This window comes from Ambystoma mexicanum, chromosome 3p (genome assembly GCF_040938575.1).
Source record: "Ambystoma mexicanum isolate Mex_15411 chromosome 3p, UKY_AmexF1_1, whole genome shotgun sequence".
Taxonomy (NCBI): Eukaryota; Metazoa; Chordata; class Amphibia; order Caudata; family Ambystomatidae; genus Ambystoma; species Ambystoma mexicanum.
Genome location: NC_090925.1, coordinates 255,702,258 through 255,846,436, shown reverse-complemented (window position 1 = coordinate 255,846,436; position 144,179 = coordinate 255,702,258). Strand labels below are relative to the sequence as shown.

Genomic DNA, 144,179 nt, shown 5'->3' with positions numbered 1-144,179 from the left:
GTATACGGTTTGCTTGAGACAGTGTCCCTGGCCATTGCCTATGTGGAACACCTTATTGAGGGTCCTCATCAACTGCTCCGCTTCCTTGTTTGCCCTCAGCCACATGGGGGTTATCTTGTGATGGTGACTACCATACTCACCCATGAGCTGGTTGAAACTCTCAACATGAAACTGGCCCGTTGTCTGAGCACACCACCTGTGGCAGTCCATGAGGCAAACGCCCTCTCCAGGGCCGCTGCCACGTCGCAATAATGCTACCGACTACAGGAACTCTACTACGTGGCATCGTGTCCATTAGTCAATGACTACTCGAAAGTGTGTGTCTCTTCCTGTCGAACCAAAATCCACATGCAACGTCTCCCACGGCTGTGTGCTTCGGGGCATAGATTCAATGAATGGCTCACGTTGTGCCGGGGACACTGCCTACCACCAAGTGCATCCGGCTACAAAATCATCCACCACCTTTTCCAAATCCAGGAACCAGACCTTAAACCTCAGGCGGGCCTTAGTATTGGCCATCCCCTGATGTCCCTGGTAGGCCAGCAAGATCACTTGCTGAATCTTGCTTGCCGGGAAAACCATTCTGTCCCATCTCAGCAGTAGGCCTGATTCAGCAAACTCAAAAACGAGAGCGTTGGCCCCTACTCTGTCAGGGACTGGGGTGTATAGAACTAGAGGTAAAGCGGGGGGTGTCCCGGCAGGAGAAAAATACAGTTTAACAGTAGGTTGAGCCACTGTAAATGTCTCAAAAGAACTGTGTGCATTGTGTTTGTTATTTACACTTTATGTGGTCTGCTCATGCTATTGGGTAAGAGCTAAAACACACTGCGTTGAATCCTAGCACTTGTGTAAGTTTCACATTTATTATTTGCAGCAAAGTATATACAAATATGTACAAAAAAGATTAAAGCAATTTTCATGAAAGGCCTGAATCAAGAGTCAGGAGGTTAGAAAAGAGGAGAAAAATAGGTCTCTGGGACTTGGAAGGTAGAGTCGACCACTGGAACGAAAGAACCGAAGACGAGCTGAAGGAAGATGACCGCTGAAAATCCTGGACCGTTGGTTTGCCCGGTGAAGCCCTGCTGCATGTCCGAATTGCCTGAAACTCGACAGAGAAGCCCCTTCAAGTACGACTTTTTCCCTTGAGCTGGTGGGAATAACCAACTCACAAACCACCTGGAAACCGTCTCCATTCTGGTCAGATTTTCTTCAGAGTGCTGTTGAAAACCGGATAGCCAGTGAGAAGGATACCAGTTTATGGACTTTAAGGCACTCACACCTCAAAACTGATGTTTAGCCAAACTTGTGGCTTCTTCCCTGGGCAGTGCAGGAACCTCCTAATGTCCTCCTCCTTGTCCCCACGACTGAAGCTCAGGAACAGTGAGATTTGCAGGAACTGCCAGGAACAACTGCCTCAGCTACAGCTTTTCTTCATCCATAAGGTACTGTGCAAATGCGGTTTGAAAATCCTTTGTGCCGCGGTGAAAGTTTGTGAAACTTTCCCAACTTGAAACTTTCCCAATTTTGGAGTCTTGTTCGCTCCTAATCTGACATATAACTCTTTTTCTGGCAAACTATTTCTAAGAACATTGGCAAAGACTTAACCGTTTACTACCAGAACTGTGCTATCCTATCCAAGACATTGACTTTGGTCCAGGCCTATCGAATTGAACTGCCTCTTGTAGTGAACTGAAACTATTTGCCATGCCTCTGAAAATAATTGTGTTTTGATTCTTATAACCGTTGTCTTTCTACCCCTTTTGAGAGTTACTGTGCCATTTTGCTCCCACTTCAGGGGAGCCTAATTTGTTCAGAAACTTTTTGGTTGTGTATTATAGTGTGATATTGAGCTGCTTCTTGCTAGTGGAATGTTTTCTAACAACATGTGTAAATAAATGTATATTATTTTACCAAGAAACCTTGAGTAAGTGTTTGTCTGAACTACTGTGATTGCAAGTCCTTTGTGTAACATCTTGTACTGCTCACATCCCTCTTGAGATAAGTCTGACTGCTCAGCTACTGCTACTACATAACTGTGTAGGACAGGCTTGTAACAAAGGTGAAATATTTTCCTATACCTCTAGTCTTAATTGTGTGTAATGTTCCCAAAGGGTACTGCATGTGATTCTGCCTAACATTCATCACTAAACAAGTTTCCTTCCTTACTTCGTGATTGAGGTACTGGGGCTCGATCATCGTTCCCTTGAGCTCCATAGTCGCTATCTCGTCTTAACTGTTGATAGACCTTGGGGGTGTGGCTTGCTGATGAGGAGCAGGTGCAAGTGGATCTTGGTCACCTGGCCTAGGCCCCGCCCACCTGGTGCCTTCCTGGTTGCCGCTATTTTTCTCCACTTAGCAAGCCCCGCCCACCTGGTGCCTTCTTGGATGCCGTTCTTTTTCCTTTCTTAAGGAGCCTCCAGCCTCTTTTCCTTTGCAAATGGGGAGCAGATGCAAGTGGATCTTGGTCACCTGGCCAAAGCCGCGCCCACATGGTGCCTTCCGGGTTGCTGCTGTTTTTCCCGACGTAGCAAGCCCCACCCGCTTGTTGCCTTCCTGGAAGAGCAGAAACAGATCAAGCCTGTCCGACAGTCAAGAGACTGAATGAGAGGGGGTGGAGGCAGGAGAAATAAGATGCAGAATAGGATTAGTGAGGAATGCAAACGAAAAAGCAGAGCAGACACAGCGAGAAAGAAACTAAGGAAAACTGTAGCAAGAAGGAAGGAGAACAGACAGAATTTTAAGGGATGAGAAGGAAGAGAGCACAAAAGGATAGGTGAGGGAAAGGTGAGAGTGAAGAATGGAGCTAGGATAGGTGAGGAACAAGGGTGATAGCACGGGTGCAAGAGGAAACAAGAGAAAGATGGGACAAGCGGATGGTGTCAAGAATAGGAGATCTTGAAAGGAAGGTGTGTGACACAGAATAGTAGCAAACGAGGAAGTAGCAATGAAAATCAAAAATAAAAAGTTCAATATAATGATATTGGGGAGTAAGATGCTGAGCAACATAGTATACATTTCAGCAATAGTGTCCAATATTTTTATCATGGCAGGTTAGGGCCTATGCCAATACTCAATTCCGCAGCCTTCTGTGATACAACCTGAGATGTGAAACTTTTGCCCCAACCCTTCTACCAATTAAAGAAATCCCTCGACTCACCTTTATCTGAATCGGACAGACGGGCTTTTCGTCCAGACCTATTTGACTTTACCAGAATCACATGACAAATTAGCTGCTTTCCTTCTTGAAGACTCAATATTTTAAAAGGCACGTATTAGAGATATTGGGCAATTTGCCTTTTGGCATTTTACCTACTCTCAGCAACCACGTCGGACTATGGCTAGCTGGTCTCTGTAAAGTTTTGTTTCCTCCATCCTTCCAGTGAGCTTGATGATAGGGCAGTTTTTTTTTCTCTAGCATACATGCTAACGTTTTGGATCACCTGGGAGGGAGATGTGATCATGAGAATTGGGAGAATTAAATGTTCCCATTGAAATACATTGGGTTTAGTGATATTTTAGGTGGTTAACAGTCAAAAATAGAAACAGTTTGTTTTGACAGTAAAATCGTGAGTCTCCCGCCTAAATTGGGAGGGTTGGCATGTATGCTCTAGGTGTGTGATCCTGGGCAAATATAGAGGACTCACCTTAGCAGGGCCTACATTAATTTCCACGTCTATTGCTCCCATTCACGAATTGCATGGCCCATCCGGAGTACCCCACAGAAGAATGTGAGAAATTCTTTGCTATGCTTTGTTGATGTGCACTCCAGGTTACTAACCTACATTGTTTGCTTGGTTGCCAAAGATGTGCTTTTTTAAATTTTTATTATTGTGTATTGTTTTATTAAACCTTTACAGAAGAGAATAAAAATATTTGACAATGCATAGAAAGAGATACGAAAATGCATATACAATTAATATATAGAAAATTAAAATAACAATATACTCCGTTAGAATAGTAAAAGTAGTGTCTGAGAAAAAGCCTATATGATTTGAAGCCTATATGTTTTAAACAAAATGCATTCAATCACATATGTTCCAGATGAAGGTTACGAATAAAACTAGATGGAGCCAAGCCCTCTCGCGTAGTTCCGATACACAGACAGCGTTGTTTGTTTGTTTATTTGATTTGTATAGCGCTCCAGACCCGGGAGTAAAACTGCGCTTAGGACAAGTTACAAGGCACAATATATATAAAATTTGCACTAGTACAATAGTAAGGTTATGTACATTATATACAGACAGCGTTAGTTAAAGCTTGCAGTTAAGGCATAGGAGAGGCATGTTCAATACATACAGTTTGTAGTAGGCTTGGTCTAGCTAAAGGTTGGTTTTTAATCAGTAACCACCCAATAACACGTTTCCTGAATAACTGGAAGGATTTAGTTGATTTAATGTTCAAGGGCAGGGTGTTCCTTGAACTGGTGTTGCCACACCAGTTGAGTTGGTAAAGCCAGGTATAGAGATTTTAGTACATTGTTAGGAATCTCTAAGGGTGTTAAGTGGTGTACAAAACAGAATAAGATGTTTAGCCGTTTCAGGAACGGAATGACAAAATCTACAGAGGCTGTCTGCCACCGAAATATGTTTCCACCTCAATTTAGTGTCCAGAGTTGGTAGAATGTACCAGCGCCATCTAAGGTTTGTCGGTGGTCCCGATTGGGAAAAATCCTGAGAATTGGGGAAAGAGAGCCTCTTTTCTTGTGCCAGATGAGACATAGAGCTATATGTGTGGAAGGCATCCATGGTCCGGCACCAATCCTAATCCCACAGCTTCTTTTTAGTTTTTGTAGGATTAGTAGTTGGCTGCTCTAGATCCAAGCTGATGTTACGCAGAATAACTTCGCACAATTTAGCAAATTTAGATAAGAAACCAGATCGATTAATGCAAGTTCGTATAGAGTATTGGATGTAGGAAAAAAGTTCGGTATAACGCATAAGCATCCTCCATTCAACCCGAGATTTTAAAGAGATGTAGCCTAGCTCGAATCGGAGCGCAGTCAGTGGGACAGCATTAGGGAGAGGCAAGACCCATCTCCAGATGTCGCCTTCAATCCCATCAAGTTTGGAGATGGTTAACCCCGTATATAGCTCCAAACCATATATCAGTTTCGGGGCTATTTTACACTTGAAGAAAAGGAGGGCAGGTCTAATAGAGAATAGGCTGTATTTGTGGTTGATTTTAAGGACCCGTCTGGCCAGTACCTTAGCTTTGTTTAGAAGAAGATGTATCTGCCCTTTCGAGCCTCTACTAGCTCCAACATAATAGCCCAGATAGATAAAGCAGGTGGAACAGGGGATTTTTGCGCCCCCCCCCCCCCCCAGGTGCCAGAAATTAGTTTTCTTCTTACCCTTTGGATAAAGCGAGGATTTTGGTTTTCGCGGGATTGATGTTCAATCCATTTAGCTTAGTATAGTTGGCAAATACATCTAACAGATGCTGTAACCCCACCTTAGTTAGGTCAAATAATAGGAAGTCGTCTGCATAAGCCAACCAGATAAGCTTCACAGAGCCAAGTCTTGGCGCTAAAAGACCCTCCTTCAGCATATGCTCTGCTGCATCAGAGACATATTGGTTAAACACCCATGGGGCTAGGACAAATCCCTGTCTAACCCCACGGAATGTATGGACCACAGCAGACATGTCCCCCTTTTTATTTAGCCAGATTCTTACACTCAAATTGTTGTAGACCCCCTCTAAGAGGCTGATTAAACCCTTTGGTAGACCCCAAGCAGAGAGTTTACGCCGTAGCCTATTTTGATCAACGCAGTCAAAGGCTGCCGAGAGATCCACTGAGGACATAAAAGTAGGGCCGCTAGTTGAGGTCCAGGCAACCTCCTGAATACACTTAACCGCAAGCCCATTGATGTTGGAGTGGGATTTACGGAAGCCCTTTTGAAAAGGACTCGGGGGGGGGGGGGGGGGGAAGAAGGAAAGCAGAAAAGATGTTGCAATCCGCATCGATCAAGGCAATAGGCCGGTAATTTTTAGGGTCAGATCTACTGCCGCATTTGAAAATTGGGATCACCTGTGCAGTGGACCAGGAGATTGGGCATACCCCAGTTTGGAGGATGTCTCGGAACTCAATACATAAAAGATTGGCCCAGGGGTTAGGGTCAGCTTTGAAAGTGTTGTTTGTAAGCCCATTCAGGCCAGAGGCTCTAGATTTATACACTTTCGGATTAGATCTAACACTGTGTCAATCTCAATCGGGGGTACCCATTTGGACATAGGGACTAATGTCTTACAATTCATAGAGCGGTTTATTCCCTGTAAAGGTTTAGGGACAAATCGGTTGGAGTAAAAGTCCAACCACCCTTGTTCCGCAATTGGATTCAGTAAAGCAATGGCCGGGTTACTTTCTTGTCCATGGACAATATGCCAGAAGGCACCCACATTCGCCTTCATAATAACCTGGAGCATTGATTCAGAGTCCTGTTGTAATAACTGGTGTTTAGTTGTTTTGCAGTAATTTTTATAGGCTTGTTTGATCTTCTTAATGGGACCTAAGCGTATGGGAATATCAAGATCTGCAAATCGAAGTTTCCTAATATTCTTATTCTTGATGGATTTTGCTAATGCCAAATCAGAGTTATAAAGATGGGTATGCCTACTAGTTGGAGTTTGGCATGTGAAATGATTGCCCAAAACATCTACCGCTGCTTGTACCAATGATGTAACCATTGCAGTGTTGAAAGTTGCCATTTTCCAGTCAAAAGTAGTCTGATTCAGCATAGCCCTCAGATTGAGGTTCAAGGTGTCAATGTTTTTAGAAGTCCACCGAACCGCAGTGACCATGAATTCAATACGGTGCCGACCCTGTGGATGGCAGATTTTAAGTATTGCCGTTAATATGCCATGGTCACTCCAGGTATTCATGAGGATTTCCAACTGCGAGCATCGTATGCGCAAGTATTCTCCCACAAAGATGTAATCAAGAATAGAGGAAGAATGCCCACGGCGCCAGGTATGTCCAATCGGGTTTTCAGGTAGTTGTGAGTGGCCAAGCAAAGGTTGTAAGCCTAAATTGCCCAACTCAGTATACCAGGTGTAACCATCTTGTTTTTTCCTCGTGTAGCCCAAGTTGGCAATGTTCATCTCACAAATTTCCCATGGTGAGTAATCAAGTATCAAGTATACAATCATAATTTAAATCCCCAGCTAATAATACATGTCTTGAGTCGTTGGCAAGCACTCTAGGATAGTCTGAGAGATAGTACACAAACAATTTAACTTTGCCAACACCTCTGTGCCAGTAGATGCTAATAATTAGCAATTTCAATAGACCACTGCTGGAGGGTAAGGTCTACACCCAGGGCCCCATAGGGAAGGCCCAAGAGAGCCCTGCCATATAAACCAGAGCAGTTATCGACTGCGACAATTAGACCACCTGATGGTCTACCTCCCAAGTTATGTCGTGCAGGCTGGTCGAAAATTTGATAACCATCTAAGCATGGGGTCAAGGTCATCCAGGTCTCCTGAATGCAAATGACATTAGCGTCCCTCAACAACTGTAGGCACTCCAATTTTGTAAATAAATCCTGATTGCCTCTGGAGTTCCAAGATTTGAAGCAAAGGTCCGAGAAAGATCCTAAGCCTAGGCTTGGAGATGTTGGCCTAGGGCACATGTTTTTGCCACAGGGTGGAGATAATGGAGGCCCAATCAACGTCCTTGTCCTGCTGTTTAGATGGGATTCATTGATTATTCAGGATTTCGGGGCCGCCTCAGTTGTCCCCCGATGGTTTGGTGGAAGATTGTATCGAAAAAGGCCTTTGAGGCAATGTTTACCACGATGTAGCAGCTTCAACTTTAAATCCCAAATCCTGCAGAGAATCTGTTTGAGTAAGGATCAGTTCCTTGACTAATAGAGAGGCAAGTAAAATCATGCTCATGTCTGGAAGGTTTCAGTCCGGAAAAGCCACTCTAGCAATATCTTTCGAGGAAATTAAAGAAAGTGCTGGGATTTCAGAAAAAATAGACCGGATATTGCATCTATTCCGACAAATTGGAGCTTCCAACTCTACCAAGCTCTGGATTTTTACCAAATTTAACGGTTTCAGCTTAGGAGCATTAGTACCCTCTTGGCGTTTTATAGAACCCACCGGTAAGCTTTGAAGACCCTTTAGATTAATGTCTTGCCCTCAATCTGCATCAGAGAACTGAGACCTCGCAGTTGGTTTGTGCAGGCGATCCACAAAGGCTCGAATACCTGCTGAAATTGTTGGATGTGTGGAAACTGGCGGGATATTATTGCCCTGGATCTGCCCCCACGCCGCTCCTAAGTTCAATGGAGGAACAGGGATCAGAAACTGATTGGGATATTTATTCGTAGGTGGTTGAAGTTGGATGGGCCCCCAAATTGAGGAAATCTGGTCGATCCTTGTTTCCGAGGGACCCTGTACCTTAGTTGTATTTGTAGCCTGAGGCCCAACAGGACACCTATGAACTTCTTCACAGGTCCTAAATTTACTGGTTCCACATCCTTGAGGTTTGCAGTTGAGGGAGCAGTTAGGGTTTCTCGCACAATCATTTTCAAGGGGGCCAAGCGATTCTGTAAAGGACTGCTCTCCAGCATAGCAGGAGCCTGAGTAGTTGGTAGTTTACAGCTATCATTTTGGGCAGTAGAGTCAACCAATTTGGCCCTAGGTAGAGTAAAAGCACATAAGTGCTTCCCCTCAGAGGTAGACCATAAATTCAATTTTAAAGGGGTAGATGCAGGGATTTTGGCAAATAGTAGATTGGTTTGTTTTGTAGCCAGTTTCCGCTTGATAAGGTGCGATTTACATGGTGCTAAGATTTCTTTTTGGCCAGAACGCTTGGAAGCACTTTCCTGTATAGCTAGAATCACAGTAGATGGAAGCTGGCTTAAATTAGAAGTAGAGTTGGAAATGATCTGTATTGAATTGGTTATACCAGGTAGGGGACCAGCAGTGTAGCAGTGACCAGCCGGTTGTACCAACTTAGCTTGTTCATGGGCAGTATCATTATTAGGAACACTTTCCTGTGTAGCTAAGGTCAGAGTGGGAGAGGGCTGACTTAGTTTACAGATCAAGTTGGAAGGGCTCTGTATAGGTTTGATTATGCAGGCTGCAGGAGCAGCAGAGAAGCAGAAGCCAGCAAGTGGTGCTGGCAAAACTTGATCTTGAGCAATGGGATTATTGGTAGCTTCCAATATAGGAATATTATCAGATATCTCTATAATATGTGTTGTGACTATAGCTGCTTGCATAGCTGCTGCGGTGGAGCATTCAACCTGTGGGACCAATAAAGGAACTTGCACAGCCAGCTTCTGAGATAATTCGGTACTGATCCAGTCCACTTTGTTATTTAGGTCTACCAATATTTCGGTGCCTATGCAGTCAATTTTCAAGTTAGGTTCCGTCATTGATCTTTGGACTGATTTAAGCTCAGACCAAACGTTGTCGTACTGCTCAACAAAAGAGCTAAGGACAACGTTTAAGGCGGAGACTGTCGGGTGAGTCAATCGAATCCGTTCATCCAGATCTTTCAACGTATGATGTAGATGTGGTGAATTTGCATAGTTTGGGTTGGAGACCCAAGAGCTTGCTTCCGCTGCAAGGCCACCTTTATTAGAGTCAATACCTTCAATAATATTAGTCAGGGCTGCGGGTGTATTGTCAGCCAAGCCCACTTGGGAAGTTGAGAAGGAATTTACTGGGATTCCAACAGCTGATGGCAGGTTCATCACTTTATCCGCACATTCAATTATACTAACATCAGTGATATTATTATTTCCTCCTATTAAAAAAAACCTGTGTAGTCATTGCTGAGTGATCTAGCATAGCATTGCCTCTAAAAGCTTTAGGTAGTTTAATTTCAGTGCTAGTAGAGGTTGCTTTCAGGATGTATTTGTTCATAAATGTCTGTCCTGATGCTAGTTGATTTGGTTTCAGTTTACTAGGGGTTTTATGATGTAATCTGTCATTGACAATAGGTAAATTAATAGTAACATCTGCAGCCTCAGGATTATGAATCAGAACTTTGTGAGTTGCTGCAGCAGTGGAGGATTCCTTAAAACTTGTAGGATTCACTGATAAGAGGCTACATGATGTAACATTTCTTAGAGGGAGGATGGATTGCACCAAACATGGTGCAGCACAAAGTAACTTGGAAGTAATTAATTGTTCATTAGTAAGTGGGCAACACTTAGACGTTGTGCAGAGTGGTTCGGTGCAGTCAACAGGGTCCACTAAAACAGCATCTGGTAGCATAGAGGAGCCTTTTTGGCTATGTAGACCAGATTTCATAATTGACCCCGGTGTACAAATGGAATCATGAGCCTTAGGTTAGAAAAAGTGGTTGATGTTTTAAAACCAGTTAGGATCAGAGGAATAGAGAAATGCAAATCCGTACTTGACGCAGTTCTGCTTGACCTGGGGGAGCGTGTAACCAGATCAAAGAGATTGCAGTCATTGAGATTAGTCTGTGACTCCACAGTCTCTGGCAGCACACTGCAAGTATAATAACAAGTCAGCAGCTTAAAAGATAGTCTGGGCCCAATAAGTAAGCCAGGTGCATAGTCAATCACAGTTATCACAGTGAATTAAAAGAGCTTACTAGAATGCAGCATCTGGCAGCCAAACAGCACCAGCCCTTCTGCCGCAAGGGTGGTTTCAGAGCAGATTTGAAGGTCCTTGCAAAGTCACGTGATCATGACACGTGATTCCAAGCGGCCCGCCTCCCGTGGACAACACGAGCCCAGTGCTCGCAGTGCTGTGCAGAGGGGGAGCAGGCTTGTGAGTCCACAATAAAGTTTAAAAGCTGTAGAAGGCTGCCTCCTGCACCTTTGTAGTGCAATTCCCAAAGTGCTTTCTCTCAACGCTGCTCGGGCGGCTTCAGAGCAGATTTGAAGGTCCTTGCACAGTCACGTGACCATGGCACATGATTCCCAGCGGCCCCGCCTCCCGTGCACAGCAAGAGCCCAGTGCTCCCAGTGCTGTGCGGAGGGAGAGCAGACTGGTGAGTCCACAATAAAGTTTAAAAGCTGTAGAATGCTCCCTCCTGCACCTTCGTAGTGTAATTCCCAAAGTGCTTTCTCTCAACGCTGCTCGGGCGGCTTCAGAGCAGATTTGAAGGTCCTTGCACAGTCACGTGACCATTGCATGTGATTCCCAGTGGCACCGCCTACCGTGGACAGCAAGAGCCCAGTGCTTGCAGTGCTGTGCGGAGGGGGAGCAGGCTGGTGAGTCCACAATAAAGTTTAAAAGCTGTAGAATGCTGCCTCCTGCACCTTCGTAGTGCAATTCCCAAAGTGCTTTTAGAAGTCCCATTCAGACACACATTTTCGAGAAAATAAAATGCAATTTTAATAAATGCGTTTTGTTCTACCATACGATGTGTTATCTTTCTGTATGTTTCCATTACTGTTCTTTTTCTTTTGAGACCTATCCATTGTGTTTTAGAAGTGCGCTTTTTTCCAGCATACCCTTTAGATCCAGCCCGAGAGATTCCACCTGTGGAGTACCACAAGGATGATCCTTCTCCCTGCTACTATTCAACATCTACCTGTACCTACTTATCAGAACCATCAAAAGTCACGGCCTCACCTGCTACAACTACCCTGACGATACACAAATAATCTTCAAAATACAAGACAACTCGGAAAGAAACTCAACGCTAGAAAACTGCATCTGCGATGTATTCTTCTGGATGAACTCCAATTCCCTCAGAATCAACCCAGGCAAAACGGAAATAACGATTGTCACAAAAAATGGAGGAGAAAACGAATACATCCCTTGGCCAAGGGAACTCGGGACAACCCCAGCACCCTCGCCGATTGTAAAAAACTTGGGGGTTCTGATGGACAATAATCTCACGCTAGAGCCACAAGTAAACGCTCTCCTCAAGAAATGCTTCATCCTCCTGCGAGCAGCAAAGATAATCTTACCGTTCCTATCATTCACCAACAAAACAACCACCATCATCGCCCTCGTCATGTCCAAAGTAGACTACGTCAATAGATTATACCTAGGCATGCCTGAACGACTCCTAAAGAAAACGACGACGCATTCAAAACGCGGCAGCCAGACTACTTCTGAAACTACCCCGAAGAGAACACACTGCACCAGCGCTGAAAACACTACATTGGCTACCAATAAAACAACTAATCAAATTCAAAACAATGTGCATTATGCACAGAGCAGTACACAACAAAACGCTGAGTTCCTAAGAGACAAACTGCGCCTATATCAACCAACAAGAATGCTCAGATCAAGCATGGACATCCGCCTGGAACCGAAGCCCTACAACAAAAGAAAACTTGGAGGATCCTCCTTCTCTCACCAAGTCTTGAAAACCTGGAACGACCTTACAAAGTACATACGTAACACAAGAAACCACCTATTATTCAGGAAATTACTCAAAACCTGGCTCTTCACGTCATAACTAGAAAGACTGGCCACAGGGGCACCGACATAACTAAAAACATCAATGAACCTAGAGCGACCGTGATAAACACCGATCAATCAATGGGAAAAGCTGAGGTAAATAACCCACAACATACTAAAGGACCAAACGGGAGACAGCCGCAATACGACCAAAGACAGTAGACATACAAACTAAGACAGAAAAACTAGAACGAATCATCAAGAGGACCATGACCTTAACTATTACCTTCCCCTAGAGCCCTAAGGACAAAACATAGAGAGGGAAAGGAAGTACTACAGGCCCCAATGCAATGGGTGAGAAACAGAATGTTTCATCACTACACACTGTCCACCAAAACAAAGCAGGAAGCACAATGCCCCACCACACAAAACTACAACTAAACAACAGTCCCAAGGATGTTCACTCCACGGAAACCAAAGAGCCAGTCAGGACAGAAGGATACGAATGTCTGAATATGCAGGCTCACCTAGACGGATCCACTGGGACAACACATCAACCCGACCCAGACCCTGAACCATTCGAATCCTTAACCAACCAGGGTCACACTAGATCACCTAAGAATAGATATCACCCACCCAGTCCCACACCTGAACATTAGGTTCAGACGCACCCACCAATCCAAACTATACTCCATAGGATACAGTTGGATCAGTGGAACACCACCAAAGTGAATCGGCCCACGAGGAACCAACAACATCCCAACCCACAGGTATACAACTCTAACGGAACCATAAGTACCTCAAACAGGATACAGACCCCACTAACCCAACCCTCAATCTTCTGCATACTTAAACCCACACAAAACCACACAACCATCTCTCTCCCAGCAATCCGCACGCACTTTACCACAACGCATCAACAACAGATAAACTTCACCCACAGCACTTGAGGCCCTCACCCAATCCGATACTAGTACCAAAGCCCAGCACTCGGTGTATACCGAGCTGACGCTGCCAACAGCACACCACTTCTCCCACTCTCCTTCTCCCCTCTTCCCGACTAACCCTACCCACCCTTCCTGTTTACAGATCCGCCAGAGCGCCTGGGGACCAATTCCGTTGGTGATGGTGCGCTATACAAGTACCGATAACATAACATATTTGGTTGGGAGGCTGTTTGTTTTGGGCTACTTTTAGAGGGACACTCGGCTTATTTTTCGTTTCTGGCTTGACAACACTGGTGGAGGTAATGCCGGGGAACATCAATGAAATCATAATGAATCCCCACTGTTTACTCCAGCCCCTGTGCCTCCCCGCTCAATCACTTGGGTTGACAAGTTGCTAGGTTGATTTCCCTAAAGAGATCTATTTATGACTGCATGCATCCTTCTTTCTACGAAGACACACACCATTGGCAATCAGGGTCACGTGCCACTTACGCTAACCTCTTTGCCACCGGAAGCTGTTCCCCTACATACTGCCTCTCGACACGAGAACACTTCCGGGGCACGGTTCCCTCCTTTTCTCTTCAGCCATTTGTAGCAGGGTTGATACTAGTTGCCATCCGAGAAACGGACCATCGGTTGTTAGGGCCATTTCTCAGATGGGAAATAGCTGCTTCAGTGTGGGTGGGCTAGGTCCCATTAGAGAAATTGCCCTTTTTTGCCCCCTAGTGACCAAGTCCTGCATAATAATGGGAACTAGCCCACGCACACAGAGAAGGCTAGTTCCCATTAGAGAAATTGCCCTTTTTGCTCCCCTAGTGGCCAGGTCCTGCATAATAATGGGAACTAGCCCACTCACACAGAGAAGGCTAGTTCCCATTAGAGAAATTGCCATTTTTGCACCCCTAGTGGCCAGGTCCTGCATAATAATGGGAACTAGCTCACTCATACTGAGAAGGCTAGTTCCCATTAGAGAAATGTCCCTTTTGCCCCTAGTGGCCAAGTCCTGCATAATAATGGGAACTAGCCTACTGAAACTGAGAAGGCTAGTTTCCATTAGAGATATTGCCCGTTTTGCTCCCATAGTGGCCAAGTCCTGCATAATAATGGGAACTAGCCCACTCACACTGAGAAGGCTAGTTCCCATTAGAGAAATAGCCCTTTTTGCCCCTAGTGGCCAAGTCCTGCATAATAGTGGGAACTATCCTACTCACACTGAGAAGGCTAGTTCCCATTAGACAAATGGCCCTTTTTGCTCCCCTAGTGGCCAAGTCCTGTATAATAATGGGAACTAGCCCACACACACTGAGAAGGCGAGTTCCCATTAGAGAAACGGTCCTCTGACCTGCAGAGGCAGAAAAGTCCTCTCGTCTAATGGGAACTAGCCCACTCACACTGAAGCAGCTATTTCCCATTAGAGAAATGGCCCTCCGACCTGGAAAGGCCGAAAGGTCCTTTTGTCTAATGGGAACTAGCCCATTCACACTGAAGCATCTATTTCCCATTAGAGAAACAGCCCTGTGACCTGCAGAGGCAGAAAGGGCCTCTCGTCTAATGGGAACTAGCCCACTCACACTGAAGCAGCTATTTCCCATTAGTGACCTGCAGAGGCAGAACGGTACTCTTGTCTAATGGGAACTAGTCCACTCACACTGAAGCAGGTATTTCCCATTAGAGAAACGGCCCTCCGACCTGGAAAGGCAGAAAGGTCCTCTCGTCTAATGGGAACTAGCCCACTCGCACTGAAGCAGCTATTTCCCATTAGAGAAACGGCCCTCCGACCTGGAAAGGCAGAAAGGTCCTCTCGTCTAATGGGAACTAGCCCACTCACACTGAAGCAGCTATTTCCCATTAGAGAAACGGCCCTCTGACCTGGAAAGGCAGAAAGGTCCTCTCGTCTAATGGGAACTAGCCCACTCGCACTGAAGCAGCTGTTTCCCATTAGAGAAACGGCCCTCTGACATGCATAGGCAGAAAGGTCCTCTCGTCTAATGGGAACTAGCCCACTCGCACTGAAGCAGCTATTTCCCATTAGAGAAACGGCCCTCTGACCTGCAGAGACAGAAAGGTCCTCTCGTCTAATGGGAACTAGCCCACTCGCACTGAAGCAGCTATTTCCCATTAAAGAAATGGCCCTCTGACCTGCAGAGGCAGAAAGGCCCTCTCGTCTAATGGGAACTAGCCCACTCGCACTGAAGCAGCTACTTCCCATTAGAGAAACGCCCCTCCAACTTTTCTGCCTCTCAAGGTCGGAGAGCCGTTTCTCTAATGGGAAATAGCTGCTTCAGTGTGATTGGGCTAGTTCCCATTAGACGAGGGGACCGCTTGATCTCCTGTTGATCATTAACTTGTCCCGAATGTACTCTTTCTGATAATGTTCAAAACAACACTTTATAGCCAACCCTCACAGTGCTGTAACAAACTCCTCAATGGTCTCACAATATTTCTGTTGTCTGATGGCAAATTGATAACAAGCCAAAATGTTATTCCCCTTCACCTCGTAATGCTTGTCCATCTTGGCGATGCATATATCAAACTGGTTGCCCATCTTGATGCATTCAGCTAGTTTTAAGAAATTGTTGTCCAGCCTGACCTCGACAAAGAAACGGTGCTCTTTCTTTTTACTCAAATAATTAGGTAATTAGGACTATATACTGCTAACATATACTTCTGGAATATTTCTTTCGATTTAATAACCTAGGAATTACCCAGTGCCTGGTATATTTGCCATAATCTTTGAATTTGTTTCTGCTGCTTCTCTATTTTCGTGCTCTTGGTATTTGTCACCTTGTTTACATGGACAAATGTCTGTAATCTCCCTTTTAAGGTGCAATGAAAAAAAACCTCTCGGAGTAATAGCCAATTGTGCTATGGCACGCTCCCTTCTTTATGTGTGCAAGTGTTTCTTTTGGTTGCTACAGTGCATGTGGGACGGGCACAGCACGGAGAGCATTGCCCTCAGTGAAGGCCTTCAGCTTGTTACATAGCTAAGCAACAGACATGTCAACTCCTTATCATGTCTAAAATTGTCAGGTAACAACTTGGAACACTGGACGATGCGTCCTTTGATCACGTGTTCTGTCATCTGCATGCACGGCTATGCTGCTAGGGTGCTTCCTGTGTCCTAATAGGCTCACTCGCAGCCCGGATAATCCCCAGTACATGCCTGGAGAGTGCCACTGAGCCACCATTTGACTGTGCAACTAACCTTGTACCTGTTCAGCCAGGGCAACCACACTCAATGGCAAGTGCAGGCTCTTTGTCATTGCCACAACTCATCACCAGTTAAGGAAGTGAACCAGAAAACAGCCAGTATGTGTGACTTAATTTCTTTCAAGTTCATCTTTATGCTGCAACAACTCTCTCTGTCCTCACCCTTACACCATACAACTTTACTTGCATTCTCTTCTAGTGTTCTCTGTTCACATTCCACACCCATAACATTCCCTCTGCTGACATTCCTAACACTGTAAGGAGTCCCCCTTTCTTCTAGAGGACGTTATTCCCATGGCCACTATCCGTATTCTAATATTACTCAACTAGAGTTGTATTGCCAAGTGGGAACGGTTCAGTTAGTCCCCTTCTAGTGCTCTATATGAGGATGGGTTGACCCTCCTTGAATTGACAACGCATTGGCCCTATTGGCCATGAAGATTTGTTTGCTCTCCTGGCAAGAAAGACCATTTGTCTGTCCTGGGCTTGAAGATGAGCTGGTACTCCTGGGCTTGAAGACAAAGATAGGCCCTTCCAGGGGCCAGAAACTGATGAGGTGATGCATTGGCAGGGCTAGAAACCGAAGAGAGGCCCACTCAGCTTGGTGTTGAGAGTTAAACCACGGTCAAGTTGGTTTATCCAGTGTACTGCACTCCTCCTCGTCTTTCCAATACCCCTCTCTACTTTTGATGGGCTAGTTATTATGTTAAGATGTACAACCAGGCACCAGCTAGCATACCACTTAATGGACACAGGCCTTCGTCCACAGCATTTACCTTATTTCCAGGGTCCATCTTCTGCACTTCTTCCTTCCTCCACCTTCCTTTTCTTCCTCAGTACCTTTCCAAAAATGTTCCTCCATCGGTGGCCCTCATCTTCCTACACCGATTTTGTCTGTACCTTTTAAACTGTTCTCCAAGTAATGTGATCCTTTCTCTTGTGTCTCACCTTCCATCTCTCATTTTCCCCCTTGCTAGTTTTCCCCTCTTCACGCTGCTCTCGCCTCGCCCTTCTTTTGAGGCATCTTCACCTTCCTCTCCCATCCACCTCAAGTCTTACTCTCCTCCAACTCCCTTCGCCTTCCTTCTTCCTCTTTTACTCTGCAACACTTGTTTCCAAACTCCCATACTAGACCTTCTACCAGAGCCTCCCTGTATAGTCCTGCCCCTTTTGATACTGGAAAAGGAAGGCTGTTAATTAATGTGCCCAACTCCTTGTGTGTACTTGACAACGTGATTGGATCTTCTGAGTAACTCACCATCTTCAGATCTAGTGATTCGTATCAGTTATAAATTGTCTGCTGCCAACTTAAAGTCAAGCACCGTTATCATGGTAGCTGCATGACCCAACCATGTTGCCTCCTGCAGGCAGCTGCACAATAACTCTGCCAACCTTGAACCTCCTCATCTGCCAACTTCATTGTATACCCAAGCTCAAGTAGGTCTTTTCCACAGTCCATCCTGCAGACTGTGTATTCAAAAGTACTTTTAGTGGGATCAAAGACGATACCCACAGATCTTTTGGCCTTCTAATGCAGAGTTGTTCATTCTTCAAAACTCTGCGATGTCTTGAATTACAGACTGGTACCTGGCAAAGGATAAAGTAGATAGGGTAGACGCCTTGGGAATACCTTATATACTGGCTATTATCTTTCTGAAGGTACAAGCCCCCCCAGGGTCTCATAGCTCCATTCCCATATGTCCACCTAGAAACATGGTCACAGTTCTCGCCTTTTTTATGCTGTCACTCAGTTCATTGTTATACTTAATATGTAATTCTTTTCATTGACAGTTTCATATTTTCAGTCATTTATATTCCATGAAAGTATTTATATTGTTAAAGTAGGCCTTATTTTCATTTATTATATTACTAGTTATTAGTTCATGGTTCTTACATATTTATCATATTCAAGATTTATTATAACCATTTAATTGGACCAAAGTGTGAAATATCTTAGTCGTTGGCATAATTATGGATCTATGAGTTGAAATTGAACCTGAAGTAGTTGAATTTTTTCCAAATGTTTTGTACCTAATTTTTTTAAATGTCAGATTTTGGGGGTAGGCTGCCCCGCCACCAACCACCCTCTCCAACCCCTTACACAATCCAATATGGCTTGACCTCAACCCACCATCTACCATCAGTGGTATAAAAAATGTAAAGAAATTGAGGGGAGGGGGCAGGGGATTTCAACCAGTTTGGGGGGGTGGAGGCGTCAACAAAATCCATAAACCTATCATTATACTGTTAAATGGCGTTGTGGTCACTAATAGTCTTAATAAAAATTGGCCCCTAGGAAGAGGCAAAAGTGTTTTTACTGGGGTGTATGAGGGTAACTAGACCACCAGGGATGGCTTGAAAGGGGGGGGGGCGGTGATCAGAGCATGATCGTTATGATTTGTTTTTGCTGGGCTGAACATAGGTAATGAATGTTTTTTGTTCTGTTCACAGGTTTCTTTACGCAAGGAGCTGCAACGTTATGCGAGTCTTTTTTTTATACTACGGGATTGGGCAGTCTGGGGAGGTATTTTGGTGGGCTGGGACACAAGTGCAGGGTCAGGCCACAAATTCCCACCAAGCCAGCAAAACATTGGTGTTTCCCTGGGAGCGGCTGTCTCCCATGTGGGATGTCTGTCCGCAAGTCCAGGCTGCACCCGCTGGTTGTGTTGTGTTATAGATTTCACCTCCGGGGAAGAATGGGGACCCTTCGCCTCGGAGGAGGAATGGAGACCATGCCAGGGCTACCCAGAACTGCAGCTGGACTTGGAGACGGTCAACCCAGATGGGAGACAGCCACCCAAGGCCAGGGGCATCACCGCCACCTTCCTGGAGCTCTGGCTGGCCTGCATTACAGCTTCTCCCTCCGGGAAGGGACCCTGCCAGCGCTCCCTGGGACAGCCGCTGTGCTTGAGGACGGTAGACCCAAATGGGAAATGCATGCCCAAGGCCAGGGACAGCACCCCCAACCGTCCTGGAGCTCTGGCTGGGTTTTGTTACAGCTTCACCCTATGGGAAGGACGTGGACCCTGCAGAGTCTCCCTGGAACTGTTGCTGGGTTTGTGAACAGTCAAACCACATGAGGGACAGCCACCCAACGCCAGGGACAGCACCACTGACCATCCTGGAGCTCTGGGCTGACCTGCATTATACAATTTCTCTCTGTGAGGGGGACCCTGCCAGGCCCCCTTCGGCAGCCACTGCACTTCAGGATGGTGGACTCACATGGGAGACAGATGCCGAAGGCCGGGGACAGCACCTCCAGCCGTCCTTGAGTTTTGGCTGGGCTACATTACAGCTTTTCCCTTTGTGGCGGTATTGACACACTTCTGGGCCTCCGTGGTGGGGGAAAGCTGTAACAGAGGCCAGCCAGAGTTCCAAGATGGTTGGAGGTAAAGGGCCCGGCCTTGGGCGGCTGTCTCCCATGTTGGTTGACCGTCCCACAGCCCAGCAGCGGTTCGAGGAAGCCCCAGAAGGTTCCCACTCCCTCAGGGAAGGTGACCCTGTCAGGGCTCCCTGGTACAGCCACTGCACCTGCAGATGGTCACCCCATATGGGAGACAGCTGCCTAAGGCCAGGAAAAAACTATCCTGGAGCTCTGGCTGGTCTGTGTTACAGCATCTCCCTCTGGGAAAGGTCCGGGACCCTGCGGGGGCTCCCTGGGAGTGCCACTGCACTTGGGGATGGTGGACCCACATGGTAGAGTCATCCAAGGTCGGTGACATCACCCCCGACCATCCCGGAGCTCTGTCACGTCCCCATCACAGCTGCTCCTCCCTCCTCACACTTACCTGCAAAGGCAGTCACGGCACACGCATCAAGGCGGCAGCATCCTACCAAGGCAGTCACGGCACACACATCAAGGCGGCAGCATCCTACCCAACGAGTGAGAACACCAGCATGCAATCCGGGTGTTTTCCGTCCTTCATTTCGTTGGCAGTTGCCATGGAGACTTTCACACAACTGGCAATGTCCCCGGTCTTCACGATCATCCTTGCGACACATAGAGAGACTCCCACAGCAACCTCGATCATCCTGCATCACGTGATCAAGATCACGTGACAATCCTCACGCTGCACGCTTCCGTGATCCACATCACGTGACTGCCTCAAACGAGTTCAAAAGCATCCGAAAACACGGAAGCAGTGCTTCACAGCTGATCTCGTGAGGATATTTGCCGTTTCTTGTTTTTCCCTTCAAATCACGTTTACTACGACCTCGGACTGCTCAACGGACTTGATTATTGCCTTCTCCTTGGATTTTGGAACTGTTTCCTGTACGACCTCGGATTGCCTTATGGACTCGATCTTTGTCTACTCCTCGGAATTCAGAATGTCTGTCCCTTACGACCTCGGACTGCTCTACGGACCTGATTTTTGCCTATCCCCTGGATTGCTTCTGATCAATCTCTCTGGAACTTTGGATCTTTGAATTCTGTATCTTGGAACTTGTGCTTTCAGGTCTTTGCCATCTGACCCAGGAGTTATCCTCCTACTAGCCATGCGGAACGCCTGGTCTTCCAGCCCTCGACCTCCTGCTACCCACTACATTCAAGGCACTGCTGTCATACACTGGGGTAAGCCCTATTCCAATTAGTGTTTACATTGCATTTCTTTAGTACTGCACCTGTTCAAATAATCACCCATTGCCTTACAGTGGTCTGGGGTTCTTCTGGTGTTCCTGGTTCCTGATTGACGGCTCACAACAGCTGTGGCCTCAAAGATTGAACAGGCAGTTTATTTCTCTTGCCTGTGCGGTACTTGGGGACGGAGGTACGATAATCTGCACGACCATCAAGATCAGAACAAGCTCTGGCTAGGCAGTATTACAGAATTTCCCCTCAGGGAACGGATGGAGACCCTGTTGGTGCTCCTTGGGACTGCCGTTGGACTTGGGAATGGTCAACACTTACTGTATGTACTGTTTTCATCCAGACACCTGTGGGAAGGTAGGCCATGTGTTGTTGGCGGTATGTTTCAGTAGTTCCGAGGTTGGAAATGTCTGAAAATTGTGTTTATTTTCCCTAAATTTCAGACTTTGCCAGGCTTTTGGGTAATAAATTCTAGGGCAATTTGTGCAAGTCAGACCTCTGTGGGTTTCTACGGGAGTCTGCTCTCCTGAAACACTTGGGTAGCCAGTGGTTTAGCCTTTTCCATTTGCACCCAGGTAGGTGCACCGACACATGAGGTACAGTTTTCGTCAGGACACGTGTGGGAATGTGGGATGGTAGGACATTTGTTGTTTTCTCTTGGTTTAACATTTTCATACATTTGCTACTGCACTTTGTTACACAACCCTTTAATTTCCCAAATGTGAAATACATGTAGTTGCTGATTTAGGCGCTGTATGCTTTTGTAACCTGCTCATGTCACCTACCCTTCAAAAGGTCTGCCTGTGCTCTTTCAAAAATTGCATGCTTGCCATTCCTCACATTAATTTTCCTTATTTACACATGCTAAGTATGTCTGTTTGGGCCGTCAGCATAACATTCCTGTGTACTATGACTCTGTTTTTGGCTTGTGGTATATGCGATTTCCTAACTGTCTGGGGAATGTAGCGTGGCACTGCTTTTCTCAATATCCACAGAAGCCAGTACCTTACAGGTCCAACCATGTCCAGCACATACCTTTTTTAACTGTCATTTTCAAATCTTTCCCCAAACTATAGGCATTTTCCCTACATATATGTTGCCTGACCTGCGCAAATCACCCTTTCCTAAACGTGGAATTTTGTCTACTTTCAGAAATGTATGCCTTGGTCTTCCCTTTCAGCTTTCCTACCCTCCGCTTCCATTCCGTCCATGCATGGACTATTGGGGGGAAAAAAGGGGTAAACTCGCATAGCTCTCACTGAAAGCCTGGAAAATGGCAAATCAGCACAGCAAACCATGTGTTCCTAGCTCTTACAAGGAAACCATCACAGGCTTCTTTGTACATCATTTTATCGGCATTTTCTGAAAAAACACGAAATGTGCTCCGTTTCCGGTTATTTTCTCTCACCCCCCATACAGCAAACTAGGATACCTAAGTGGCGTTATGAACACCAACATGTGGGAAGAAAGGGGGCCTAATTTGAGCAAGATGTCACATGTAAATAAAACGTTACAAGGGATTGAATGGCAACATACCAACATTACCAAAAAAGGGCTTGGCGAGCATGGGGGGTTGGGTTGAAGGCATTGGCAGTTAAGGGGTTAAAAATAAATAACACATTATCGTAAAGAAATAGACAATTGGGTAGTTGAAGTGTTTTTATTATGACAAGTGCTTACACTGTAAAGCAACAAATAATACATATACATGTGTAACCAAAGATCAAATTGGTGGAGCCATATGGAGTGAACCTGCTTTACCTGGGGGGATTGGAAGAAAAAGATGCCGAATAGTGAAACATTTATGGAAAAACAGTTCTCCTAACTGCACATGAATCGCTGCAAGAATAGGATAACAGAAAAAAAGTAAACTTTATTATTGCAAATGTTCACAATCTTTTGTCACAATATTTCCTGTAAGGGCTCAAAAGATATCACTACTTCACACCTTCGCAGGGGCACGCTGACACAAAGTGCCAGAGGTTTGCATCGCAATTATCGATCTATAAATTATTTGCTTTTCATAATGGTGCTGTAGTGTGAACAAGTACAGGAAAACTATAGACAACTAAAGGTCTCAGAACATTTCCAAGTTAAAAATGTCACTCGAAATATGGATTTGTAGGACAGTGAGTTAAAATAACATGAAAAGCAACTCAGAAACACTGACACTTTTCTCAAGCGCACCTGGCACTTTTTGAATCCGTTATACTCTTTGCACTTTAGTCGGGTATTTCCAATAGTTACGATTTGCCTTGAAGTAATATGGTTCTGCTTTGACCTTATGATGCATTTTGCACACAGCAGTTTTATATGGATGTATAATGGAATTATATGTACTATGCAGTTTTGTCGGTATTTAATATCAGGCATTTACCAAGCAGAGTGGCCGAGCTGGAATGCACAAACAGAATTTGGCCTGTAGATATTCTGCCCCAGTTCCATAAAAGGCATGATGAACTAGACATTAGCCCTTGACCTGAATGGGATTGGCCATGGTTAGCCAATGAAGATGGTGCACACATGGAGTAATGTGAACACAACTATGTGTGTAAGTGGCTACTCTGGCTGCATAGTTCTGCAGGACCTGAAGGTGCCCTACGAAGTATAAAGGTTGTGCCAGAAATAGGGCATTGCAGTGGTCCATGGAGGACACATCACGTAAGGACACCACATGAGCACGTAACTGAGAACGGAGCAAAGAAAGAACCTTACTATGGGGCTTTCAGTTGAAGAAGGCCCCTTTGACATACTGGACTTTGCTTTTCTGTCTGCGGAATCTCAGATAACATATTTACCCCTAAAGATGGCAAAAATGAGGGGGTCCAAAAGGCAGTAGAGGAAGGAGGTCCCACCACCAACACCTCATTTTTTCCCCAGAACCAGCTATTACACATCCATGCACCCACAGCTTCGAGATAAGACCTAAATCTGGTTGCTGTCTCGACAGAGATCTAAATGTTCCAGGATCTGTGTCATCTGTTAAGAAGAACAGTGAAAGCCGTGAGAGCAGATAAGCTTGGTAAGAGGTTACATGTACATGTTAAAACCTGCAAGATGGAGGAAATCTGAGGGACTCCACAACTCAAGGCAGACGGTACAGAGTGAAAAAGGGGGATGGAAATTGACTGTTCGGTTAGAGAGAAGCAAAGAAAACCAGGAAAGAACGGCACCAGAAAGGACGGCCCAGACAAGCAAGGCGGCATAGTCAATGGTATCAAAGGCGGCAGATAAGTCAAGTAATAAGCCCCGACGCTGCCCGAGTCCTGCAGCCAAGCCACATCGTCAACGTTGGAGACCAGCACCCCCTCTGTGCCACATCCTGGACGAAAAATGGATTGAGAAGTGTGGAAGAATGATTACTCAAGAAAGGGCAGATAAAGGCTTCAAAAAGCTTCATAAGAAGATTCCAAAATGGCCCCGGTGACCACCCCACCACTGTGTGGAGCGCGTGCCTCCCCAGCCACCCGAAAAAGGAGCAATAAGCGGCGTTACAAGACCCCAGGGCAGCAAAAGCAAAGGTAACGACCCGTGAAGCAAGCAGTCCCCAAGACAACTCCAATTGGAGTGTTTGGGGGAAGAGTGAGTGGAGCTGAGACCGCCAGCAGTGATGCCTGTTTGGGGACTGGCAGTCGAGCCGGAGGAGATCAGAGAACCCACGCGGGTGGGGCAGAAGACGCAGGGTGACCATTCAGCCAAGGCAACATAGACGAGACTGAGGAGTGTGAGCGGACCACCGCGGATCCCCTGGCAATACAGCAGAGCCGCCGCAGCCCAGACGCCCAGCTACAAATGAGCTGGAGCGGGTAGTATTCCCCTGAAATGCTGCACCTACCATTGCTCCATACAGCAAGCCAAGCTCCACGCAGCGCAGGGCCTCCATGAACCACGCGGCGCAGGGCCCCCATGAGCTGCGATGCGCCCCAGCTGGCGCAGGGTAAGTAGGCATAATTAAGGGAGTTGCAGCCATGAAGCAGGCGCACGCAAGACGCTCCCCTCCCAAACAACGGACATGGAGGTTTATGAAAGCATCTGCCCCAGCGCACCATAACCTACCCTTGGAAGGGTACACCCCTACGGCAGGAGACCCACAGCATACTTGGACCCAAGCAAAGGCATAAGCCCATACCATTTGGCAATATCAGTGGCAAACTGCAGTAATAGAAGGGTGACAGCACTAAGTCACCCGCAGCATCCACCCCGCTAATGACCAGGGAAGGAACCCGGGGGCGAGGTTTGGTGCGGCGCATGCTCCCAACCCCCAGCATTTGACTCCGCAGGAGAGCGCTGCTTCGCTCCACCACCCAACCTTATGAAAACTAACCCTGCCATGCAAGATAAACCGAGAAGGAACCTCCAGGGGTGCAAGAGCATACTTAGAGGTTCAGGAGCGGTGGGAGCACGGGGGCACCCCAGAAAGAAATTCAAGAAGCTCCTGGGCTCCAGTCTAGTGTGACGCTGCGACCATGACCACTTTCACCTTTGAGCGTACTAGCCCCACGGCCCCCAGTGGGCAACCAACCCAGGCTCTAAAGGGGAGCTAGACCCCCGCTGCGCACAGGAGGGAGACAGAGAAGCATCCCCTTCATACAGAACAACTGGCCAATACCCCGGGGTCAAGAGGAACCTCAGAGGCCTGGGGAGAAGCCCCCTACAGTAAGGTGCAGGCAGGCACTCGCCATCACCAGGCAATGTTGCGCAACAAGGCCAAGGAGGCCAAAAAAGGCCCCGCAAGGGCCAACATCTCAAGAAAACAGGAAGGGACCCTCCAAAATCTATGGAGAAATGAGGGGGAAGCCTGGAGGAATAGGATCCAGAGAGGCAGCAGTCGGAGGAACCCCCAACGCTGCCACAGGGGCAAGAGGCCACGAGCAAGGTGCTGCAACAGTGCTTTAAGGCATTCAGTGACCAAATGACTGCTACCCTTCAGACACAATTAAGCCTAACACGCACAGAACTCGCACAATCCCTGCAGGAAATCAAAGGCGACAGTTGAATTGATACAAATGAAAACGCCATTCAAGAATTCACTGAAAACACCTGGAAGTGTATTAGCAAAGCAGCAGGCGTTAGCGACACAACCTGGATCTCCAAGCCAAGGACTTGGAGAACCGCTCGGGAAGGTCCAACATCAGGGTGAAGGGGCTGCCAGAAAGTGTGAGTGATGCCGACCTCAGGGAAACAATGCAGCATGTGTTCAAAGATTTGCTAGACATGGCTGGGTGAGAAATTATCATAGATAGAAGGTCCACAGCGAGAAGAACCCGGGGCCAGGCCAAGAGAAGTGGCAATGGCTTTACAGCGATACGACTAAAACAAATGGATCCTCCAAGCAGCGAGGAAAGCAACCCTGATAAAAGTGAACAGCGCCATCATAGAACTTTTCCAGGACCTGGCCAAATCCATAATAACAATGGGGAGGCAAATGGGCCCGGTGACCAAAGCCCTTACCAATGCCCAGATAAGATCCAGGTGGACATTCCCCTTTGGAATGGTCTTCAAGTGGGAAGGGCGCCAACACCACATCACTACGTTGGATGAGGGACCCAAGATCCTGAATATTGAAGAAGAAGGGGATGCAGGGGGAGGACATAATAGGAGGCCAAAACATGAAGGCCACCAAGAGAAGCCATGGGAGTGGAGAGGAGTAGAGAGGTCAAAGACAAGACACAAACAATTGCAGGGCCCGGGGAGGATGGGAAGCAACCAAAGCCCCAGCCTGAATAGGCTGTCCACTTAACAGAAGCGGTGGGGGATCACGAGACAAGGGTTAAGACCCGGTGGGGTTACACAGGGAATGTCAGCCTAAGGGTCGGCTCTGGGAGACAGGGGGTGGGGGGGTTGACGGATCTTGGAAATAGGGGAGAACAGAGGAATGGCTCTCCCCGCACAGTTATTCTCTGGGATGGGAACGATATCCAGCAACCTAGGACAACGTTACAGCTTGGGGAAGTTGAGCCGAGTCCAGCCGGAGAGGGACGAAGGGAGGATGGGGGGCTTAAATCGAGGGGGATCATTTCAACATGGCTACTCCCAGGACGTAACGGGGTGTGGGTAGGGATCCAAATACTAAAACTCAAGGTTAGAGGACTAATCACACCGACTAAAGAGACAGAAACTGGAGAACCTCCTCCAGGATACCAAGGCTGACATTGTGACGCTCCAGGAGACCCATATCTGTAAGCAAGACAGACACAGAATGAAGTTGAGAGGGTAACCCCAGGTTCTGCAGGCCAACGACAAGAGCAAAGCTTGAGGGGTCCTCATAGCGTTTAGACACCTACCTGACGTCAAAATAATAGGCACAAAAGCTGACAAGGAAGGTAGATTCCTCTTCGTCCAGCTACAATGGGGGTGGGGGGTGGCCTCTCCCAATCGCCACAGTGTATGCCCCCAACTCAGGGCAGGACGAATACTTGCAGGGGGTTTTGGGGAAACTAGACCAGTTAACAACAAGCCAGCTAATACTGACGGGATTTTAACTTGGCGTGTTGCCCATCCACGGACAGAAGCGCGGACAGGACACCCACATCTAAAGACCCATCTAGTAAACTACAGGCTAGCTTAACAGAATGGCATTAGCAGAAACATGGCATGAATAAAAGGGGACTCCAAGGGGTATACTTACTACTCACATGTGCACCAAACATTGTCACGAATTGATTACATATTGGTTTCGAAGACACTGCTTTGCCAAGTACGGATCATAGAAAGGGAAACCATAGCCCTGCCCGACCACACTCCACTGCAGCTAGAAATCCAATGGGAAGGGGGGGAAACCTCTGTAAGTGGCGGTTCACCTGACATCTGCTGAGAGACGCAGTAATTTGTGACGAGATACACAAGTCCATCCGCAACTTCTTTGGGGGAAAATAAAACCCCAGAGGTGCAGGAACATGTAGTATGGGATGCCTTTAAGGCAACCATGCGGGGGCTGTTCATAGCAAAGCAGGCATCTCGAGCCAAACAGGAGAAGGCCCTCCAGGTGGACCTAGAACAGGGGTAATGGAGACCGATAGGGGGGGGTAATGATCAGGAGGGAGTATAGGCATATCAAAGGGCAAATCAATATCCTTCTAGCTAAACAAGTACTAAAATCACTCCTATTCTTGAGGCAGAAGTATTACCTCCAGGCAAACAAGACAGGCTGGCTCTTAGACAGGTAGGTTAAGCAGAAGGAGGGGGCAGGTACAATACGCCACATTCAGATGGTGGAGGGACAGGAAACCACACGTAAAGAAGAGATCCTGTAGGCGTTCACAGAGTTCTATACAAGCCTCTACTCTACGGAGACACCGGAGAGTGACCTCCAAAAGGCCTTCCTAAAATCTTGCTGGCTAAAAAGATTAGAACAGAGCCAGTGTGACGCTTTAGAAGGGACAATTACCTAAGACGAGGTGCGTGCAGCGATCCAATCGCTACAACCAAATAAAGCCCCAGGCCCGGACGGGTACCCCGCCACATTCTATAAAGTATTCCATACCACATTAGTCCCGTTAATGACATCCCTGTTCAACTCCTTCTCCGATACGGGCTGCATCTCCCAATCCATGGAGGAGGCCAAGGTAATCCTCTTCCCCAAGCCAAACAAGAAACAAACCCTCTGTAGCTCCTACCACCCTAAAGCCCTAATAAACCTCAATGCCAAAATCTTTACAAAAAATTCTAACATCTAGAATGGATAAAGTAATCACCGACCTGATCCACCCGGATCAAGCAGGCTTTGTCAAGGGGAGACAAACGTTTGACAACATTAGGCGAATATCCCACCTGACACAAAAGTCAAAACAGGGCAGGCCTGAGGGCAGGGGGTGTTAGCACTAGATGCAGAGAAGGCATTCTCGAGAGGATAGCTCAGCGGCAACGTGTTCACCTTGGAAGCAAGACGACATGGAGCAACGCAGGTTCGATTCCCGCGTCCGCGCTTAGAAACCTCTGGGTATTAAGCGCGTTATAAATAACCTATCATCATCATTCGACTGAGTCAAATGGTCATTCTTGTTTGCTACCATGGTGGTTATGGGGTTTGGCCCGGGCCGTCTCCACCTGGTCAAAGCCAACTATGGAGCACCACTTATCAGGCTAGCTATCAATGGGCATGTCTCCCAGGCGATAAGGATCACTAGGGGTACTAAACAGGGCTTCCCATGTCACCATTCCTCTACGCAAACTTTAACGAACCCTTCCTAGCTAGAATTAGACAGGAGAGGGGAAAAAAAGGGGATTACATTCGGTGGGGAAGACAATAAGGCACTGGCCTTTGCCGACAACCTCCTAGTCGTGCTAACAGACATGGACACTTCCCCCCGGAGGTTAACGGCACGACAGTAGATTAATGAAAACATTATTGTCTAAAGCTTTCACTTTCGTTCGTCTTGCTCTGGTCCAAGAATCTCACCTCTAGCAGCACAATACGAATGCCCCCAGCCGTCCCTCTTAATCACGGCCCCAGTTCAGAAAAACAACAAAATAGAACCAGTGTCCTATTCCATTATTCCTAGCTTAAGTATTCAGGTGACCAGCCTGCTTTTAACACTGTACTTTTTTCAAAGTAAACGCTTCAGACCCCCAGGACACTATGTCAAGAGCATCAAGGGGGCGCCAAGAAGCAGGGGCTGGGACAGGCAGTGGTAGCTCACCTCGCGGCGGACCGCCAGCTCAATCCCAAGATCCAACTACAAGCTTTTTAACTGCAGCAACTTTAATATATGCTATTGGAGCTGGAATTACCGCGGCTGCTGGCACCAGACTTGCCCTCCAATGGGTACTCGTTAAAGGATTTAAAGTGTACTCATTCCAATTACAGTGCCTCGAAAGAGTCCTGTACTGTTATTTTTCGTCACTACCTCCAAGAGTCGGGATTGGGTAATTTGGGCACCTGCTGCATTCTTTGATGTGGAAGCCGTTTCTCAGGCTCCCTCGACAGAATCAAACCCTGATTCCTCATTACCCGTGGTCACCATGGTAGGCACAGAAAGTACCATCGAAAGTTGATAGGGCAGACATCTGAATGCATCATCGCGGTCACATGGATGTGCGATCGGCCTGAGGTCATCTAGAGTCACCAAAGCGGCCGGGCGAGCACGGATTGGTCTGATAAATGCACTCATCCCGGGAGGTCCGCGCTCGTCGCCATGTATTAGCTCTAGAATTACCACAGTTACCCATATAACAGATGGAGCGATCAATGGAACCATAACTGATTTAATGAGCCATTTGCAGTTTCACTGTACCAGTCGTTTGTACTTACACGTGCATGGCTTAATCTTTGAGACACGCATATGCTACTGGCAGAATAAATGAGGTAGCCGCACCGGCTGGAGGGTGGCAACGGGGGGAGCCACGCGACTGCCTCAGAGCCAACCTTCACACTTTCTGGGGCTGTCTGCAGGACCCGAGCGCCAAAGAGCATCCCTAGACGTGTGCGGGTCAGGTGGACAGGTTGGTCATGCAGGCGCCGGCGGCCGGGCCTGCGCCATGCCACAGGGTGGGTGGGAGTATGAGGCCAGGCCCGGGCACAACTTGAACCGGTAGGGGGGTTTGCCAGCACGCTGCCACTGGTATGGCGACAGTTGGGGTCAGCAGCCAACTTGTGTTCCGAACTGCTGGAGAAACGTGCTTGGTGGAGGAGGGGGCCGCGTCGTGGCTTGCGAGGGGATCCCGTCTGATCTGACCCCTGGGGAGTTGCTGGGCTGCTCGGCCTTCACTCTAGAGCTGCACACACGAGGGGGCCCTCCCCGAGGGAAGCACACCCTAGACACGGTCCCAAGGCGGGTGGAAGCAAATTGCTTGAAACAGCCGAGGCTGGCCAAGCATTTCAACCCTAGACGGACCAAGTGCACCAAATCGATCCCATGAAGTGCTCGGAAGAGCACCCCCAGCAGGCCAGTCTCTGCTGGGGCATTGCGTGGGGCACGCCCCCCGGCCGGCCTGGGGGTTTCACCATGGAGCCCGAGTTGGGCAGCGAGAACCAAGAGGAGCGCAGACAGGTCCCTCTCACCAAGTCTATTGTAATCCAGAGGAAGGTGACTAAGTTTTGTCATCTGTGTACCCAGAGTGACAGAGTGGGACCTATCTGCAAAAGCGTTGTGCTCCTTATAGACCCAAATGGAGAAAAATTTCACGCCCATCGGGACTTCCAGAGCAGCCCCGCTGTCTGGTCCTTGGAGACATTCCTCTGGCCAATGACCAGATGGCCGGGCTCGGAGAGCGACCATATGGTGGGTCAATGCATTCCAATGGGCCTGGACGGGAAGGGCCTTTTGCCCCCCCGACCTGACAAAGGACAGGGGACCGGCAGGTGCCCAAAGGCATGGGCCAGCACAAACCGTTATCCTCGAGCTCTGGCCAGGCCACCTTAGAGTTTTTCTACCCCCCTCCACGTAAGAGGTTTTTGATCCACCTTGGAGCTTATCCCTCCGGGGAGGGACAGTCGACCCACATCTGAGACAGGTACTCAAGGCTGGGTGCTTGGGGGGACCAGCACCCCCCCAGCCATCTTGGAGCTTTAGGAGGGCCCCTTTAGAGCTTCTCCCTCCAGGGCTCCCCGCGACTGCCGCAAGGCTTGGGGACTCGACCCACACGTACAAGGCTGGCACCCAAGGCCAGTTGGGGCAGCAGCCCCGGCCAACCTGGACCTCTGGCCCAGGCTGCCTTAGAGCTTCTCCCGCCACATTAGAGATTTACCCTCCAGAGAGGGACAGGGCTCCCCACGATCACTACCGGGCTTGGGGACGGTCAACCCAGAATTGAGACAGGCGCCCAAGGCCAGGACATATCCCCTCTCCCCCCGCCCCACCCCTCGCCAGCCACCCTGGAGCTTTGGCAGGGCCCCTTTAGAGCTTTTCCCTATGGGGAGCGATGGGAACCCCACCAGGGCTCCCTGCGACTACCACTGGGTTCGGGGGCTTTCACCCTGGAGCTCTGGCTGGGCCCTCCTCAGAGCTCCTCCCACCACATTAGAGCCTTTTCCCTCCAGGACTAACCCACAAACACTGTGGAACTCAGGGCCGTCCACTACGAGCGCATTTACCCCCACACGGAGGAAAGGGACCCGCTCAGGGCGCCCCTTGACACACGCACCTTGTCTTGGACCCGACCACACGTGGTTGATACTTGCCCGACGACCGGGAGCAACCCACGAACGCCATTGAACTAAAGTCGGTAATTGCACCACGGCCGCCCTAGAGGCCGCTGGGTGGCACTTCCATGCCAACCGTAGACAAATGCAGGAGTCAGCCGCGGCAACCACAACTCGGGCCATCTGGGCCTACTCCCCGGGCCAGATGGCCCGGAAACCGTGCCTGCCCCCACCGTCCAAGGGCACAGGCTTAAGGTACCACCCCCTGTGCTCTGGGGTGGGTGCTTAAGCTGCTGCCTCTCTACCCCGCCCTGGGTTTAACACACCACCTCCGCGCACTCGGGCCGGGGAGGCACTTCCAAGCTGACTATTAAGCTTACAGAACCCGACAGGAGACAAATGCAGAAGTCAGCCGCAACTCGGGCCATCTGGTCCACCAGCCATAACTTGGGCCATCTGGGCCTACTACCAGGCCAGTTGGCCCAGTTGCCAGCCGGGCCTGCCCCGACCCCACCGTCCAGGGGCGCAGGCTTTAAGTACCACCCTGCGCTATAGGGTGGCTTGCACCCTCTCTTCCCCTGCCCTGTCCGGGGGCTTAAGGCACCACCTCGAAGGCCCGGGCCCAAGGCCATCTGGTCTGCCAGGCTGACCAGGAAGGGTGAGAAGAGTGCTCCCCGCCCAGCCTGCACACCCTTGCGAGTGCGCCCCTAGGGTGGGTGGTATTTTCCTGTGCACTCCACGGGCCCCAGGAGGAAGGATGGAGAATCTTGGCGGCAGTGCCGCCTTGCGACAAACGTTTGGCTCAGAGGATGACTTCCAATAGATCGCAGCGAGGTAGCTGTTCTGTTACTTACGAAACCCTGAACCAGAATCAGGTTGTCTACGAATGATTTAGCACCAGATTCCCCATGAACATTCAGTGTTCTACGGGTGAGAGAGGTGTGGCCCCCTTCTATCCACACTCATGTCCCGAGATGAGCAGCCCTACACACCGGCCCCGATGCCGGCTATCCTAAGCCAACCGATGCTCGACAGCGCTGCGGTATCACGGTCTGGGGGCGGGGCAGATTTCCGACTTAGAGGCATTCAGTCATAATCCCACAGATGGTAGCTTCACCCCATTGGCTCCTCAGTCAAGCATGCACGCCAAATGTCTGAACCTGCGGTTCCACTCGTGCTGAGCAGGATTACAATTGCAACAACACATAATCAGTAGGGTAAAACTAACCTGTCTCACAACGGTCTAAATCCACCTCACGTTCCTAATTAGTGGGTGAACAATCTGATGCTTGGTGAATTCTGTTTCACAATGATAGGAATAGTCGACATCAAGGGATCAAAAAGAGACGTCGCTATGAAGCCTTGGCCGCCACAAGCCAGTTATCCCCGTGGTAACTTTCCTGACACCTCCTGCTTGAAACCCAAAAAGTCAGCAGGATCGTGAAGCCCCGCTTTCACAGTCTGTATTCATACTGAAAAATCGAGATCAAGCTAGCTTTTGCCCTTCTGCTCCGCGGGAGGTTTCTGTCCTCCCTGTGTTCGCCTTAGGAGACCTGTGTTATCCTTTGACAGGTGTACCACCCCAGTCAAACTCCCCACCTGCCACTGTGCCCGGAGTGGGTCCTGCCGGGCAGGTGCCGGGCGCTTGGAGCCAGAAGCAAGAGCCCCACGGGGCTCGCCCCCGCCTCATCGGGTAAGTGGAAAAACAATAAGAGTAGTGGTATTTCACCAGCAGCCAGAGGGCCTCCCACTTATCTTACCTCTCATGTCTCTTCAGAGTGCCAGACTAGAGTCAAACTCAACCGGGTCTTCTTTCCCCGACAATTCTGCCAAGCTTGTTCCCTTGGCTGTGGTTTCGCTAGATAATAGGTAGGGACAGTGGGAATCTCATTCATCCATTCATGAACATCACTAATTAGATGACGAGGCATTTGGCTACCTTAAAGCTCATAGTTACCCCAGCCGTTTACCCACGCTTCATTGAATTTCTTCACTTTGACATTCAGAGCACTTGGCAGAAATCACATTGTGTCAACACCCTCCATGGGCCTTCACAATGCTTTGTTTTAATTAAACAGTCAGATTCCCCTGGTCCACACCAGTTTTTCAGGGCATGTTCTCAGGTCTGGACCTCTTTCCTGCGGGCACCCCTTTCTTTTGTTCCAAGGAAACTTGCACAATAATAGGCCGGTGCCTGCACACACCTTTCTATTCGTTTTGCCACGGTTCCCTGCCTGTGGGCTTGTGCTTCCCCCTCTCTTCCTGTGCACCTACTTCCTCCAAATAACAGCCTTTTGGGCCGCTAACCTGCCCTCTTTTATATAGGCACGGTATGAAGACCGTATTAGCAATCTTATGTTGATTGTTGAACATGATTGCACCCGATAAATGGTAATTTTTCCCATTTCCTTAATGTTCTCAGGTAATCCATGGTGAAATTAGCAGCCACATTGTGGACTCTTTACCAATCCGATATTTAGCATCTGGAGGCTTGCGAAATGTGTTCTAAGTAACACTCTTATGAGTGTTGACAATATACTAATATCATCGGTATAGAGATAAACTTTTATGTTGTCTTGCATTAGCTGTATTTGCACAACAGTGCTCTGTGTTTGTTTACAGTCCCTGACGAATTTCCTTGTACAAACCTTTGCACCTGTTACATTTTTGGAAAGAAACATGTTGGTATGAATTGTATGTAAGTGGATGTATGAGCAATGGCGAGTTTGAATGGAGTGTTAGATTAAGTTTACAAGCGCAATTTGCACAGCACATGACACTTACATTTACACCACTGACCCTTTTAGGCCATTGTGATTTAATACCTCGTCCTTTTGTTTTACTGTCTGTAACACCTCTTGCACAGTTCCTTACTGATTTGAGTAAGCATTATTGATTATTGTGTATTGCTATATTGTGTCAAATCATTTTATTGTGACAATTAGCAGCGTTCAAAACTTTTTATCTTTTATATGTTAATAAAATTGTAAAATTTTTGAAGTTTAACCGGTTGTGTGCTTCTGAATTTAATATAGCGATAGCACTACCCGGTATTGTTGGTTTCTGGTGTCATCTATGGATCTTTACTGTGAAAACAGTTTTCAATAGCCCACCTAACCTTAATGTTTATTGAAAAAGGTGCAGAACCTTAATGAGGGCTGGTTAGTAGTGGGCAGTGGCACTCCCTCAGCTTCCTTTTTGTGTGTAAAGACCGCACCAGTTCCAAGTCAGCTGCTCGGTGTCGGCCGAGGCAAAATGCCGGCTCTGAACACCCCGATGGGGAACGAGAGAGGCGAACACTGCAGCTGGTGTGATTCCCAGGAAGGGCCCGGCTCGCATCCAGAGGCAGAGCCGCCCTGCGGGTAGGGGGGGGGAATCGCCTCATCCAGCCATGGTGCGCACCCAGCCCTGCTTTGCGCTCCAGCCTGACCGACCCAGCCCTTAGAGCCAATCCTTATCCTGAAGTTACGGATCTAACTTGCCGACTTCCTGTACCTACATTGTTCTGACATGCCAGAGGTTGTCCGCCTTGGAGATATGGGTACAGCCTGGTGCGAGATTTACAACATCTCACCCAGATTTTCAAGGACCAGCGAGAGCTCACCGGACGCTGCCGGAACCGCGATGCTTTCCAAGGCTCGGGCCCCTTTCTCGGGCAAACCCATTACAGGGTGCCCTGCCCTTCACAAAGAAAAGTCTGTGCGGCTCCTGCTGGCTTCTCTGGGATCATTTGCGTTACCGCACTGGACGCCGCAAGGGCACCCGTCCCTGCCACTCTGGGTTTGGGGATCTGAATCCAACTCCCTGTCGATCGGCTGAGGGCAACGGAGGCCATAGCCCATCCCTTCCGAACGCCGCTCGCCCATCTCTTAAGACCGACTGACCCATGTTCAACTTCTGTTCACATGGAACCCTTCTCCACTTCATCCTTCAGAGTTCTCGTTTGAATATTTGCTACTACAACCAACATCTGCACCTGCGGCGGCTCCACCCGAGCCCTCGACCCGGGCTTCTGTGTGTACCGCAGCAGCCCTCCTACTCGCCTGACTTAGCCCCCGCGGCTCCCAGCGCTGCCTGGGTATGGGCCAGACGCTCCAGCGCCATCCATTTTCAGGGCTAGTTGATTCGGCAGGTGAGTTGTTACACACTCCTTAGCAGATTCCAACTTCCATGGCCACCATCCTGCTGTCTATATCAACCAACACCGTTTCTGGGGTCTGATGAGCATCTGCATCACGTGCCTTAACCCGAGGTGCTGTTCATCCCACTGAGCACTTTCATACAATACCCGGCTCCACGGCAGCGAGTCGGGCTTCATACCCATTTAAAGTTTGGGAGTAGGTTGAGATACTTTTGGCCCCAAGACCTCTAAACATTTGCTTTGCTAGATAAAACTGGGGTTTCCGTGTGCCAGCTATCCTGAGGGAAACTTCAGAGAGAACCAGCTACTATATTGTTCGATTAGTCTTTTGCCCCTATACCCAGGTCGGATGACAGATTTACACATCAGGACTGCTACAGACCTCCACAAGGCGAGTTCACCATCTTTCGGGTCCTATCACACACGCTCATACATCATCTCTCTGACAGAGCAGCCGAGACGGGTCGGTGGAGGGCCCACCGCGACAGGATGCCACTGCAAACGGCGAGCACCGGCCCGCAACATCATTACATCACAGGGTTTCATTCGGCCCTCTGACTCAGGCACATATTATACTACTTGGTCAGTGTTTCCAGACAGGTCGGGTGGTCAACTGACATCACCTCAGACCCCTGGCGCCCTTTGTGGGCCTCCCCGCCCAGCAGCACGACGTGGTTGGGGCGTATGGAGGGCAGTCCACCACAGTCACATCGGGATCCCCGTTTCCTGTCGCCACTCTAGCAACCCCCAAGAGGGGCCAGGACAGTTGCCGGATAAGGGCGCAGTGGCGGTCTATCTCCCTTAGGCCCGTGGACACAGTAAAACTGCTGTCAGGAGGCTGTAACACTCTCTGCTGGAGCAGAGAGCCACATGCCCTCTGGGGCCTACCCAGCCGGTCATGGTGCACCACTACAGAGGAAATGCGCCCTGCTGGGGCTGGAGGTGCCCGGGCCGCAGACCCGCAAGGCTCTCCACCGTTCCAGGTGACCAACCTGCCTGCCGTGTTAAATCCTGTGGGTGGACTGCACAGACCCCACCAGTTTACCGCTCAACCGTTTCACGCTCAACCATTTCACGCCCTCTTGAACTGTCTTCAAACTTCTTTTCAACTTTCCCTTACAGTACTTGTTGGCCACCAGTCTCGCGCCCGTATTTAGCCTTAGAAAGAGTTTACTGCACGCTTTGGGCTGCATTCCCAAGCAACCTGACTCCAAGAAGACCTGATCCCAGTGTGCAAGAGGCCGCTAACCGCCTAACACCATCCGCGTGGTGAGACTCGACCAGAAGGACTTGATCCCCCTAAACGATGCCGGGGAGTCTCTTCTGTACGCCACATTTCTCATGCCTGCTGCTGAATGGGGATTCGGCCCTGGGCTCTTCCCTTTTCACTGGCCGTTACTGAGAGAATCCTGGTTAGTTTCATTTCCTCTGCTTAGTAATATGCTTAAATTCAGCAGGTCAACACGTCTGATCTGAGGCCGTGGTCGGGAGCACAAAACTCAGGGCAGCTGGCCTCGGGCCCGTACGAGGGTTTGCCCCAGCCCTGTGCCTCTGGCGCAGGCAAGCGTGCTCTGCCCCAATCTGTGACCGAAGCCCACATGGTCACGACGTCCGCGCTCCATGGTCATCCTGCGCCGGCAGCCGTGGGACAACAAAGGCAGCGCCAGGCTTTTTTAAAGCCTGCTGCCGCCGCCGTCACCACATCCGGGGCACGTCAGCCACCTGGCCCTCCCGAAATCAGCTGAGGCTGGGAAACTGGGGAGGCCAGGACGCGTTGGCAATGAGCTTGCGTGCCAGATCCAAGGATCCAGCGACGGTGCTGATCGGGGGCTGACCTTAGGGGGATGAATAGAATGGGGTCCCTGCGACAGCCCCAGCCATGCCCCTGGGAGGGAACCCCGGGGCGATTGATGTCAAGCGACCCTCAGACAGGCGTAGCCCCGGGAAAAACCCAGGGCCACAAATGTTGCGTTTGACGTGTTGATCAATGTGTCCTGCAATTCACACTAATTCTCGCAGCTAGCTGCGTTCTTCATCTATGCACGAGTCGAGTGATCCACCGCCAAGAGTCACAGGCAACTTTTTTTTGTTCCAGACATCGGCCTGACCCTGCCGGTGCAGGAGAGGTTGGGGGAGGCAGCGCCGCCTGAGGCAGGACAGCCCAGCGCCCTGTCTAGCTCGGCCGAAACCATTGTGGTTTCAAAAAAAAAAAATAAAGAAAGAAAAAAATCCAGGTGCTCAGCCTGACCACCACCTGCAGCAGCACAGCGCTTCGCAGGGGGATGGAGGTAGGCCGGTGCGCCACCAGCCCAGCCTGCCCGATCCACTCATCATTCCCCGACCCCTTCTGCTTCCCTTTTGGGGGGGCTGGGAGACAGACAGCGAGGCAGCCAGAGACAGCACAGACAGGGGGTCAGGTGGGACTGCTAGAGTCTTCAAACCCCAGCCCAGCCGCATAGGGCCCAGCTCAAGGTACCTGGGCAAGAGGGAAGGTCACCCACTGTGCCAGTGGGCCTGGCCATCGCTCGCCCACAGATGTGGCCGGCTGGAACCTTGGCGCCCACCGTCAAGTAAGCCAGCTGCACCATGGCTCAGGGCTCATGCCTGGCCTGCTGGGCCCCTGTCTGCCTGGGGAGGCGCCCTTCGAAAGCAGTCAGGTTTCCCTCAGCTCCCGGTTGCCCCCACTCGGGGCTTCCCTGCTGACCGGGGTGTGCCCACCAATGCCGACCCGTTGGCAGGTCAGAGAGAGGAGTGCGCGCCCCCGGGCAGCACAGAGGAGGGCTCAGTGAGGAGAGGGGGCTGTGCAGGGCTGTGCAGGGCTCCCTTTCTGGTGCGTGGTTGGGGACATCCCTAGCAGGTTAACCCAACCCTGCCATGCATCCCCGGCCATCTGCTGGGTTGCGGACCCATCGCTGATGGAAGGGAATGACCACTCCCTGGTGCCTGGTTGACCACGCGCACCGGACCGCTCTGCGAGAGGGGCCCCAGGCTGTGGGTGTGTACGTCTGGGATGCAACCGAGGTTGGGCCCACGGCTCTCTCTCCCGCTGCTACCCTGTTAATGATCCTTCATGCCTCCACCCACAAGCAAATACCATTCACACTCAAATGTCCCATTTCTCCTTCCAGATTCAAATGCCACCACCCTCCTGACCTACATGCCACCATCCCTCCATCTGAACCCACACAGACACCAACATCCGTCCCTCCATACCTACACCAAGAAGCTCCACCCCTCAGAGCCACACCCATATGCTTCACCTCTACCTCCAGACTCACACTCAGATGGCGCCATTCGCCCTCTCTCTATACCCAAACACGATTACCCCATCCCTTCGACACACACATGCTCCCACTACTCCAATAAACCAACATCCTTCTCTCCAGACAAACATACCCCATCCCTCCATTCACACCCAGATGCCTCCTTCCTTCCCACCAGAGTGCTCCTGCCCTGACCCACATGCTCCACCACTCCCTGACATGCCCCATCATATGCCCTGTCCCTCCATTCCAGATAAACAATGCCCCCTTCGATCCAGACATCAAGATGCCCAATCCCTTCCTCAAGACCCATACCATGATGGCCCATGCTCCCTCCACACAGAAAGATGCCCATATCTGTCCTCCGACCAATGAGCCCCAATCCCTCCCTGCAGACCCACACCAATATGTCCCATCCCTCCCTCCAGATGCACACTTATGTGTCCTATGCCTCCCTTCATACCCATAGCAATGTCCCCATTCCTCCCTCCAGACCCACACCCATGTGCACCATCCCTTCCTCTCAGACCCACACCAATATGCCCCATCCCTCCCTCTCAGAACCACACCAAGATGCCCCATCCCTCCCTCTAGACCAATACCACAATGCCCCATGCTCCCTCCACATAGCAAGATGCCCCTTCCCCTTGCATCAGATGCCCATGTGCCGATCCTGAATCACATACAGATAGCCCCAGCCAACCCCCTCTAAAATCACCCCATCCTAGTATGCCCCCATCCGCCCGGACCCACACCAATGTGCCCCATCCGCTCCTTCCAGACCCACACCAATATGCAGCCATCCCCCCAGACCAATGTCCCTGTCCCTCCCATCAAACCCACACCAATGTGTCCCCCCCACCTCCCTCCAGAGCGACACCAAGATGCCCCGTCCCACTTCCCAACCCACACCTAGATGACCTATGCTACCCTCCAGACCCACTGTGCCCCATCTCTCCCTCCAGAAACACACCCATGTGAACCATCCCTCCACCCAGATCCACACCAATATGCCCCACCACCTCCCTCCAGAGCCACACCAATGTGCCCTCACCACCTCCCTCCAGAGCCACACCAAGATGCCCCATCCAACTTCCCAACCCACACCTACATGGCCCATGCCACCCTCCAGACCCACTGTGCCCCATCTCTCCCTCCAGAAACAAGCCCATGTGCACCATCCCTCCGCCCAGGTCCACACCAATGTGCCCCCACTACCTCCCTCCAGAGCCACACCAAGATGCCCCGTCCAACTTCCCAACCCACACCTAAATGACCCATGCTACCCTCCAGACCCACTGTGCCCCATCACTCCCTCGAGAAATGCACCCATGTGCACCATCCCTCCGCCCAGGTCCACACCAATGTGCCCTCTCCATCTCCCTCCAGAGCCACACCAATGTGCCCCCACCACCTCCCTCTAGAACCACACCAAGATGCCCCGCCCCACTTCCCAACCCTAGTTCAATACCATAATGCCCGATCCTCCCTCCAAATAGCAAGATGCCCCTTCCCCTTGTAACAGACGCCTGTGTGCCATTCCCGAATCACACGCAGATAGCCCCAGCCAACCCCCTCTAAAACCACCCATCCTAATAATCACACCCTGATGAAACATTAAATCACTCTATTAGCCCCCTTCGATCACTTAAACACCATCATACACTGTCTCTCTGTTCCTTTTCTTAGCCCTCCATACTTTCATGTTGAAAAACTGAGCATGATTTTTAGAGTAAATGTAATTTCCCGCTCCCCTATCGAAATCGGGTGTCTTGTAGGAACGTTCACGGTATCCGGAAGAAAATGCCAATTGTATTTACAGCCAGACAAGAGCACACGGGTTGCTGCTGTTCCTGCAACCTGGCAGCCAGAGCCTTGCCGCTCAGGACGCTCCAGGGTTTCGTAGAAACGTTCCACAGTCCCAATGAAAATGCCGACCCCAAACGCTGCGAGCCAAAGGCTGGCAGGGTCCCGTTGCACTTGCACCGGCAGCAAGAGCGCTCAGAATGCCGCTCAGCCCCGGCCCCGGCCCGCTCACTGAACGTGTTCTGGAAGCGCTTCACTGCTCTGGAAATCACACGGATGACATCAGAAGTCACGCGAAGAAGAGGGGGCGGGCCGTTGCTATGGGCCTTTTCTCGGATGGGAACTAGTCGCTACCTTTGTAGCAGGGAGAGGTGAGCTGAACGCCTGGAAGTCAGAGCATGTACGTTGGGGGCTGCGGTGGTACCTGGAGATGACACGGAGGCCAAGCAAGATTTGTGGAACAAGAGCCCCTTGGTGGTGTGTAGGAAACAGCTGGAGTGCTAGGAAAGATTGGTGCAATAGCCCACCCCCCATCATGTTTGAATAGGTGAGAACCCTCCCATGAGCCTAGGCTCTGACCTCTCATTTAGTTTCGCTGCCGCTGGTCCTTGCACCTGTGGAGTACCACCTCTTTAACCGACTCTGTCATATGGGCACTTCGAGAGAAAGTAGCAGAGTTTGGGTACAATGCTGCGATTAATTTTACATTCCCTCCACCTTAAGCTACCGTCTTGCCGTGCTTTTCGTTTGATAACATTTTATCTACCATATTTGCAAAACCCCCTCTTTGCTTGGAGTGTTATTTTGGTTTTTTGTTGTTGTTGCTCAGACCGTTAAAAAAAAGTGCAATCGATCTGATCGTTTGGTAATAGGGCTTCCACTGAAAGCCTTTGTTGAATGCCGCCCCCCTCTTCTGTGCCCTAAGTAGGTCTGTTTTCTAGGTCTTTTTTCTTCCCATAACCTGTTAAAGGTACTTGGCAGGCTGCCAATGGTTTCGCATTTGCGCTAAGTGAAGTACCGTTCAGACGTAGGGCAAAAATGGACATGTTTATTAGGTGATTAGGTGCTGAGATCCCTGCAGTCTCAAACACCCTATGCAGATGCTTTTCCTCAATGGTTCAATGCACACTCCATGGGGGCCAGAGAGTCAAAACACTGGCACTGCAGCGCCTCACTCCTCAGGTTGCCGGTTGGCCATTTAACAGTATATAGTCTCGATGGGTTATAGTGGTCAAACTCACCCGATTGAAGTCAAAGATGGCTCAGTCTTCCTGAGCCCGTCACCGGGACAAACTAACACGGAACACAGCTGTGCTCCGCGCTTTCAGGTCATTTGTATGCCTTGTGCTGACGCTGCCACCAGGGTCCCCTAAAAGGAAAGACTCTGCAGCTCCTTGCCAAACAAAAGGGAATCCACATGAAATGGGTTTTTACAGAGTAAAAGCTGTTTCATGTAAAAGTGGATCATGGTTAGATGTTGGGAGCACAGCTCTCAGTGCATTCGATTTAGGGCATAAGCTCTATATTTTTAATTCCTATAAATGTGGAAGAATACTATTTGTAGCTTATTGTAAACTTCAAAAAATAAATATGGATAAATAGATGGAAATGTAGAAAAAATAAATGCGATAAAACAAACCTTCATTCTAATTTACTTTCTGCCCTGTCTGATAAGGGGCCTTGGACAAAGTTTGCAATTGTAATGTGTTTATGTTTGTGCCATTTGGCCCATTACATTTCAGTGTTTTTTATCAAAGGAATTTTAGTTTGGAGTATCTTGAATTCATTTTCCTTATTCTCTCTAGGCATGTATCTGGGTACACTGAAGTCTTGTTGGCAAAATGTTTTTTAAAAAAAAAAAATGGGTGGTTGAGTGTATGGGGAGGCATTAATAACTGCTACCCTCTGCCGCGTTTGCCCCGGCGGAGTGGCGGAGGATAGCTGTGTTGGAAGCAAATGTGGCAGTGTCCAGCCGGTGATGTATTGCAGTGACCGCTAACAGCAAGCTGGCGTTTGAGAGTCGCTTTACAAAGAGATTCAGCCTTCCAGAGTGAGTGCCGAGGACGGGGTGAATTTAGAGCATCTGATGGGGGAGACCAGGATGGTAGATTGGATTTGGTTCAGTGACGTGACGTAGTGGCGCGGGCGGGACATTGCTAATCAAATACGTAACTTAAAACGGACTAGCTGTTTGTGTTGCCTGGCGGGGCAGCCCAGTTCGATGCAGCAGATGTCGCTTATTGTAGGACTACTTTTGCCAATTCCTCATTATGGCAGGGCTATGTCCCTTCAGAATTGAAAGGCTCAATTGTATCTCCTTTAGGTACAAAAAAAACCTACTCTTGATTCCAGCAATTTGCAAACGTATTGCCCCGTAGCGGGTCTCGCGTGGCCAGGTGAAATCTTTCCTGGTGATACTAGACTTATCAGCGGCATTTGGCATCGTGGATCATAGCATTTTATCATTGGTGGTGTTTCGGGGCACCCCCTAAAAGGGGTTTTATTCATTTTTCTCTAAACGTTGTCAACCAGTGAAACTGTTCTTATGTGACACCTTACCTCAGAAATGCCGTGTTCCGCAAGGCTCCTCGCGCTTTGCATGCAGCCACTAATGAACATACTGAGGAAATATGATGTTTGGTTTCAATCCTATGCTGATGAGACATCCAGTTTTCCTAAAATTGGGTAATTTCGAGAACTCCTTCCATAGAGCAGGCAAATGTTTGGCAGAAGTGGGACTGTGGCTGTCTCAAACCTGACTGCAACTAAACCCGAGCAAGACTAAAGTGGCTCTGTTTGGACCGATCGTCATACAGATGAGTCCAAATGTCCCTCCCGCCCCCCCCCCTTGTTGTATGGGTTCAAACCTAAATAATGCTCCCAAGATTAAGAACGTGATGCACCTGGCAAGCTAATATTGGCTGTGAAAGCCAAGTGGCGGCCTGAAGTCTACTTTGCCCTACAGTTTATTCCACAAATGGAGCATGCCACCATAGTGGGGACGTTTATTAATTCCCTACTCAATTACAGAAACGGCTTGTTAGCTGGTCCCACAACTGAACAGGCTCCAGTGCCCAAAACGCTGTCCAATTAATTTTAACTTCTAAATCGAACCCTATGTTGGATCTTTGTTCTCCTCTTCATTGGGCCCTGTCAAAGGAACAAATTGGTTTCAAGATTGTTTGGTCTTTAGATGCCTACTTAATCTTGCTCCTACTTAGCTCGTGGAGAAGCTGACTTGGTACCAACCTAAACGAATACTGCGCTCCCCGAACTACGTATCCCAGGGGAGGCAGTTTATGGACCCGGGTTATGGAATACTTTGCCTTGGGAGTTAAGAAACGTGACTGAGCTAAGGAACACTGAGCTAAGGGTTCCGAAAATCCCTAAATCCATTTGTTTAAATGAATCGCAGATATAGATCTGCTGGTAAGACTCCTCCAGCCCCCAATGTAAGCTTCTCGGTGGAATACAGAGTTTAGGAACCTCTGCGCCCAGATGCAGTGCTCTGATAGTTTTGCACGTTATAAGCATTTCACATCAAATTAAAATGGGGGCTGGGGGGAGCGGGGCTATGGGCAGGAGTGGAGCAAGGAAGGTGTGTGTGTGTACATGCAAAATGGTGATAGTTTTTGAGTGAACTGAGCCAGGAATGACCAGCGGGTACTCGTGCTGGATTACTATCCACGGGGTGGGGCACAGATACACAATGCAATTGACTAAGTTATGCAATGACTTGGGAGCCAAGTTGGGCAAATTATGCAGTGACATGGGTGGAGGGAGGGCTGGGCAGTGTCCAACATCAAAGGGTTAGACTTAGTATGTGAACTGTTGCATATGGCTTTGCTGAATATATATATAGCACAGGTGAAAAGGGGGCAGCTGTGTTGCGTAAGCTTACTTTGATGAGCAGTGGCTAAATTGCAATCTAGTGGTGGTATAGAGATGGCCAACGGACCAGTCCGAGAATAGGTTGCTCTTGGCCCTTTATTGGATCGGGTAAGAACTTTCTGGGCTGGGGGAGGGCGCAGTGGGGTGGTACAAGGGATAAAGGTGGCACAACATGGTTTAAGGCCTTTTAAAAACTTGTTTTCCCCCAATTCAAACATAGGACTTAACTATAGTCCCTGTTGTAAGACACTGGATCTCATTTGCCAGAGTTTGATTTTCATGCATTTCCACAGGTGAACAATTCTGTGCACGTTAACATCTGCAATACCGATGTGGCAGCAACATGCAAATAGTCTGACTGGCGCAAGCTGAGATTTATCGGTGTCCATGTCTGCCCCATCGCAGCCTGTTTCTGCTCATGAACTGGCATGTACAACGAACATGAGTCTCCTGTACAGTGATTTGACTGCAGACAAACTCTGAATAAACTGGAACTCAAAACGCAGGCCAAATTAAAGTTGTAAGCTAATAGCCACGCATAAAAAGCCACTTGCCCACTTCATTCTCCACATACACACAGCACACTTCCTTACTCTCCACGAGTCAATTGTCACTAGCCAAAGACTGGCTAGTGCACATTTTGCGGCTTGCCACCTGTCTCAAAGGCATGCTCTAATCCAAAAACGAAATAACGTGAACATCAATCTCTAAAATGTATACCGGCTGCTCCATGACTGGATGGAATGGTGCTGATGTGGCTGAAGACCGTAACGTCTAGATAAGGAGCTAGAAACTTGATTTTAAACCCTGGGTGTCAATTTTGTAACCACACAAACTATTTTAGTCTACTTTGAACACAGTTGTGCGCCGAGGCGGCTGGGGTGTAGTGGTTTTTCTGTTTTCTTTTTTTTATTGGTGGGGCATAAATCTTTCCCATGAACGTGCAACAGTGTTTCAAAGGTCGCATCCAGCCAAGAGCCTCAGAGGTGGGGAGTGACCCCACCCTCAAGTTTTAAGATTGGTTTTGCATGCCTTAAACCAATCTGTTTTTATAGGGCAACTCCTAAAAAAAAACAATAGTTGGTATGTCACAGTGCATAGGAGCACTTTGATTTCCCCCAAACCCCCATAAGTATATTTGTGTTGATCCCACAGTTGTTTATACTAGCTGCATGAATGTATTCCAGTGGTCCCAAAAAGACGATGCTGGTTGTGCTCAGGTCAGTGAACATGCTATGCTCTGTAGTGTAACCTCCAGCAGAGCACTAATTCACAGCCCCTCCTTATACCCACACCTACTCATTTACGAAAATCATTTCTATGTTCACCTCCGCCCTGTTCACCTGCACCGCTCTCTGACGAGACCTTACTTTCACAATGCAATGCACACATACGCACAGGTTTGTGTTGTGCTTTTTTTTTTCAACAAAAAGTTGTATTTATTTACTTCATGGTTGTTGCAGCTCGAACAGTTTTGAGCCTCCTGCAGCTCCTCTGGGTGGCCCGCCATGCTCATGTAAACCAGGAAAGTTCCAAACGCCTTTCCCCTAGTCCTGGCTCTAGGCATAAAGATAGGAGTGGCAGGACTTCACGAGCCTAGGCACACCTAAACCACAGGGCACTGAAAGGGTTCCCCCGAGAACAGTACACTGGCCTGTATTGCCAATGGCTTATGCACAGCTGGGGTATTTCATGTGTATCGCTTACTGGCCTTATGGACAAACCTTATGTATGTTATTTTTTTTTCTCCCCCCCCTCAAATCAAGGCATCACGTTGAGACATTGGGCCTCATTCCGAGCTTGGAGGTATGTACAGGTACTTTCCGGCATGGCAGAAACTACGAGACCGGCCTGGTGACAGACCGCTAATTGCAGCACATTGCGACCTCGCGGGCACGCGCTTTCCGCCATGCTGGAAAATTACCTAGCGGCATGCCGCTAAATGACCTGTAAAACCCCCTACCGGCATGCTGTGAGACGTACTTAACAACACCGCCACGGAAGCAGCAGCGTCTGTAAATAACGGTGACCGTCATTTACGGATCCCGTAAATTACCGTCACTGCAAAACAACGGAAGCGGAAATAACGTCATCGCACAGGAACGGGAAGGAGCGCGGCGGCCTTCTTTAAAAACACAATCCATTGCCATCCTCATCAGGCAGCACCCTTGGGAGCAATCTGAAGTCTGAGAAAGGACCACACACCCAGGAACAATGCCGAAAGCCCCAAAGAAGTCTGAGGACCGGCTCCGCAGGAAGAGATTCAGCCCTGAAGAGCTTCAGGCAATGGTGGACAACCTGGCGGAGCACGCTGACGTCGTGTTCAGCAGCAACATGCGTCGAGAGGCAATAATCCGGAAGAAAAACATCTGGGCACAAAACGCCCAAAGGGTGAGCGCAGTAGGCATCACCCCCCGCACCCTCAAGGACTGCCGCAAGCGGTGGGATGGCTTGCGGGTGTGGGTGCGGAGCCTCCTCTCCACCAACCGGAGTCTGGCACTGCAGACCGGAGGGGGCCCAAGTTCCCCAATGAGACTGGAGCCTTGGGAGGAGACATGCGCCTCATTGATCGGGACTGAATTGATAGAGGGCATCGGCGATATGGAGTGCGGGGCAATGTCGTCTGCCGATGGAGGTGAGTGTCCAAAGACAACACTGGCAATGGCATTTACATGATGTATACTCCTCCAAGGGCCGTCAAAGGCACCTTGTCATGCTGCCTTCCCCCCCATCCAAATAATGCAGAGCCAACTGCCACGCAATCAAGGGACAAGTGCAACTACATAACGCACATCAACCATAGTGCACTAACTTGCACATGCCATTATGCACACTGTGCAGCAGGTTCAGCAGTGTGCGAGCCAGACTGCACATTACCAGGGCAGGATGAGTCACTCCGACACCTGCGTCCATGTCATACACATGCATATGTACTAGTGCTGTTGCAACGCCCAAAAGGTCCCAAACCCCAAATGACTGAAATGTGAATGCAGTCATTAATGTAATTAGCGTCTCAAACAATCACTCATGTCGTCTCTCTCTTCTTCCCCCACAGGCACCGAGCATGAGAGCGGGGAGCCCGAGACAAGCCGTCCAACCACCTCCACGGGCAGAGGCAGGGTCCGACGCATACCAGCCCGGACAAAAACAGCCACCCCGGCTTCCCAAAGGTCAGTGGAGGATGCACCACCCCAAACCCTCCCTGCATCGGCGCCTGCCACAATGCCCACCCCAGGGTCAGAGGAGTCTAGCATTGCTGGGGAGGTGGCAGCTACAGCAAACCAGGAGAATGTGCACAGCCCCATGTCCATCTGTGGGGCATCCGAGGAGGAATTCTACCCCACAGTCCACACCCCGGAGCCCAGCAATGTCCCCCAGGCATTGTGCAGTGACTCTGGGGAGCCTGAAACACCTGGCTGTAGTGCACGTGCCGATACACAGGGAGATGCTCATCCTGGCCCCAGTTCCCCAGTCGAGGACATGCTAGGGCATGTAGGCCCAATACCCTGCAGGGATGAACAAGCATCAATGGATGCACTACGTGCAAGTCAGCTGACTGCCCTCATCACTGGGTTCATGGAGGACAACCTCCAGGCCAGGGTGGAGTGGCTAGATGAGCTCAGGGAAATGCGTCAGACGGTCACAGAGAGCAGCAACAGATTATGTGCCATCCTAGGACGCATCGCAGATGCCCTTGAGGCTGTGAATACCAATCAGCAGCCTCAGCAGGAGGACACGCCCTCATCCAGCTGATCCACCCTGGCAAGCCCGCCGCAACGCACTCTGCGTTCCATGCGGCGCCGGACATGCCTCCCCGGGCCCCGGGAGCATGGATTAATCGGCATTGCTGCCACATGTGCCCTTAATGGAGAACACGGGACTACTGTTGAGGAGTTGGGGGGAGGTGGGTGGGGGGTGAGGGTTTGTTGTGGAGTTGGGAGGAGGTGGGTGGGGGGTGAGGTTTTGTTGTGGAGTTGGGGGGAGGTGGGTGACTGGGTGAGGGCTTGTTGTGGAGTTGGGGGGAGGTGGGTGGAGGGTGAGGGTTTGTTGTGGAGTTGGGGGGGGAGGTGGGTGAGGGGGTGGAGGGAATGTTCACACTCATCCATTTATATTTTCAATACACCATTGGAGTTGCAAAGTTTAACCTGTGTGGACATTCATCATTGAGCATGTGTATAATGACATCTGACAGTGCATGGTCTACAAGTATACACACACCCAGTGCCCTGTGTGTCCATGTGATGCCGCCCTCTGCTGACTTATGTTGTGGTTATTATGTCCAACCAATGTTTGCCACACGACATGTCCCTCCCGTGCACTGCCTCCATGATGCTCTCTTGCCCCTTCCTCCTCCTCCTTCACTCCATCTTCATCTGGTGCTAGCAGCCCCATGTCAGGGGACAGAGCCACATTCCAAGGGATGCACATTTTGTCCAGCTTTACACATGACATGGGGGTCTTGGACACCACATTGCAGTGGATGGGTCCCCCACCAGTCCAGCTTCGGCAACTCATATGTGCCTTATGCAAGCCAGGTGACTGCTTCATCTGCACGCACGCACGGGTATGGACAGTATTTCAGGGCTCCCTGGGCATGTTCTGTGGGTTTCTGACAGGGGTCCCGTACCATGGTGTCAAGGGACAGCCACCAACACCTGCATGTCTAGCCAATTAAGGTAAGTGTTTGGTCTGTCATGGTGGAGAACTGAACTTGTCTGACATGGCAGCAGGTCATTGATGCCCATACGCACATGTCCATGGATGCATTCAGGCCATTCATGGCCACAATATGTGTCCAGTGCAATGGAATGCTGTAGGGGGGCGCGTCTACGAGATGGTCCATGAACAATGGCACGCACATCTCGTGGTACGTGCTTCGTTGATGCATGCAGCAGTCTTGATGTTATATCCATGAAGTGCTGTGTACTGTGTGAATCCGTAGTTGGGTGTGTTGGCTGTAGTCAGTGGCTCATATTCATCATACTGCTCTGATCCACAGTATGGTGAATTCCACCACTCCTATGGGTGTGCCGAACTGGTGATGTGGTGTGGTATCCCTGCTGCCCTCAGTTCAATCCACTCCCAGGGATGACTCTCCGGTGTGGGGACATGCTGGAGGCAGCCACATGATGCATATGCAGTGTGTCTTCCTATATGCCCTTACGGTTGTGGGGGCCGCCAATGAGTGGTGCATGTGTTGTGGGATTTGGCCTTGTCAGATGTTGGTAATGTTGTCTTTGGTGTGCGCCTTACTCCATCGATATGGGAATCTGTACTCATGTGCTGTTACACTGGTTCTGTGGCACGGTGTTTGATGGGTTGAACATTGTGCAGTGGCTTCATCATTCCGACCCAGTTTGTTCATGCAGGAACCCACCTCATGGCACCAATGCACTGGCATGACACAGTCAGACTACTCACCAAGCAGCCAGGCACGTCATCCTGCATGTCGCCCCATGCGGCACGGTAGCGTGGAGTTCAGCTGGCACATTGAGTCATGAGTTTTTCCTTAATGTCGGGCCCACCCATGTGTGATGTTCTTGCTTGCGTTGCATTCCGTCTGCACGTTGGGGGAGTGGTATTGCTTGCAGTTGCGATCCGCCACCTGCATGCCATGCTGGGCCACCTAATCCACGTGGGTGCTGTCAGGGGCACCCATGTAATTTGGCATGCCTGCCAATGCATGGGGGGCAATTTTTGTGTTGTATATCTCCTGGGTAGTCCATGTTAGGGATTTGTAGCCCCTTGTGTGCTTGGGGAGGTGACAGAGTCTGCACTGGTGCTGCATGCTGGGCCTGTCTCCCCATCCTTCTCCCCCTGTGTCTCCTCAGTGGGGGGGGGCTGGTGTTGTTGGTGTAGTTCTTGTGGTTGTGCCCTTGCTGGCAGGGCCTCCTGCTTCATGTATTGCTACCACTATTGGTCTCATCTTGGTGTGGGAGGGGGTGTGGTGTGTGGGTGTGCTCCTTTACTGCTGTGGCAGACTCCATTGCCTCCACCTGTGCTGATTGTGTGCACCTGTGGCTCTGGGTACCACTGTTCAGGGTTCTTTACTCCTTCTCTGAGATGCCTGTATGTACTCCATGCCGGTAAGGTACTTTACGGCCTTAAGGAGGCCGTTATTTACCTGTGCTCCTTACTTGTGATCAGCTCTGGTTTATGCCATGCCGCTACTTTCGGCATGGTGGGGCGTGCGCGCAACCAGAGACCGATAATTACGGCATCGTAGTTTACGGTGCCGAAAATAGCGGTCTGACAGGTCAGAATAGCCCGTAGCGGAAAGCGATGCCGGTAATCCTTTACCGGCATCGTTTTCCCTTACCTCCAGGCTCGGAATGAGGCCCATTGAGTCTTCATCCAAGGGAGTTGTTTTTGCAGACCTGTGGCTTTAATAATAAAGGGTGGTCTTGTATTGGGCAGAATCCTTAGTAGGGAGTTGAAAAGTTGTTGCTGAGCATGTGATTAGGACTATTTTTGTTTGTAACTATTTTTGTTTATTCGTAGGTTGACAAAGTCACGGGTAGATTCAATGGACAGACAAAAACCTATGCCATCTGTGGAGCAATTCGTAGGATGGTAAGCAGAGTTTACCTTACTATCAATGTACTTAGCTGCGGTGTCCCGATTCAATATCCCTCGTTTCTGATGGTCAACTTGTCAAACTAGAAATTATATCGTCCCTCCTATGGCTATGAATATATGTATAATGGCCTACGCCAAGCTGCTAACAAGCTGCTTATAAACTACATGTGAATAAATTCGCATTGCAAGGTCCTGACCTTAGAAACCATGTAAACTGTCATTTCGGGTCAAGCCGCCATTTTAGGTTTTCTTGCTCTATAAAGTCACCATGTGAGCTAAAATGGTAGCCTATGTTATTCAGAACAGAACTCAATTGTTCTTGACCTCTGTACAGCTAATGTATAACTTGCCTGCAGGCCACTTGTTAGGGTCATGAGCTGAGACCTTGTCCTTCTGCTGACCTGTATGCAATGGATTACCTGTATCACCGAAACTGATCTATAATTGAATGAGAACACCTGCTTAACTATATTGTATAAATTAAGTCCCGCATTGTAATGTTAGGCCTAGAGCATACATTATTACCATTTCTTCTTGTTAATGTATAAACCTAAGATGAACTAGGTTTCACCTGGCAAGGGACCCTAGAGCAGTAACTTATTTATGGAATGGTTAACCCAAAGGAGGGCTGAACAGCAGGCTTGAAATGTATAAAAGCCTGACTGTTTCAATGAATTTTTGCACTCACTGAGCACACCGAATCATGCCGGAGTTTGCTGTGTTGTACTGAGGGTCGATAGCTATCTGAATTTTGTTCTGTTCTTTTGTAACTGGATTCAGTATAAAATAAAGTGCTTTGTATGTTCCTTTGTAACCTGTGTTTGGTGTGTTTCCTTTTTGGTTACCCTGCCTCATATTATTTCCTTGTTTTCACAGTTGGCGCCCGGAATAGGGACCCTCAAGATTGATGCCGGATTATTGAAGGTTGACGCACGCTATCGGACCGGGATCGGACGGTGTGACATAACGGGCCCGACTGAACGAGACGCCACACCTCAACAGCGCTGCACGATCCGTTCCCTGGACGATAGCCGTGTGGTCTGAGACGGCATCTTGACGAGGGTCAATTTTTTGAGGCGGGCAGATTTCCCGAAATCACCATACACAAGGTAAAATTCGTTAGGTAAGTCCTTTGTAAACCGATCGGTCTTCCTTAGGTTTGGTCAGGTGAGTCGTTACCCGACTCTTAATTCAACCCTGACAATTTGAGTTTGGCGCATTGTATCTGCAGACACAATTATTGACCAGGTAACACCGAGTATTTAAGAAATGCCTGGGAAATTGCCTAGCTGCTTTAGGGCATTATTCCGCAGCGATAGACAATCTTTGGAATTTAGCCATCCGGCACCACAGGTGGGGTCACTTCCATGTACTATGTACTGTAAGCATGGCATTGGAAGTGTAGTATTTAATAAAATTTGGCACAGACAAACCAGACATGCCTCTGAACTTCAGTGGCCAGTCAATGGTAGTTTTGAGATCCCTCGTATTGAATATTTAGAGTCAGTCTTGTTAAAAAAGAAGGCCAGACCTGCAGCATTTGTTGTTTTGCAAAATTGGAAAAGAGAAGCGTTGCAGCAGCTTAAAAGTAGGGAAAAACATGTGCGCCGTCATAAAACAAATGCTGAAAAGGCGTTGTTATATGATCAGGACAAACAGTCTGAGTCGGTTAGGAATATGGACAGGGCTTTCTCACTCGGTATTCAGAAAATCTATCCTTCTAAAGATCTTCATGTTTCTGATGAGTTTATCGACAAATTGTTAAATGAACGAAGGCCTGGTGCCTCTGCACCACCTCCGTATGTTCCTCTTCCTCCTGCTGTACCTCTTCCTGCTGTTATTCCTGCTCTTACTGCTCAACCTGTTGTTCCTATTCCTCCGGTTGTTGTTCCTCCACCTGCTCCTCTGCCTCTTCCCATTGCACCAGTAATAGTACCTCCATTGAATTTGCCTGCACCCTCACTCCCAAGTAGTTCTGTACCGCTTGTAGTTGATCAGGGTGCGGGGTCGAGGATTGTTACTCGTAATACTGTTCCTACAGAAAAGAAACAGGATTTGTTTGCATGGGCTAAGCATTGTATGGAGAGAGATGATCGAGCTAATGTTCTTGCCACACTTTCTAATATGGATAATTTTCCTGAGAAAAATGTTTTCATTGAAGGTTTAGGGATCATTTATGTGTAATGTGGGGTACATTAAATAATGCAGACCTCCCACAAGGGTTGAGGGACCTGAATACTTTAGCGTTTTCAAGAGTCACTGTGGAGAAGGTACATGAGCATGTTGAGAGGATATTTGAGTATAGAAAGGAGTTGGAAAGGTTACGGAATGAGGATGACTAAGAAGAAAGTATGTATGTACAGAAACAATTTCTTCCGTGTCGTAAATCGACATCTGAGGAGGCGCGAATTTGTACAAAAGATGCGATTAGATGGATTTCTGACATATCGATAACTCCAGTTGAGGTATATGACACATACAGTCAATATACGCTAGAAATGCAGAGGAAAGTGATACAGGTAATGGTAGAGTACCTGCAGGATGAATGTTTAAAGAGAAAGGTTAGTTGTCCCACAGAGTTATTGAGCATTTATAAGAGAGCTTTTTCACTTGACACTTCTTCAACTGCTTTAGCGCTCGACTTAGCTCTGTTGCTTAGTAAGCGTTCGGAGTTGCCTACATCTCAGTTGCCTATGAGAGAGGTTCCTCCGACATTTGTCCCAAAGGTTGAGATTCCTGCTAATGCTGCAGCAGGTACACCTGCTGTGGACATTCCTGCACATTATGTATCGCAGTTTGTTCACGTCCCGTTTTCACGACAGGAAGTGAATACTATTAGACAAGCTATTCCTGACATTAGGAAAAATCCGACAGGGTTCTATAAAGAGATAGAGTCCGTTTTGCAGTCCTCAATGTTTACCCTGGGCGACATTGATTTGCTATTCCCTGTACTCCTGCCTGTAGATTTGTGGAAACAAGTTAGAACTATAGATGATGTACCAGGGTTGGGAGATACATGGGCTAACATAGTTAGGCTTGATGGGGAAAGGCCAGCTGGTGAGAGACCACCTCAGGTGATACTAACTTTGCCTGACAGAATCATTGCAAAACTGAAAACTATAATCCCCGAAAAGAGAATTATTTGGGACAAGCTTACGGCCTGTGTCCAAGGAAAATCTGAGGGTGCTACCAAGTTCTTTAATCGGTTTGAACAGGTATTCTCGGATTTCAGTGGACAAGACTTAGGCACAGAGTCTGGGAAAAGATGTGGACAAATTTGTACGTGGATTGCTGCCTGACATCCAGTCACAAATGATGTCTTCTGAGTGCGCTTGGCAGACGAAATCCCAATCAGAAGTACTGCACATGGCTCAGTACTACGAGAACCGTGTCAATAATGAAAAAGATAGAGTCGAGAAGAGAAAAGGTGATTTGAAGACTAAAGTATTGTTACAGCAAATTGTTAGAGGCCCCAGAGGGGGTAGTTCGCAGATTAGAAGTCAGTATGTTCCACAAGGGAATGTGCCCTTGGGTCCTGTGAATATTAACCATTGTGCCTATTGTCGCCAGGAGGGTCATTGGCGTGCACAATGCCCCGTCCTTCGACAGAGGTCGAATAACACATTTGGAAATATGAGGTCGCCCAGGTGTAGGGGGCCCTGGTAGAGGCCAGTTTTCGCAGGATCCCCAACAACCTTTTTCACAGGATAATCAGACTTCGAGTGTGGATACTAGAAACATATTTGATCATCCTTCTGCTGCATATCTATCTGAAGAGCTTCCTTTTGATGATATTTTGTTTCGTTAGGATTGCCCGAAGCAGGGTTTGGAACCTACACCTATTCCTGTTAATCAGAAAGGTCCCTACGTTGAAATGGTAGTGGGAAGTAGGAAACATCAATTTTTGATAGATACTGGAGCACAGAAGTGCTCCATTGATCATTCTCGGGTTCCAAACATTCCACTGTCAGGGCAAACCAATGTTTCTGTAGGGTTTTCTGGCACACCAGTTGTTTGTCCGGTTTCTTCACCGGTACCTATTTCTTTGGGTCCCTTTACGGACCACTGTCCATTTCTCTTGACTTCGAATTGTGGAGAGAATTTGCTGGGGTTGAATCTGTTGAAGGAATTAAATGCGGTAATTCATTGTTCTTCTGATGGAGTGCGTTTGACGATTTCACCACAGCAATGTTCTGTTTCGCGAATCTTGACTAGACCTTTGCCGCCAGAATTCAGTAATGTACCAGAGTGTTTGTGGGCAGTTGATGACAATGATGTCGGTGTTTTGCATATTGAGCCTGTTAAAATAGTTTTGAAACATGGAATTAAGCTGCCCCGTATTCCACAGTATAAAATCTCAGTTGAAGGCGAGCGAGCTTTGAAGAGCATTGTTTCCGATTTTGTGCATCGTGGGGTGATTGAGGAGATTGCAGGAAGTTTGTGCGATAGTCCGATTTTACCCGTGTACAAAAAAGGTGATAATGCAATTCCATTTTGTTTTATAATTGATTTACGTGCCATTAATAAAGTCGTCGCTCCGCAATTTCCAATTGTGCCTGATGTGACGACAATATTAACCATGATTCCAGCTACGGCTACTCACTTCAGTGTTGTGGACCTAAAGAATGCTTTCTTCAGTATTCCTATACATGAGTACTTGTTCGCGTTCACCTTAGAGGGTGTGATGGTTGAGCTAAAACATGGCGCTGGTGCGCAGTGCATTCTGGGGGAACTCAGAGCCATGATGGATATTTATCCATGCCTCAGTGGAAAGCTACACTTGCTTTGCGAAACAACATGTTTTCAATGTTATTCGCTGATGAGCTTGGAATGCAGGCCTTCCCAGCCAAGGACACGGCGCTGGGAAAGCTAAGATCCGCAGGTGCCGGCTGGTACCTGATAGCGAAGTTTGTTTTGGGTTTGCTCGGCCTGTGCCAAGGTTTTGAGATGAGTTATGGAATTGTTTCCCGGGGCGTTTAGGAGAGAGAAGTGTTTTGCTCCTTGAGGTTACTGTCGGTTGACCCAGCTGGCAACCAACGGTCACCCATCAATGCGCAAGCGCATTGCCAGAAGGTTCGAGAAGTTGCCACCCCTTGTTGAGGAGGGCATATATGCGGAAACCCTCAACGGTCAGACGGGATAAGCACAAAGACTTCAGTCGGAGGGGGGACGCTTCGGTCCGACACTCCTATGGGTTGTTGTGCTCTTGGCCTGGCTGTTATCGGGGTCTTTCAGCCGCTTCTGGCGAGATGAAGTTCCATTAAGCTACGCCCACGGTGATGTATTTCTTTCTTTGACTTCTTTATGTTTTCTGTGATCTATGCCCATGTGAGTTGTACGAGTTATTTCTATGTACCTGTAAGCTTTGAATAAATAGCCGTAAAGAGCTGATTATCTTCTAAAGTGTGCGTGGCTGTGAATTATTGTGTCTGTTTTTGGGTTGAAGTATTTGCTCTATAATTGCACTGGTGATTTATGGTAGTTCCGTGCACTTTTCAGAGGAGAGCAATACAGAGGGACGCTCATTCACATTTACTCGTGCACCTCAAGCTTATACTGAGAGTCCTAGTATTAATAGTAGGGCTTTGAAAGAGCAGCTTGATACCCTTGGATTGCCCCCTACTTGTACGTTGCTTCAATATGTTGATGATTTGCTTTTAGCCGCTGACTCTGAGAGCTCTTGTAAAGAGGGCACTGTGTTGTTGCTCATCCATCTAGCTAAGTATGGTCACAAAGCTTCGCTTAAAAAGTTTCAATATTGTTACCAGGAGGTCGCCTATTTAGGCTATCTCCTGTCAAAGGAGGGAAGAAGATTGACACCTGAAAGAATAAAACACATTTCTGGCATGTCTGTCCCAAATACACAGAAGGAAGTTAGAGCCTTGATAGGTATGGCTTCTTACTGTAGGTTATGGATCCCACACTTCTCACTAGTGATAAAACCGATGTTGGCCTTGACGAAGAAGGGTATTTCTTCGCCATTGCCATGGAATTCGGAGCATCAACATTCATTCGAGTTGCTCAAGACTGCATTATGTTCGGCGCCAGTTTTGGGCACACCGAACTATGAGAAGGCCTTTGTGTTGTTTGTGCATGAATGTGATGGATGTGCTTTGGCTGTATTAACGCAGGAACATGGAGGGAAGAATAGGCCATGCGGTTACTACTCTTCCGCCCTTGATCCTGTTGCATGCGCTTTGCCAAGATGTTTGCGCGCTGTCGCTGCTGCGTCTGTAAAACAGAGTGAGGGAATGGTCCTAGGCCATGATTTAACCCTGATGGTGCCTCACTCTGTAGATATTCTATTGAACAAAACCCAAACGCAACACCTCACTTCCGCATGACTGACAAGATATGAATTAATCTTGTTTGCTCCCCACATTCAAATTAGGAGGTGCTGCGTTCTTAATCCGGCTGAACTCCTACCTTTCCCGCAAAATACTGTTTGCGGTGACGAAGAGTCACATGACTGCCTGTATACTACTGAAGAAGATACAAAAGGCAGAGTTGATTTGAGGGACACTCCTTTGGATAACCCACAAGGGGAGCTGTTTTGTGATGGCTCCTGCTTCAAACTACTGTATGGTACATCCACAGCTGCTTATGCAGTCACTACATTGAGTACGGTTGTGGAGACCAAGAGAATTACGCATAACTCTGCGCAGGCCGCAGAGATTATAGCATTGACTCGAGCTTGTGAGCTTTCCGAAGGGCTAACAGTAAACATATATACTGATAGCCAGTATGCCTTTGGGGTGGCTCACAACTTTGGGAGACTTTGGTCAGAGAGAGGGTTTTTAACTTCGCATGGCACCAAGATCCAACATGGCTCCCTGATAGTACAATTGCTTTCAGCGCTTGCACTCCCTAGTCAGTTAGCAATCATTAAGTGCTTTTGCTGATCAAATAGCTAGACAAACTGCCTCTGATCTCTTCACGGAGATGTATGTTTCAAGGGAGACTGTAGATGCCTATGCAATGGATGAGGGTGTTGGGTCTGTACGGGATATCCAAGCCGATGCCACATTAGAAGAATCCAAGAGGTGGGCTGAGGGCTTGGGGAAACTCGATGATGATGGGTGTTGGGTGGACATGGTTGAAGGGAAATGGTTGCTTCCTAATGCCTATATAGTAATGATGGTTACCATGGCACACGGTCCCACACATGTGTGCGCTCAACAGATCACGAGAATGTTAGAGAAAGTCTGGGTAAATGATAAGATTTCAAAAATTGCCCAGCATTATGTCCAAAATTGCATGATTTGCCTACAACACAATGTGGGAAAGGGGACAGCAACTCCAAGAGGTAGCTTTGGGCCTCCTTCTGTCCCGTTTGAAGTGATTCACTTTGACTTTATTGAAATGGAGCGATATAACAATCTAAAATATGTCCTTGTGGTCATTTGCGCCTTTAGTAAGTGGGTAGAGACTTTCCCTGTTAAAGACGCTACAGCCATGACCACTGCAAAGACCATGTTAAAGGAATCCTTCCCACGGTTCGGTTTGCCGAGAGTTATCTGGTCGGATAATGGTCCGCATTTTATCACTGCTGTAATTCTACAGATATGTACGGCATTGCAAATTGACAAACAATTCCATTCGGACAGACATGCTCAGAGCGCCGGATTAGTGGAAAGACACAATGGTATCATAAAAAACAAGCTCGCTAAGACGTGTGCCGGCACCAAACTAAAATGGCCGGACGCCTTACCGATCGTGTTACTTTCAATGCGTACAACCCCTCAAACTAAGACTGGGCTCTCTCCATTTGAGGTGGTAATGGAGAGACCTGCCAATATCTGGGGTCTTCCGAAGCCTAGGGCATTGAGGAATGTAGAAAATGTATTGCTTTCAGACTATTGTAGCCAGTTGACTAAAAACCTGTATTTCATTTATCACCAGGTACGAAACGCTTTACCCGCGCGATACGAGGGCCCAGGCCACAGTATACAACCTGGAAGTTGGGTTTTGGTCAAATCCTTTGACCGATCTTCCTGCTTTGCACCTCGGTGGTGGGGCCCGTTCCAGGTCCTGCTGGTCACCCAAACAGCGGTGCGTGTCGCAGGCCGGAAGCATTGGATCCACGCGACGCATGTCAAGAAACTTCCTCACCCAGTGCCACACGTTACAGAAGAAACAGAACCCCTCGCTAACGCTGCAACCAATGATCCCAAAGCAGTGAGTAGCACTGAAAGTGCGTCAGAGAATCTTTCTGAGCCCGTGAGGCTTGGGGAAGCTGCCATTTTGTCTCCGCACTCTCCGAAAATTTTGCTCCCGGAAATTGCTGTTCCAACTTCACTTGCCTCTGATACATTGCTTCCAACGGGAAGTGACGACATCTTGTTCTCGGATCAAACAATACCAGGCACAGCAAGATACAACTTCCGGCCACGAAGATAGACATACGGCACGGTTTTGCTGTGCATCTGATAGACATATGGCACGGTTCGGCTGTGCATTCAAGGAAGGAAAGGATCATCAAGGGCTTGCTTTTGCCCAAAAAGTTGAGGAAGGGGATTCTGTTGGCTAGGGGTTGTGGAAGGACTAAGAAGCCGCGCGACCGTAGTGTCGCCAGCAACAAACATTGGGGTCATCGATTGAAAATCTACAATGCCTGCTACCGCCACCGCTGCTGCTCGTATTGGACTTATAAATAAGGGGGTGACCAACTGTATTGCTCTCCTCTGAAAAGTGCACGGAACTACCATAAATCACCAGTGCAATTATAGAGCAAATTCTTCAACCCAAAAACAGACCCAATAATTCACAGCCACGCACACTTTAGAAGATAATCAGCTCTTTATGGCTATTTATTCAAAGCTTACAGGTACATAGAAATAACTCATACAACTCACTTGGACATAGATCACAGAAAACATAAAGAAGTCAAAGAAAGAAATACATCACCGTGGGCGTAACTTAATGGAACTTCATCTGGCCAGAAGCGGCTGAAAGACCCCGATAACAGCCAGGCCAAGAGCACAACAACCCACAGGAGTGTCGGACCGAAGCGTCCCCCCTCCGACTGAAGTCTTTGTGCTTATCCCGTCTGACCGCTAAGGGCTTCCGCATATATGCCCTCCTCAACAAGGGGTGGCAACTTCTCGAACCTTCTGGCAGTGCGCTTGCGCATTGATGGGTGACCGTTGGTTGCCAGCTGAATCAACCGACAGTAACCTCAAGGAGCAAAGCACTTCTCTCTCCTAAACGCCCCGGGAAACAATTCCATAACTCATCTCAAAACCTTGGCACAGGCCGAGCAAACCCAAAACAAACTTCGCTATCAGGTACCAGCCGGCACCTGCGGATCTTAGCTTTCCCAGCGCCGTGTCCTTGGCTGGGAATGCCTGCATTCCAAGCCCATCAGCAATAACGTTGAAAACATGTTGTTTCGCAGAGCAAGTGTAGCTTTCCACTGAGGCATGGATAAATATCTATCATGGCTCTGAGTTCCCCCAGAATGCACTGCGCACCAGCGCCATGTTTTAGCTCAACCATCACAATCCACCCTTGGATATTTACTTTCCATAGCCCAGTGGCAAAAGAGGCGGTCTTTAAAACCGACGAAATGTTAAAACCAAGTTGGGAATACATTGAATACAACAAGCTATTGTGATAGCTAATATAATACAAATGCAAGCAAAAGCATAACGCAGTGTACCTTCAATATCAGGAACCCAATGAAAATAACCAATCCCACCAGCTTCTGTTTTGATCTCGGGGAACTTGAGAAATAAGATCCCTCAAACACTTAAATTGAAACAACACATCCCTTCAACTGCGTTCCAACCTAAATTATGTTTCAGCAATAGATAATCAACAGCAGCTCTGTTCTGCAGTAAAACTCTTAACCACTAAACACACTAATTTTATCAAAGATTTGTAACCCCACAGCAGCTAAACCCGAAACACCCACTAATGAAAGGGTTAATGCTAAAACCCTCAGTTTCTGATAACAAATGTACATGTGAATCACAGTCAGGAGATAATCCCATAGATTCAAAAGTTGACTTTTTACCTCGAGTTATCACTGAGTGTAAAGGAAACATCATTAGTTCTAATCGAGTCAAAGCACATGTTACCACATGGAAAGAGCCATCCTGTTTCAAATGTTACCATCTCTAATTAGAGCTCACACACTTGGCAGCATTACTACCAATCTCTTGCTCGCCCAACCCTGCTGCCCAAACAATTCATTAATAAACATCTCTGGTTAAGGCAATTCATTTTGAAGGGCAAAACATTTCATTTCTCTTTTCACATATTAATCTCAAAATGCATTTAAGAATCAAGTTTCAACATGTTGGCATTCAAGTGCTGTTTCACACAGCTGTTTGTGGTGCATGATGTCACAGTCCACAACTCATTGTCCACAGTCCTTTAAACAAGAAAGGCAAAACATATCAATAATATTATTACAACCGTCGACTGAATCATTCGAATGTGCAGCATCAAATGTTTGACAATATGCCAAGCCCGCACCGTGACAGTTCAGCAAAAGTTATTACTTTGTTGGACACTTCTCACAGGTTGCCGAACAAATGTTTTCACTTTTCACGCACGTTAGCAGCCTTGAGTGCGGTGCAGGACAGGTTCAAAGTTGAAATAGCATGTCGCAGTGGCTCGCTTTCTCTGAGAATGCGTCTGCTTGACTGATCAGTGTTACCCGGCAATTGCACACGTCTAACCCTTAATCTACTTTCTTGGTTATTTGCCTAGGCAAAATACAAACAGAAAGGTTAAGATTTCATCAAAAGGTACACTATCAGTGTTATCCACATTAGGATGTCATCAAAACTTCAATATCAGCGTTGTCCACCCCTTTACTTAACACCACCCTTCTGCATGTTACTGGGGGCTTATTTGCACTCAACCATACGGGGTGTAACCGCCTACTCACAAACTCATTTGTGCAATGCGATCATAGTTGGTCAATGGTACCTCAGACTGATCTGTGATTTTACAATAGCCATATAATAAGTACCCAGGTCGCACTTCTCAATGGTCTTTTTCACCAAAGCAATCACGAATGCCAGGCACCAACTTGCTTCCAGTATTTCATGATCTTGATTTAGATTGCCCTGCTGGCATCACTCCATTTTTCATAGGTAACGTCTTTTCGTCCAATACTGCCTGCAGTTGCACAAGCAGCCTTATTTATTTTCTCTCCATACAGGCAGTGTCTTTCAAGCCTCTGGTTTTCCACTTGTCATTTTCCCAAAGGGTGTTTGTGGGCCACCCTTTTGAGAGCGATAGTTTGAGTCAGTTCCTTTATTTGCTTCAACAAATCATTCATTCTTGCACTAAGCCGTGAGGCTTATGGATCATGGCTAATGTGCAGTGTTCATATTATACTCCAAAGCCTCGCTCTGCATGTTGTCTCTTGCAAAACGGCTATCTTTGTCAGTTTGCTTCCATCTGGAACACCATAATGTCTTTGTCAGTTACTCCAGCCCTGGCAATGTAACTTGCATTTTGCCGGCTGTGTGACAGCTGTGTATTTTCACTCACAAAGCGCCTAGAGGTTTCTTCTCCAGTGGCGCTTTACTTCAGTTCACATCACATGGGGCACTGGAATGCAGCTTGCATGGCATTGTCTCTTGAAATGTGCAGCTGTGTCTTTTCTTAGCCCATTCACAAATGCACAGTTTTCCCCAAATGTTCATATGCTCGATGCGCCCAGTCTGCCATTTGATACTGGGCAAATTCTTTACTTGCATACATCATCCTTCAGTTCAGTTTCAGCATTCTGTAATTGCACCCCCCTCCTCAGTTTTTGACAGTGTCTCTCACAGGGGATGGAATGCAGGAATGTCATTGTTTATCTTTCGCGCAGCAAGCTTATCTCTTTGCTCTATAACTCTTAAACTGTGGCGGCTTTAATGGAAGGCACTCGTTTCAGACAGTTCACTCAGATTAACTCTTTCCTGCACTGTTCCAGCAACTTAGATCTGCCAGCTTCTGTAAACACCATTTCACCGAACAGGAGTGCTTTTTCTGCCTTCCTTCAACAGTTTTTTTTTTCTTTCGCGCACCTCGCCCAAGACAGTGCAAGTTATCTCCAAGCCACAAGCTCCGCACAGCAAGACTCCCATGTTCAAAAGAGGCACATTTTCTTGTCATCAGATTCACTTTCATGTAATTTTGCAAAATGTCTTTTTAGCCTGTTTAAACTGATGTCCCATTTAAAGGCATACATTTTTTTTTTCTTTTTCCTCGTAACCTTGTAGTTTGGCTTCACAAACTCAGTCCAATGCACTGTGCGATCTTTCAACCCACTAAATCTTTGTGCTGTCTTATCACACACAGATCTTCCATTCTGTTGTACCATTGCCAGAATATAACCACTTATGTCAGTGCATTTAAAACATGTCATGTGTAGTGCAGCTCCCTGCACGTTGTCTGCAAAAGCAACCCACACTCTATATTGCTTGTGGGCCGTTAATTTGTCAACAACATTATCACTATATATCACAATCAAGTTGTCCTTGTCTCGTATCAAACATACATCCCTTAATAACAACAGTACTTTTGCTTTTAGCAGCAATTCCATGGTATAGCGTGCGAACAGTCAAAATACTCTAGGGGCAATTTAGAAAATATGAATGGTCTTTTCCCCCCAAACCACTGCAAACTAGTTCTGCAATTTCAAATCAATACACAAAAATCGAAAATTCAAATGCCATTCACTCATTTTTTTTTTTTTTTCAAGTGAGCCTCTCACCCATTGCAAACATGGCACAGCAGGCAATTTTAGTGTGTTCCTTAAACATAATGCACCGCCAGCACATGGAATTTATAGTTGCCAAAAACAAACCCTTTAAGCTTTCAACACGGATGTTACTCTTTCTCCTAAACACAGCTCATTCCCACGTTATCTTCAGGAATGTGAACGCTTCAAAAGCATACATTATAAGAAAGGCGCACCTTGCCTCCTTATATTACAGCCCCCCACTCGCTAGCACACTGGGGCTGAATCCCAAGGTTTAAACACTTAGTCACAATTTGACTGTCAAATACTTGCAATTTTTTCTTTCTCTGCTCTTATGCCAAAATAGAGCAAACTTTCACTTTGCAACTTTGTCAAGGGAAACCGCATGAAAAAATTATTTCCTAATTGAACATAAATCTTTAATTCATCATTCATCGGAGCACCGTGAACATAGACATTTTTCCGCTTTGCTCACTGCGTTTCGGCTCCTTGTTTTCATTTCCCAGCAGTAAGTCAGCCACGACTGCTTTACTGAAGGGGAAAGATCTCAAACACACATGCTATCGGCCGCGGCAGGCCAACACAAAAGGTGCTGTCTATTGGCTGTCTCAGAGCTGCAGTGAGACGACCAAGGAAAGGCGACAACCTGCTCTGCATTCTCTCACACAATCGTCATTTCACAGCAAGGGAAAAGGAAAAAAAAAACAAAACAGCTTAACACAGTTCAACACTCACTGCCCAATTAAAACAACCTTTCGCTCGTTCAAACAGATTATTTGGAACACTTCATCACAAATAACTTGGCTTCAAACAGATTATTTGGAACAGTTCATCACAAATATCTCTGCGTTCAGACGGATTCTTTAATATTTGGAGCAATTCATCACAAATCATCCCATCCTCGTCGCCAAAGATGTATTGCTCTCCTCTGAAAAGTGCACGGAACTACCATAAATCACCAGTGCAATTATAGAGCAAATACTTCAACCCAAAAACAGACACAATAATTCACAGCCACGCACACTTTAGAAGATAATCAGCTCTTTATGGCTATTTATTCAAAGCTTACAGGTATATAGAAATAACTCATACAACTCACATGGACATAGATCACAGAAAACATAAAGAAGTCAAAGAAAGAAATACATCACTGTGGGCGTAACTTAATGGAACTTCATCTGGCCAGAAGCGGCTGAAAGACCCCGATAACAGCCAGGCCAAGAGCACAACAACCCACAGGAGTGTCGGACCGAAGCGTCCCCCCTCCGACTGAAGTCTTTGTGCTTATCCCGTCTGACCGCTAAGGGCTTCCGCATATATGCCCTCCTCAACAAGGGGTGGCAACTTCTCGAACCTTCTGGCAGTGCGCTTGCGCATTGATGGGTGACCGTTGGTTGCCAGCTGAATCAACCGACAGTAACCTCAAGGAGCAAAGAACTTCTCTCTCCTAAACGCCCCGAGAAACAATTCCATAACTCATCTCAAAACCTTGGCACAGGCCGAGCAAACCCAAAACAAACTTCGCTATCAGGTACCAGCCGGCACCTGCGGATCTTAGCTTTCCCAGCGCTGTGTCCTTGGCTGGGAATGCCTGCATTCCAAGCCCATCAGCAATAACGTTGAAAACATGTTGTTTCGCAAAGCAAGTGTAGCTTTCCACTCAGGCATGGATAAATATCTATCATGGCTCTGAGTTCCCCCAGAATGCACTGCGCACCAGCGCCATGTTTTAGCTCAACCATCACACCAACTCGGACAATGAACAATGTGCCTGGGCCCCGAAAACGTATTGCTGTGTTTTTATGATAATATTTGGTTTTTATAATAGTCAGTGTCTTAGGCCTTTGGTATTTTGAAGAAACTCATCCTTTAGAGTTTTTGCTGCCGACTGAAATTGTACCCACTGTTCCTACAGCTTTTGTACATTTGCATACTCTGTCACCTAGGGACTCACAGCATAGACAGAAGTATCACAATAATACCTTGTTGCTTATAATGAATGCAACACATGCCATTTTTAATAAGACTAATTGTTGGGTCTGCTCACACTTACCGCAACATGGGGATAAGGGGCTAGGTTGGTATATTCAACCTTTACCTTTGACAACTGTTTGTTATGCTTCACTTAGAGCACTGTTCTTTGGCCGATGGAGCGATAGCATCTCGGGGAACTTTGATGGCACTAATTTGAATAGTTTTGAGAAACGTGTTCTGACTCCCCTGGGATGCTCGCTTTTCGCAAAAAGGAGAAAGCTCAATATTGCTTCTATTAGGCCTTCTGATAGACTGTCTCGTCCTTTCCAATCTTTGATTTCCTTTAAAATGTCTCCGATAGGCAATAATGATGCCGTGCCTCCTTCTTATACTGTTAACCATAGCCCCGATTCAGTTTCTTTCTGCATCCAGAGGAATGGCACCCGGTCAATGGGAGATTTTAAAGGTTGTGCCAACAATGCAAATTTGACTGGGGAAGACAGACCTTTGTATGTAGGCGAACCTATCTATTTTGTTTGCGGTAATGTAGCATTTCCATGGTTGCCAGGGATTGGCAGGGAACTTGTTATCTAGGAATCCTGTTACCTGGGGTGTTTATAGCAAGTACTGTAGAGGTTTCGGAGGCTCGTCCACGGCGGGACGAGAATGGCGACATTCCAGCACAGGTTTTAGGAGATGTAGCGAAATCATTCCTTCCATTCTTTTGGCAGATAGCGAATTCCGAGGATATCAGGAAACTAGCGAGAGTACTGGAGAGAACCATCAACCGGACCACAGATATACTCTATAATATGACTTTAGAGCAGAAAGCGATCAGATTGGTAGCGCTTCAGAACCGGATGGCATTAGATGTCATTTTGGCTGAACGTGGTGGAGTATGTAAACTCGTGGGGTCCGCTTGCTGTGTTTTCGTACCGGATTCCTCCCCAACTATTTTTAAGGCAATACAGAATCTGCACATTCTTAGTTCAGAAGTGCATGTTCCCGAGGGAAATTGGGATCTTAGCGCTTGGTTCTGGGACTTCTTGCGGTCTTGGGGTTGGAAAGTGCTTTCAGTTTTGCTGATTATTTTGGGAATTCTGCTATTTCTTTGTTGTTGTATCCAATGTCTACCAAGTATATGTTCAATGCTAGGGGGATGTTACGCTCAGGCGATAGGTACAATAGGACATAAAGTGTATGCCCCGGATAAAACCTCTAAGGAGTATGTACTGAAAGAGATCTTAGTAAAAGATCTAATGGCGATAGATATTTCTGACAGCTATTCAGGGTGTATGGACGATGACACATGGAGTTATTTGCAGGGAGATCAGAAGTAGTTTAGCACTTGGCATAGGCCAAAGGAGGGTTTTTCAAACTAGAAATGATATCGTGCCTCCTATTGCTATGAATATATGTATATTGGCCTACGCCAAGCTGCTAACAAGCTGCTTATAAACTACATGTGAATAAATTCGCATTGCAAGATGCTGACCTTAGAAACTATGTAAACTGTCATTTTGGGTCAAGCCGCCATTTTAGGTTTTCTTGCTCTATAAAGTCACCATGTGAGCTAAAATGGTAGCCTATGTTATTCAGAACAGAACTCGATTGTCATGACCTCTGTACAGCTAATGTATAACTTGCCTGCAGGCCACTTGTTAGGGTCATGAGCTGAGACCTTGTCCTTCTGCTGACCTGTGTGCAATGGATTACCTGTATCACCGAAACTGATCTATAATTGAATGAGAACACCTGCTTAACTATATTGTATAAATTAAGTCCCGCATTGTAATGTTAGGCCTAGAGCATACATTATTACCATTTCTTCTTGTTAATGTATAAACCTAAAATGAACTAGATTTGACCTGGCAAGGGACCCTAGAGCAGTAACTTATTTATGGAATGGTTAACCCAAAGGAGGGCTGAACAGCAGGCTTGAAATGTATAAAAGCCTGACTGTTTCAATGAATTTTTGCACTCACTGAGCACACCGAACCACCCCGGAGTTCGCTGTGTTGTACTGAGGGTCGATAGCTATCTGAATTTTGTTCTGTTCTTTTGTGACTGGATTCAGTATAAAATAAAGTGCTTTGTATGTTCCTTTGTAACCTGTGTTTGGTGTATTTCCTTTTTGGTTACCCTGCCTCATATTATTTCCTTGTTTTCACAAACTGGTCATGTATTGACTCTCTTCTTTCCATGTGTTGCATTTACCTAACAGGTATTGTCCCATAAGTGCAGGCATCAGGGACCAAAGACTTGAGCAGGAGCTAAAAGTAGCTCCTACGTATCTGGCATCAACCAATAATATGTGCAGCTTCTGGCGAGAGCTAGTACATAGTATGTTGATGCTTCTTGGCATTAGTTTGAGCGTTTATACTTTTTTATAATGGGTCCCTATGCTTCTGTATGTTATACGTATGCTTGAATGGGACCAGTTTGCCTGGGCACTAAATAAGCCCCATGTGTGTCAAGAGAACCAGGATCTTTGTGGATAAAAGCAGGAACTTAACCTCAACAAGCGATTTCAATCCCTCAACCACCATTGGGGTCTTTGTGAGTTCATAGATCTAATATGTAACGAGTACAGCAGCCTATATGATTTGTTTTATGCACTGAGTTGGGAAGCCCTGAGTCCAATGAGCAGTTCGGTTAGTTATGTAATTGCATTTTTTATCTTTTCAAAGGGCCAATTTATTTTTTTTAGATGCACCTTTAATGGGGGGGGGGTATACTATTTGCCCATGTTACTTCAAAGCTCTAAAAACGCAGACCTGTTTTTACAAAACTGATTAAAATATGAACGTGCTACTCAATATTCTCCTCATTTTTAAACTGTTTTAAAACTCCCAAGCAAACATCCATCCTTTCTGTGTTGACGCACTTAGTATCACAAGGTCAGAATGTAACCGCTCATATGAAACATTCAGTCGTTCCGTACATATTAGAAACTGCTTCTCCTAATCAGTCTCCCCAGAAAATGACTAGTGCAACAATGGCTAGATATGCGTGGAAGGATTCACCCTGCAGCTTGCACGTTCCTAAATCGCTGGGTTTCATTGACTGTAGATATACAAGCTTTTCGTGACAGATGGGCCAACCAATGTTATCAGAGATCCATGCTTATTTTTTTTTTTAATGTATTTTATTGGCATTTAAGTATAATTAACATTTAACAAAAAATTAGGTGATAAACAAACAAAACAGTCTTCATTAGGAGTTGTGGTATCTTCAGTGTCTATACAAGGGCAGGGGCAGGTGAATTCGTGAGTTCGGGTGTCGAGGTTGGAGCAAGTCGGGCGTCTTTGGAAGTTTTAGGTGAACCTCTTCCTGGCATGATGTTGCTTCTGGGGTTCCCTTCAGGGGGGTTTGTGGTCTGCAGTAAAGGGCACATCTCTTAGGAGGGCCTTCCACGATTCGAGGGTGTTGTTTGCTTCGTCTGTTCCATAGTTGGCCCCTTCCTGCCATGCTCTGGTCTCTGCCTCGGACCACCTCTCTAGTTCCTTAATCCAACGTTCATATCTCGGGCCCCCTGGGGACTTCCAGGCCATAGCTATAGTTCTTTTCGCAAGGATGCAGGATACGTCCATCAGTTTGACTACGTATTTGTATTTGCTTATTTTGGGGTGAGCTCCTAATAAGCAGACTTTCGGGTCCCACTCATATCTGGTTATGCCAGCAGTTGTGCAGGTCTGCCTCACTCTGGACCAGAGTGTCTTTACCCTGTTGCAGGTCCAAAACTTGTGGATCATGTCAGCTGTGTCGCTGCCGCACCAGGGGCAATTCTGTGAGACTTTCCTGTTGAATTTAGCCACTCGCTGTGGGGTCATGTACGTCCTGTATAAGGTGTTCAGTTGTATCTGCCTGAACCTGGCATTGCGGGACACCTCTTTTGGGTATAATAAAATTCTTTCCCATTCTTTGTCGGTTAGTGTGATGTCCAGGTCCATTTCCCATCTCTCCTTGAGTGCTATGCCTGTTTGTCCATCAATCGGCTGTAGAGCCGGGTTACCGGTTTCCATCCGTCCGCTAGCTCGTACATCTCCTGTAATAACGGGTCCGGAGTGGGTTCCTCGGGCCAGCAGTCCCATTTGCTTCTGGCGATCTGTTTGAGTCGGTGATACCATAGAAATTGGCCGCGGGAGAGTCCTTCAACCTCCTGCATCGATTCAAAGTCTCTGAATTTGTCCTCTTCGAACATGTCACCCCATACGTAGATCCCGGCACTCTCCCAGCTTCTTGCTACCCTCAGATCCGTCGTGGTTTTGCATGCATCCGCTAGGATGGGAGAGTTGGGTGAATATGGATGGCTTGATTGTAGAATGGAGTGAGTTCTGGTCCAGATCTGTCTACCTAATTTCGCTATCATGGGGACACTCTGTGTCTGCTTGAGGGGGTTCCAGAGTACTTCCTTGGGGAAGAGATTGGAGGGTATTTGTCTCAGTAGCGCAGATTCATTATTTTGTTCGTCTTGAAGCCACCTTGTCACGTGGCTGAGCTGTGCAGCTAAGTAGTACATCTGGAAGTCGGGGAGTTGTATTCCGCCTTCTTTGTGTCGTAGCGTGAAGACTGAGAGGGGTAGTTTGTGTCTGGAAGGGCCCCATAGGAAGTCTCGGATTAATATTTCAAGTGTCTTGAAGAAGGTGGGGCGGATATAGTAACAGATGTTCGTGAAGAAGTATAGGAAGCGGGGGAGAATTATCATTTTTGTAATGGACGCCCGACCCATCATTGCAAGTGGCAGTTTTGACCAGAATTTCATAGAGTTGCGGAGTCCCTTCAGCGCCATTTCGGTGTTGTGGTCGTGTGTGAGTTCTGGGGTGTGATGGATGTTTATTCCCAGGTATCGGAATGCTTTGGGTTGCCATTTTAACCCCACTACTGGTAAATCAGTTTTTGCTAGGCGTCTGAGTCTTGCCAGCGGGAATGCAAAGGATTTCGATCTGCTAAACTTGATTCCTGAGTAAAGTGCGTAGTTGTCGAGGACGTCTAGTATGACTTGTGCATTTATTTGTGGGTCCTTCAGATACAAGAGTACATTGTCGGCGTACAGGGATATTATGGAGTGTTGGTCGCCCAGTTTAATTTCTGTGTCAAAGAACTGTTGTCTAAAATAGATGGCAATTGGTTCCAGGCCCAAGATATATATAGCATCGGCGATAGCGGGCACCCTTGCCTAGTGCCTCTCTGGATCTCCCAGGGCTTCGAGATCATCCCTCCAGTTTTCACTCTTGCCATTGGTGAGTTGCAGAGCACCTTGATCCATCTCACAAAATCCTCTCCAAATCCAAACTCCCTCAGCACCTCGACCAACCATTCCCAGAATATGGAGTCGAAGGCCTTGACAGCGTCGAGTAAGAGTACCGCAAGATGAGGATCGAGGGTCTCTCGCGGCGGTCTCCGCCATAGTGTGCTGAAGTCTTCTTAGGTTGGCCGTGGTGTTGCGTCCTGGGACGAAGCCATTTTGGTCGTCGTGAATCAGGGTTCCCACCACCTTTGCAAGTCCGTTGGCTAGGATAGTGGTTAGGATCTTACTGTCATAGTTCAGCATTGCTAATGGGCAGTATGAATCGCAGTCCATGGGCTGTTTGTTGGGCTTAAGCATGGGGATTATGATTGTTTCTTTCATAGTGTTAGGGAGTATCCCTACTTCGTATGCCTCCGTGAAGACCTCATGTAGTATCGGAGTGATGATGTCCTCGTAAGCTTTGTAAAATTCAGAACGGGAGGCCGTCACTGCCAGGAGTCTTACAGGTGGCCAGCGACCTGATAGCTTCCTTAACATCCTCTGTAGTGATCTCCATTTCCAAAGCTTCTCTCTGTTCCTCGGATAGACTCGGTAGCCCAATCTCATCCAGGGTGTTCTTGATTTCCTCTCTGGGTATTTGCCTATTGTGGGAGTATAGTTTACAGTAGAACTCCGCAAAGGCGTTGTTGATATCTTGTTGGGTCCTGCATGCTGTCCCGTTCTCAGTTATGATCTCTGTAGGAGTGTGTCTTGGTTGTTCTCGTTTGCATAACCAGGCTAGTATCCTGCCTGGTTTATCGGCTTCTTTGTGGGTTTTGGCGGTGTTTGTTGCAAAGTCAAATTTGGCTAGCCTGTCCCAGGTTGTGCGACATTCTTTGCAAATTTCTTGTAGGGTCTTTTCCACTTCCAGGGTGGCGACTATGCATGCCTCGAGGCGTGTTATTTCAGCTTCTCGTTCTTCTAGGGCTGCCGTCAGGTGTTTCCGAATGCCTCCAGCGCCCGCTATCACCTCTCCCCTTATCACTACCTTCATCGCCTCCCAAAGCGTGCTCCAGGTTGATACAGAACCTTTATTATTGTGTATGTAGTCCTCAAGTTTGTTGCCAAGGGCTTCCCTGAATTCTTGATCCGTGAGGGCTGTGGTAGGGATTTTCCATGTCGGGATCAGTGGTCTGGGTCCCCTTAATTTCCATTCCATAATTAATGGTGAATGATCGGAGATCGATCTGCCTAGGTATGCTGTTGCGTCTACCATTGAGGTTTGCTTTCTCTTGATGAACAGGTAATCGATCCTTTTGTGAATCTTGTGAGGGGCCAAGTAATATGAGTAGCTTCTTTCGTTGGGGTGTTGTTCTCTCCAAATGTCTACCAAGTCGAGGTGATCCAGCGCTTCGTTGAGTGCTTGAGTGGCAGCGTTTCTCGGTGGCTGGGGCGGTGTGGATCTGTCTATGTTTCCGTTCCTGTTGCAGTTAAAGTCGCCAGCCCATATGAAGGTGCCTTCCCTGTGATGCGTTATTTTGGCACAGAGAATTTTAAGGTGTGAGGGAATTCCGTGTTGTGGAAAGTAGAAGTTCACTATACAGACCGCCGTATGTTCAATGGTTCCCCATATTATTAGATACCTGCCTTCAGGGTCTGCCTCCGAGCCCAGTAGGCAGAATGGCACGTTCGGGTTCACCCACGTGAAAACTCCTTGAGCATAGCTAGAGTAGGGTGCTCCTTTCGCGGTGCCTCCCCACCGCTCAGCTAACTTGGACGAGGACTTCTTCGATAGGTGGGTCTCTTGGAATAGTGCAATGGATACCCTCTTTCTGCGGAGATAGGATTGGATCCTATTCCTTCTCAAGTATGATCCCATACCACATACATTCCAAGTCATCACTTTCAATTGTGTCGCCATTGGGATGGAGTGTTGGATTCCGTGCGTCTGCCCTTTCCTGTGGTTCTCATCGGCTATTGACCGCCCTCTGTGGTTCCCAAATCTCGGTTCTTAGTTCTGGTTTCGCTTGTGATCTGCGGTGGTCTTGCCCTCTGCCTTGTTGGTTGCGCTAGTGTGAAGACTGTGTAACTAGAATAACATTTAACAAAACTGGAACTTGTGCGCCCAGCGACTGCGTTTTTATCGCGGTGCTCAGGTGCTCTCGCGCCGTTGGGTCCCATCCGGGTATCAGGCTCGAGCGGGGTCGGGCAGGCAACTGGCCTGCCCTGGTCTGTTTGTGGTGTAGGTTACCTCCTTGGTTGTCGTAGGGTAGTGGTGCGGTATGCGCTTATGTGTCAAGTGCATAGATAAGTGGATTTCCTCATTTGCTCTTGGGATAGGTGTCCCCGTCTTCTACTAGATTGTTGTCTTCCATCCACAAATTGGCGGCTGCTGGAAGTTCGCACGGCCCTTGTGGATGCCCTTTAGTCTCGATGGATAGAGTAACATATATTTTAGGTTCAGTTGCCGGAGTCTGGCCTTGATGGGTACGAATGAGTTTCTCTCCCTTTGCACCTTTGGGGTATAGTCTGGGTAGAGAGAGATTTTAGCGTTGCCACGTTCGATGGGGCCCTCTTCCCTGGAGTGCCTCAATATGGTTTCTCGGTCCTGGAAATTGAGTATTTTGGCGATTATCGGGCAAGGGTGGGATCCTGGGGGGGGTTTCTTCTGGAGGGACCTATGTGCCCTTTCAACTGCAAAGCCTTGTGTGAGCTTTCCTGCGTCTACTTCTTGTTGTAGGAAGGCCTCTACGTAAGCTGTTGGATTCGGGCCCTCGTCGCCTTCTGGCACTCCCAGTATCCTGATGTTGCCCCGTCTGGCACGTCCCTCGGCTTCCTCGGCTCTGGCCTCGAGGATGGCGACCTGCCTTTCAAGGTTTGTGACTTTGGATTTCAGTTCGACTGTTTCTTCTGTCGTCTCTTTTATGGTCGATTCGGAGTTTGTCACCCTTTCTGTTAAATTTCTAGCATCCTGGCGCATCAGTTGGATGTCTGATCTGAATTCGTCTATTCTGGAATCGATGAATGTGCGCAGCGATGCTATGGCTTCTAGTACTTGGGTTTGATTTTCGGCGGAATCAGCACCCTTTGATTGTGCGGGTTCTGAAGTGTGGAGGTGTGGGGTGGCTGAGTTTTTTGACTTGGTGGTGACGTACTTGTCCATTGTGGAGGGTTTGGGCTTGCCCCTGGAGGACATGTTAAAGTCTTGGCGCTTTAGCGCTGGGCCTGTCTGGTGAGATTCGTGCCTCAGTTCTCGCTTATGGCCCTTATACTGGTGATTCGAATAGCCCCCTTAGTCTGGTGGCCTGCCCCCCAGGTCTCCTCACCTCAATGACTTTGGCTCAGCTCTCCACGGGACTCGGCAACATAGTGGTCTCGTTGATGGCAGGGAGCCGATGCTGTGTCTCCTCGCGGTTTCCCCCTCACTTCTCGGGCTTCCGCGGTCGGACTCAGGAAAAGAGCCGTGTCCGGTCGTCCGATGCCCGGTGCGTTTCGTGTTGTAAGGGGCGGTGAAGCGCAGTGGTCTTCAGTGTGTCCCTCGACCGTGGTCTTGGCGCCTCTCTCCTCCTGCGGGCGCTGCGGCGGGTATAGCTGACTGCCTGGTTTCGAGTTGGTGCGGCGTCATGGAACGGCCGCCATTTTAGGTGCCGGCGGGACGGGGGTAGGGCAGAACGGGTGGGATTGTGGACGTTCAGCGTCCCGATTTCTTATCGGAGGCACTGCTTCTTGATGAGGATCGGTTTCCGCACCACCGTGGTCCGATGTGGCCCCGGAGGTATGCCTGCTTACGGCGAAAAAGGATCAAGATGCAGCGTCTCGGCCGGAGCTCGGCGCCTCAGCCTCTGTCCACCATGAGCTCCAGGCCACGCCACAGAGATCCATGCTTATATATTCTTTTTTTTATTTTCTTTATTTTTTTATTGTTGCATTATTAGTTTACATTAAACCTTATACAACATTTTGCACACAGTACAAATATACAGTTCATTTTATAAAAGTACATATAAAATTAAGTAGAAATGTCATCACAATCACAAATATTATAATAAAATGTTCCTAAAATATCTCTCCCAGCCCTTAATTAGTAATGTAATAATATTCCATTTATTTTCCATTTTCTTTCCCTTCCTGTTATTCCTCTTTAGAGACCTTACATACAAAGATCTTTTTTTTCCAATTCCTCCATTATATTTTGAAGCAATAAATTCAATGCAAGAATTAAAGAAATATTTACACCCCACATACAGCGGCTCCAAAACAGATGGATAGACATTTCAAGATCCCTGTTAAATCTGTCTTTAAGATAGAGCGCTCGTTCAGACTAAAAATGGGCACAAGTTAAGACCAGGTGCTTGAGTGTTTCTAACATGTCCGTTCCTCCACACAAGCGACATGTCAAGCTAATTTGAACTGGATGAGGCACCTCTTCTTTATGTCCCCAGTGCCGAATCCTTTCCAAAGTCGGCATCTGATTGAGTCTAAAACGCATGAATGTTAATCTCGCCCTATAACAAGGGAATCTTTGTGTATAAAGGGGAATACATTCCCTTGCATGTCCAAATGACTCTATGCCATTTACTGTGTCCACCCAATCTACCTTAAATAGAAGTCTCTTAACTAATCCCGGTCGTTGTACCAGGTCCTCTAGACGAAGACCTAGGGTATCTAATAGAAGATTCACTTTATCACAGAATCCTCTAACAGATTTTACTGATCTGGATTTGACGACCTTATTTAGCAACTCATATAAGGTGGGTACTGGTGGATCATTCATCTTTCTAAACAAAGATAATTGTTTCCATGGGTATCTTGTTTTCAGAGAAATTAGACACAACTCATGGTGGATAATGGCATTGAGGAGTGCCATGGATAGGCCCAATACTTCTTTCCACATTTTCCCCTGAACCACAGTCAGGTATGAACTCATATCATAGGTACAAATGTCCAGACCACACAAAAGAACTGGCTCACATTTCGCAAGATAAAAGCGTCTGATCGGTAAGAGGGAAAATGTACATACCGTAACCTTCAACAATTTCATTTGAATCTTTAATTTAGACACTTTTTCTACTAGGCTCAGTATCCACATGTTGAGGCTGGATTTATTAGTAAAGTTATAGCCTAAATAAGTTATAGCCTGGACATGTTCCACCAAATAGTCTCCCATCTTCCAAATATATGATTTACTAATTATTTTCTTAGTGATCACAATCGTTTGAGATTTGGACGCATTAGGGGAGAGATTGTTCACCATTGCATATTGAAAGAAAATATCCATCTTTCTACGAAGGCCACATGGAGTGCGGTCAAATAAAATAAAATCATCAGCAAAGGCCATCCATTCAATAGCCAAACTCCCCAACCTAACCGGGGCAATGGAAGGACCCTGCCACATGTCCTCCACATCGCTAACGTATAGGTTGAAGAGTGTGGGTGCCAGTGAACAGCCCTGCTTGACCCCAACCTTAGTGTCAATGGCAGAAGAAAGCAAACCTTCCTGAGTCAAGCGCACCCTGACCGAGGTGTTCGTATGCAACAGAGCCAAGAGTTGGACAATCCTTCGCGGAAAGTTCATTGCTAACATTTTAGCCCACAATCTTGCTCTGATTACCCTGTCAAAAGCATTGGAAAGGTCCAATGAGGCCATAAAGACTTCACCCGTGTTGGATTGATGGACTGTATCTCTTAAGTGGGCCAAAATATAACCGTTCAAGTCAGTTCCCAACCCCTTTCTAAAGCCCACCTGGAATTTACTAAAACAAGCATTCCTCCTAATCACTTTGTTAAGATCCCTTAAAAGTAGAATAACAAAGACCTTACTAGCTGCATCTAAAAGTGCTATGGGTCTATAGTTCTGCGGGTTGAGGACATCACCTTTTTTAAATATTGGTACAATAATACTTTGAGCTCAATGATTTTTAAAGATATCCTCAAATATGGGTTTGAGCAACGTGGCCCACAGTTCCGGGGCCGCCTTTATGACAAAGGGAGGAATGCCATCAGGGCCCGGCGCTCTAGATGGTTTAAGTTTATTGATAGCCCACTTGATATCTTCAATATCCCACCAGCAATCACCCATCACTGGAGGACCTAAATCCAAATCCTGTTCCCTAATGAATGCTGAAGGCAATGCAAATGTATCCTTGTAATAGGCACACCATGCGTTTGCTTGAATAGGGCAATCAAGTCTATCTTTTGCCGGCGTGAGTGTATTGTTGACTGTAGCCCAAAACCTATCATCTCTGCCTTTGCAGAGATTATACATCATCAATTGGTGTGCTTCTAGATATTGATCCATTCTCAGGGACTTAATCACATTTTTATGTTTCAGGATAATGTTTTTCTTTCTAAATTGAAATTCCGAAAAGGAGATGGGTAATTTCTTTAGAATTTTTAGATCCCTATATTTAGTACACTTGGATTTTTGGATTCTGGAATCACAAACCTTACTCTAAATTTCTGCACCTCCATATTACTTGTCCTACTGCTTTTATAGACACATGACAATATAATATTGTTGTAGTAAGATCCCCCCACTACAATATCCTCTCCACTACTAATTCGATGTGACAATAGGGTCAGGCTCTCCATAACCAAGGTATTGAATTTCCTAATCGTTTTCTTATTCCATATAATCCTTCTTCCATTATTTGCCACCTTTAGGCCAAAAAACATTGGATTAATGTTGTTGCCAAAATTAGGAATTGATAGAGAAAAGCATAGGGGAATGTGGTCACCCAACTCTACCTCCATGAGAGTCAATTTTCCGCATGCTTGCATCCAACTATTAGATACATAGAAGAAATCAATTCTGGAGCTGTTACTTCCTCTGTTCCAGGTATATTTGGGTAAATTCCAATCCGAGGCGTGTTCTAAAAGCCCCAAATCCCAATGGTCAAGGAACTTATCCCACCATATACCTCTCTTAAGACTAGGGTGGAGCAGTTTAGGGATCACCCCTCTTTCATTTAGCATATAGCCCTCAGCACAGGCCGAATTAAGATCACCTCCCAAGATAATGCGATTTCCAAACCCCTTATCAAACCAACCTCCCAGAATTCCTCCAAGAGAGTCTTCTACTGTATTGATGGTAACTTTTAATGGATTCCAATATAAGTTCAACAGGAGTATCGGATCTACATTATTCTCTGATGATAGGACAACACCCAGAAGCCAATCACTCCTAAAAATAACATTGCCATGAAACCCCAAATTACGATTAACAGCAATAATCAAACCGCCACTAGGTCGACCAGCTAGCCCCCTAGATGCTAAAGAGTAGAAGGTATAGAATCCTTCTATATGCATATCAGACAACACCATGCAAAGTAAAACTTGTTGCCTTCCCATTACAGTATATCCTGTTTCCCATCTGACCTCCAGCTAGCTTACTAAGGAATTGCAGCTGGGGAGGTTGCTGGGGCCATCATTTCCAACTGGAGCCAATATCGCACATAGACCTGAAGTTGTGGCATAATTCTGGTTTCGAGCAGAATGGAGTTGCACCTCCACATGGCTTGAGTGGCCCAGTTACAGACTGCCCAGGCACTGGGAACGATCTTGCTAGTCTGGGCCCCACACTACATTCACAGGTGCATTCTATTTTCGCCTCTTTCCTGTCTCCAGGACACCGCTCTTCTGGGATTCTAAATAGCTACTCTGGAATCTTGGCCAACTGTTGTGCAGTACATCTTCTCTGATGCCAACCTTGTTGATCAGTTAGTCCTACACTCCTGCACAGGCAATATCCCACTGTACCCTCTTCTGATACTCTTTGATCAGTTCAACTAATCTCACGAGTCGAGTGATGGGTGCTGAGTTCATCCAATGAACCATGCCAATATTGGTTTCTGTATTGGTAAATTGTGCCCCACTGATGAGAACTGTTGCTTGTTCTTATCAACACAGTCAGTTATTTAATCAGTGACCCTGGTAAATTTTCCAAGCTGCAATAGCTGTATTTGCGCATCCCAAACCTGATCAACCCCTTCTCTTGCATCTGTTAGTCTGTAGCTGAGCTGTTCAATTCAATAAGGATATGTCAACTGACCAATTATGTTACCATAGGACTGCTGCATTCCGCCACCTTTTTTTGTTAAACCTTTTTTATTAATGAAGCTCCAAGCAAAGGAAACCATGTAACATTGCATATATCGTTCTTGTGCACCGAAGCCCACCGATACACGTTCTGTGATAACTTCTGGAGCATACACGTTTTCATAACTAACGTAAAAATAAAACAAACTTACAACAACCATTGCATAGATGATGCCCTCAATACAGAACATGGGACAGTCCAGGCATGATAAGGAGGACCCCTCGCATTAATTCTGCAGCAATGAGTGTATGAATAAATGATGCTCTCTGTATCCATTCATGGAACATGAGTCAGACCTTCAAAAAGTTAGGATGGGCACCTGAGGCCAGCACACCCACCTCCAAAGAACTCCCCAGAGCCTAACTCACCACAAAGCCACCCCTAGACGTCCTGGGGTTTTCCATTGGTGTGCCAAGACCATCCTAGCCGCTGTGCAACATGTGAGTAAGCTCGCCCGAGGTCTGCTTGCTGCATTAAAGGACCCTTGTGATGTCTTAATGTGCTCAAGGATTTCCTTCCAATACACATGCGCCTTTGGGCAGTCCCACCACATTTGCATCAGGTCCCTGACCTCCCCATAATTTCCAGCATAGCAGCGAATACTGCTGATGTATTCTGTGAAGCCTCTGCAGAGGGAGGTCCCATCGGAAGCAGAGTATGCTGCTTCTTGTATTGTGGCAAATCTTGATGTCTTTTGCGTCCTATGCCAGATTGGCCCCAAACCTCTGGTGAGACCATAGTCCCTAAATAGTGATCCCACTGCTCCATTAACAGTAGCCTATTCTCTGGAGTCGCAGTTTTGAAAAACTTGTATATACGTGAAACCCTCTTTCAGCCAGTTCCCTTCTTCATTGTTGTCTCCAACCCTGTTTGTGACCTAGACCCCTCCCCTCCTGCCCCCCCACCTGCAGCTGAACTCCAGTGCCTGATTTGCATATAGTGAAACTGCTCCCTTTCGCCCAGCTGGAATTTAGTTTTCATATGCTCAAATGAGTGGGGGATGCTCCATGTACAGCTCAGCTAGTGTCAGCGTAGCGCCTCTGCTCCAGACCTCCCAAAACCCATCGGACTAAAATCGATGTTCTGTTGTACTGGTGTGTATGGGCCTAGCCCAAGGGCCAACCCCCTCACCCGCCCCTTAGCGTTTGCTTCAGCGCACACGAGGAGTTTCTCCCCAGCGCCCTGCCAGTCAAGGCCGAAGTGCTAAAGGCACTAAACGGTATAGACTTAGTACCCTGCTCCAGGTCACACCACCCCCTTGCCAGACTGCACAGCCCACTGCAACATGGGAACTATTTGCGCCGCCAGCAGGTAATGTCTGGGACACCCAACCCACCCAGGGACATAAGATTTCTAGGGATCCAGGATTCTTCCTCTGCCAAATGAAAAAGAATATCTCTTGTAATCCCCGGACCTGTGGCGCAGGTATAGTAATCGGCGGGGCGCTAACCACAGGGACACCTGGGTAATAGTTATTTTGAGTGCTGTAATGCGTGCGAAGCATGTGAGATCTTGCTTATGCCACCTCTGCAGGTCCTCCTTCAGTCCCGCACACAACAAGGGTATATTGGTCTTTTACAGCGTCCCATAATCCCATGTCAAATTGATCCCCAAATATTCAATGTCTAGCACAAAGAAGCAGAAGTGTACACCCAGTTCCCTGGAGAAATAACACATCAACATATAAAGCAATTTTGTGCTCACATCTATCCCCTTGTGCACAGTTGATCCCAGTATCTTACCGTATCACATTAGCCAGGGGCACCATCGATAATATCAGTGGGGAGAGGGGGCACCCCTGCCGTGTACCCCACCTAATTTCAATTTTCTCCGCCGAGACACCCATTGGCTACCACCTTCATCGATGGGAATCTGGAAGTTAGCTAGCACCATTCGAACAAAAGTCAGACCACAGCCAAAAGCTTCTAGGGTATTCTGGCGATGCCCCCCACTCCATGCAGTCAAAGGCCTGTCGTGCCCAAGGCAGCAATTGAGAAACCTTGCCTATTCGCCTGCCCAATCATGACATTGACTACCCTCCTGGTGTCCCCCATGTCTGGCAGCTATAAATCCCGCACGATTGGGATGAATTATCTTGGGGAACCCTTTCAAACCGTCGGGCCAATACTTTTGCGTATATCTTTGCGTCACTGCAACAGGTATATGGGGTGATAGCTGCTGCACTCGCGCTCCTTATGAGTCTTGAGGAGCAGTGTAGTGGTGGAGACACCCATGTCCCAGAGAGATTGGAGATTGGACCCCCTCTCCCCAATCGCATTAGCATAGTCAGAGGTGATGTTAATCAGAGTTTGAAGACCTTGTAAAAGCCATTCCCGAACCCACCTGGGGTGTTGTTGGTGGTAGTTGATAAGCTTGACCCACTTCCTGACGTGATTCTCTCTCGAGGGCCTCCTTATCCTCCGATAGTCAGATTAGCTCTCTGTATAAAGGCATTCTGATCCCGTGTCTAGCCCCTATATAATAGGCCTCCATTATACCCACAGTCTGCCCAAAGCTGCATAATATAAATCCTGTCACACTATTTGCATAGTCTAGCAGTTAGCCTTATTCCTGCTACAAACGGTGGTGATTAGCGTAGCATCTGGGCGGACCAATCTACAGCATGCGCTTTCAATCGAGCCCTGGCTTCCTGAAGCTCCTGCCGAGAGCGCAGTGTTTTTCTGAACATGGGCCTTTGCTGCTGCATCCAACTCCTGTTCTAGCACTACCCGTAGTGACTCCCTCCCCCTTAAAAATGCTGTGGTCTCAGAGATGAGCTCCCCTCAACACTGCCTGCTTTAGCGGCGTCCCACAACAGCCTCCAGTCCACCCCCCCCCCTCGTGTCACTCCTGGAGGTAATTTCAAATGGTAACCTCTATGTGTGCCCTGAGCGCTGTCCTGCAATATCAATTCATTCAGCCGCCAGGGTTTCCTTTCTCTTGGCACCCCAATCCACCTGTACCAAGACTGGGGAATGATCAGAGGGGTACCATTACTATATCCACTGAGATGACCGAGGGAATCACAGAAGCACACCATATCAATTTTAGAGACTCCCCAATGCACCGCTGAGAAGTGCATATACTCCCTTTCTTCTGAACGGAGGAACCTCCAGGTCTCTGAAACCCATATCCCTTAGAAACCTTGCCAATTCCTGTCTGGCTTTTATTGTTGGAGGTTGGGTTAAGTGTTTTGTCCATCTTTGGGTGCACCACACAATTCAACCCCCTTCGCCCCCCAACACCATCACCTGACCTTTGATCACCCCTCACGTGCACCCCCAGCATCTTAATAAACTGCTCCTGCATTTCAGTACCAGGAGCCTTCCTCCCGGTCTCTATATAGGAAGCGTTAAGTAAAAATAAGAGCCCCCCACCCAAAGCAGTATTTCTACCCCCTTTTTCTCTTTACCTAGGACGCATAATACTGCTGAGGCTGCTAAGGAAATAGTATTTCATCGTTCTCACATCAGCTGCTAGCAGATGCATTTCCTGAAGGAAGACTATGGAGGCCTTCGGCTCCCTCAGCCGCCTAGTATGGATCAGCATTTGGTGGGCTAGTTCAGCCCCTGAACACCCCTGAACATTCAGGGGGACCATTATTTATTTATTTATTTATTTGCACTTATAAAGCGCGCGTGCAGCCCATAAGGCATCGAGGCGCTGTTACAGAAAATGCGAAGATTCAATTTACAGGGGGTGCCCAGTGGGCTCTTGGTTGCAGGTAAAAGAACAAACATGCAAAGCATTGTTAAACGGCACAAAATGCAAGGAACTGTTGAACCACCTCATGATGGATATATTTTCAGACAAAGAGTTTAGTTTTAATAGCCTTGCGGAAGGCTAGGTGTGATTCAATCCGTTTTAGGTGAGGTGGCAGGGCGTTCCAGTGCGTGGCTGCTTGGTTGGGGAAGCTGGAGCCTCCAGCTCGCACCTTTCGTGAGGTGGGTGTGACAATCGTGTTGACATAGTGTGATCTTAAGGGTCTGGTGGCCGTATGCCTGGTGATTCTGTCGGTCAGGTAGGGCGCAGCGAGGTCGTGGAGGCATTTGTGGGTGAGGGCAAGCGTTTTGAAGACAATTCTCTGTTTGACAGCGAGCCAATGGGCTTGCCTTCTGATTTCAGAGATGTGGTCTCTTCTGGCGGTACCTGTGGCTGCCCTCATCGCAGTGTTTTGAGCTAGCTGCAGTTTGGCAATGTTTTTGCTGGAGGTCCCAGCGAGGAGGGCATTGCAATAATCTAGCCTTGACCTAATAATTGCCCTGGCAATGGTGAGACAATTGTGGCGGGCCAGGAAGGGTCTAGCCGCGTTGAGGATTTTAGCGTAGTAGGCTGAGGAGGTGGCGATAGCATTGACCTGTCTATCCATTGAGAGGTCGGAGTCGAGATAGACTCCGAGGGTCTTTACATAGTTTGAGACCTTGATAGGAATGTTGTCGATGGTAAAGGATGAGTACTGGTCTCCAAGGTTGCCCAGTGTGAACGGTGATCCGATGAGGAGGAGTTCAGTTTTGTCACTGTTGAGGCAGAGCCAATTTTCTGCCATCCACGACTGGATGGTGGAGTAGATAGTGGTGAGGGTGTTGGTGTCGGCTAGGTAGTCGCCCGTGAGTGGGATGAGTACCTGTGTGTCATCCGCATAATTGGTGTAGGATATGCCGAGGGAGTCCAGGATGCAGAACAGGGGCCTTGTGAAGAGGTTGTAGAGCGTTGGAGCTATACAGGACCCCTGGGGAACACTGCAAGTGAGGAGGCTCGGGGTGGCGGATGCAGACTCCGAGAAGACTTTCATGGCTCTTTCTTTGAGGAAGGAGGTGATCCATTGACAGGCTTTCGGGGAGAAGTTGGCTTGGGTGGCTAGATGGTGGCACAAAGTGTTGTGGTCCACGAGATCAAAGGCCGCGGATAGATCAAGGAGCAATAGGAGGGCAGGTTTGCCTGCATCTCCAAGATCATCCATTTGATTCTTAAGGTCTAGGAGGGCCGTCTCGGTGCCGTGCCGTGGGCGGAATCCAGATTGCCGCAGGCTCAGCCATCGGCTCAGCCATCCCAACATCTTCATCTTGCCGTGCAAAATTACCCACCTCCTGTTCATTTAGACCACATCATGCCACTGTAAACAAACTTACCCTGAACCAACTTTTCACCATCTATAATAGGTTCATTGGGGCCAAATCCTGTGCTAACCCCCCACCACAACCTGCCTCCACCCCATGCAATGAGAAGTGGAAGAACCCATAGAAACTGTTAAGGTATAAGCCCTGCTACATACCCACCACAACTTTTGCCCCAGTCAAATTTGGCCATCGTGGTCCAAGCGGAGTAACAATCCAGAGTTGCTAGTGAGTCATAGTCTGCACCGCCCTCTAGCCACAAACCCCTCGTAAAGCCCCCCAAACCCCTGCACAAACCAACAAGAGTAGCCCATACTTTACAGTTCCTTGTGGTCTCTGGTAACTTGCAGTGTCTGTGAGCTCCTCCCAAGCCCCCCAGGATACGGTCTGACAACCCTCCAGCCCTCTCATTGCGGCTTTCCATCCTACTCGCATGTTTCATCCTCTTGCTGAGCCAATCCCTCGCAGCAGGTCGGGCGCTTCCCCGTGATGTGGTATGCTTTTCCTTCCATATTCAAAAGGCAATCCACACGGGGAGGTCCCTCAATCCCGCACTCCCTTCCCTTGCAGCCAGTCACCACATGCAGATTTTCTTCTTTGCAGGGTCACTTGTGTTATTTTTTAATTTATTTTTAAATTATTAAACATGGCTTATTGCAAACCTTTGTCTTTTCACACATCGAACAAAATAAGAAGGGAAAGGCACTTCAGCATAATGATCTACTCTTGCTTTCTTTAAATCTGGTCAGCCATCCGGCTACTGACAGGTCTAGTTTTTTTAGTTGTTACATGTTTGTCAGTTTAGTTCCATATTATCTCATTGAGATATTGTATAAGGCAGCAGGTTCGCTGGAAACTTTTGCCCTGAAGGAGCAGCTACTAGGAAGAATCTGCGCTATTTAGAAGTAAAGCTGCTACCCATTTGCCCAGAAATATGGTGGGCTGATTAATGCTGAGCAAAACAAGGTTCTTTGCTTAAAGGTTTCTGTTATCTGACATTATTACAGAATCTTCAGTCAGCTGAGTCTGATGTTCTGTAAATCTACATCAGCTGCCTCATAGGAAAGATGTTTAACCTAAATCACAAGAATTGGTTCCTATACCAATTGTTAAACTGCTGCAGATATTTAGGCAAGGTACCTCGTGACTAATTTTCATATCTTGCATTCTTATCCAATCTTCATGCCAGACTTTCCATTTGACATTTGCTGGTTTTTCAATTAGCTCATCTAAGTCACCTTGAAGATTAGATGGTTTTTGCAGCCGTGGCACCATTGGGCGACAAGGACAATGGTACCCTTTTTGATTGTGTCAGCGCATACAAGGAAGAATACAGTTCAGTAGGTCTTCCATGTGACTTGCCAGAAGAGATTAAGCTCAACTCGATCGAATTACCGAAATCGGTATGAACTAGGGCCCAATATTTTCCTCCAAAAGAGTCCTTCTAGTTTAAGCCAAGTATCCCACGGCATAAACAAAGAAGCGCTCTGCGCCGTATGTTGGGGCTTGTGATGGCTTTGTAGAAAGTCAAAACTGGTTGTCCCCATTTACTTGGTCGTTCAGCATGTGATGGTCTCTTTCCACCATGAACTGAGCCCAATGGCTGCCTTGTTTGTTTTGTTTATTATTTATAATGCGCCGAAAAGCCCAAGGGTAACAAGGCGCAGCAGATACAAGAATTTGCAAGACTTAGTTACAGACAGTAATATATGTACAGGTACGAATACAGTAATAATAACAATCAGCGTTTTCATTTTCTGTTAGATTACCTGTCTTTTGTTGATACACATGCAATCGAGGTCCCCTCCTATTACTATGGCATGTGGGTTAAATCTTAGGATCCATTTGTCCAAAGCTGTAGCCATTGTATTAAAAAAGACTTCTGTAGTAATGGCCAAGGTGTTCCAATATCCGTTCAACAAAAGACATTGTTGGGACTTTTCTTCCTTGGTATCTGGAAAAGTGATAGCAATTCTTTGAAAGAAAAGTGTTAAGTCTCTAGTTCCTCCACTGTCACTTCATTTATATTTTTAACCAAGGTGAAAAGGCCCGAGAGGCAGGATACCCTCGGTCACCTTTGTACGCCCGATTGCGGAAAGAGGTGCATCTATCGAGGGAAGGGGCTGACATAAGCCAGGTCTCCTGGAGGCACATTATATCCAAGGCACCCAAGGAGATAGCTGGGCCATGAGAAAGAGGAGGAGTGGCCCCTGGTATTGTAAAGGCCATAGTCCAGTTGGAAATTCATTGTTACTTGGGTCGTGGAAACAAAGCTCATCTCCTTATATTTTGGGAGGTTCTAATCTGTTCTTTACAACAAGCCTGATCTATAAAGGACACATCTCAATGATCTGGTATTAGGATCTGGTATTGGTGACTGTAATTATAATGTGATTGCCATCTCTGATGGCAAGACCAAGCGTCCCATCTTTGTATTTCCTGGTGGCCTAGTGGTATTGTGGCCCTGGTGTTCAAGTTGCAGAGGGTTTGAGTAGACTTCTGCTTGGGTTCTTTGTAGATAGTCTCAGGAAAATGAGACAGTCGTTCTGGGCCAGGAACAAACGGACCTACTCTTCTCAGAAGCTGCATCGGATCATTCAAAGCCCAGCGGTAGAAGGAACTGGGCCATCTCCAAAATTGAGACCCTGAATCAGATCTCAAGTGGCCAATGACTCATCAGTTTTGCGTTATTGAGGAAATTCTAGAATTGTGATATCTTCAGATCGAATAGGCCATGCAGTTGGGACAGTATGGAACAATCTGATGCTGTTCAATATCAAGCTGTCGTCCAATCCAATTGCCACCCTCCTTTCGTCCCGTTATATTTTACTGAGTGGGCTTCTAGATATAGGTATGTGTTGAGTAGGATGTTGCGTGTGGATCATAGTCCAGCCAAGGCAACAAGATCTGCGGCGAGTGAGCAGATCTGGCCCATGGCGGAGGAGGTCTCTGGGACATTGAAGGCTTTGCTTGAAGTATAGTTTTTCTTTGCTCTGCCAACGTCAGACATTGAGAACTAGGTTGTAACGAAGATGAGTTGTTGGAGGTGTTTAAATTAACTTTGTGAGTCAGCAGATAGATGTTGAGGTGGGAGTAATGGAACACGGAGGTTGAAGGGAACAAGAACGTTTTATTCTGCTGTCTTTGGAAATTGAGGAGGTTGGACTTTTCCCTCGGGCCCTCAAATATTCTTCATCTTCAACCGTATAGGTGAAGTTAAGGCAATCCTAGTATTCCAGACTGTAAGAATTAACATTTGTCTTGCTTTTTAGGCGGAAGAGGCTCTCTTCTCTTTGTAATAATCTGCAATAGACCGAGTAAAGGTCAGGGGAACTCATTAGGTACATTTCTAATAATAAAAGAGTGTGCCTGGTTAGTTTTTATTTTTGGCATTCCTTTGGTTCTTAGGTTTTTTTCCTCCCCGCGATGACTCCCTCGCTGGGTGGTGAAACCGCTTCCTAGCGTGGGCATCACAGGAGGAAGTTATGTCCAATTTTGTGAAGCAACCTAGGTTTATAAGGTGACTGTGAGCTTGTGGGCCCTAGGGTTGTCGGCTGGGCAGACTTAGAAACTGTAGAAAAAAATGGAGGGAGCCACCAGGACGGGTCTCGCTGCTATAAGAGATTAATCGAGGTTGACTGGAGGCTGAGAAGGGCTTTTTGGTTGTCCAGGAGGAGCTCGACATCTTGAGGTAGTCTCGTAGGGGGGGATGGTTGGGAACTATCCTTGCGTTTTTTTTTTTAAAAAAAACAATTATTTTGAATCAGGAGTTTTAGATGTAGCAGGTCTAAAACTCAGTTTAAAAGGCATTTCTGATCAGACCTTTCAAGGTCAAATGCCTCTTCGAGCTGCCCTCGAATGACCTTGATTGCAGAGATGTGATGACTGTTGTATATAGATCACCAGTTGATTAAATCCAGTAGAGTTGCTTGATCTTTGGAATTTTCATTAATGGCTTTGTAAAGTTTAAGAAGGTGCCAGGGCGATGGTTATGGCAGCTGTTGCATTGCACTTGGAATGACACAGCATTTGGATCCTGGTGTGCTGTGTTCAAAGGTTTTGGGGAAAATATCAATGCATCAATCTGCAGGCCTAGAGGTGAGAGGACCATGCCATTTTGGATCCGGCAGACACCCTTCTGGCTCAGACGAGAAAGTAATCAACCACTGGTTTTCTTTTAGTGATGACAAACCAGATTTGTTCAAGGTGGCTTTGGGGATTGGCCCATTAGAATTTAGGTTGTTCATATCTGCAGACTGCGCAGAAGCAGACCTTTTGTCGCCTGCAATGCTCATCTTGCCTGCCGGAGGCAGGTCTTCGGGAAGTGGTGAGCAGGCAGGGCCACTGGGCTGAACTGTTGTACCCATGGGGATTTTATTCTCTCAGTGAACTGTAAATTGCAGAGATTTGAGGGTACAGGTAAGGTTTAGACCATGCCACTGGAGCCTGTAATGAAGCCAATGGGCACGTGTCAGAGGACGAGTCGGAAAAAAACGCATCCATGCTTTTTTTTGCCATTTTGTAGCTTGGCTCTGGTAGTTTCTGAGGGTAGATTGCTCCCGTCCACCTGTGCTCTTGTTGATTTTGTCTTTTATGAGCGAGTGGACCTTTGGTTGGGAAGGCCCTGCCAGTTCCTGCACAGTCAAATCAGATTGAAGAATTTCTGCATCAGTGAGATCCATCACGTGGTTTTTGGAGGGAGGGACCAATGTTATGTTAGAGTTCCTTGGTAGGTGACTCAGATCTGCCCCGATTCTACAACACCCCGATCCGGAGCTCCCATTCCTGATGGAGGCCGATGCTTCCAGTTTTGCTGTAGGAGCCATACTCTCGGAGATGTCCCGGAACCAACGAAGTGCATCCCGTGGCTTTCTATTCTAGAAAGCTGTCTCCCTATGAACGTAATTATACAGTGATGGAATGGGAAGTATTGGCCATTAAGGATGCCTTTACCGAATGGCGACACCATCTGTTGGGTGCCAAACACAGGCTCACTGTCTATTCCGACCATTGTAGCCTGTTGGTTTTTCAGACTATAAAATGTATCTCTGCCAGACAAGCTCATTGGCATCTTTTTTTCTCAGTTCAATTTTGTGATTACGTAGTGACCGGTCCTTTGCCATGCTGGCTCTGACACGCTTTCACGGGCCTGCTCAGATGCCCAGGTTGTCGAAAGCACTGTTCCCTTGCTCCTGCCTAGTAGAGTAGCCTGGGCTTGTGCTCCTCAACCTCCTCTCAGAAAACTGCTTCAAGAATGGGTGTCTGCCAAACCCGACGAGGTGTCGGGTATGAATCTAGAAATCGTCCAAGGCCTACTGTATATTCAAGGAAAGATCTATATACCACCTGGGGAGGTGCGCTCCCAGGCATTGCTTTGGTCCCACGTTTCCTTGGTTGCAGCACATCCTGGCAGACAAAAAACATTGGAACTCTTACATCGCTGGTCCTGGTGTCCCTCTGTCCAGGGATGTCATTGACCACATCGCTTTAGGTGCGGTTTGTGCTCAGAGTAAATCCACCCATTGTAGACCGTGGGATTACTGCACCCTCTTACCGTACCGTACAAACCTTGGCACATGATCTCTACGCACTTCATTGTAGAGTTGCCATGGGTCCAAGGGTTTGATACGGTATGGGTGGTTGTCGACTACTTCACTAAACTAACTCTGTCCGTCCCCTGCTCGGGTCTTCCATCTGCCTCAGTCCTGGCTGATTTGTTCCTCAAACATGTCTTTCGATCATATGGCCTACCTTCAGTCATGATCACGGACAGAGGCACCCAATTTACATCACACTTCTGGCGATCCTTAAGCTCCTCTTTTTCGATTGATGAGAGGTACTCATCCGCTCACCACCCGCAAACCAATGGGCAGACCGAAAGCTTGAATGCCACATTGGAACAGTACTTGCAGTGGCTGTGCCTGCAGTACCAGAAAACATGGATGTTGGTTTTACGTTCGGCAGAATTTGCTTACAATAATTCTGTGCACTCTGCCACAGGGGTATCTCCATTCTTTGCATTGCACGGTTGTCATCCTCGTTCTCTGCCCTTGTGTCGTGATAAGCTTCTAGGCGCTTGCAGTAACCTGCACTTGCACTAACCCACTGAGCTATCTTGTGTGTATTAGAGCCTATTCGACGCGTGGAGGAAAATGCTGACATCAACCAGGCCTCTCGAACTGGGTGAGCCTGCATGCTTGTAAGGGGTTAATTGCGAAGGCCTTTCCTGAAGACATAAAACATCTAGCATTTGCAAGAGGCTCTACGCAGCCCTTGGGAGCCAGGCACAGCTTTGCACAGCTTTGCTCGTCTTCGCTCTGCGAGTCAGGTGCACTGATAAGGCAAGAATGTCAGATCTTCTCAAAACACAATGCACGAAGCCTGGGAGCCAAGACTGGCTGTTTCCAGTCTTGTAACTTTCCAAGCAAAAACATGTTTAGTGCCCGGAAGTGTGAGTCTAGAAGCTTCTCGAAGAGCTGATACGTCATGATGATTGACGTGCAGCCCCTAATAAGAGAACTATACTTGGACCAGTGAGGTAGGGACTCATCCTGGGCTGTTGGTGAGACGCGCATACCAAGAGGAACAGTGCCTGGACGACCAGCTGTGCACAATCTGGGCCGAGACTCCTAGCATCACCCCCCCGCTCTGGTGTAGGACTGTGGGGGCTTGGCCAGTCCTCCCCTCCTCTCCCGAGGAGTGCCGGGCACCTGTAGCGGCGAGGGTCCCGGGTGTGATATGATCGTACCTTCATCTACATTTTATTAGGAGCGTAAGACAAAATAATTGCATATTCATCTGTGATTGACAATTGGCATTATACAGCTTGCACTTTCTATTTCCATATTATTGTAAATTGCTGCTTAGTTCTCATTAGACACTGTAGATAATAAATGCAAGCATCAGATATTCTGTGTGATTGGCTTTCTTCCAGACTGAGTTCATCGTGCGTCATAAACCTTACTTGTGTGGGAAGGTAATTAGGAGTGATTTACTTTGCACAAAGGGCTGGATCCCAGGGGGTGCGGGTTCTCTTTATCACTACACCTTGGACCCTGACTTACCTTTGGATAATCCTGCTGCTCTTGTCTGCATCAGGGACCTGACATCCCTTCATAAAGACATCTGCTTTCATCTCCCACAGGCCCAGGACAAGGCCAAGCACTTTGCGGATGTGCACTGTTCCCCGGTGCCAGTCTACCGGGTGGGTATGTGTGTCTGGCTCTCAAAACATAACCTTCGTATACCAGGAAAGCGCTCGCTCATTCCATGCTTTGTTGGTCCTTATGCCATCATGGCAGTGATCAATCCTGTTGCTGTACGCCTGGCCCTTCCTTCCTCCTGGCAGGTACACCCATTCTTTCACGTCTCTTCACTCAAGCCGTGTCCTCCTGGCATGCGTCTTCCTTCCCGTCTGGGCCCTGTTGTGGTAGATGGGGCCTAGGAATATGAAGTGGCTGCTATCTTGGACATGGACGTATGGAATGGTGTTTCGTATTACTTCATTGACTGGAAGGGCTATGGTCCTGAGGACAGGACATGGGAACCCTGGGCTAATGTCCATGCCCCTGAGTTGTTGCATGCTTCCCATGCCTCCAAAGGGGTGCCTCTGCCTTTGGGGCTGGATACTGCTAGGATTCGGGTCCCACGCACTTGTACCCAACCTCATCAGTCTACCCCCCATTTCTGTGGCATTGGCGGTTTCCCTGGAGACAGTGTGTGCTACCCGCTCTTTCACTGGATTCACTCCTCTGTCTTGTCCTGATTGGAAGGCAGTAGAGGGGAGTATAGAGAGGAAGAGCTCTCAGATAGGGAGGCCTGGGTTATGAAATAACCCAGGCTCTTCAATCAAGCTGATCAGGCCGGAGGTTCCAACTCACCTTTCCTTGCCTCCACATCGATCCTAGCCGGTGAGTGACACCCTGTCTAACAGAAGCAGCTACATCGCATAGGGGAAGGGCATGTAAGAAACTAGAAGGTGTCTCACCCACTAGTCCCCGGGGATCTGTCATCCAGGTGGCCAGGACACGGCCGTCGCTTTTGGATCCAGTTCCTGGGGGTGGACCAGTGCGGGAGGATCATGGGTGAGGGGTCTTCGGGGAGTGGGACACTGGATGGTGAGATGCGGTATCCCCTTCCTTGTAATAGCTTTACCCCATCCTACCAAGAAGGATACTTAGGAACTCAACCCCCCTTTCACAATGTAAACACTTTCTCAGGGACAGCCCGCTATAAAAAGAAATGGACTAACACACGAGCTGCATACCTGACATGTCCCAATAGAATGGTCAGGCAGGGTCAGGCAATTACTGACCACCACACACAACTGACTTCCATTACACTTCCCCATTGAATAAAAGGCGGTGCACAAGAGCACACTCTGAGCGAGGCAAAGCACACGAGGAAACAGCAGATCCAAGATGGTAGTTTAACACGAGGAGAAGGACAGCGAAACCGAAGGGGATCACAAGAGGGAAGTTCCTTTTGACCTTTTCGACAAGGAACTGTTACTTTCATGAAGCCTTGAGAATAGAAAGCGTTAGAACAGGAAACCAGGCTGAGTAATCCTGCATTGTGTGTCGGAGGTACCCGGCACCCTCCCATTGATGGTAATGTTCTTGGCTACGACAACAAAGCAGCATCAGTGAAATCAACACAGCCGTTGACTTGCGGAGACAGATACAAGACTGGTCTGTGTTGAAGCCAAGGTTGCAAGCGGCAACATTGTATGGCGAGCGCTGAAACCAACATTGTATGAAACGTGTGTGATAACCAACGCAAGTAAAGTTTGACAGCAGATGAGTGATTGAACTTTCAAACCAAGATATATGATACCTTTTTTCTGAGTGGTCCAGCACTGCGTACATGCTGAATCGAAGGTCTCTGTAAGGTATCCAGCTGAGAGTTATCCTGTGCTGAAAACGAAGGGAAGGGAAGCCAATGGCTTGAATATCCTGACATATCATTTCTTGAACATTTTTCTTTTTCACACTGTGTATTTAGAGGTAAGGATTGACAATAGGTTTATCGAGTATAGGCCCTTTTATTTTGACAAGACACCACTAGGACAGCATTATTATTATTTGATGGTTCTATCATGTAGTTTGCTGCCATCTTCAGATTTAGGATTAGATGGTTGTTTTTCAAACCAATTGAAGTACAATAAACACCCTTGAACTATGATCACTTGTGTCTGTTTTACTGTTACTAACCATGCCTTCCTCACAATTCAAAACATAAAACGTGAGGAAACCTGCATCTGGATACAAAACCTAACCTTTAGTGAGAACATGCACCTGGATTCAGGACATACACTACAGTGGGAAATGCACATATATTCAAAACATACACTGTAGTGGGAAAATGCACCTAGAAATCAAATATACACTGTACTGGAAAATGCACTTAGATTCAAAGCGTACTGTACTGGAAAATGCACATCGATTCAAAACATAAACTGCAGTGGGAAATGCACCTAGATTCAAAAGATTCACTGTAGTGGGAAATGTGCATAGATTCAAAACCTTCACGGCAGTAGGAAATGCACCCAGATTCAAAACATACACAGTAGTGGAGAATGCACTATGCACTGTGTGAGATGATACAAACAATGCACGAGTATACGCCCGCCCAGAATCAATCAATGGACCAGGTGCAATGGATACCTAGCCTTCCCGCTATCCCCAGCGTATCAGTTTGTAACCCTGCCCGGTCCTGTTGGTGTGGAGTGGTGGTGGTACAATGGTGAGCCAAAGGCAGAGTGTAGATTAGTATAGTGTTAGGAGCAGGTATTTGTACGAGAGTGGTAGGTTTTACCAGAGCACAGTAATGACTGTGCTCACTGCCCGTACCACCTTACCTTAGATGTTGAGTGCTTTGTATAGCGTCCATGGGTGAACAGGGGCAAACAGGGTGAATGAGCTGACCACAGAGGAGCTGCCCTTAGCTGTAGCCATTTGCTGGCTGCCCGAGCAATGGTGCCCTGTGAAAGGACAGTAAAAGGGCTTCATGGTCACGTGTGTCGACAAAAGAACCAATTGAGTGCTGCGAGGGACGAAGGAGGAGGCACGGACACAGTCACACTGGGTGAATGAAGCAAAAGTAAACTAAAACTATCACCAGAACGCTCGCACACAAGGGTTGGAAGGGGATTAAAAGCACGGCTGACAGGTGGGTCCAAAAGGCTTACCGGCTGCAGGAGCTCAGCACAAATGAAGCGGGGAGCTCTGAAAAAGAAGGGGAAAAAGGGTGAATGTATAAATCTTGTTTTATAGTAAGGCTGTGACAATATTTGCCTAGAGGTTTCATTTGCTAACTGTACATTTTAAAGGCCGATAAATCATTGTATGTTTTTGTACTTGCATGTCTAACTGGAATTATTTGTGGTGTTCTATGTCTGTTGTGGCCCTAGATCACTCTCACACCCCTCCTGAGTCTTAGCCTTGCCACTTTGCTACCTTACCTTGATTGGGTTTGGCTAGACTTCAATGTGTTTCCTGTTCACCACCCCCAGGTTTGATTTTGGAAATCCATCTTAACATAGACCACAACACCTGTTGATGCCAAGTAACATAAATATAAATGACATGACAAAGGGGTTTACATTGTCTTCTAATCCACACTTCAAAAACTAGCTGCTCAGGAACCACACTTTCAACTTTAGCAATGTTAGGGAGGGGTGGCATATCAATCCCTAATCCTATATTTGGTCAGTCAGCTGTTGAAAGTCATACAACCAGTTGACAAGGCCAAAATGACCCAATCAATATCATTGTAGACAGCAGAGTCTGTTTACATTTGGTGAGTGATGTGGGAAATACAGTGGGATCCAAAGTGATGTTTTATCAGTCTAAGAGTCACGCATCTCTGAGACAGAAATGTCAGATTCTACTTCGGGAAGCATACAAGTAGCGAACAGCATTTTGTTCTGTCACAAGCAAGTGCGTTTGTGGCTGGCCTCATTTGTGAAAAATTATCTTCACTATTGTCAAGCACCTGTATTAACCTGCTCAGTGTGTCTGATGCAATGTTTTTCTCCCATTCCAAATAGCATTCAATCCAGTCATAGTGGCACCGAAGATTACAATATAAATCCGTTCTGCTAGGAGACCTGGAGTATAAGAATGGGCTCCTGCCTGCTTCTCTGGAACAATGCAGCTTTGCTCTCCATAGAAATATGTGCCACCTTTGCCTGAGTGGAAGGTGTAGTATGTGCCCTGCAGAGCCTGGCATGCGGCAAGCCCCCTCGGTCCCACAGACAACACCAGACAAGCTACTCACCGTCCGGGCTCCGCACGTGCACTGATGCACAGCGGAAACGCCCTTTGTTTATTCAATGCAACAGAGTTACGTCACTCTGTTGCATGTGTTTCTTAAAGTAACACACCACACTCCTCCTTTTTCATATCAACAAAACAGTGTAAAACTCTCCCACCATACAACTTGGCAATAACATCACAAAAACCCCAGATTAACCCTCAGCATAGTTCAAACTGAACTTCATGTGTCCAGCACATAATCTTTTAGGTGAGCAGGTTTCCTCCGCCCTCTTCATTGTGTATATCGCCGGCCATCACCCAAGCTTGGCACCTCTTCACCTGCTTCCCCCTGTTCCAGGAGGACATGAGAACGGTCACCCCCTCCACCACTGTGGGGCTCTTCTGCACACCTTCTTCCAGGCGACCCACTTGGCGGACAGTTTTCCCTGTTCCTCCTTAAGAAACTGGCATTCCTTGTGACTGTGGCACTGCCATCAGACTCTGTCACCATTGACCCTTTCACAGCCACTACGCCCATGGGGTTGGGTTCGTACATAAGCGAAAACTTCCCTTGTGGGTGCCGGTTTCTCACTATCACTACATCTCCTGCAACCAGCTAGTGCGATTTGAGTCCTCGTCGGATGTTCTCCCCTTCCTTCCTTGCTCTCCTCTCCATAGCCACCCTGTCATCATCAATTTCTGCCGGTTCTCAGTCCACTGTGTCTGGTAGCAGCCCTCTCGGACACCTTCTAAACATGGCCCCTGCCGGCGCAACCCCGCTGGAACAATGGGGAGTCACCCAATACTCCCTCAAGAACTGGTATACGGTTTGCTTGAGACAGTGTCCCTGGCCATTGTGGAACACCTTATCGAGGGTCGTCATCAACTGCTCCGCTTCCCTGTTTGCGCTCGGCCACATGGGGTTATCTTGCAATGGTGGATACCATACTCACTCATGAGCTGGGTGAAACTCTCAACTTGAAATGGTGGCCCGTTGTCAGAGCACACCACTTGTGGCAGTCCACGAGAGGCAAACGCCTTCTCCAGGGCCGCTGCCACGTCGCAATAATGCTAATGACTACAGGAACTCTACTACGTGGTACTGTGTCCATTAGTCAATGACTACTAGAAAGTGTGTGTCTCTTCCTGTCGAACCAAAATCCACATGCAACGTCTCCCACGGCTGTGTGCTTTGGGGGCATTGACTCAATGAATGTCTCACGTTGTGCCAGGACCACTGCCTGCCACCAAGTGCATCCGGCTACAAAATCATCCACCTTCTTTTCCAAATCCGGAAACCAGACCTTCAACCTCAGGCGGGCCTTAGTTTTGGCCATCCCCTGATGTCCCTGGTAGGCCAGCAAGATCACTTGCTGAATCTTGCTTGCCGGGAACACCATTCTGTCCCATCTCAGCAGTAGGCCTGATTCAGCCAACTCAAAAACGAGAGCGTTGGCCCCTACTCTGTCAGGGACTGGGGTGTATAGAACTAGAGGTAAAGCGGGGGTGTCCCAACAGGACAAAAATACAGTTTAACAGTAGGCTGAGCCACTGTAAATGTCTCAAAAGAACTGTGTACATTGTGTTTGTTATTTACACATTATGTAGTCTCCTCATGCTATTAGGTAAGAGCTAAAACGAACTGCGCTGAATCCTAGCACTTGTGTAAGTTTCACATTTATTATTTGCAGCAAAGTATATACAAATAGGTACAAAATAGATTAAAGCAATTTTCACGAAAGGGCTAAATCAAGAGTCAGGAGGTTAGAAAAGAGGAGATACATAGATTTAAGAGCAGGTCTCTGGGACTTGGAAGGCAGAGTCGACCACTGGAACGAAAGAACCGAAGACAAGCTGAAAGAAGATGACTGCTGCGACTCCTGGACCGTTGGTTTGCCCGGTGAAGCCCTGCTGCATGTCGGAATTGCCTGAAACTCCCTCGACAGAGTAGCCCCTTCAAGGGGGACTTCTTCCCTTGAGCTGCCGGGAACAACCAACTCACAAGCCACCTGGAAACCGTCTCCATACTGGTTGAATTTTCTTCAGAGTGCTGTTGAAAACCGGATAGCCAGTGAGAGGGATACCAGTTTGTGGACTTTAAGGCACTCACACCTTAAAACCGATATTTAGCCAAACTTGTGGCTTCTTCCCTGGGCAGTGCAGGAACCTCCTGATGTCCTCCTCATTGTCCCCACGACTGAAGCTCAGGAACAGCGAGATCTGCAGGAACTGCCAGGAGCAACTGACGCAGCTACAGCTTTCTTCATCCATGAGGTACTGTGCAAATGCGGTTTGGAAATCCTTTCTGCGGCAGTGAAAGTTTGTGAAACTTTCCCAATTTTGGAGTCTTCTTCGCTCTTAATCTGACATATAACTCTTTTTCTGGCAAACTACTTCTAAGAACATTGGCAAAGACTTAACCGTTTAGTACCAGAACTGTGCTATCCTATCCAAGACACTGAACCATTGAGTTTGGCCCAGGCCTATTGAATTGAACTGCCTCTTGTAGTGAACTGAAACTATTTCCCCTGCCTCTGAAAGTAAGTGTGTTTTGATTCTTATAACCTTTGTTTTTCTACCCCTTTTGAAAGTTACTGAAGTACCATTTTGCTCCCAGTTCAGGGGAGCCTAACTTGTTCAGAAACGTATTGGTTGTGTACTGTAGTGTATTATAGTATGATATTGAGCTGCTTCTTGCTAGTGTTATGTTTTCTAACTAAATGTGAAAATAAATGTATATTATTTTACCAAGAAACCTTGAGTAAGTGTTTGTCTGAACTACTGGGATTGAAAGTCCTTTGTATAACATCATGTACTGCTCACATCCCTCTTGAGATAAGTCTGACTGCTCAGACACTGCTACTACATAACTGTGTACTACAGGCTTGTACCAAAGGTGAGATTGTGCTTACACCTGTCGTGATATACAAAATGCAAATTTGCCATTCAGGGCTTTAGATGACAGCATTAGCCGCTGAAAGCCAATAGTTTATTCAAAGTATGTGCTAAATGCTGAAAGTAATGCTGACAGTAATCTGTTGTAGCACCTCCATTACGCAGTAGTGAGCTACAAGGAATATTCAGGCCTAGTAGGGGTGGTAGGTCACATTATGCATTGTAGATAGACAGGCAGGGCGGAGGCCCCAGTTCTGTAGCTAATAGAGACATTATTGGAGTGTTTGGAGCATTATGGCACCTATATAGCGCTTAGATAGCCAATCTTAAGCGCTATGGACACTAAGCTATGAGTGCATGCCTTTTAGAGCTTGCTCACATGGGGTTCATTCATCTCTTCTTCTGTTAGAATATTCTGCTTTTCTTACTGTAGCCCTGCATGGCTTTGTAAACAAATCCTGTTTCCCTGAGAAGGCCTGGTACGGCCTTGCCCACACGCTGATAAGGACATTCCAGTGCTTTCGCAGAGAGGGCTCCAAGGGAGGGGTAGGAGCGAGCAGGGAGCATCTCAGAGAGAGTTGGGTTTTTCCATGAGCAAGTCTATATTTTGCACAGGGAAAGTTCTGGAACTATGTGTCATGGTGACTGACAGCACGAGATTACAAAAATGCATGCCCACATGGATCAGGTGGGAGATCGATCCGTGGACTTGGTTCGAGCAAGATCGAGTGTCCGGAACCTGATGCTCTGTCGGCACCCTGAAACGCTGTCATCTGAGCGGGGCTGGCAACAGCTAGCTTAGGATGGCCAGGGTCTCCCACCGCTGATTGAAGGGGCGTAAAACTGTGTTTCTCTATGTTTCTCTAAGTTCTATGTTTCTCTATATTTTGTATTTCTCTAAGTTTTGTGTTTTGTAATCTTCTCTAACTTGAATCCCAAAATGCTGCTAAATTTTACTGTTTATGCTTTTGTCTAATAAATGGTAAACATTTTGAAGGTGGCATTTGTCAATAGCATGAGTTCACTGCTCGGCACAATAGAAAATGTATTTTGGGCTGAATTGGGTAATTTTTGCTCTCAAGGGCTGGTCCCGAGGAAGATTTTCCCCTTTTCAAGACATTTGGTGGCAGCTTGGGGATTTGTGCAGAGCAGTGCCTTGCTGTGAAATGACAAATTGTGTGAGAGAACACAGTGCAAAGTGAGGACCAGGCTGTCGTATTTCCTTGGTGGTCTCACTGCAGCTCTGAGACGTCAAATAGACAGCACTTTTGTATTGGCTTGCCGCGGCCGATAGCTTGTGTGGTTAAGACTTTCCCCTTCAGTAAATCAGTCGTGGCTGACTTACTGCTGGGGAACAGAGCCAGGGAGCACAAGGTGATAAACAAGCGGGAAATGGCTATGTTTAAAGCGCTCCGATGAATGGTGAAGAAAGATTTATGTTCAATTAGGAAAGAATTCTTTCATGCGGTTTCCCCAGTTAAAGTTGTAATTTGGATTGCAAAGTGAGACGGAGTTCTCACTCTATTTTGTCATGAGGGCAAGAAAAATAGTTGCGAGGATTTGACATGCAAATTTTGAATAGTGATTTAAACATTGAGATCCAGCCCCAGTGTGCTAGCGAGTGGGGGGCTGTAATGTAAGGAGGCGAAGGTTCGCTTTTTAAATGTATGCTTTTGAAGTGTTGACATTCCTGAAGATAACGTGGGAATGAGCAGAGTTTAGGAGAAAGAGTAACATCAGTGTTGAAAGCCTAAAGGGTTTGTTTTTGGCAACTGTAAATTCCATGTGCTGGTGGTGCATTCTGTTTAAAGGAACACACTTAAATGGCTACATTGCATTTTAGCTGTGCCATGCTTACAATGGGTAAGAGACTCACTTAAAAAAAGAAAGGGAGTGAATGGTATTTGGATTTTCGATTTTTGTGTATTGATTTGAAATTGCAGAATCAGTTTGCAATGGTTTGGGGGAAAAAGACAATTTATATTTTCTAAATTGCCCCTAAATTGTCCCTGGAGTATTTTTGACTGTTCCCACACTATGTCATGGGATTGTTGCCAATGGCAAAAGTACTGTTGCTATTAAGTGATGTATGTTTTTTGGAAATAGTGACCTGTTGACTGCGATACATGGTGAAAAAAGTTGTTGACACATTATCAGCCCACAAGCAATATAGAGTGTGGGTTGCTCTTGCAGAAAACGTGCAGGGAGCTGCACTACGCATGACATGTTTCAAATGCACTAAAATAAGTGGTTACATTCTGGCAATGGTACAACAGAATGAAAAATCTGTGTGTGATAAGACAGCACAAAGATTCAGTGGGTTGCGGGTTCTTTTGAAAGATCGCACATTGCATTGGAGTGAGTTTGTGAAGCCAAACTACAAAGTCACCAGAAAGAAACATGATTTTACATGGGACATTGATCAGTAGCCTGTTTTTCAACAGGCTAAAAGACACATTGCAGATTTGCAGAATTACATGGAGTTGAATCTGATGACAAGAAAAAGTGCCTCTTTTGAAAATAAGAGTCTTGCTGTGCAGAGCTTGTGCCTTGAAGATAACTTGCACTGTCTTGGGCGAGGTGCGCGAAAAAAACCCCAAAAAAAACTGTTGGAGGAAGGCAGGAAAGCAAAGAATGCTGCGCTCCTGTTCAGTAAAATGGTGTTTACAGAAGCTGGCAGATATGGGAGCTTTTTATGAGTTGCTGGATCAGCGCAGAAAACAGTTAATCTGGATGAACTGTCTGAAAGAAGTGCCTTCCATTGAAGCCGCCCCAGCTTATGAGTTATAGGCAAAGATACAAGCTTGCCGCGTGCGTATGGCGCTGCAATGTGCACAGGAAAGATAAACAATGACATTCCTGCATTCCATCCCCTGTGAGAGACACTGTCAGTGTGAGCAAAGACTGAGGTGGGGGTGCAAAGCCAGAATGCTGAAACTGAACTGAAGGCAATAATTGCTGTGAGGAGATGAAAAAGAGCGCAATCTACCTTACACATGCTGATGTACGCATGCTTTCTGACACTGGCATGCAATAACAGAGATGATCAGAAGTAAAGAATTTGCCCAGTATCAACACTGTAAGGAAAAGAAATGCTGCATGCAGATGGCAGGCTGGGCGCATCACGCATCTGAACATTTGGGGGAAACTGTGCACCTGTGAATGGGCTAAGAAAAGACAGCTGCCCATTTCAAGAGACATTGCCGTGCAAGCTGCATCCCCGTGCCCCATGTGATGTGAAGTGGAGTAAAGCGCTGTGCACTGGAGAAGAAACCTCTAGGGGCTTTGAGAAGTGAAAATACACAGCTGGCAAAATGCAAGCTACATTGCCAGGGCTGGAGTAATTGACAAAGACATTATGGCGTTCCAGATGGAAGCAAAACTGACAAAGGTAGCCGTTTTGCAAGAGACAACATGCAGAGCGGGGCTTTGGAGTATAACATGAACACTGCACATTAGCCATGATCCAGAAGCCTCACGGCTTAGTGCAAGAATGAATGATTTGTTGAAGCAACTAAAGGAACTGACTTAGACTATCACTCTCAAAGGGGTGGCCCAAGAAATCAGCAGGCACCCTTTGGGAAAATGACAAGTGGAAAACCAGAGGCTTGAAATACACTAGCTGTATGGAGAAAAATAAACAAAGCTGCTTGTGCAACTGCAGGCGGTATTGGACTGAAGGACTTTAACTTTGAAATATAGAGTGATGCCAGCAGGGCAGCCTAAATCAAGATCATGAAACACTGGAAGCAAGTTGGCGCCTGGCATTTGTGATCGCTTTGGTGACAAAGAAAAGCATTGATCCATTGAGAAGTGCGACCTGGGTACTTATTATATGGCTTTTGTAAAATCACAGATCAGTCTGAAGTACCATTGACCAACTATGATCGCATTGCACAAATGAGTTGGCGATTAGGCAGTTACACCCCGTATGGTTGAGTGTAAAAAAGCCCCCAGTAGCAGTAGCTACAGTAGCAATGATAAAGTGTGTACTTACCTGATGAGACTTCTGAAGGTGGGGGTGGTGTTAAGGGAAGGGGTGGATAACAATGATATTGTACTTTTGATGAAATACTAACATTTCTGTTTGTATTTTGCCTAGGCAAAATAAAGCAAGACAGTTGCGTGCCATGATTGGGGTAGACGTGTGCAATTGGCGGGTGACACTGATCAGTCAAGCAGACGCATTCTCAGAGAAAGCGGGTCACTGCGAGATGCTATGTCAACTTTGAACCTGTCCTGCACCGCACTCAATGCTGCTAATGTGCGTGGCGCGTGAGGACATTTGTTCTGCAACCTGCGAGAAGTGTCCAACAGAGTAATAACTTTTGCTGAACTGGCACGGTGCAGACTTGGCTAGTTATCAAACATTTGATGCTGCACATTCAAATGATTCAGTTGCTGGAAATAACCTGGTTGATATGTTTTGCCTTTCTTGTTTAAAGGACTGTGGACAATGGGTTGTGGGCTGTGACATCATGCACCACAAACAGCTGTGTGGCACAGCACTTGAATGCTAACACATTGAAAAATGTTTTTTAAATGCATTTTTGAGATGAATCTGAAAAAACGAAATGTTTTGCTCTTCCAATTGAATTGCTTTAACCAAAGATGATTTGCCTGTTTTTTTTTTTTTAAACTACTACGTTGCACGTAGGCAGGAATAAGATTTATGAATTGTTGGGGCAGCAGGGTTATGGAAGCAGGAGCGTAATATATTTTGAGATAAAATGAGTGCGCACACCAGGTTCTTAATTTGAAGAAATGCTGCCGAGTATGAGCTCTAATTTGAGATGGTAACCTTTGAAACACTGGATACTTTTACAGCCAGCCTTAAGGCGGGTAAATGAAAACAAGACTGACTTGATATTTGATTTTATGACAGTGTGTGCACACGGTTTTTGTTAAACCAACAAGTTTCATGTTTTTATGGGGACGGCTGTCTCCAGCACCCTAATGCAAAGAGTGACCTTTTGATTGTAGACATTTAGAGTAATTCATTAGAAAAGCGCTACAAATGAGTATCCACATGGAATTGCTAACGTACTGGCCTGGCACATTGTCGGGCATCTTTTGTCACTGACTCATATGACTGGTGCTTATGAAATCCTAGGCCCAAATGTTTCAGTGAATGGATCCAACAATCTGTTTGATGTTTCATGTTTTTTCTGACCAAAGAACTGCAGCGAGTGTTTTTGCCAAGATTTTATGGACTATAACTTGACTAAATGCATTTCACACAATTGTATGATGAAACAGCCACTGCCGGATGGTAGTATAGTGTTTATATCTAAAAACTAATATTGTATATGAAGTCACACAAGGTAGAAACTGTGAACATGCTAGATTTTCCAGTAGTAAGGCAACATTTAAATTGTAGGCTGGTAATGCCCACCTCTATTATTACAGTGATACCCTTAGACATAGATTTATCAGCAGGTGTTGGCTTTACGCTCCGAGTGGGGGCGACTATCCTCAACCCACTGGCACACAGAGCTATAGTTACCAGCAAACATATGGATTAAACCGCTTGCTTTTGATTGCATGAATAACACATGCCATGCTTTAATGCAAATTAGTAGAATTGTTTTTATTTAGATAACCTGGTGCCCATGGGTTCACCTTGCTCATGAAATTAAATGGTTTTTGGTTGGGTTCCACATACATGGGGGAAGTGTCTAATCATACAGCCCATAGTCACGTTTGAATGCCCTGGGATCAGGGGGAGGGTAGGCCCTTAGAGTGAAAGGCTGCCACGTTCAGAATTGGTAACCATACATAAATGCAATAGTGCATTGTAGATTTGACTACACCGGATTGCCTTGATATTCTAACTGCATGCTGCTTTTTAACTGACAATCAGTTATATGATCATTTTTTAGGTATTTTTGTGTAGGCCAGGTTTTGGCAAGGGTATATGTCCCTATTCACTTTGTGTACATTTTTGTTTAGGTAGTGTTTTTACTAACCTTGCATGCCACGCTGACTAACCGCTAGAAGATGGTTTGCTTAAACCTCTTGCAAAGCCCCATGGTCTTTAACCACCTCATTTATCACTGCACTACATACTATGTTGATGGGTATTAGCCAGCATTGTCGCCTACACTTTGAAAAGAGGTCGAATGTCGTGATATACAAAATGAAAATTTGCCATTCAGGGCTTTAGATGACAGCATTAGCCGCTGAAAGCCAATAGTTTATTCAAAGCATGTGCTAAATGCTGAAAGTAATGCTGACAGTAATCTGTTGTAGCACCTCCATTACGCAGTAGTGAGCTACAAGGAATATGCAGGCCTAGTGGGGGTGGTAGGTCACATTATGCATTGTAGATAGACAGGCAGGGCGGAGGCCCTAGTTCTGTAGCTAATAGAGACATTATTGGAGTGTTTGGAGCATTATGGCACCTATATAGCGCTTAGATAGCCAATCTTAAGCGCTATGGACACTAAGCTATGAGTGCATGCCTTTTAGAGCTTGCTCACGTGGGGTTAATTCATCTCAGCTTCTGTTAGAATATTCTGCTTTTCTAACTGTAGCCCTGCATGGCTTTGTAAACAAATCCTGTTTCCCTGAGAAGGCCTGGTACGGCCTTGCCCACACGCTGATAAGGACATTCCAGTGCTTTCGCGGAGAGGGCTCCAAGGGAGGGGTAGGAGCGAGCAGGGAGCATCTCAGACAGAGTTGGGTTTTTCCATAAGCAAGCCTATATTTTGCACAGGGAAAGTTCTGGAACTATGCGTCATGGTAACTGACAGCACGAGATTACAAAAATGCATGCCCACATGGATCAGGTGGGAGATCGATCCGTGGACTTGGTTCGAGCAAGATCGAGTGTCCGGAACCTGATGCTCTGTCGGCACCCTGCAGCGCTGTCATCTGAGCGGGGCTGGCAACAGCTAGTTTAGGAGGAACAGGGTCTCCCAGCGCTGATTGAAGGGGCGTAAGACTGTGTTTCTCTAAGTTCTATGTTTCTCTATATTTTGTATTTCTCTAAGTTTTGTGTTTTGTAATCTTCTCTAACTTGAATCCCAAAATGCTGCTAAATTTTACTGTTTATGCTTTTGTCTAATAAATGGTAAACATTTTGAAGGTGTCATTTGTCAATAGCATGAGTTCACTGCTCGGTACAATAGAACCTGTATTTTCGGCTGAATTGTGTAATTTTTGCTCTCAAGGGCTGGTCCCGAGGAAAATGTTCCCCTTTTCAAGACAACACTTCTAGTCTTAATTGTGTGTAGTGTTCCCAAAAGGTACTGCATGTAATTCTGCCTAACATTCATCACTAAAAGAGTTTCCTTCCTTACTTCGTGATTGAGGTACTGGGGCTCGATCATCGTTCCCTTGAGCTCCATAGTTGCTATCTCGTCTTAACTGTTGATAGACCTTGGGGGTGAGGCTTGCTGATGAGGAGCATGTGCAAGTGGATCTTGGTCAACTAGCCAAAACCCTGCCCACCTGGTGCCTTCCTGGTTGACCCTCTTTTTCCCCAATTAGCAAGCCCCACCCACCTGGTGCCTTCTTGGTTGCCGCTCTTTTTCCTTACTTAAGGAGCCCTCCAGCCTCTTTTCCTGGTTCCATGTAATAATGTCGCCACAAAAATCTCGCCATGCAAAAATATCGCCGAAAAATGGCCATTTTTTGTGGCGACATTATTGCATGGAACATGCGGGGGACACCCCCGTAACACCCAAACTTTTTTTTTCTATGTTTTTATTTTTATTTTTGATGTTTATTTTTTTTTTTGCCCCTGTCCCCATATATATGGTCACCCATATAATATCGCTGCGACCTTTTCCCGGCGATATTATTTACGGCGACCATATATATGGGGATAATATTACCTGATACCCTTTTCCTTTGCAAATGGGTAGCGGGTGCAAGTGGATCTTGGTCACCTGGCCTAAGCCCCGCCCACCTGGTGCCTTCCGGGTTGCCGCTGTTTTTCCCCACTTAGCAAGCCCCCTCCGCCCGCCTGGTGCCTTCCTGGAAGAGTAGAAACAGATCAAGCCTGTCCGACAGCCAAGAGACTGAATGAGAGGGGGTGGAGGCAGGAGAAATAAGATGCAGAATAGGATTAGTGAGGAATACAGACGAGAAAGCAGAGCATACATAGCGAGAAAGAAACTAAGGAAAACTGTAGCAAGAAGGAAGGAGAACAGACAGAATTTTAAGGGTTGAGAAGGAACAAAGTACAAAAGGATAGGAGGGGAAATGTGAGAGTGAAGAATGGAGGTGGGACAGGTGAGGAACAAGGGTGATAGCACGGGTGCAAGAGAGGAAACAAGAGAAAGATAGAACAAGCAGATGGTGTCAAGAATAGGAGATCTTGGAAGGAAGGAGGGTGACACAGAATAATAGAAAACAAGCCAGTAGCAATGATAATGAAAAACGAAAAGTACAATATAATGATATAGGGGAGTAAGATGCTGAGCAACATAGTATACATTTCAGCAATAGTGGCCAATATTTTTATCATGGCAGGTTAGGGCCTATGCCAATACTCCATTCCCCATCCTTCTGTGATACAACCTGGATGTGAAAGTTTTGCCCCAATCCTTATACCAATTAAAGAAATCCCTCGACTCACCTTTATTTGAATCGGACAGAGGGGCTTTTCGTCCAGACCTATCTGACTTTACCAGAATCACATTACAAATTAGCTGCTTTCCCTCTTCTTGAAGACTCAGGGCCTCATCACAAGTTGGGCGGTAACGCCGGCGGAATTACCGCCGGCGGTATTAGCCCTACCGCCAAACTCCCCAGAGCTATTACCGCCGGATCACGGGTTTGGCGGTAATGGAATTCCCCATTCCCCACTGAGCCCATTCGGGAATGCCCCATTCCCCATTGGGCTTAATGGGGAATTTTCGCGCTCTTACTGCCGGCGGATTTCCCGCTGGCGGTAATAGCGCAAATTTTCGGCAGATTTCCCCCCAGCTCAGAGCTGGGGAGAAATCCGGCAAAGCCCTGACCACCAAACTCGTGATGAGGCCCGCAATATTATAAAAGGCATGTATTAGAGATATTGGGCAATTCGCCTTTTGGCATTTTACTTACTCTCAGCAACCACCTCTGACTATGGCTAGGTGGTCTCTGTAAAGTTGTGTTTCCTACATCCCTTCCAGTGAGCTTGATGATAAGGGCAGTTTTTTTTCTCTTGCATACATGCTAACGTTTTGGATCGCCTGGGAGGGAGATGTGATCATGAGAATTGGGAGAATGAAATGTTCCCATTGAAATACATTGGGTTTAGTGATATTTTAGGCGGGAAATAGTCAAAAATACAGTTTGTTTTAACAGTAAAATCAGGAGACTCACGCCTAAATTGGGAGAGTTGGCATGTATGCTCTAGATGTGTGATCCTGGGCAAATATAGAGGACTCACCTTAGCAAGGCCTACATTAATTTCCACGCCTATTGCTCCTATTCACGAGTTGCATGGCCCATCCGGAGTACCCCACAGAAGAATGTGCAAAATTCTTTGCTATGCTTGTTTGTTGATGTGCAATCCAGGTTACTAACGTACATTGTTTGCTTGGTTGCCAAAGATGTGCTTTTAGAAGTCACATTCAGACACACATTTTCCTGAAAATAAAATGCTTTTTTTAATAAATGCGTTTTGTTGTACCATACGATGATGTGTTATCTTTCGGTATGTTTGCATTACTGTTTGTTTTTCTTATCCACAGTGTTTTAGAAGTGCGATTTTATTTCCAGCATATTTGGTTGGGAGTCCGCTTGTTTTGTACTTCTTTTGGAGGGGCATTCAGCTTTTTTTTCACTTCCGACTTGGCAACGCTGGTGGAGGTAATGCCAGGTCAGAAGGAAACAATAAGCTGAATGCCCCTTCAAAACAAACCCAAAACAAGCTGACTCCCAACCAAATAAGCTGAAGAAAACAAGCACACCTCTAAAACAATGTGGATAGGTCTTAGAAGTTGAAAAATAACTATAACGCAAATAATACATACAGAGAACACAAACATAATATGTTAACAAAAAGCATTTATTAAAATTGTTATTTTCTAACAATTGGTGTCTATTTTAAATTCTTGTATGTGTGCGACTTATAAAAGCGCATCATTGGCTTTTTGGATCCTTGGCTGCTCTGGTCCTTGATTCGTCAATCACCTCTGTTCCTTGGCTCCATTGATGGTCCCTGCCAAGTAGCCCCATGTCCTTCATGACACTGAGTCCAGTTATTTCCTGTTGAATGCTAGGACTGGTATTTTACTACTTCCCATTATAAGTATAGGCCTACAAGGACCAGTATGCAAAGGGAAAATACAGGACTGGCTCATGGCAACACGCATGACATAGCCCCCACCCCCTTGCCATCTTCCTTCTTTTCCTTCTGGTATTTGGCGTAATAAGAAAAAGAATATCCATTTACAAAGTGTCGACTTGTACTCCCAAATTGAACTAGCCAGGTGCTGTGGCAGTACTGGTGAACGGACTCAGTCTTCTGGTTCATGCTAGAGTTGGCCTGTCAATGCACTGAGCAAGAAGGAAAAGTAAACCTACAGGAAAAATAATATATGAACAAAAGCACAAGCGGGAAGATAAGAATCATACACGACCAGTAGCACCCAAAACACCTTCTCATGGGAACTCTTTGAGCTCTCTTTAATCAAGCCTTAACATCAAACTTTGCATTCGACCGTGACATAATTTGAGCTGTAAATGCTACTGGTGTACAGTGGTGGAAATGGAAAAAATGTGGTGGGGGATCCCACAACACGAGGGCTGGGTGGGGGAGGAGTTTGGTGGGAGGCAGTGCCCGAGGGGGCGTGGTCTAGAGGGGGCAGGGCTCGTAGTGGACATCCAGCAATGCTGGAATACTTAAAACATTTTTTAATTTTTTTTTTTTAAAACACCCGTGACGGCAGCATTGCCTTTTACCTCGCTTTTGGCACTGGTGTGTAATGCACAATGGTTGCTACATGTACAATCAGTTGTACATGTAGCGAGCATTGTGCATTACTCACCAGTGCCAAAGCCGTGGTAAAAGGCAATGCTGCCGTCCAGGGCTGGCCTTAGCAGCAGCAGCGCCCTGGCGGAATTGACGCCCCTCCCCTTGCGCCCCTTTAGGAGCCTCACATGGTCTTTATATAGAGCAGTCTTCTATGTGCATTAACACATGCCATGCGGCCATGTTTTTTTTACCAGCCAGAGCGAGCTAATTGACTGGGTTCAAATCCCAGCTTCACATCCTCTTAATAAACCTTGACATTGGGCACAACTTTTTCTTTTACTGCGCCCCATCTGCCAAAATGTGGAGTCGGTAGAAGTGACTCAATGTAGGCTTTGAAAACAAACCAGTCATAGTGGAAATGCGAACCAATCGAATGCACATCACACACTTTTTAGCTTCTTGTAATGCAGCCTCCCATGAAGCACCCGAGAATCAATCGCTTACTTAACTCCTTGTTGCTTCTGATGCAATGATGTCCACACATATGCAAATTATGGCAGATCTTTCACTGTTTAAGTTCAGACCCGCCCTGCATCCCATTGAGTTGGCGGAGGAGGGGCTCATGTGAGGTGGGTGAATTTAATAAGAAAAGGGCGCCTGCTGCCCCTTCTCCCAGCTTGGGGGAGCCTTTGAAAGACTCCCCAGAGCTGGCTAGCAGGGGGCTAATGGCGCCCTGAGGGGGCTTTGCAACATGGTAGGTCACCTGGCCTGCCCTAAGGCCGGTTTTGCTGCAGTCGCGTGCGCTTTTTTTTCTTTTCTTTTTTAAATATTCCAGCGCAGTTCATGGTCTTGGGCTGCTGACTTTGGCCGGATCCTGAGATCCGGCTCCATATCTGGTGCCGGACTTCGGATCCACCGAGAGCTGGCCCAATGACCAGCACTGCTGGTGTAATAAAAATGTCTTAACCTGGTCTGCCTTCAGCCAATCTATTTATAAGCACTGTGAGTCCCCTTCAGTGAAGTCCTGTTAACAGTTTTTGGCTTTTAAAGACATATCAGCCATTTGCCAGGCACTGCCATTAGATTGCACTGATAGGCCTCTCTCCCACTATACAGGTCTCCCAAATTTAGCAGGGCTCTGTCTCCTAATTGCACTGTATGATATCTAGACTGCCCTGATGGGCCTCTCTCCCACTATACAGGTCTCCCAAATTTAGCAGGGCTCTGTCTCTTAATTGCACTGTATGATATCTAGACTGCACTGATAGGCCTCTCTCCCACTATACAGGTCTCCCAAATTTAGCAGGGCTCTGTCTCCTAATTGCACTGTATGATATCTAGACTGCACTGATAGGCCTCTCTCCCACTATACAGGTCTCTCAAATTTAGCAGGGCTCTGTCTCCTAATTGCACTGTATGATATCTAGACTGCACTGATAGGCCTCTCTCCCACTATACAGGTCTCCCAAATTTAGCAGGGCTCTGTCTCCTAATTGCACTGTATGATATCTAGACTGCACTGATAGGCCTCTCTCCCACTATACAGGTCTCCCAAATTTAGCAGGGCTCTGTCTCCTAATTGGACTGTATGATATCTAGACTGCACTGATAGGCCTCTCTCCCACTATACAGGTCTCTCAAATAATCTAACCGCGCTTAATTCAGTACCCACTAATCCCGAAAACCCGCCACTACCTAACTCAACTAAATTCCATACCCACAGACCACTAACACCCTAACCCCCCACGCCCCTCGACAGTTTACCCTTAGGAAACACCCCCCACCGACAGAAAGCAACACTGAGCCAGAGAACACCCCAGCGTACCCAGAGAAGGAAACCGAGGTCACGGCGACCGCACAACACAGCATAGAGGACCAACTACCACACTACGCCTGCATCTAGACTGGAAAATGTCCCGTACCAGAAAAGGACGCCGAGAAAGAGAACAAGACCGAGCAACAAGAGACGCGAACACACAACACCGACAGAACCCACAAGAAACAGCCCCATTGCAAGAAAACACACCTAAAGCAGACACAACCGGAACACAATCCACAAGAGAAAAATCCCTATACCTCACACCTTACCTCGCAACAACTACGGTACACCGACACCCCAACACGGAAACCTCGAAACATGCAAAGAATTTCCTGACAGACGCCGGAAAAAGACGTGGGGCAATCAACAAGAGAATGGGAAGGCTCCGACCCGTTACCCCTTACATTACAAGAACAGAGGGACAACACCAATTCCCACCACGCCCTGCACAACACGGCGAAGTACCAACAACCAGCAACGCCACTCCCCACCCAACAATCGAACGCAAAGAAGAAACCACTGCCGATCTTCATCCGAGTAGCATCACAGCAGAAACGCCAAGATTAATCAGCCCTGTTATCAACTTACTAGACCGCTTCAATGAAGAAGCAGCTGTCGCCGTTCTTCATCCTACCAACATCAATGCAGAAACTCCACGAAAATACAATTACAGAATCGAACAACATATAACCTCAAAACAGAACCTCACCCAGAGAATCCACTGTAACCTAATAAACGCAAGGTCAATGGTCAAACACTCAACGGAAATATACAACCTGCTGTCAGAAGGAGGCATAGACATCCTATTTGTAACCGAAACATGGCTAGACGACAACTACAAGATCACCCTCAACAACTGCCTGCCCGAAGACTTCAAATGCACCCAAACAACCAGGAAATCCAAAAGAGGGGGGGGACTAGCGATCATCCACAAGGAACAACTGACCATCAAAATGGAAGACCCACTAAACATTGACAAATGGGAATCCCTAATACTACGACTTTCAGTAAACCACAAAACCAACCTGAAATTCATACTGATATACAGACCACCAACCTACGATGCGACTTTCATAGACGCCTTCACGGAAGCAATCACTACCCTAGCCATCAAGCACGACCATCTGATCATCCTTGGAGATTTCAAAATTTGGTTCGACGAAGAAACCACAACCACACAAAAATCATTAACCGCCCAACTAGCAACCATGAACCTGCAACAACTAGTCAAAGGAGCAACCCACTCAGCAGGGCACACACTTGACGCAATCTTCGCCAACAAGGATCTCATCACCAAGGCACCCCCCAATTCAAATACTTTGGAGCGACCACCTCATTATTCCGTTCATAATCACAACGGCCGCTCCGACAAAAAAGCAACAAGAAAAACAACCTATTGTGATGGAAAGAAACTGGAGAACCATAAAAAACTCCAACCTAACCGAGCTCCTAGAACTAAGCAAACCACAAGCATCAACAATGGAAGAAGCAGACCTAGACAAAAAAGTTGCCCTACTTCATACCTGGATCACAACAACCCTTGACGACATCGCCAAAGAAAAGCCTTTCACCCCATCATGCAAGAAAACATCAGCAAAATGGTTCACCCCACTACTCAACGCCATGAAAAGGAAAAACCGAAAACTAGAAGCTGAATGGAGGACCAACAACACCACTGCAAACAAAATGAAATTCCTACAACAGATCCGCGCATATAAAAAGGAAATACAAAAAGCGAAGAGGAAAAATTACGACAACCGAATCACCAGAGCACCAAACGCTCAAAAAGAACTATTCAAAATCATAAACGAAATAAAAAACCTGCCGGCCTGCAACAACACGCCAATCCCATCGACGAAACTCTGCGAGGACCTCGGAGACCACTTCAAAAACAAAATAACCTCCATCCAACACACCATACGAAACAATCCGAGCGTCCACAACTCAAACCCCACCGACACAGACGAGGAACACACAAACAAGCTACGAAACTTCCCAGAAATATCAGTTGAGGCTTTCGTCAAACTGGTAAACCGAAGCAACAAATCAGGCTCTCCTGAAGACCCTTGCCCTCCAGACATATTCAAAACAATTCTCAAACAAGGAACCCTCATGGAATACCACAGGAATCTCCTCAACCTCTCAATCTCAACAGGCAAAGTACCGCAGGCTTTCAAAACGGCTTACATCAAGCCACTACTTAAAGACACAACAGGAAACGTGGAGGACCCATCTAACTACAGACCCATCTCCAACATACCCTACACAGCCAAACTGCTAGAAACGTACGTCTACCAAATAACCCAAGAATTCATAGAAGAGCACTGCCTATTAGACGAGGCACAAGTTGGCTTTAGACCCATGAGAGGAACAGAATCGGCTCTCCTCGCAATATGGGACGACCTAAAAACAAACGCAGACTCAAACAACAGCACCGCCCTGATTCTCCTTGATCTGTCTGCAGTCTTCGACACCGTCAACCACGCCATCCTCATAAAGAGATTAGAAGGACTAGGGATAACGGACACTGCCCTACTATGGATCAAATCCTTCCTAACAAACAGAACAGAAACAATATGGATGAAACCTTGTAAATCCAAACCCAGAGTCTCCACGTGCGGAGTACCACAAGGATCTTCCTTCTCCCCACTTCTATTCAACATCTACATGTACCTATTAATCAAACTCATCAAAAAACACGGCCTCACATGCTACAACTACGCCGACGATACGCAAATAATCTTCAACATACAAGACACCCGAGAAGAAAGCACCCCACTAGAGAATTGCCTTCGAGACATATTCAACTGGATGAACCTCAACCATCTCAAAATCAACCCAGGTAAAACAGAGATAATGATTGTTTCAAAAAAGGGAGGAGACATCAACTACATCCCATGGCCAAGAGAGCTCGGCACCACACCAGAACCTTCATCTACGGTAAAAAACCTGGGGATCCTGATGGATAACAACCTCACCCTGGAGCCACAAGTAAACTCAGTAATCAAGAAATGTTTCTTCCTCCTGCGAGCAGCAAAAAGGATACTACCGTTCCTGTTGTTCGCCAACAAAACACTTACCATCATCGCTCTGATCATGTCCAGAGTAGACTATGCCAATAGCTTATACATGGGCATGCCCGAACGACTTCTAAAAAAACTGCAACGCATACAAAATGCAGCAGCCAGACTTCTCCTCAAGCTACCCAGAAGAGAACACATCACACCCGCGCTAAAAATACAACACTGGCTACCGCTGAAACAGCGAATAAAGTTCAAAGCCATGTGCATCACGCACAGAGCAATACACAAACAAGGCGCAGAATTCCTAAGCGCAAAACTGCGCCTACATCAACCGACAAGAACACTAAGATCAAGCACAGACATACGCCTGGAACCAAAACCCTACAACAGGAAAACATTTGGAGGATCGTCTTTCTCTCACCAGGCACCCAAAACTTGGAACGACCTACCTAAGAATATACGGAATACAACAAACCACCTAGCATTCAGGAAACTCCTCAAATCATGGCTCTTCAAAGCGTAACCACCACGGAGACGCACCGGAATGCCCATACACTAAAACAATGATGAAAATAACCCCAACTTCGGCCACTCTCAAATTGAACAAACGCTCAAGCCAAAGAACCAACCACTCGACAGAGCATAAGACATCATGGAAGACAGCCGCAAAGGAAGGCTACAGAGACTGACCACCTAACTAGACCCAGACGAAACCTAGACCTACACTCTCCCGCTCTTACGCACCGGACGAACACAGCCAGACTGGCAGACGCATCTAGATAGACGTTGGCCTGCGTCGCATGTGGATAGGACTGTTCGAAGGATAACTCGCCCGCGCCTAGGAAACGTGAATGCTAGCTTATGCCACAATCAAAGCCGTGAACACCAACCTGCGTGGCGTTCGGATGGAGTTGTGAACGCTAGCTTGCCCACTCCTGGACCGATCTCTAAACACTAGCCTGCGCCGCGACCAGATAAAAGTGTGAATGTTGGCATGATCACACCAGTATGGAGCCCCAATCATTGGCCTGCGCCGCGCCTAGATGGGAATGCGAGGGCCAACAAGTGCCACTCTCCCCAGAACCGCGAGTACTAGCATTGGTAAAGGTCAGGTAACCCACTAACCAATAAGCTCAAACTCTGCATACTTATCTCACTCAAAAACTCACACAACCATCTCTCGCACAACAAACCGCACGCACTTCACAACACTGCAACAACACATACACCGGAACAACAGCACACGTGGACTGACTCCAATTCGATACCTGCACCAAAGCTCAGCACCCGGTGTATACTGAGTTGAAGATGCCAACAGCACACCACTTCTCTCACTATCCTACTCCCTTCTTCAACCTACTAACCCATCCCACCTTTATCGTTTGCAGATCCGCCTGAGCGCCTGGGGACCAATTCCGTTGGTGACGGTGCGCGGTACAAATACCTTTAACATTTAACATTAGATGCCCAGGTACTTGCACCTGCTACCGTTCATACAATTAAAAACAGCAGGGCCTACCAAGGGCCTTTCCGATGCCTACACAAAAACCCAAACTATTGGCATTGCCAATGCTTGTTTCCATCATGATTTAACTAAGTGTTGCTATAAATACCCTGTAATTGTTGACCTCTTTGCTAGGTAATGCTTCTTCAAAGGGTCTCTAATATTGAAAGAGCCCATCAATGCAAAATGCCTCCACACAACCTACAATGGGGGCGTGTGGCTTTGAATTAGAATGGCAATCAGCCCGAGCCTCACAGCTTAACTGCTTATGGGAGGACGGGATGTTCGCGTTGTTTCATATGCATTTTTTTTTCTTTTTTGTAAATGTGGCCAAGTCGTGCAGGGAATGGCAAACAAGCGGGAAAACAAGCGCAACATTAAGGAAAAACGCGGACAAAAACTTGGACAAGCGACCTGCAAATATTATAAGCGACTTTGGGCAAAAACAAACCCAAAGTCGCTTATAATACGCGGACATAAAAACACTGGTCACGTGTCACTTACGCTAACCTCTTTGCCACCGGAAGCTGTTCCCCTACATACTGTCTCTCCGAGAACACTTCCGGGGCACGGTTTCCTCCTTTTCTCTTTGGGCATTTGTTGCAGGCAGAGGTGAGCTGAACGCGTGGAAGGGAGAGCGTGCGGTACACCCCGTTTTGGCGCGGGCCGGTTTGCCGCGACCGCTTTGACGCGGCGGTCAGTTCGCCGCGCCCATTTTGGCGCTGAAGCCTTATCTGGCGCCAGGGACGTTTGGACGTGGCTGACATTGCAGCCACGTCTAAACTCTCTCACACCAAATTCAAAAGAATAATTCTTCTCAAATGCAGCACGTTAGCAGGTGATGTTAACGTGTTGCATTTGAAAAGAATTGCGGGTGTGGGACCGTGAGCAACTGCTGCGGGAGCCAGCACGCCAGCCCACCCCCCTGCCCCGGTGGTGCGATACTGGGGGCACAGCGGGAAATGCACCAGGATCACACAGCTTGTGACACGGAGTGAGCACAGTTGGGGGGAGTGGTGGCTTGGTCCACACTTCCCTGCATGGGAGGACTCTGAATGCCAAGGGCACTGCTGACTAGCCCTCGCGTGCCCGTGGCACCACCATACCCACGGGAAGAACGAAATACCCAGCCCCCACTCATGCCTACTACTGGTGGATGGCAGCTGTATCCCGCCCAGAGGCCACCCATACCTGCCCCCCCAGTGCCACATACGCGCTGGCCTGATCGGAGGCAGCAGGGACGTGGAAGTGGCAGGAAGAGGGCGCTCTACATAACTTGTAACGATGCAGTGCTGCACTGCTACCTGTGCCAGGCAGAGCAGGACACTGATAGACTGTTTGCACATTACCTGTGCCCTTAGCACGCGTCTTCGCCAGCTTGCCCCATAACAGGTGAGCAGTGGTACCCACTTGCCATTATACACCTGTCCTGTGCATTCTGTAAGATCGGGGGCAGTGGGTCCATGGCCAGCCAAGGGGTAAGAAACCACACGGACGTGCCTTCAGGGCGGATGCTCGAGGGAGGGGGCGTCCTCGTGCAGGTCACCGTGGCGAGCCCCACTGCCTTCCTTAGCTCCGTCACTAATATGCCCATCACTGTGTGGACATCTCACCAGATGGGCCAGCCCTCGCCCTCCACACCCGGGGGCTCCCTGGTAAACCTTAACCACACGCGCACCAAAGCAAACAGCGCTGCATCCCTGGACGTGTGCAGACTAATGGGGCCGCACATGGGTTCTCCGCAGGTGTCGCCTGAGCAGTTTGACTGTACTGGTTGCAGGCTTGCAGCGTGATGGAAGCATATACACACTTTTAATTAGTGAGTGGGCGGGGGGTTCTCGGGTTTCATCTGGCATGTGAGTGCTTGTGGGTTGCCCCCCACCCCCTGGAGACGCCTAGCTGCTTGCTGCCTTTCTAGCAGAGGCTTAGTGGGGGTCCTGTAGCACGTACTGGAAAGTCATCTTTTCGCTTCTAGGTGGCGTTTATCGATATTGCAGATGCAGGTCTTGTGCACAAATAATGTCCATTAGCATCCCACACACAGACTGAGAAGATGAACCCGGCAAACCCACCCAAGAGCGCCCCAAACACCAGCATAAGGAGACTGTCCACATCGTCACCCCCCTGCACCCCAGTTATATCAAGCCTGACCCATGTGTGAGCAATCAGGCTTGTTTGGAATTATTGGGGCTGTCATGGGGTCTGCTTGCATTTAGAACCATGCATGCATGGCAGCGCCACCCCCCTCCCCTGGAGTCACTACCTTCGCTGCCCCTGTGCAGAACGTACCCCTGGGCACTGTAGATGGTGAGCTGGGGGAGTGCATTCTCAGGGGATACTGTGTCGAGAGCTCTCCTCCCATGCCAATACCCGCGCCAAACCATCCTGGCGCCCGAACATCCCCACGGCGAATTGGCCACATCCCCACGGCGAACTGGCCGTGCCAAAACGGGCTCTGCGGCCAATCGGCCGGGCCAAATCGGCCAGTGCCAAATCATCCTGCTCCGAGAGCGTGTGCGTTGGGGGAATGGTGGTAACTGGAGATGACATGGGGACCGAGCAAGATTTGTGGTATAAGGGACTCTGTGATGTGTAGGAAACAGCTGGAGTGCTGGGAAACATTGGCCCCATGTCTCCCCCCCCATATCATGCTTGCATAGCTGAGAACCCTCCCATGAGCCTAGGCTCTGACCTGTCATTGAGTTTCGTGTACACCGACCGCCGATGAGTGCCCCCTCTTTAACCAACTCTGTTTTAAGGGCACTTCGAGAGAAACTGGCACAGTTTGGGAACAATGCCGTTATGAATTAAACACTCCCTCCCACTTAAGTTGCCGTGCTTTTCTTTTCTTGACATTTTATCTACCATATTTGCAAAACTCCCTCTTTGCTTGGAGTTTTTTTGTTTTGTTGCTCAGACCGTTCAGAAAAAAAAGTGCAATCGACCTGCAGGATAAAAAATGACTGATCGTTTGGTAATACGGCTTCCACGGAAAGCCGTCGTTGTATGCCGACCCCCCTCCTCTGTGCCCTAAATAGGTCTGTTTTCCTCCCATAACCTGTTAAAGGTACTTGGCAGGCTGTCAATGGTTTCGCATTTGCGCTAAGTGAAGTACCGTTCAGACGTAGGGCAAAAATGGACATCGGGCCCCTAAAGTGACCCTCGATTTATGTCCGCATTGTCAGTAAATTTCAGGACCCCTATGGCCCTTGAAAATATTGCCCACTGCATTTCATTGGGTAGTTCCCATCAATACGCTATTAGAGCACGCGTTTCTGTTTGAGTTCCCACTCCCACCCCCCAACTTTGTGTTGAGTCACATGCGTTAGTTAACTAATGTTACGTGCTGGAACTTTGACAACAAGGCATGCTCTTGGTTTTAGCTTTAACTGGTACACGCATTTTGAAGTTAAAAACCTGGGGTCAATAAAATGAGCCCATTGCCTTCCATTGAAATATTTGAAGCACCTCAATTATGGACGGGGGACAAGTAAATGACAGATTTTCTTGAAGGGACTTATGTATCAATTCCCCAACTATCTTATTGTCTGTTCATAGAGCAGCTTGGTTTGTTTTGGCTGAAAGTGGCCCTACTTAGCCGACATATTATATTATTGAATTGAGGCTTTATTTATATCGCGCTCATACACAAGTGTTTCTGAGCGGCAACGGAGGGGAACAAGGGAGAACAAAAACAACGATCTTACTAGGCCCGGTGACGTTGAGAACGCGCAAGTGCATGGGAGAGGGACAGGGGGAAAGTGCAGAGCGAAGGGAAAAACAGATCAATAATAAAAGGCAACAGTTGAAATGCAGCCAGCAAGTGCAGGGTTTAAGGCAACAGACAGGGTATGTCTGATAAGTGCAGGGGGGAAAAGGTGGCGGGGACTGTTTGGTCACAGATACAGACCCTAGTGCAAGGGGAGGCCTGGAGGCAGTGCGGGTGGGTGGCATGGTGAGTAGGTACCTGGGCCCAGAAGACAGATGGTAGGCTAGGTGCACAGTGCCGAGAGAATGGGCGAAGGCAGGTCTCGGGAGACGGTGAGCTTCTGGGGGAAGGAGAGGAAAGGCAGAGTACCTCTGAGGAGGTGCAGTAGGAAGTTTTGACTTTTTTAAAAAAACTTTGTGTAAGGATAGGCAGTACTCTGGTTTACTGTAGGGCATTTAACCGGTCCATTTTGACAGTGTCCAGCATGCCCTGGATGGGTGGATACGTGTCGCGCTATTGCAGCAAAGCTACCTTTTGGGTTTTCCTTCCCTCCCCATTAACCTAACCCATCGCCCACCTTTCGTATCTGGTGGAGGTTGAGGGCGGCATTGCACATGTATACTAAGTCATCGGAGTTGCCAAACTGGGCTATTTTCCGCATAGCAAGGCTGCAGAAAACCAAATGGTGCGATCAAGTGTCCACAGGTTTGCTGTTTCAAGCTACTTTTTAACATTGCTTCCATGTATAATGCTAATATCTCCAATGAACCTTGCAGTTGATGCTTAGGATGTGGAGCAGTGCGAGGAAAAGAAGTCAAGATTAGGTAGATTAGCCCTTAAACATTGGACTGCCCTGCATCATTAACACTTCTATGGCAGGTCTTGTGCTGGTTAAGAGGTGCATGGGTTAATTACCTCGGGACTGAACCTTTTTATCAAAGCATATAGATTTAAAAAAAAATCTAGAGCAGTGATAATTGGGGGTGGGGTGCATTCAAATCTAAATGGTGATTGTTCTCATTAAGTGGAACAAAGGTGTGCAGTAATGCTTAACATCAAAAATTGAGCATGTGCAGAATTCTCATCGTACCTTGTTGGAAGGATTGGCTTATTCAATCCTGGATTTTGCTGCACAATCACGGACTTTGTCGTGTGTTATTCAGAACAGTCTTGGAATGCTAGTGGATAACCAAACTTGGACTTCAATCACATGAGGTGCAGCACAATCTGAGCTCTGAATGTTGCCTGCTATTGCTTTTGGAATAAAAGGGAGCAGCTACGCCCCCCCCTTAAATATCTGTTCTGCTTATTTACTTAGGACTCCGAGAAACTAGCTTTATGCATGTTCCACTAGGGCCATGTCAATTCGTATTGTGGGCGAAGGAAATGCCAACACTGCCAGAGGGTTCTGTCTGTTTAAAACCCCAACAGTGATATTTTTGTGGTATTTGTTTGTTTATTTAGTATAGCGCTCCAGACCCAGGGGTAAATGGGCGCTTAAGGACAGGTTACATAATGACAGTATATATAGAACATTTTTGCAGTTATACAATTGTGGCGGTAATGTGCCATGTACAGTATATACAAGCAGGTAGTTAGGTTACACGGTTAAACATTTCAAGGTATATACAGTTAGTAATGAGATTAGTCTATCTAAGGATTGCCTTCTCCAAAAGCCAACTAATGACTATTTTTCTGAACGATTGGAAGGATTTGGTCAATTTAATATTCAGCGGTAAGGTCTTCCAAAGTTGAGGGGCAAGGACAGTGAAGCTCGAGCCCCCAGCTCTTTTGGCGGTGAATCTAGGCATGGTGAGGCAGAGAGTGTTGGAGGATCTAGTGATTCTAGTGCTAGGTTTTAAAATGAATTTGTTGGTGAGGTACGGGGGGGCTATATGGTTTAAAGCTTTATAGGTGAGGCAGAGGGTTTTTAAGTCAAGTTTTTGTTGAATGGATAACCATTTGCAAGATGTTCTTATGTGGGAGATGTGCTCTCTCCTGGGAGTATTTAATGCTGCTTTCAGCGCATTGTTTTGGAGGATCTGAAGTTTATTGATTATAGCTTGGTTGGCACCAAGGAAGAGGCTATTGCAGTAGTCAAGCTTCGATTGTATGAGGGCCCTAGCCAGAGTGAGGCAGCTGTTCGTAGATAGAAAAGGTCTGCAGGCCCTAATTAGTTTTCCAGTGTAGGCAGTGGCTGAGGCGGTCATATTAACTTGTTTGGAGAGGTTGGTGTTGGCGTTGAGGTAGAAGCCTAAGGTTTTCACATATTTCACGACTGGGATGATGTTGCCATCTATGGTGAAGTTGGAGTAGTCGGGGCTAAGTTTCTGTAGGTTATTGGGGGATCCGACCAGGAGGAGTTTGGTCTTCTCATCATTCAGGCAAGGGCCGTGTGTGGCCATCCATGCCTGAATGATGGCGAAGATTTTGTTAATCCTGGTAGCGTCTATCTTCTTGTTGCCGGTGATGGTGAGGAGTATCTGGGTGTCATCTGCGTAGTTGGTGTAGGTGACACCCAGATGGTCCAGTTTATCAAAGAGAGGCTTTGTAAAGATGTTATAGAGGGTGGGGGAAACGCAGGACCCTTGTGGGACACCGCAGGTGCTGGGGTCTGCTGCAGCCACAGAAGAGAAGACCCTCATGGTTCTGTTGGCTAGGAAGGACTGTATCCACATGACAGCAGAGGGGGAGAAGTGGGCAGCAGATGAGAGGTGGTTGCAGAGTATTTTGTGGTCAACCTGGTTGAAGGCTGCTGAGAGGTCCAGAAGGAGTAGGATATCTGCTTTGTTTTTGTCCTTGATGTCATCAATCTGACTTTTGAGGTCAACAAGGGCGGTTTCTGTTCCGTGTGGAGGACGAAAGCCAGATTGACGCAGGCCTAGCAGTTGATTGGACTCTTAAGTAATCTTGAATTTGCAGGTAAGCAACTCAGTCGAGGATTTTTAGCAGGAAGAGGACCGTGGTGATAGGCCTGTAGTTAAATCGGAATGGCCGGGTCGAGAGATTGTTTTTTTAGAATGGGGTGTACCCATGACTGTTTCAAATTGTTAAGTACAGAATTGGTCGAGAAGGATAGGTTTACTAGTTTGGAGATGAAGGGGGCTAGGTCTCGCGCAGCATCTTTGATGATCTGGGCGGGGCAGCTGTCCCCTTTGCAATTAGAGGGTTTGAGGGATGTTATGATTTTTTGGATTTCGGGTATAGTGACCATTTTGAATGTGAAGCCGGGAGTGTTGTTGGTCGGGGTAGGTGTGCTAGGTATGAAGGCGTTACCGTTTGTAGTCTTTTGGACTCGATTTTGTTTTGAAGACCAATGATTTTGTTAGCCAGGGCATTTTGGATGCTGGTGCACCATGGCTTGTCTTTCACACAAGGGTTGGTCGGAGGGTTGGGATTTTCTAATTCCTTCAGGATGGTGAAGAGTTCTTTCGCAGAGGATTGGGCATTGTTTATTCTAACATTGTAGGCTTCCTTTTTAGTGCGGATTATCTCTTTGTTGTAGTGGGACGAAATGGTCATGCGATTGGATTTGTTTTCTACTGGGGGGTTAGTTTTCCATAAGGTTTCCATCTTGGCTTTCTTCTTCCTAAGAGTTTTGAGTTCCGGTGTGTACCAAGAGTTCAAATGAGCTCTAGGTTTACCTTTGCATAGCTTTAGTGGGGCAAGAGCATCAATGGCGCTAGTTAGGGCATCATTATAGGTGTTGACTAGAAGGTTAAGGTTGGCGGTGGCTCGGAGTGTGTTCAGGAGGAGGAGGATCAGTGGTGTGAGAGTTTCTGCAGTGATGTTGCGCTTGTTTCTAGTCGGGCAGGCTGGTGCGTGGGGGCCCTGCTTAGGGTTAGGATTGTTTAGGTTGATGTCGCATATTATCATGGAGTGGTCAGTCCATGCAAGAGGTTGTGGGGCTTTGCAGGTAATGTTACAATTATGGGCTGCGACCCAGTCAATGGTTCTACCTTTCTGGTGGGTAGGTAGTGTAATGACTTGAATGAAGTCGTGCTCGGATAGGGCGTTGGCCAAGGAGGCGGCTGGAGTGTCGTTAGGGTCATTGAACCCTAGATTAAAGTCTCCTAGTATAATATTTTGGGAGTGGGGCTTGGAGTTCTCTGCTATGAGAGTGGTAATGTCTTGCTCGAAGGAGCCTGTGGGGCCTGTAGATTAATTGCAGAGTAATTGTACTCTTAGGGGTAGTTTGTACTTTAACGGTGAGGTGCTCACAAGAGTTTAGCGGGGGGGGAAGTGATCGGTCTGAGGTCAAGTGAGGATTTGAATATGATTGCTACACCTCCGCGAGCATTAGGTCTGTCCGCTCTGAGGATGGAGTAGTTGTCGGGAATAGCAAGAGTGAGGTAAGGTCCTGCTGCTTCATGTAGCCGTGTTTCTGTAGTAGCGAGGAAGTCGAGGTCTCCTGATAGGATAATGTCGGCAATTTCGGTGGGGTGGGCTACTAGGGATCTAACATTGAGTAGTGCCCCTTTTAGGGATGTCGTGTTAGTGGCATTAGCGCTGTCCTCAATTGTGGTCTTGGTCATAGGTGTGGCAGGCAGCTTGCTGGATGTGGTAGGGAGTCTAGCGCCAAGTCTGTTATTGCAGTCATGGATGGTAGGGTTGGTTGTGGGGCGGTAACCTAATGGATTGGGACGGTAGTGGTTATTGGCAGTGTAGTCCGCTATGGTTAGGTTGGTACTGTTGGGTGGGGTATTAGCTGGTGTGGCATTAACTTTGGCAGTGTGGGAATGGTGGAAGGGAGCGGAGGAAGGGTGTGGGACAGGGGATGGGATGGTGTCTAGGGAAGCCGAGTTTAGCTAGTCCATTGTTGTATGGTATGCGGCTGTTGCTGCTACATGGAGTGCTGTTCACGATACAAAAAGGGAACATGGTGAGAATGAGCCAAGGGAGCATAGTTGAAATTATGCAGAGAGGGCAATTTAGGTATTAGTACAGCAGGTAGGCTAGGACTATGTTCGAGATTGCCAATACAGTGCAGAAGAAGGGCAACTTCAATTAGACTAAAGCCACGGTTTCAGTTATGCGACATCAGGCGGGTATAGGCTAGATACGAAATAGCTGATAAGGTGCAAAAAGGGCAGTTTCAGATATGCAACAACAAGGCAGGCATAGGCTAAATTCGAAATAGCTGATGAGGTGCAAAAAGGGCAGTTTCAGGTATGCAACATAGGACAGGCATAGGCTGACATGTGTAAAGTGGGATAGATAAAAGCATGTTAGCAATCAATGAGGACCTATACATAGTCAATATACAATGCAAATAGTCAGGTTCAAATACGGATTGCCTTAGCAGGCAAAGTTTATAAAGTGTCATATCTGGAAGTCATAGGCGAGTTGAAACAAATCAGATAACAGGGTACGCTAATGGTGAGGTTGCGGTGTTGTGGACATGGACCCACGAGTGCCCCAAGCAAGGTCGCGGGAAGGCAAATGTTCAGAGGTTCACGCATGTGTTGCTGGTAAAACTGGCAAGAAGTTTGAATAGTGCCGGCATACAGTTAGGTACGGTAAGGGCGAGTAAGCATGGATGGCAGGCATTGAGAGGGCATCCCCAATGGAGAGGAGACTTACCGGACAGTGGGCGCAGGAGTGCACATTGTTAGGCGAAAAGGGTCTGGCCACAGTCACTAGAGGCACAGGACAGGATTCGTCCTTGTTTGTGGTCCTTGGGAGGTGGGACGGTTCGTGCCTCACGGCTCCGGCAGGGCTAACATATGGTGCTGCCCATCCAATCCGGATGCAGCAGTTGGCAGCGACGTCACAGGGGTGGCCTCGGCGATGTGTAGGCAGCTCACTTCAGAGGAGGCGCCATCTTGGCGTGGTATTTACCACATGGGTGCCAATGGCGGCATCAAAAGTCCAAGAGCATAAGTATTCCAGCAAGCTGCTGGGGTGAAGGAGCGAATCAAAGCTCAAGAGATTTTTCGAATGAAAGTAGGCAGCATCCAATTTCACGGGTGCAGCCGAAAAGGAAATGCTTGCACAGCGCTATTCATAAAACAGCAGCATGGACTGCATATGTTTCAGGAGGCTTCGTGCAGGCGTCACTGCTCTGGCAACATCGAGGGGAGCATTCTCCATGTGGGCAGCCACCCTGTCTAGGGGAGACAGGCACAGGACATGATTCGCCCTTGTTTGTGGTCCTTGGGAAGTGGGACGGCTCGCGCCTCACAGCTCCGGCAGGGAGTACTGTGTATGGTATTAAAGAAATAACACTTTTAACCATTTCCCCACCCATCTTTGGTGTTAATGTGTCTGTACCACTATTTTCCCACAAAAGTCCATTTTAAACCGCTTTTTAATTACATTTCGAAGCTGATGGGAGAATCTTACTTTTCTGAGAGTGTTTTTAATGTACTGGCAGCGTGCTTCGTTTCTTTACAGTAAAAGAAATTGCATGACATTTTACAATTGTGGCATATATTACAGCAGAAGGCTTTTACAGCAGCAATGCTGACATACATTTTGGAATCCAGCATCACTAAAATGGTATGAAATAATATGTGCCGTATTGGTGATATGTCTGTTGTATTGCAGCACTGTTTGTACATTGTATGATTTTTAACTTTCAGTATTTTATTGAAATGAAATTAATGGGTGTCGCCCTCTTACTTAGTGGTCCATTGTGCTAATTTGGGGGAAATAATCCTTTTTACTAAAATGTTCACCACCTGCCACGGACCAGTAGTAATTACATGCCTGTGCTCCCTCCCATGTTTTTAACACTTGTTTTAAGCTGTAGCTTTCCTCCCTGCCGGCCTCATTACATTTCTAATATCATAAGCACTCACCATTGGCTAGTTATCATACTTGGCAAATACAAAATTGTGCTGTGTATGTTCAGGTGGCGATTGACTTTATGGCTGGCTAGTAGCTTGCAACTAGAAATGTGTACCTGCCTTAACTGCACAGACTTTACCCAGTTAACACTCAAATCAATCTGTTCATTGCTTAATCTTTATCGGTGGATGTCACATGACCTTCCCTTACTAAACGGAGAAAAGATAGAAATTCGATAATCGGGCACACTTTCCCATTTCCAGGGACACACCAAGAGCCCCACATTGAGTCAGATTGGCTTGTCTCTCAAATAATTTGGGGATCACACACAGCTCACACTAGTTAACTCACATTTGTACATATGCTGTGCATGTAAGGCTTTAGGATATTGGCTTTCCTTTCTTCCACCATTTTTAGTTGCGCCATCTGGCATTCCAGATTCCTTGGAATTCACAATGGTGCCTATTTTTTTTTAAAAAAAGTTGCTTCGTATCAGAACGTGTCCCCCAACTTCTATTCAGTTATCCTCCCTTGCATTTGTTAATCGGTCCCCATTTGTTTTCAACATATGGCCAAGTGTCTGTGTGCGCGAACTCGAATATTTTCACTATATTCCATAGTGTGCTTCAGCAAAGTTTTTGTACTCGTTTAAAACATTACACTAGTCGTCCATTTTCTAGTTCATATGAATGTATTCATGAGTAATAACATGCATGGGTAATAAAATAACTGCACACACATTCTCCAATGTGCCCCTATTACACCGTCCCATGAATATTGGACACACTTTTCTCTCAATCAAATTATCTCCCCAACCCCCAGATTTGATTGGGAGCTAGTCAACCATGCCAGAACTTCTGTGCAGTGAGCACTTAAGAATAGTCCATGTCAATTGGGTCTGTGATTAGTCGAACGTATCCTACCTCGTGTGTTTAAGGGAGGCTTTGCTGTGCATGTAAGCCGCCTGCTGATCTGGAACTCTAATCACAGGGCAGTTGGTGGCCAGGACCGTGCATAAGATCTCAATCATGATTCTTTGAGAAAATTCCTCTCGACTATACCTTGGCCAAGATAGGTGTAGTCCAGTGGGCCAAAATACCTCATTGCCCTCTTAAATATTTGCGCCTTTCCTCCAACCAGTCTCCCTTGTTTTAGTTTGATTCCCGTTAAACCAAATGCGTTTGAAATGTGTTGCCATTGTTGATTAGCCTTGCTGGTCTTGACGATTCCTTTGGGGTATCGGGCATGATAATTACTTTGTAGGACCTGGATTTAGGGTAATCTTTTATGATGGTTTGTAACCTTCAAAATAAAGATTTAGAATGCAAAATAAGGAGAGGGTCTTGCTTATGCTTAAGTTTACAAACTCTAACGTCTCCTATTAATATGATGTTGGTGCATGAATGGCAAACTGTAGCTCAATCCTACAACAGTACTTTCAACCCTCGCAGATATTTGCTGTAAAAACTGATCGTCTGATTCATAATTTGTGGTTTCTTGTAGGTCAATTTGACATCCTTCAAAAGAGACCATGCAGAACGACGCTGGCGAATTTGTGGATCTGTACGTCCCTCGTAAATGGTAATTATCACTCAATATTTTAGCTTTTTGTTAATGCACTACAACATTACAAGGTATTTCTTATGGAGGTTTTTCATTGTCTGGATATCTTCCGTCCCTAATGCGGAAGAGATTAAATCCTAACCTTTCTTTTGGATCTCTTCAGGAATGCCATGATTCAATAGTTCTACAAAGCTCGGTGGCTCAATGGAATTTTGTTAAAATATGCCTTTTTGGTTGCTACCCACCTTATTTGTAAGACTTAAGACTGGACTGACAGTAGTGTAATTGTGTCCACACAGGGATTTTTTTGTTTGTTGTTGTTGCTAAGGGGCCGTTCATCTAAACTTTGTTTGTGTATACTTGTGTGTATAATTGTTGATTGGATGTGAGTGCAAGCTCTTGCATATGCCCTCTGCCCTGCTTCGGTATTATACACTCGATTGTACAATGCTGTAGTCCTTACATACGATTCCACTTCAGGAAAGGTTTACAAATATGGTTTTGATATGGATATGATGCATAACCTCTTTAATGAAATTCAGTAAGCGAAAATGTAATGTATCTGCACCCATACGAATTTGAAGATTTTATGAGACAGATGTAATAACCAGTTAAGGAAGCAGGATTTCAAGACAACAAAAATGTATATAATTAAAACTGTAACGGACCATACAACTTGTACTGGTAATTTGTTATCTAATGCTTGGCTAACCATAGGATGCTAAGGAATTATGAATGGGGAATGGCTAAATGTTATATAGCACAAATGCATTTCAATCTTCATTTCGCGTGTTAGTGCCTATGGGGTTCTTCTACTGGTTGCTTGTGAAATGCTAACTCCCGATTAAGGCTTGCAGAAATTCACTGTCTGTTTTTCCTCCACAGCTCTGCGAGCAACCGAATCATTGGTGCCAAGGACCATGCATCTATCCAGATGAACATTGCAGAGGTAAGATTGAATAAAAATAAAAGCATGTTATTCTCTCTTTAACCAAAAGCAGGTGTTCATGCTCTGCCTCTTTCTTTTCGAGGCTAGGGTGGTTCTAAGTGAACTGCCATGCGTACTAACGCTAAATGCACTTATTTTGACCTGCAGTCGGAACATGTCTTGTTTTTCCCTGCGACTGTCATTTATTTTTAGGTTGCACTTTTAGGCGGGCCTGCTCCCTCACCCCCAATGCAGCATCGCAAGAGGCTTCTTCGTGTGGCAGCATGTTTCGCTGCCTATATCTGCAATGTAATCGCTAGTGTTTAACTTGGCTAGGAAGGCTGTGGTATTTCCTCTGGCTTTTTTTCACCCTGTGTGGATTTGTGCTATTTACATATTGCTGCTCTTTAAGCCATGGGTTTTCCCCCCCAGTGCCAAGGCCTTTTTTGGTGATTTCGGTATTTCACCATTCAAAGCCTTCTAACATTTTCTCCTCTATTAACCCCTTAAGTGCCAAGGGCGAGATTCCTCGTCCTTGGCACTTAAGGGGTTAATACATTGATTGTGGTGACTTCAGTCACCCTCTGTGTTGCGGGTGGGTATATCTTACCTTTACCATGTTTGTTCATACAATGTAAGGAAATCTGGGAACGTGGTTCAGGAATTATTTGTTGTCGTACTCCTTGTTTATACGAAAAAAACACAGCAAGAGCCTGTTTCAAGCGCAACAATGTTCTGTGTTGACGTTTAAGTTTGGTCTGAAGTAAGTTGTGTAGCCCATTATTAGCCCGACACAGACAGATTTGAACTGTCATGTGCAGTTTACATTTTAAATGCATGCCACTTTCTTTTGGCAACAGCCATCTTGTATCTTTGTCTGATGGGTTAATCTAAAGAACATCCTTGCAGATGTGCAGCTTCTGCTTTAGTAGTGCTATGCCTGCCTTGAATACCGAGCTGTAGTCTCCTTCCTGCTGTTTTCTTTATATTTTTTCTTTTGTCCGCGCCACTTCTGAAGATCTAATTATGTTTAACTCTGTTAATCTTCAAGGCGCGGTGTACATGAGGAAGGTGCTGCAGCCCAAAGACACGTTGTGCAAGCTACTTAAATATTTGGTGCTTTAGAGGGAGATGCAATATGTATGGGCAGGTTGGCAGTCTTCTCAATTGAGATTTGCTGAGCAGGAGCCAAAGGCAGTTTCTGGTTGTCTCACCCGGGGGTAAAACTAGCTCTGGGACCTACTAATAGCACGCCCCCAAGTCTCACTTCAAATGAGATGACTTTCTTTACTTTTGGTTTTGAACGGCACACCGCTGCTATATATGAGCCTTTGTTATAAATGTATTCACGTATATTCCCAATCGCATTGAGTTAAAGTTGCTTAAGTATATTTCTATGGCATGCATTTGGCATGGAGAGTCTCTAGGTAGCTGTTGCTCTGCCAATAACCAGGCTCTGCTAGGCTACAGGCAGGAGAAAATAGCCTCCAGCAATTTCTAACCCTGGGATGGTCATGAAGGGCCGCCAGGGAGTATATAAGGAAAATGAGGGTTCTCTTTGGCAAGGTCTTTTTTTAAAAACGTTTATTTTTGGGCTACAGGGTCTCTGTGGGGTGGAAGTCGTAGGATAATGGAGGCAGCAAACTATTGAGCGTGCCAGTGGGCCTTTAAATTAGCACGGTGAGGCTGTGGGAGCTAGTGGTAACCGTAAATTCAAAGGATTGGCAGAGTGGGGGTGGATGGCTGGTGCCTGTGCACATGTTTGGCTCCATGCTGTGGACTATAATCCACAAGCTACTGGGTGGGGCACAGATGCACAATGCAATTGACTAAGTTATGCAATGACTTGGGAGCCAAGTTGGGTAAATTATGCAGTGACATGGGTGGAGGGAGGGCTGGGCAGTGTCCAACATCAAAGGGTTAGACTTAGTATGTGAACTGTTGCATATGGCTTTGCTGAATATATATATATAGCACAGGTGAAAAGGGGGCAGCTGTGTTGCGTAAGCTTACTTTGATGAGCAGTGGCTAAATTGCAATCTAGTGGTGGTATAGAGATGGCCAACGGACCAGTCCGAGAATAGGTTGCTCTCGGCCCTTTATTGGATCGGGTAAGAACTTTCTGGGCTGGGGGAGGGCGCAGTGGGGTGGTACAAGGGATAAAGGTGGCACAACATGGTTTAAGGCCTTTTAAAAACTTGTTTTCCCCCAATTCAAACATAGGACTTAACTATAGTCCCTGTTGTAAGACACTGGATCTCATTTGCCAGAGTTTGATTTTCATGCATTTCCACAGGTGAACAATTCTGTGCACGTTAACATCTGCAATACCGTTGTGGCAGCAACATGCAAATAGTCTGACTGGCGCAAGCTGAGATTTATCGGTGTCCATGTCTGCCCCATCGCAGCCTGTTTCTGCTCATGAACTGGCATGTACAACGAACATGAATCTCCTGTACAGTGATTTGACTGCAAACTCTGAATAAACTGGAACTCAAAACGCACGCCAAATTAAAGTTGTAAGCTAATAGCCACGCATAAAAAGCCACTTGCCCACTTCATTCTCCACATACACACTTCCTTACTCTCCACGAGTCAATTGTCACTAGCCAAAGACAGGCTAGTGCACATTTTGCGGCTTGCCACCTGTCTCAAAGGCATGCTCTAATCCAAAAACTAAATAACGTGAACATCAATCTCTAAAATGTATACTGTCTGCTCCATGACTGGATGGAATGGTGCTGATGTCGCTGAAGACGGTAACGTCTAGATAAGCAGCTAGAAACTTGATTTTAAACCCTGGGTGGCAATTTTGTAACCACACAAACTATTGTAGTCTACTTTGCACACAGTTGTGCGGCGAGGAGGCTGGTGTGTGGTGGTTTTTCTGTTTTTTCTTTTTTTTTATTGGAGGGTCATAAATCTTTCCCATGAACGTGCAACAGTGTTTCAAAGGAGTCGCATCCAGCCAAGAGTCTCAGAGGTGGGGAGCGACCCCACCCTTAAGTTTTAAGATTGGTTTTGCATGCCTTAAACCAATCTGTTTTATAGGGCAACTCATAAAAACCCCAATAGTTGGTATGTCACAGTGCATAGGAGCACTTTGATTTCCCCCAAACCCCCATAAGTATATTTGTGTTGATACCACAGTTGTTTATACTAGCTGCATGAATGTATTCCAGTGGTCCCAAAAAGACGATGCTGGTTGTGCTCAGGTCAGTGAACATGCTATGCTCCGTAGTGTCACCTCCAGCAGAGCACTAATTCACAGCCCCACCTTATACCCACACCTACTCATTTACGAAAATCATTTCTATGTTCACCTCCGCCCTGTTCACCTGCACCGCTCTCTGACAAGAACTTACTTTCACAATGCAATGCACACATACGCACAGGTTTGTGTTGTGCTTTTTTTTAAACAAAATTGTATTTATTTACTTCATGGTTGTTGCAGCTCGAACAGTTTTGAGCCTCCTGCAGCTCCTCTGGGTGGCCCGTCCTGGTTCTAGGCATAAAGATGGGAGTGGCAGGACTTCACCAGCCTAGGCACACCTAAACCACAGGGCACTGAATGGGTGCCCCGGAGAACAGTAAACTGGCCTGTATTGCCAATGGCTCATGCACAGCTGGGGTATTTAATGTGCACCGCTTACTGGCCTTATGGACAAACCTTATGTATGTTTTAATTTTTGCCCCCCTCCCCCCTCAAATCAAGGCATCACGTTGAGACATTGACTCTTCATCCAAGGGAGTTTTTTTTGCAGACCCGTGGCTTTAATAACAAAGGGTGTTCTTGTATTGATAGAAAGGGGGAAAACCCAAAAAAAGAGACTGCGCCCAGTTCTGAAAAAAAAAATTCAAAACTGGGCGCAGTCTCTTTTTTGGGGTTTTCCCCCTTTCTATGATTACCTATTGCGTTTTGTTCTTGGCTTAACCGCTTAACACATTGAGACGCGACCTTTGAAAAGAAATAAGAAAAATCATTTTGGATTATTTGACAACAAATCATTTTGAAATACAGAAGTGGAACTAACATGTCGCCATGTTAGACTAGACCAACCTAGCCAAGAATTGCTGAACTTTCTGTGTTCTTGTATTGGGCAGAATCCTTAGTCGGGATTTGAAAAGATGTCGCTGAGCATGTGATTAGTAATATTTTTGTTTGTAACTATTTTTGTTTATTTGTAGGTTGACAAAGTCACGGGTAGATTCAATGGACAGACAAAACCCTATGCCATCTGTGGAGCAATTCGTAGGATGGTAAGCAGAGTTTACTATGAATGTACTTGAGCTGCGGTGTCCCGATTCAATATCCCTCGCTTCTGATGGTCAACTGGTCATGTATGGACTGTCTCCTTTCCGTGTGTTGCATTTACCTAACCAGGTATTGTCATCATAAGGCCTTAGTTTTTGATCATATACCCATATTATAATGCTTTAAAATGTCATGTTTGCCAAATGTTGTGCCCCCGCCCCCTGGATTGGGATTCATACTTTCAGGTGAACCCAACAGCCTATATGCATTTGAACCCTTTTACTAGATCTACTGGCGTTCACATGAATGCGTTCTCTGGCAAATGTTTAATGTAGGGGTTCAGCTTGTGAAAGCTATTTTGTGGCTGTTTGGACCCCCAAAACCCCCTCCCCCCTCTTTCAGCAGAATAGGCATCATGATTACACATGAGGCCTCATGTGGACAATTTGACATCTGAATTGTTGGCAGTTGGTGAGCGAATGTGCTAGAACTGGCTGAAGTTGACATCTGAAAGGCTCCGATACCGTTCTGGGTGGCTATCCCATCTGTTCAAGGTTTAGTATAGTTTCTAGGAGTAATGTCCTGTTAAGGTGGCTCCCAATTTAAGAAATGTGGGCAAGCTCCTTTTCATTACTTTGCCTGCATAACCTCTGCAGTAGCTTTAGCTGAAATGCAGAGTTTACCTTTAGTTGGAATTGCCCAATTACCTGATGTGCCAGCTGGAACAGAAGACCCCTGGTAGGGCACAGTTGCAGGGACACTATTTCGTGCACTGGTCTTTATGTTCTAGGTTTAGCCAATGAAGCATGCAATGATCTTCCCTTTTTCATGTTTTACTGCAAACATACTCTCCTGTCCTGAAATATGTTATGTCACCCATCACCTTTTCATTAGGCCTGACTTAGTTGTGGACGTAGTTGATGGAGGGCATGGTGATTCCTCATGTGGGTTATATTATGTTAAGAGCTCTGTGCCTTTGGTCCCAGTTCCACCTCAGTCTTTTTTATGGCGAAGCTCAGTACTTCTGTTTGTGGTCTTTTGTTTGCTTGTGCATGAGTGCCTACTCGTAGTCCTCTCATCCCTCCTGCAGAACAGGAAACGAAACATAAAGGGTGACACAAAGTGGAAAATGGCTCACAGTTGATGCAGACACCTGGCGTTGCATTTGTTTCCTGGTGTCCCAGCTTGGGTGCCTGTCGCAAGCTTTGTTTTTTTGTACAAGCTCTATACTGTCACGGTCTGACTTCTTCCAGTTTCTACTTATAACACAGCCTATGACACCCACTACTGCTTGAGAATTGACTGATTTTGTAAAGTCTTTTGCCTGATTACTAACCATGTTTTATCTTTATAGGGAGAATCCGATGACTCCATCCTCAGGTTGGCCAAGCAAGATGGGATTGTTCCAAAGTAAGTCATTATTTTAAGGTGCTGTGAAGTGCTAATCTTGTAGTGGTTCCCACTTTGTGCGTACTATATTTATTTTTTATAAATCTCAACTGACTGAGCGGCACCTGTTTGAGGGTAATACTTTGTTCTTAGGTTCTTGAAGTGAATGTTTGCGCTGTTGCCTATGTTGCTAGCCTTTGACCTCGTGCATAACACCTGTGCACAGTGAGGATCAGTTTTTCAAATGTAGGTAACACTAGCATATAGTAACGCTGTATTTGACCTAGATAACCTGCTGGTTATTTTTAGCAATTGTCCACCTTTTGGATTGCTGTTAGGGTAGGCGAGGTTTGTTTTTAATTCCTTTGGAACAATTTTCTGTGTACAGGTTTTTTTTAGGCTTTAACTGATTTGAGTGGGCAGCATTGGTGCTTGCGAGCGATGATATGAGTGTCACTGCCTTCTACCGTGAGAATGAGTGGAAATAGCTGTTCAAGTTGGTATTCAGTAATGCACACACTGAGCTATTTAGAATCTTACAATTTAATGCCTCCACCCACGCAAGATATTGTCTCTGTTGCAATGTTGGTACTGACAATTTTTTTTCTTTTACAGGAATTTCTAACTGGAGTATCTTGTGTGAATGGAATATGTAAAAATAAAAAGTGGGAAAAAAACGAATTCTGTGTTAAATTTCTAGCTAGCGCGCATAGAAATGTCAAGTACATTTGATGGCTTATTTTTAATGACCTCTCCAAATGTTCCAGGTAGATGTTCCTGCTCCCGCACCAGGTGAAATGCAGAATGTATTGGCCTTCGTTTTTTGTGTGATTTTTAAACCCATCTACACGTCAATGAAAAATCAGTGGACCAAGTGGAAGGTCATTGCTCAAGGAGTTACGAAGTTTGGCGTTTAGGTTTTTATAAATCGTTTGTGGCAAATTTTTATGATTTTAGTGCTTATGACTCAGGCCATGATCTGGCCAGTGCAGAGTTCCTGCTAGTAAGGGGAGGAGTGGTGGATTAATTGGACTATGCGGCCTTGTCATTGTTTCTTGTTCCTAGGGGAGTGACTGGTTTTGAGGCTTTCCTTAACACCTGTATGGCAGTCACCTTATCATGCTGTTGACCAGTCAGATTGGTCTGGTTTTGCAACCTTTTACAAAAAGTGATTTTCGGTATTAAGGAGCTGTTGGGGTTCTCTGCTTATGAGGGAGGCAGTATAGGGACTTATTTGGTAGACTGGCAAAGATTGTATATCCGAGAAAGTATGGAACATTATCTGGTGGGAGTGATGGGTTTGAGGCACAGGCAGTGAAGAACAGAAAGTGGTGTGGTGCTTGTTGGTTCCTGAACTTCAGTGCAGTGATCAGATGGTGATACTTTACAAATTAATGATCCTAGTCTTTGAGAACAGATCCCATTTCAGCACACGGGCTCAGAAGACGAGTGTTCCAAGTTTTGCTTCTCACCTGAAAGCAACAGTTGCTATCTAGTGCTCATTCACTGCTAATTCTAGTGCTCATTCACTGTAACTCGCACAAAAAAAGCAGTATACTGACCACATGCATGGTTGGACTATTAAAATGGTTTGCACTCTGGACACCCAAAAAATAAAATTGCAGGATTCAGAGTGGGGGTGGGGGAGAATGGGCATTGAGGACCGACTTTGAACTTCAAAATGAGCCCACATTGAGCATGCCTCCCAGGCGCCCCATTAGCCTCAGATTTATCCTCCATATTTCTTTAGTCCTGGGCGCAAGGAATTCTGGAGCAATGTCAAGGTGCTTGGCCTAACCAGCGTTCTAAGAAAAAGCTGCCAGATAGTTGCGGTTAAACCAACGGTCTGCATTCTTACTGAAGTGGAGGGGGCATGAGCAGTGACTGCTGTCATGTTCGTGGCTGCTGCGATTAATATCACTTGCATGTTACCACTGAACCAGGTGTCGACAACACTCTACACTCACAAAGGCAATGCTATCTAGACGAGTTTCAAAAGCAATTGATGCATTAAGCCAAGGAGACCTAAACAGTACAGCCCACTGGCCTCCCTAGCAATATTAACTCCCACAACACTTGCTATGCCTGGGCCTATACACAGGTGCAACCACAGGCTATGAAAGCAATGCCCTTTTACAGAGCTAAATGCTAAACCATGGCATTGCATCAAAGTGCCATGAAAAGGAGGGTGGGTGAAGTAGAGCAAAAAGCAGCCTAGCCACCCAGACATTGCCTTCTGCGGGTATACCCTGAGCAGAAATGTTTTGCATTCCAGTAAACTCCTTTTCTTTTTGCATGCACAGCAGGGCCTGCAATTTTAACATGCATTCCACCATCTGATTACGTCTTTTTTGTCTTGTCAAGACACAAGACCCGCATCAATTTTGGGTAATGATTAAAAAGGGGTATTATTTGGCTTGCGAGTTATTGAAAATTGCATCTTGCCTCTTAAGAGACCCACTAAACTTACCAGCTGTCAGCACTGCTTCCCTTTAGCAGGTAATTGTTCCGATTTAAGGAAGATTCAAGAACCCTTCTACCAGGCTTTTCAGCACACGCATCTTAACAATAACCCCATTCATTATACCTGCAAGTACACTCTTACTGGTCACAAACTGACAAGATGTATGGTGACATCCTTCCAGTCAGTGTGACCTGACATTTTCATCCAGGGTACGTCAATCTTGCCTCATTGTCTGTAAAATAATCTACTGATGGTACGGACACCAACATCACGCATTAGCCTCCCTTTGAAACCATAGCTTACAACGCAAAGAAACTTGTTGCCTTCCCATTACAGTATATTCTGTTTCCCATCTGACCTCTAGTTAGCTTACTAAGGAATTGCAGCTGGGGAGGTTGCTGGGGCCATCATTTCCAACTGGAGCCAATATCACACATAGACAAGAAGTTATCCCTGCGGCATAATTCTGGTTTCGAGCAGAATGGAGTTGCACCTCCACATGGCGTGAGTGGCCAAGTTACAGACTGCCCAGGCACTGGGGACGAACTTGCTAGTCTGGTCCCCACACTACATTCACAGGTGCATTCTATTTTTGCCTCTTTCCTGTACTTCCAGGACACCGCTCTTCTGGGATTCTGAAATAGCTATTCTGGAATCTTGGCCAACTGTTGTGCAGTACATCTTCTCTGATGCCAACCTTGTTGACCAGTTAGTCCTACACTCCTGCACAGGCAATATCCCACTGTATACTCTTTGATCAGTTCAACTAACCTCGCGAGCTGAGTGATGGGTGCTGAGTTCATCCAATGAACCATGCCAATATTGGTTTCTGTATTGGTAAATTTTGCCCCACTGATGAGCACTGTTGCTTGTTCTTATCAACGCAGTCAGTTATTTAATCAGTGACCCTGGTAAATTTTCCAAGCTGCAATAGCTGTATTTGCGCATCCCAAACCTGATCAACCCCTTCTCTTACATCTGTTAGTCTTTTGCTTAGCTGTTCAATTCAATAAGGATGTGTCAGCTGACCAATTATGCTACCATAAGACCGCTGCATTCCACCACCTTTTTTGGTAAACCTTTTTTTATTAATGAAGCAAAAGAACCCATGCAACATTGCATATATCTTTCTTGTGCACCAAAGCCCACCAATACAAGTTCAGTGATGGAGCATACACGTTTTTTTTCATAATTAACGTGCAAATAAAATAAACTTACAACAACCATTGCATAGCGGATGCCCTCAATCCAGAACATGGGACAGTCCAGGCACTTTTATATACGTGAAACCCTCTTTTGGTCCATTCCCTCCTTCATTTTTGTCTCCAACCCTGTTTGCGACCTAGGAACCCCCCACCTCCTCCAGCCTGAACTCCAGTGCCTGATTTGCATATAGTGAAACAGCTCCCTTTCGCCCAGCTGGGATTTAGTTTTCATATGCTGAAATGAGTGGGGGATACTCCATGTACAGCTCAGCTAGTGTCAGCGTAGCGCCTCTGCTCCAGCCCTACAAAACCCATCGGACCAACTCGGACTAAAATCCACGTTGTGTTGTACTGGTGGGTATGGGCCTAGCCCCAGGACCAACCGCTCCACCCCCCCTTAGCATTTGCTTCAGCGCACACAAGGTTTCTCCCCGGCGCCCTGCCAGTCAAGGCTAAGGCACTCAACGGGTATAGACTTAGCACCCTGCTCCAGGTCACACCCCCCCCCCCTTGCCAGACTGCACAGCCCACTGCAACATGGGAACTATTTGCGCCGCCAGCAGGTAATGTCTGGGACACCCAACCCACCCAGGAACATAAGATTTCTAGGGATCCAGGATTCTTCCTCTGCCAAATGAAAAAGAATATCTCTTGTAATCCCTGGACCTGTGGCACTGGTATAGTAATCGGCGGGTAGGGGGGCGCTAACCACAGGGACACCTGGGTAATAGTTATTGAGTGCTGTAATGCGTGTGAAGCATGTGAGATCTTGCTTATGCCACCTCTGCAGGTCCTCCTTCAGTCCCGCACACAAGGGTATATTGGTCTTTTACAGCGTCCCATAATCCCATGTCAAATTGATCCCCAAATATTCAATGTCTAGCACAAAGAAGCAGAAGTGTACACCCAGTTCCCTGGAGAAATAACACATCAGCATATAAAGCAATTTCTATCCCCTTGCGCACTGTTGATCCCAGTATCTTGCCGTATCACATTAGCCAGGGGCACCATTGCAAATATCAGTGGGACGAGGGGGCACCCCTGCCGTGTACCCCACCTAATTTCAATTTCCCCGCCGAGACGCCCATTGACTGCCACCTTCATGGATGGGAATCTGGAAGTTGGCTAGCACCATTCACTTATAGGGTATTCGGGTGATGCCCCCCCACTCCATGCAGTCAAAGGCCTGTCGTACCCAAGGCAGCAATTGAGAACCTTTGCCCAATCAATGACATTGACTGCCCTACTGGTGTCCCCCGTGGCTGCCCGCTACAAATCCCACCTGATTGGGATGAATTATCTTGGGGAGAACCCTTCCAAACAGATGGGCCAATACCTTTGCGTATATCTTTGCGTCACTTCAACAGGTATATGGGGTGATAGCTACTGCACTCACGCTCCTTATGAGTCTTGAGGAGCAGTGTAGTGGTGGAGACGCCCATGTCCCAGAGAGATTGGACCCCCTCTCCCTAATCACATTAGTCTGGTCAGAGGTGATGTTAACCAGAGTTTGAAGACCTTGTAAAAGCCATTCCCGAACCCACCTGGGGTGTTGTTGGTGGTAGTTGATAAGCTTGACCCACTTCCTGACGTGATTCTCTCTCGAGGGCCTCCTTATCCTCCGATAGTCAGATTAGCTCTCTGTATAAAGGCATTCTGATCCCGTGTCTAGCCCCTATATAATAGGCCTCCATTATACCCATCTTCTGTCCCTTCCTACATAACTCCCCAAAGCTGCGTAATGTAAATCCTGTCGCACTGTTTGTGTAGTCTAGCGGTTAGCCTTATGCCTGCTACAAACGGTGGTGGTTAGTGTAGCATCTGGGCAGATCAATCTGCAGCATGCGCTTTCAACCGAGCCCTGGCTTTCTGAAACTCCCGCCGAGAGCACAGTGTTTTTCTGCACATGGGCCTTTTGCCGCTGCGTCCACCGCCTGTTCTAGCGCTACCCGTAGCGACTCCCTTCCCCTTAAAAATGCTGTGCTCTCAGAGATGAGCTTCCTTCAACACTGCTTTAGCTGCATCCCACAACAGCCTCCGGTCCACCCCACGTGTCACTCCTGGAGGTAATTTCAAATGGTAACCTCCACGCGTGCCCTGAGCGCTGTCCCGCAAGATCAATTCAGTCAGCCGCCAGGGTTTCCTTTCTCTTGGCACCCCAATCCACCTGTACCAAGATGGGAGTGATCAGAAGGATACTGTTCACCTATATCCACTGAGATGACCGAGGGAACCACGGAAGCACACCAACATATCAATTCTAGAGACTCCCCAGTGCACTGCTGAGAAGTGCATATACTCCCTTTCTTCGGAACGGAGGAACCGCCAGGTCTCTGAAACCCATACCCCTTAGAAACCTTGCCAATTCCTATCTGGCCTGCATCGTTGGAGGTTGGGGTAAGTGTTTTGTCCATCTTTGGGTGCACCACACAATTGAACCCCCTCCCCCCAGCAACACCTGTCCTTTGATCACCCCTCACGTGCACCCCCAGCATCTTAATAACCTGCTCCTGCACTTCAATACCAGAATCCTTCCCTCCAGGTCACTATATAGGAAGTGTAAAAATAAGAGCCCCCCCCCCCCCCCAAGCAGTTTTTCTACCCCCTTTTTCTCTGTACCTAGGACACAGAATACTCCATAGGCTGCTAAGGAAATAGTTTGTATTTCATCCTTCTCTTAGCAGCTGCTAGCAGATGCATTTCCTGAAGCTGCCGAAATGGATCAGCATTTGGTGGGCTAGTTCAGCCCCTGAATATTCAGGGTGACCATTGTCGGCTCAGCCATCCCATTCTCCATCACCATGCCATCTTGCCGTGCAAAATTACCCACCTCCTGTTCATTTAGACCACATCATGCCACTGTAAACATTGAACCAACTTTTCACCATCTAGTAGAGGTTCATTGGGGCCAAAACCAGTGCTTCACCACCTGCCTCCACCTTGATGCAATGAGAAGTGGAAGAACCCATAGAAACTGTCGAGGGGTAAGCCCTGCTATATACCCACCACAACTTTTGCCCCAGTCAAATTTGGCCATCGTGGTCCAAGCAGAGTAACAATCCAGAGTTGCTAGTGAGTCACCGTCTGCACCAACCTCTGGCCGTAAACCCACCCTCCCCCCCCCGCACAAACCAACAAGAGTAGCCCATACTTTGCAGTTCCTTGTGGTCTCTGGTAACTTGCAGTGTCTGTGAGCTCCTCCCAAGCCCCCCAGGATAAGGTCTGACAGAACTCCAGCCCTCTCCTTGCGGCTTGCCATCCTACTCTCGTGTTTCATCCTCTTGCTGAGCCAATCCCTGGCAGCAGGTCGGGCGCTTCCCCGTGATGTGGTATGCTTTTCCTTCCATATTCAAAAGGCAATCTACACGGGAAGGTCCCTCAATACCGCACTCCCTTCCCTTGCAGCCAGTCACCACATGCAGATTTTCTCCTTTGCAGGGTCACTGTTATGTTTTTATTTATTTTTTAAATGATTAAACATGGTTTATTACAAACCTTTGTCTTTTCACACATCGAACAAAATAAGAAAGGAAAGGTACTTCAGCATCATGATCTAGTCTTGCTTTCTTTAAATCTGGTCAGCCATCCGGCAAGTGCCAGGTCTAATTCTTTAGTTGTTACATGTTTGTCAGTTTAGTTCCATATATTCTCATTGAGATATTGTATAAGGCAGCAGGGTCGGGGGAAACTTTTGTCCTGGAGGAACAGCTACCAGAAAGAATTTGCGCTATTAGTTATAAGTAAAGCTGCCACCCATTTGCCCAGAAATATGGTACGTGGGCTGATTAATGCTGGGCAAAACAAGGTTCTTTGCTTAAGGGTTTCTGTTTGTCCGACATTATTACAGAATCTTCAGTCAGCCGAGTCTGATGTTCTGTAAATCCACATCATCTGCCTCATAGGAAAGATGGTTAACCTAAATCACAAGAATTGGCTCCTATACCAATTGCTAAACTGCTGCAGATATTTAGGCAAGGTACCTCGTGACTTATTTTCATATCTTGCGTTCTTATCCAATCTTCATGCCAGACTTTCCATTTGATATTTGCTGGGTTTTCAATTAGCTCATCTAAGTCACTTTGTAGATTAGTTGGTTTTTGCAGCCGTGGCACCATTGGGCGACAAGGACATTGATACCCTTTTTGATTGTGTCAGCCAATAAAAGGAAGAATACAGTTCAGCAAGTCTTCCATGTGACTTGCTAGAAAAGATTAAGCCCAGCTCGATCAAATTAAAGGAATCGGAATGAACTTCGGCCTAATATTTTCCTCCAAAAGAGTCCTAGTGTAAGCCAAGTATCCAATGGCATAAACAAAGAAGCCCTCTGCGCCGTATGTTGGGGTCTGTAATGGATTTGTAGAAAGTCAAAACTGGTTGCATTGAAAACTTAACCTATCTTCCATGGATCAGGTGAGCTTGTGTCAGCAAATGTCACAGTTTAGACCTCAAAGCTGACTGCCATGGTTGATCCACCCTGCTAATTGTTGCCCTAAGGTAGGTTGCCCCATTGGTCTGATCAGTGGTTTTTTTTTTCTTTCCTTCATCCACATACCATTTACACCTTGCCTTTTTCTTCCGATCCCGATTGCCCAGCACCACAATGTTGGTTTTGATGGAATTCATACACTGGCAAATTGCCTTGAGATATTAATGCAAACGGTTGAGTGACCTTTGCAAAACTGATGGGTGTTGTATTGCTCAGGACTGGCCATCTGCAAAGATTAGACAAGGAAGGGGGTGATTGCCCAGTTAGGGAAAGCCTGTAGTTCAGACATATAGGTGCCTATGTCTCGGATAAAGAGGTTGAAGAGAGTAGGGGCCAGAGGACACACCTGCTTCCAACCTCTGGACGTTACAATCTTAGAGGTAAGGTGCCCCTGTGCATTAAGGCGCGCCTGAACGTATGTATATTGATAAAGCATTTTAATCACCTCTAGATCACTTGGGCAGTTCCGGGCTTCGATTTCTGACCACAGAAGACTGTGATATATGCTGTTGAAAGCCTTTAAGGTCGACAAAGGCCAGGTAAATCCTCAAATTGTCTTTGTAAACTTTGTAGGTTCAGAAGGAAGAGGTTCTTGCCCCTGTGACAAATCTTGTTTCCTCAAGGTCTTCTAGATCATAGAGGTAGATGCAGGTATGTAGATGCTGTAAGAGGAAGGTCGCGAATAACTTGCCCACTGAATCCAAGGGGGAAATTGGGTGATAATTTGTTGGATCATTTGTTCCCTTCTTATGAATGGGGATGGTTATCGCAGTTTTCCAAGAACTAGGAAACTCTCAGCAGTTTTCATTGTTTGCTTGAATCATTCAAAAATGAAGGGAGTCCATGCCTCAGTGGCTTCTTTAATCATTGAGTTTGAGATGCCACCGTGTCCTGAGGCTCTCTAGTGATTAGCCTTCTTGATAAGCATCTGTCTACAGTGTCTAGGGGAAATTTCCATATTATTAGGTTTTTAGGTGAAAGTTGGTTGTCAGG

General features: G+C 47.0%; 1 protein-coding gene, 1 long non-coding RNA gene, 1 other non-coding gene and 1 pseudogene across 5 annotated transcripts; 2 read left to right on the top strand and 2 right to left on the bottom strand.

Moving 5' to 3' along the window:
* Positions 1–32,962: 32,962 nt before the first annotated feature.
* LOC138581767 (28S ribosomal RNA) lies at positions 32,963–37,795 on the bottom strand (annotated as a pseudogene).
* Positions 37,796–38,232: 437 nt separating this feature from the next.
* LOC138581504 (5.8S ribosomal RNA) lies at positions 38,233–38,385 on the bottom strand. The gene has a single exon (XR_011304590.1). It is a non-coding gene; the product is annotated as a 5.8S ribosomal RNA (ribosomal RNA).
* A 3,325-nt stretch (positions 38,386–41,710) lies between these two features.
* LOC138580313 (uncharacterized) lies at positions 41,711–106,219 on the top strand. The gene is made up of 2 exons (XR_011304228.1): positions 41,711–41,930; positions 103,237–106,219. It is a non-coding gene; the product is annotated as an uncharacterized lncRNA (long non-coding RNA).
* Positions 106,220–116,900: 10,681 nt separating this feature from the next.
* On the top strand, positions 116,901–135,712 carry LOC138580312 (small ribosomal subunit protein eS21). 3 transcript variants are annotated; one of them, XM_069650740.1, is made up of 6 exons: positions 116,901–117,007; positions 128,400–128,477; positions 129,345–129,408; positions 133,576–133,647; positions 134,997–135,052; positions 135,647–135,712. In XM_069650740.1, exons 2-6 carry the CDS (start codon positions 128,428–128,430, stop codon positions 135,654–135,656), a joined length of 252 nt encoding a protein of 83 aa, XP_069506841.1. In that variant the 5' UTR covers positions 116,901–117,007; positions 128,400–128,427; the 3' UTR covers positions 135,657–135,712. The 3 variants fall into 3 exon arrangements, with proteins under 3 accessions (XP_069506841.1, XP_069506843.1, XP_069506842.1); XM_069650742.1 differs by lacking the exon at positions 116,901–117,007 and adding an exon at positions 117,126–117,787; XM_069650741.1 differs by lacking the exon at positions 116,901–117,007 and adding an exon at positions 126,583–126,605.
* The last annotated feature ends 8,467 nt before the right edge of the window (positions 135,713–144,179 follow it).

Bases quoted from the DNA above. Each gene is read 5' to 3' on its own strand.
- LOC138580312 (XM_069650740.1), top strand. From the start codon at position 128,428: ATGCAGAACGACGCTGGCGAATTTGTGGATCTGTACGTCCCTCGTAAA. The intron at 128,478-129,344 runs GTAATTATCACT...TTTCCTCCACAG, and splicing joins CTGTACGTCCCTCGTAAATG to CTCTGCGAGCAACCGAATCA. The intron at 133,648-134,996 runs GTAAGCAGAGTT...TTATCTTTATAG, and splicing joins GTGGAGCAATTCGTAGGATG to GGAGAATCCGATGACTCCAT.